This window comes from Moschus berezovskii, chromosome 2 (assembly GCF_049115385.1).
Source record: "Moschus berezovskii isolate FMDL1 chromosome 2, NW_MosBer_1.0, whole genome shotgun sequence".
In the NCBI taxonomy this organism is placed as follows: Eukaryota; Metazoa; Chordata; class Mammalia; order Artiodactyla; family Moschidae; genus Moschus; species Moschus berezovskii.
The window spans coordinates 58,894,098-59,038,276 of record NC_142461.1 but is presented as its reverse complement, the minus strand read 5'-3'; positions in this window follow the sequence as shown (position 1 = coordinate 59,038,276).

The window sequence follows — 144,179 nt, the reverse complement described above, 5'->3', positions numbered from 1 at the left end:
TAAATCTCTTCTCTTGAAATATAATTCACATTGTATATAATTCATCCAGTTAAAATATGAGTTTCAATGATTTTCTGGGAACACTGTGGGCTTTCCTGGTGTTTTAGATGGTAAAACCATGCAATAATATAAAGTAATTAGCCTCCAATTAAAATAAATAAATTAATTTGAAAAAAAGAAAAAAAAATAAATTCAGGAAAAATAAATAAAATTCGTTCTTAAAAAAAAAAAAAAAAGAATCAGCATGTAATGCAGGAGACCTGGGTTCAATCCCTGTGTTGGCTACACTATTTATTTTCTAAAATTTTGGTAGAATATATGTAACATAAAAATTGCCATTTTAACTTTTCAAAGTGTAAAATTTAGTGTCATTAATTTCATTCAAAGTATTGTGCAACTATCTGCAAAACTTTTCTCAACACCTAAGTAGAAACTGTAACCATTAAGCAATAATTCCCCATCCTCATACCTTTAACTCCTGAGACCGCTAATCTAATTTCTGTCTCTATGAATTCACCAGTTCTAGAAATTTGATATAAGTGGAAGCAAAAATGTGTTCTTTCTACTGGCTTATTTCATTCAGCATAATATTTTTTAGGTTCATCCATGCTGTGACATGTGTAAGAACTTCATTCCTTTTCATGGCTGAATAATATATTTCATTGCATGTGTTTTCAAGATTTTGATTAGCCATTTATCTGTTCATGGACAGTCAGATAGTTTTTTTTTTTTTTTTTGTGAATAACATAACAATGAACATTGGCACACAAGGATCAGTTAAAGTCCCTATCTTCATTTCATTTGAATAAATATATCTAAAAGAGGGTAACTGCAACATCATAGGCAACATCATTTGTTCAGTTTTTTGAGGATCTTACAAATTATTTTCCATAGCAGCTACACTTCAATGCACAGGGTTCTAATTTCTTCACATTCTTGTCAATACTTGTTGTCTTTGGCTGAGTGTTTATGCTGCTCCTCCTCCGTGCATATGTTGAAGCTCTAACTCATGGTGTGAATGTATTTGAAGAGGTGGATTTTAAGAAAGTAATTTAGGATAAATGAGGTCATAAGAGTTGAGCACTAAATCTATAGGCGGAGAGACATCAGAGCACTCTCTCTTTCTCACATTCTTGCTCAATCTTGCTCACTCTCTTCCCCTACACACATAAAGAAAATGCTATATGAACACAGAGTGAGATCATGACCACATACATGTCAAGAGAAGAGGTCTCAGAATGAAAACTACCTTGCTGACATCTTAATTGTATCTGCCCCAGTCCCCAGGGCAATAAGAAAATAAATTTCTGTTGTTTAAGCTACCCAGTGTATGGCATTTTAGTATGACAGCCCTAATAAAGTAATATAGGTGAATGGTGTCAGAGTAGGGTGAGGCTGTGACAAATATCTAAAATATGTAAGGGACTTTGAAGCTTATAATAGGTAGAGACAGGAGGAGTTTTTTTTGGAAAAAGCCTAGATTTTCATGAAGAGGACTTTGGTAGGAATATGGTTATTGAAGGTCATTCTGAAGAAATCTTCAAAGGAAATGAAAAATAGTCATTGGAAACTAGAGTAAAAGCAGTACTTCGTACAAAAGTGTCAAAAAACTTGGCAGAGTCATATTTTAGTGTTTTACCAAATTGTAACTGGCAAGAAATGAAACTGGATATTTAGCTGAGGAGACTATTAATAATAGTGTTAAAGGGGAATGCACCTATGAAAAACTGGATTTTGTAAGATGGAAAAATCCATGCACTGAGGAAAGACTAGTCTCTTCAATAGACAATGCTTGATTTCCACCAACACAGGAGTGAAATTGGATCCTTATATTACACCATATATAAAGATTAACCCTCAAAGTGAAACAGAAAGCTAAATGGGAGGCAAAATTTAAACTCTTTTGAAGAAGGATTATGGATAAGTCTTCAAGACCTCAGATTTGGCGATAGTTTCTTACATATGATCCAAAAATAAGAGCAGCAAAATACAGGATGCTAGGGGCTGGTGTACTGGCATGAACCAGAGGGATGGGATGTGGAGGGAGGTGGGGGGGGTTCAAGATAGGGAACATATGTACATCCGGGGCAGATTCATGTCACTGTATGGCAAAACTAATACAATAGTGTAAAGTAATTAGCCTCCAATTAAAAAATAAATAATTAAAAGGGAAAAAAATCTCAAAAATAAAAGCAGCAAAATAAACAAGTTGAACTTCATCAAATTTAAAATTTTGTGCATCAAAGGCCATTAGTAAGAAAGTGAAACTACAGCTGACAGAGTGGGAGACTGTATTTTCAAACTGCATGTTTAAGAGATTAGTTCAGTTCAGTTCAGTTGCTCACTTGTGTCTGACTCTTTATGACCCTGTGGACTGTAGCATGCCAAGCTTCCCTGTCCATCACCAACTGCCAGAGCTTGCTCAAATTCATGTGCATCGAATCGGTGATGCCATCCAACGATCTCATCCTCTGTCATCCCCTTCTCCTCCTGCCTTCAAGCTTTTCCAGCATCAGGGTCTTTTCTAATGAGTCAACTCAGTATCAGGGAGCCAAAGTATTGGAGCTTCAGCTTCAGCATCAGTCCTTCCAATGAATATTCCGGACTGATTTCCTTTAGGATTAACTGATTTGATCTCCTTGCAGTCCAAGGGACTCTCAAGAGTCTTCTCCAACACCACAGTTCAAAAGCATCAATTCTTCAGCTCTCAGTCTGCTTTATGGTCCAACTCTCACATCCATACAAGACTACTGAAAAAACCATAGCTTTGACTAGACAGATCTTTGTTTTCAAAGTAATGTCTCTGCTTTTTAAAATGCTGTCTAGGTTGGTTGTATCTTTTCTTCCAAGGAGCAAGTGTCTTTTAATTTCATGGCTGCAGTCACCATCTGCAGTAATTTTGGAGTCCAAGAAAATGAAGTCTGTCACTATTTCCATTGTTTCCCCATCTATTTGCCAAAAAGTGAGGGACCAAATGTCATTGTGATGATCTTAGTTTTTTGATTATTGAGATTTAAACCAGCTTTTCCACTCTCCTCTTTCACTTAATCAAGAGGCTCTTTACTTCCTCTTCACTTTCTGCCATAAGGGTGGTATCATCTGCATATCTGAGGTTATTGATATTTCTCCGAACAATCTTGATTCCAACTTGTACTTCATCCAGCCAGGCATTCCATATGCTGTACTCTGCAAAGTTAAATAAGCAGGGTGGCAATATAATCAATAGAGAAATGCAAAACAGATCAATAAGGTGATACTACTTTAAGCTTAGTAAAATGGCTTTTATTTTTTAATGTAAAATAACTATATTTGTTGTCCATGGCTGGCATAACAAAACCTCATTGACTAGGTGGCTTAAACAATAGAAATAACATCTCACAGTTCAAGAGGCTGAGAATCCAAGGCCAAAATGCTAACAGGTAGGTTTCTTTCCAAACTTTGCCTCTTGTCTTATAGGTGATCACCATATCATTGTTTTATAGTTTTCATAATCTTGGTCTTTCACCCCCTTGGTTAAATTTATTTCTAGGTATTTATTCTCTGTGATGTGATTTTGATGGGACTTTTCTTTTTTTCTTTTTGCTTTCTCTTTCTGGTAGTTTATTATCACTGTTTAGAAAAGCAATAGATTAAGTATGTTAATATTATATCTTGCAAATTTTCTGATTTCCTATATTTATTTTAACAGTGTTTGGTTACAGGCTTTAGAATATTCTATGTATAGCATGTCATGCAAATGGCGACAGTTTTATGTCTTCCTTTAATGCTAACCTTATAGGAAGAGTAAGAAGTAGTTTCTCTTCTTGAAAATATTTGAGAAGTTTGCTTGCAATTCTTCTTTAAATATTTGGTAGAATTTTCAAATGAAGATACCCACTTCTGAGGCTTTTCTTAGTAGTGAGATTTTTGATTACTGATTCAATCTACGTGTTTGTCTGAGATTTTCTGCTTCTTTTTGAGTCAGCTTTGAAAATTTTGCACTTTCTAGGAAATTCATTGCATCCATATAATCTGTGAATATGGAGTGGTTCATTGTCATCTTTAATAGTTCTTATTTGTGCAGTCATTAGGAATGTGTTGTTGTTCAGTCACTAAGTCATGTGCAACCCTTTGTAACCTCATGTACTGCAGCATGCTAGGCTTCCCTTTCCTTCACTGTCTCTTGGCGTATGCTCAAACTCATGTCCAATGAGTCAGTGATGCCATCCAAACATCTCAATCTCTGTTGCCTTCTTCTCCTCCTGCCCTCAATCTTTCCCAGCATCAGTATTTTCCAATGAGTCAGCTGTTTGCATCAGGTGGCTTAAAGATTGGAGCTTTAGCTTCAGCATCAGTCATATCAATGAATAATCAGGATTGATTACCTTTAAGATTGACTGGTTTTATCTCCTTGCAGTCCAGAAGACCCTCAAGAATCTTCTCCAATGCCACAGTCCAAAAGCATCATTATTCAGCGTTCAACCTTGATTATTAACTCTCACATCCATACATGACTACTGGAGAAATCATAACTTTGACAATATGGACCTTGTTGGCCAAGTAATGTCTCTGCTTTTTAATACCACTTCAGTATTCTTGCCAGAAGAACCCCATGAACAGTATGCACTGCATTAGTGATTTCCAAATATGACTATAATCAGAATTATTTGGATAAATCATGAAATATTCAATATTTCTGAGGTGGCAGTTGAGAAATCTGCATTTTTTAGAACTGATAAAATAAGGCAGTCAGGTTTCAAAACGACTATGTACTTTATAATCAGTTTACAGTTAGAGATTTGGTGCATCTCAGTTCTTGAACATTCTCTTTATCTGTCTTTGATGATTTTTCATACAAAGATAATACTGTTTGTTTGGGATAAAAATACCCTGACGTGAAGATTTTCCACTGACTTCACATCACTGTTCTGACATTTCTTTAGATTAATGTACTCCAAATAAAATTACAAGTCATTTTAGTTTTCAGAAAATCACTGCTCACGTTAGGTTAAGTGTTCTTTAAAGTCCAAACATTTTCTTCTATGAGTCCCATATAAAATCCCTGTGTGGTTAATCTCTGTTTGCCACCCTCCAGCCCTCACCTTTGTCTGCTTTAGTCTTCACTATGTGAATTTGACCTGAGCAAACTACAGCACTAAGTTTGCCATGCTCTCCAGAGAAGAAAAAGGAGGAGAGAACTGAGAAGTTGAGGCATTGATTCCCTTTCTGTTTTTTGTTTGTTTGTTCTAGCAGTAGCTGTATTTCTTTAGGTACAAAACTCTGAATGGTAGCCTTTCTTCCATGTCTTTGAGTCTATTTTGGTAAAACTGACCACGTCCTTTTTACATTCAGACCAAGGGTTGGTAACAGTTTCCAATAGTTGCTAATACCTGGAATCCCAAACATCTCTTCTTGCTTTTTGGCTGAGTCTTTCTATAATTGTAAAAACAGAAAAGAAAAACAAACAAACAAAACCCAACAACAACAAACCAAAAAGCCTTCACTGAATTCTTTGAACTGAAGTGCTGTATATTTCCTTATAAAAATCCTACTCATGCAATCTTTGTTGGCTGCCCGTTGCATTTAAATAGACTATGAACATTGATTTTGCCCCCGAAATCCATACATGTTTGGACCCTGAGCATCCCTCCCACATGTTCATATTTTATTCTCCCCATCATCTTCTGCTTCCCAGGTAGCTCAGTGGTAAAAAGATGCAAGAGACACCAATGTAGGAGACTCAAGAGATGCAGGTTTCAATCCCTGGATAAGAAAGATCCTCTGGAGAAGGAAATGGAAACCCAATCCAGTATTCTTGCCTGGAAAATCCCATGGACAGAGAAGCTTGGCAGTCTACAGTCCATGGGATCACAAAGAGTCTGACATGACTGAACAACTGATCATATACACACATGCGCGCGCACACACACACACACACACACACACACACAAGATGATCATCTAACTTTTCTTACTGTCCCTTTCACCTGCCAGGACCTTAGTATTTTCCTCTGTATTGTGTCTTCAATGGTGCTTTTCCTTCAAAAGTTTACATCCATCTGGTTTAAAATCACAGTTCCCAAGTTATCTGCTAAATGAAGTCTTCTTGATCCTCTAACTCTTCTTGGGAAACAAAAGAACCAAGGGAAAAAGAGTTGGAAGTTTCTAAGAGAGAATGTATTTGACCCTACTGCTTTAAAAGGGCTAATCAAGTTTTAGACCTTCCTTTATTTTACCAGTATGTATCTTCCTGAAGAATGTAGGTTGTGAAGTTACAAACTTTTGTAATAGGCAGAAGTTTCCTGCACAACCAGTGAAATCTCTATTTCAAAAATAACATTAAACAAATAGTATTTAACCTTTTATGACTTTGATGATATTATTTTAACTGTGCAGGTTTATTTGCATAATCTACATATGTATATTCTGAACTTTATCTTCCCTTAGTATCTATCTGCAGTGTGAATGTGTCTATAAGGCTGGATTTAATGATGCATTTAGTCAGCTCCTCAGCATACACAAAGGTATCTTGTCTTTTTTGTGTTATTTCCATCAAAATTTGTAAACATTTGTTTGATTTAGTAACAACAGGAAAGTTATGAGGAAAGACAAAGTGTCTAGAAGAAAACCCATCAACACACCATTATGATTTATACGGCACAATCTGAAACACCTTTGCAGTATGTTGGTATAAAAAAGTCTATAAAAATGAATGTCTGGGTGGAATTCATTATAGAACGGGTTTTACAATAAAGGTGAGTTTTATGCTTAACAAAGACATACTGAGAAAGCTTCAGAAAATTTGGAAACTTTGGAGACTGATAAGACAATTTCTGTGACTGATATAAGGCTACCAACTCAACTAGATAAAGACTGATGTATTGTTTAGTATCTGGTACAGGTATTTAGTTCAGTACCTTGCATAGCTTTCAGACTTTATCATGGGCAGTAATCACCTTCCTCCTGAGACAAAGCACTGATCTAATTATCCATCAATCAAAATGTATTAGTACCTTGGAAAACTCTGGGGAATAGGAGACTCTGTATTCATGTGTTACATCAATCAATTGTAATATGTTGACTGTCCAAACTGATGATGTTTGGATTTATTGACCTATATTTAGATTATGGGAAAGAACCAGGCTCCACATGTTGAAATTTTTTTCTTATGCTTCAACTGTTTCTTGCTGTCAGAGACAAAACTATCTTTAAGACAAAATTAACAAAGGCAACTTATTCATAAGTTTGTGATAAAGGAGCCCATTTACTATCACTTTTGTTTCAGTAATGTCTCAAAAGTGTCTGAAAGTGGAGTTAATTTTATAAGGTACAAAGGGGAAATGTGGAAAGGCAAACATTCTATTAAGTTGGGATTTTAGAAAGTTGGGAGTTTTTCCAATTGGTCTTTAGATACATTTATCAATTAGTTGGCTGCAAGGGGGCAAGAAAGTTGTTTTGAAACAATTCAGAAGAAGAAAGTTTATTAAATATCAGGGTCAGAAGATTCTGTACAACCAGCCATTTTTGAAACAAATGGAGTTGATGGAAGGCTCTTTGTCATCACACTGTCACAATAGTGCATCTGGGGAGTGGAGGCGGTGGCAGGAAGCTCCTCCTTGATCCTGTGTGTGCTTTTTGTAAGACATGAGACCTTTCATTTGAACTTCCCCTTCAAAGTTCTGACTACATTTTATGAGTCCCCTTTTAGCATTTAGAGGCTATGGTTAAATGCATTGTCGACCCAAATGACAATCAGATTTTCAAGCTGGTTGAAGAAGATCATGAACTTTAGTGAGTGGCTTAATTTCACATTGCTAGGGAAAAGGGCAGAGAAGGCGATGGCACCCCACTCCAGTACTCTTGCCTGGAAAATCCCATGGGCAGAGGAGCCTGGTAGGCTGCAGTCCATGGGGTGGCGAAGAGTCGGACACGACTGAGTGACTTCACTTTCACTTTTCACTTTCACACATTGGAGAAGGAAATGGCAACCCACTCCAGTGTTCTTGCCTGGAGAATCCCAGGGACAGGGGAGCCTGGTGGGCTGCCATCTATGGGGTAGCACAGAGTCGGACATGACTGAAGCGACTTAGCAGCAGCAGCAGAAGCAGGGAAAAGGGAGGCTGGATTCGAATCTAAGTCTCTTGCTACAAAACTCAAAAGCCTCCCCTGCTGCTAGGTTTTGTCTTTTTCCCAAGTCAAAGGGAAATAATGGATGGGGAACTTTTGAGCCAGAAAATTACATCCTTACATTTCAGTGAAAGAGCCTGTGGCCCAGAAGAAAAAATGGACTTGGCTATAGAACATACAGCTAATTAATGACAGATCACAGAGCTAATAATGGGGAAGATTAACACTGAATTCCCAGACTCCCAGACTTATCCACTGCAGCTCTTTCTGTTATGAGCTGGGTGACTTTTTTGAGGTTGTGAATGAAGTGGTCATATGTCACAATATATTGCTTTAACTTTGCTGGCCAGAAACACAGTGAAAAAGGGTTATAATGGTAACCTACCTCACAAGATTAAATTAAAAATTAATATAGGTAAAGCTCTATCACAATATCTGGGATGAAATTGGGAGCTGCTTATGTGTCAAATAGGATAGCAACACTGAAGTGCTCCTGGTTTGTACTTCCTGGTGCACCTGCCTTAATTCTCCTGTGGAAGTTTCTCGTTCGTATCTCATTTTGATTTAAGACAGACATAGATACCTTCCGCAAAGATCTTCTTACCATAACCCAATACCTCTGTATAGCTTTGTTTGGATATGCATAGCATCTGGATAAAATCAGAAACTGTAACATAGGACAGGTCATTTAAGTCTTAGAGGAAATGCCCCTTTGGATTTATGCTTAGAAATTCAAACCCAATGGGTTTCTGAGCAAGAGATATTGCTGGCTTAGCCTCCAAACTAGGTTTAATAGAGGACAATGATTCTATTTATTTAAATCAATGTGCATTGATTTATAGCTGATGTTTTTATCTTTATGTCTTCTTAGAAGGGTACATTTGCTTTATCACTTAAATTTGCTTGTTTGCTCCAAAAACGAATAAGCTCCTTCAGATATAGGCTGAAGGCAAGGAATATGTTGATTTAAGTCTCAGAACAATTCACAAGTAATATTATATTGGGTTTCTTCATTCCTGTAGTCACCTTTCTAATTTAATGTATTCCAACATACAAACTCCCTAATAAATCAACTTTAAAGATTATCCTCTGTATTACCAAAGGTCTGGAATCTGAATTTATTCAGCTCCTTCTAATACCCCTCAATGTATACACAGACACAGACACACAACTTCTGATACTGTAGGACACAAAGGAGCCACAAGGTAAAGTCTTAGCAAAAGTGAGCATCTTCTATTATCTTCTGCTGCTCTGATCCTTCAAACTAAGTTTTTTTTCTGCAAGCGTTTCTTGGTTAGCCAGAGGACAGAAGGCTAGGATATCAGCAAAAACTCTGGGTATATGTGTACATGTATATTTATAATTCTTACATATATATTATATGGATGTGTAGGTTAATTAGATTAATTTTACATGAAATAAATATCAACATATACTAGGTGTACACTATATGCATTTACAGAATATGTTTATGAACATAATGATGCCTGTAAAGACTCGCTGATAGTGGGAAATTTCAGATAGTTTGGGGAAGAATTCCATTTGTCCAAAAAGTTTATAATCCTTCTATATACAAGATGGGGAACACATGTACACCCGGGGCAGATTCATGTCAATGTATGGCAAAACCAATACAATAATGTAAGTAATTCCGTTCCGTTCCGTTCCGTCGCTCAGTCGTGTCCGACTCTTTGCGACCCCATGGACTGTAGCCTACCAGGCTTCTCTGTCAATGGGATTCTCCAGGCAAGAATACTGGAGTGGGTTACCGTTTCCTTCTCCAGGGGATCTTCCCGACCCAGGGATCGAACCCGGGTCTCCTGAATTGGAGGCAGACGCTTTAACCTCTGAGCCACCAGGGAAGCCCAATGTAAGTAATTAGCCTCCAATTAAAATTTTTTTTAAAAATCCAAAAAAAATTACTTTGGGTAGTATACTCATTTTCACAATATTCTTCCAATCCACTAACATGGTATATTTCTCCATCTATTAGTGTCCTCTCTGATTTCTTTCACCAGTGTTTTATAGTTCTCTATGTACAGTTCTTTTGTTTCTTTAGCTAGATATATTCCTAAGTATTTTATTCTTTTCGTTGCAACAGTGAATGGAATAGTTTCCTTAATTTCTCTTTCTATTTTCTCATTATTAGTGTATAGGAATGCAAGGGATTTCTGTGACATTTCTCCAAAGAAGACATACAGATGGCTAACAAACACATGAAAAAATGCTCAACATCCCTCATCATCAGAGAAATGCAAATCAAAACCACAATGAGATATCATTTCACACCAGTCAGAATGGCTGCTATCCAAAAGTCTACATGCAATAAATGCTGGAGAGGGTGTGGAGAGAAGGAAACCCTCTTACACTGTTGGTGGGAATGCAAACTAGTACAGCCATTATGGAGAACAGTGTGGAGATTTCTTAAAAAACTGGAAATAGAACTGCCATATGATCCAGCAATTGCACTCCTGGGCATACACACCGAGGAAACCAGAATTGAAAGAGACACGTGTACTCCAATGTTCATCGCAGCACTGTTTATAATAGCCAGGACATGGAAGCAACCTAGATATCCATCTGCAGAGGAATGGATAAGAAAGTTTTGGTACATATACACAATGGAGTATTACTCAGCCATTTAAAAAAATGCATTTGAATCAGTTATAATGAGGTGGATGAAATTAGAGCCTATTATACAGAGTGAAGGAAGCCAGAAAGAAAAACACCAATACAGTATACTAACGCATATATATAGGAGAAGGCAATGGCAAGCCACTCCAGTACTGTTGCCTAGAAAATCCCATGGATGGAGGAGCCTGGTAGGCTGCAGTCCATGGGGTCGCTAAGGGTCGGACACGACTGAGCGACTTCACTTTCACTTTTCACTTTCACACATTGGAGAAGGAAATGGCAACCCACTCCAGTGTTCTTGCCTGGAGAATCCCAGGGACAGGGGAGCCTGGTGGGCTTCCGTCTATGGGGGTCACACAGAGTTGGACACGACTGAAGTGACTTAGCAGCAGCAGCAACGCGTATATAGGAAATTTAGAAAGATGGAAATGATAACCCTGTATACAAGACAGCAAAAGAGACGCAGATGTATAGATCAGTCTTTGGGACTCTGTGGGAGAGGGTGAGGGTGGGATGATTTGGGAGAATGGCATTGAACCATGTATATTATCATATGTGAAACGAATCGCCAGTTCAGGGTCGATGCATGTTACAGGATGCTCGGGGCTGGTGTGCAGGGATGACCCAAAGGGAAGATAAGGGGAGGAAGGAGGTGGGAGGGGGGTTCGGGAAGGGGAACTCACGTACACCCGGGGCAGATTCATATCAATGTATGGCAAAACCAACCAATATAATATTGTAAAATAATTAGCCTCCAATAAAAAAAAATTAAAAAATAAAATAAATTTGTTTTTAAAATCCAAAAAAAAATTTTTTTCAAATTCAACAGTCTTCAAAAGAAACCTAATCTTTGCTTTTTTGGAAGCAGAATGCTACAGTGGAAAGAACACAAACTTGTCCAAGAGTCTCAGTTCTGTAATATATTGGCTGCATCGCCTTGAGCATGTTACTCAATCCTCCTGACCCCTAACCTTCACAGTTGGAATTCAGTTCAGTTCAGTCGCTCAGTCGTGTCCGACTCTGAGACTCCATGAATCACAGCACGCCAGGCCTCCCTGTCCATCACCAGCTCCCGGAGTTCACTCAAACTCATGTCCACAGAGTCGGTGATGCCATCCTGCCATCTCATTCTCCGTCGTCCCCTTCTCCTCCCGCCCCCAACCTTTCCCAGCAACAGAGTCTTTTCCAGTGAGTCAACTCATTGCATGAGGTGGCCAAAGTACTGGAGTTTCAGCTTTAGCATCAGTCCTTCCAATGAACACCCAGGATTGTTCACCTTTAGAATGGACTGGTTGGATCTCCTTGCAGTCCAGGGGACTCTCAAGAGTCTTCTCCAGCACCACAGTTCAAAAACATCAATTCTTCAGCGTTCAGCTTTCTTCACAGTCCGGGAGCTAAAATTCATCAGATTATTGAGAAGAAGAAATGCATCTTGAGCCCCCAGCCTGTCTAGATTGCAGAAAAGCTTCAGAAAATGACTTTCCCTTATTCCAAGGGTAGCTGGAGGGCCTAAAGGATCACTGAAGGTTATATCCCTGGCACAAACTCAGAAAAATATTTGAGTTCTCTCTTCAGCAGGCCCTGTGCTCCTTGCCCACGGCCAGGAGGAGAGCAGGAATATAGATGGAGATGTACTTTGGAAGTCAATGTGCTCTATATATTCCAGGTATTATTCCTATATATCTCAACTCTTGATGATCTACTCAAGTCTCTGAACTCCTTGATCCTGCAGGATTTCACAGCACTGGGTTTTTATTAATACACAGAGGGATTCTTCTCTTCCTATTTTTCCCTCTGGCTTAGGCTACCACGATTTCTGCCTTTCCTAGGTACTTGGGAGTGACACTTTCCTAAAACTCAAGCAAGGTTTATGTCTACTTTGTAAGCAACAAGAGATTTGGAAGAGAGATCAAATGGAGAAGCAAAAGAGAAGCTTTCTCACTAATCCTCTATCATCTTTCTTTAAGGTGGGGAACTCAGACATCTAAGCTTCTCCTCCTGTCTCTGCTTTTGCCCTGTCAGTCCACTAGTGTTTTCACACCCCTGCTCCTCATCTGAATGATTAGTACCTAGTAGCCCTTCTAGAGCTTGCTTAGCTGTGACATCTCTCAGGAAGGCTTCAGAAACATCTGTGACCTGAAACATTCTGGTTGGATTAAATTCCCATCTTGCATCATCTCCACACTATATCTTTGTTTGTTCTAGAAAATGAGTTGTTTTGAAGGCAAAGATCATGGTTCTGGTCCCTGATATCTCAGGATCAGGTGTACAACTGGTGTTCAGCAAAATCTGTTGTGTTAACTGAGTCAATTTCTTTTGGTGGGAGCAGAAATGGATCCAGACCTCACTGCAGTAGAAGTTCTATCAGCACTGCTCACTTTGTTATTTCCAAAGAAGGCTCTTAATATCTTTTGGACATATAAATGAAAATTCAAACCAGAACTTTGTCAGAAGCACCTTTAAAAATCGTTTAATAGCTTTACTGATACATAGTTCTTATACTGTACAAGCCATTCATTTAAACAGCATAATTTATACCAACTCAGTGGACATGATTTTGAGCTAACTCTGGGAGATAGTGAAGGACAGGAGAGCCTGTGATGCTGCAGTCCATGGAGTCACAAACAGTTGGACATGACTTAGAGACTGATGAACAAAATTATAATCACAAATATGCAACCATCATCATCATCATCAACCATCATCATGTAGGAATATTTTCATCACCTGTATAAGACACCCTGTATCCTTCAGCAAAGACAACCTTCTTTCATCCTCTTCCTCCAGCCATAAGTAGCACTAATCTATTTTCTGTCTTTATAGATTTATCTGCTGCAAATATTTCTCATAAATGGAATGATAAAATGTTTATGCTTCTGTGGCTGGCTTCTTTCACTTAGTACAAAGTTTTCATGGTTCATCTAGGTAGCATGTATCAATACATCATTTTTATGGATTAGCATTGTTCCCTTGTATAAATATGCCATACTTCGCATTACCTATTCATCAGCTGATAGACCTTTGGGCTTCATTTGCAAGTTCTTGGATGACATATGTTTTAATTGTTTTGAGTTTATACCTGGGACTAGAATTTCTGGATCATTTTGTAAACCTTAGGGTAATTTTTTGAGGAGCATAAAATGTTTCAAAGCAGATTCAACATTTATTGTTGGATAAGGTTGAGTGACTGAACAATGGACCAAACAAGTCACCCACTTAAAATGTATAATTCGATATTTTTTGTTTGTTTATCTGTTTGTTTTAGTATCAGCCATACTTCCTGGAGATGGGAATGGCAATCCACTCCAGTATTCTTGACTGTAGAATCCCATGAACAGACTAGCCTGGAGGGCCACAGTCCCTCAGGTCCCAAAGAGTTGGACAAAACTGAAGCGACTTAGCAGTCAGTAGTCATACTTTCTCATTTTTTGGTCTAATTTTTTGTTTTTGCTGAATTATGTCATTTTAAATTGCATGTAGTAACTTTGGAAATAAAATTATCTTCTCTACTTAGGATTTGTTGTTTCTGTTTATGTTTGTGTGTTTGCTTAGTAACTTTTGTGAAGTAATTCTGTGAAGTCTATATTTTTTTGCCATGTAAGTATAATGAAGTCTATTTGGACATCTTAATATCATCTAATGATTGAATGAAAATTTCCTTAAATGTCTGGAACTAGCAAGTATCCCAGTCTTTGTTAATAGGCTTTCTGTGTTTTGGGTCACCTATTAAACAATAAGCCAACAAGTTGACGATTATGCCTTTACTTTCTGCATGTGTAGGACCTCAAGTTTTGTAAAGAATCTGCCTGCCAATGCAGGAGACACAGGAGACATGCGTTCCATTTGTGAATCAGGAAGATCCCCTGGGGAAGGAAATGGCAATCCACTTCAGCATTTTTGCTGGGATAATCCCATGAGCAGAGAAACCTGGCAGGCTACAGTCCATGGGGTTGCAAAGAGTTGGACACAACTGAACATGCATGTGGGTGCACACACACACACACATACACACACATACAAGGTATTAGAACATCCACTGGAGTCTTCTGACCATGTGCCTTGTTCTTAGCAAGTGCAGAACACACAGACTTCTATAATCCCAAGAATATGCCAGAGCTTTTTAAAGCCTCCTATGAATATCTCATTCCCCAGTTTTTCCTTAAAGATTTTTGCATAACTATTATTTGTTCAAAGAGGAACACAAAAGCCTCTTGATGAAAGTGAAAGAGGAGAGTGAAAAGGTTGGCTTGAAGCTCAACATTCAGAAAACAAAGATCATGGCATCTGGTCCTATCACTTCATGGGAAATAGATGGAAAAACAGTGGAAACAATGTCAGACTTTATTTTTTGGGCTCCAAAATCACTGCGGATGCTGATTGCAGCCATGAAATTAAAAGACACCTTCTCCTTGGAAGGAAAGTTATGACCAACCTTGATAGTATATTAAAAAGCAGAGACATTACTTTGCCAACAAAGGTCTGTCTAGTCAAGGCTATGATTTTTCCCGTGGTCATGTATGGATATGAGAGTTGGACTGTGAAGAAAGCTGATCGCCGAAGAATTGATGCTTTTGAACTGTGGTGTTGGAGAAGACTCTTGAGAGTCCCTTATACTGCAAGGAGATCCAACCAGTCCATTCTAAAGGAGATCAATCCTGGGTGTTCATTGCAAGTACTGATGGTAAAGCTGAAACTGCAATACTTTGGCCACCTCATGCGACGAGCTGACTCACTGGAAAAGACTCTGATGCTGGGAAAGTTGGGAGCGGGAGGAGAAGGGGATGACTGAGAACGAGATGGCTGGATGGCATCACCGACTCTGTGGACATGAGTTTGAGTGAACTCCGGGTATTGGTGATGGACAGGGAGGCCTGGCGTGCTGTGATTCATGGGGTCGCGGAGAGTCGGACACGACTGAGCGACTGAACTGAACTGAACTGAACTGAACTGATTATTTGTTCGAACTTCCATCCACTGCCTCGACCAGCTGTACTGTTAAACAATTGTTACTTCTTTTTTAACCAATGCCCCAGGGAAGAGGCTGTTCACAAAGACTGAGTTCCAAGTTAGGACAAAGGAAGATAGACTAGAGAGTAGGGAACTTCCAGAGAAGGCAATAATAGCAATTCTTGAAAACAGGGATTTGAAAGAACAACAATCCCATTTTGCCTCCTCCAGTGGCCATTCTGCCAGTTTTACCATGACTGTTGGTTGTTCATTTTTAAGGCTACTGTGAAGCTTGGAATGAAATAGCACAAGTTAAAATACTACATGGTTCATTCTTATTCTTGAATTTCAGCCACTTTTATTGAATAAGCATTCCTTGAATGGCTGCAAGCCTTTGGTTAATTTCCAGAATTAAAAGTTATCCTGATTTTTTTTCTCGTTCTCTTATTGTTCTTTATGAAGAAGATTTTTGCATTTTTTAAGTTCTTAGTTTGGCAATTTCACTGACGACCACTCTCCTACCAAGTTTTGAATTTTTAAAATAGTGTTTCAGTTAACGTTTTTCAAATATCACAAAATATTGTGTCTCTTGATGGGGGATAGATGACGGGGGAGTGTGTCATTTCCTCAGTTCTGTCTCATCACAAAAAAAATTTGAAACAACACATGGGCCAGCATTACAGCCCTCAGATGGACCAGTGTTACAGCTCTTGGATGGGCCAGTGTTACAACTCTGTGTTACAGCTCAGTTTTATTTAGAAAGTAAAGGAAAATATATACTCGAGGTGTGAGGGAATGCTGACCCAAAAGACTTGAAGAGAAGAGAGGCCCTGGCCCAATTTGGGCTGCTTTTTTAATATATTTTTTCTCCTTGCCCAGGGCCTGCCCTATGTAAATTGGGCTAACCAGGAGCACTGTTTGTTTTACCTGAGGCCCTCACTCTAGTACTTGGACCTTCTTTTGTTTTATCTCTGTGGGGTTTTTCCCTTCTTTCTCTTTTAACCACTGCCCTTTTGGACTCATTTTTCGTATTCTAACTGCCTAATATTCCCCCCTCAAGAGGTAGGAGGCCCAATTCTTTAGGAATAAGGGTGTCACTGTCTTTCTGGCTACTTCCTGCTGAACTGGGATAACGAGGAGCATTGGGCCTCCCCCTCTTGCTAGTCTCAAGCCTCAGAGTCCTTATAGTGGTGTTCATCTAAGAGTGAGTGATATTTTCTGTGGTCAGTTGTAGTTTTACATATCCTTGTTGAAATGGCACTGCATACTGTAGCTTGTTGACAGGTGTATTGAGTGTCCTTTTCTGTTTTCTTCCATGACTTGACTCATGAGTAGTGAATCCAAGAGTCATGTCTTGGTACCTTGACTATTGTGGGGGTAGAAAGTATTACAGGGTAAAGGCCCTTCCATGTAGGCTGGAGTTGAGCCTTTGGGGACTCATCTTTCCAGATTTTGATTAGGACCTGAATCTCTGAAGCATATAGGGGTGACTCTTTAGAATCTTTTGAGTCCTAGTCACCCTGCTTATTTAACTTATATGCAGAGTACATCATGAGGAACGCTGGGCTGGAAGAAGCACAAGCTGGAATCAAGATTGCTGGGAGAAATATCTATAACCTCAGATATGCAGATGACACCACCCTTATGGCAGGAAGTGAAGAGGAACTCAAAGGCTTATTGATGAAAGTGAAAGAGGAGAGTGAAAAAGTTGTCTTGAAGCTCAACATTCGGAAAACGAAGATCATGGCATCTGGTCCCATCACTTCTTGGGAAATAGATGGGGAAACAGTGGAAACAGTGTCAGACTTTATTTTTGGGGGGCTCCAAAATCACTGCGGATGCTGATTGCAGCCATGAAATTAAAAGATGCTTACTCCTTGGAAGGAAAGTTATGACCAGCCTAGATAGCATATTAAAAAGCAGAGACATTACTTCTCCAACAAAGATCCATCTAGTCAAGGCTATGGTTTTTCCCGTGGTCATGTATGGATGTGAGAGTTGGACTGTGAGGAAAGCTGATCGCCGAAGGATTGATGCTTTTGAACTGTGGTGCTGGAGGACTCTTGAGAGTCCCTTGGAATGCAAGGAGATCCAACCAGTCCATTCTAAAGGAGATCAATCCTGGGTGTTCACTGGAAGGACTGATGTTAAAGCTGAAACTCCAATACTTTGGCCACCTCATGCGACAAGTTGACTCACTGGAAAAGACTCTGATGCTGGGAGCAATTGGGGGTGGGAGGAGACGGGGACGACAGAGAATGAAATGTCTGGATGGCATCATCGACTCGATGGACATGAGTTTGAGTGAACTCCGGGAGTTGGTGATGGACAGGGAGGCCTGGCGTGCTGTGATTCATGGGGTCGCGGAGAGTCGGAAACGACTGAACGACTGAACTGAACTGAACTGAACTGATACCCCACAATCATATATCCTGCTGGAATTGCCCAATGGCCATGGTATAAGGCTGGAGGGTCTGAGCCTCTGGATCTAGGAAGAGGGCATTGACATAAACAAAAGATCTCCCATATAGCATCTCATAAGGACTAAGACCAACCTGTTCCTTAGAGGCAATGCAGGTGCGGAGGAGAGCTATTGGTAAAGCCCCCTTCCGTCCCAGGGAGGTCTCCTGGGTTATCATTTTAATCGCTGATTTTAAGAACTGGTTGGTTCTTTTTACTTTTCCTGAAGACTGAGGCCTCAAGACACACTGGAGATAAGTAATGCCCAATGCTTTAGAGATCCTTTGAGTGACCTTAGAAGTAAATGATGTCCCATTGTCACTTTGTAATGAATTGGGCAGACCAAATCTGTGAATGATTTCATGGAACAGTTTTTTTTTTTTTTTTCCACCACCTCCACAGCCTTCTCAATCTGGGTGGGAAAACTAATCTATCCTGTGAATGTATCTATCATGACTAATAGGTATTTATACCCTTGAGAAACTGGCATCCGGGTGAAGTCCATCTGCCAGTCCTCTCCTGGGTAGGGCTCACATCTCTAGACAGGCTGGGTCAGCTGGGGTCTTCGAGCTCCTTGGGGGTTGTTTAATTGACAAGCGGGACAAGAGGAGACCTCTTGCTATATAGTCGTTTGGAGGCCTCTTCCTCTGAAGGAACTCTCTAGTAATCTTTGGAAGGCCTTCTGCCCTAAATAAGTGGGGGCATGTAAGGGGTTAACTAACTTCTATTGGAGGTTCCCAGGCAGAAAAAGCAATCTCCCCTTTTGGAACCACCCCATATGATCTTCTTGAACGCCCTCACTCTTAGCTTTAAGAGTCTCACCTTCAGTATATAAAGGGGTTTCTGGCAAATTAGTCTGTAGAACTAAGGTGGCAACCCTTATTAGGTCATTGTTCTGTGATGCTGCTCTCTTAGATACCTGATCAGCTGCTTGGTTCTCTTGTGCCACTTCCATGCTCCCTTTTCTATGTCCTTTACAGTGGGAGACTGAAACCTCACTGGGCAGATGGACTGCCTTCAAGAGCCTAAGGATTTGATCACCTTATTTGATTGGGGACCCTCTGGTGGTCACGTGGCCTCTTTCCAAATAACAACATCTGCATGTAGCATCAGAAAGGCATACTTGGAATCAGTGCAAATGGCTACTCTTTTTCCTTTTCCCAGCTCTAAAGCTCAAGTCAGGGCTATGAGCTCAGCTAATTGGGCTGAAGTACCTGGTGGCAAAGGTTTAGCCTCTATGGTCTTAAAATTGGAGATTACTGCATATCCAACTCTTCTTTTTCCATCCAAGACAAGTCTGCTTCCATCAGTGTACCATATTTCCTCAGGATTGGTCAGAGGATCTTCTGACAATGCCTCACCGGGTTTTGTCCAGTGATCCAAAGTTTCCAGACAAGAGTGAAAGGAGAGAGAGCCCTAGAGGGTAGGCAGGAGTGTAGCTGGGTTAAAAACCTCACAAGGGGATATAATCAGGCCTGGACTTTCCATCAGCACTACTTGATATCTGAGGATTCTTTGATCAGACTTCCATAAATGGCCTAGCCCATTCAGGAGTTGTTTCACTTTTTGGCTGGTAAAAATAGCTTGCCCCCAAGAGAGAGTTTTAAAGCGTCTTTTATCAGGTCTGCAATAGCAACAAGATTTTAAAGACAGGAAATATCTCTTCCCAATAAGGGTGTAGGGCACTCAGGGACCACCAGAAACCAGCAGGAAAATTTTTGTCCATCCCAGCAGTGAAGAAGTGCTTGGGTGAATCTTTTGTAATTGTTTGCCCTGTAGTACCCAAAATGGTAAAAGTTTGGGAGGAGAAAGCTCTGGAGTAGGAGGTCAGAACAAAGTAGGTAGTCCCTGTGTCAATCAAGAAATTCTTGGAGCTACTGGCACCCTTGGCTCTGGCCCTGTGGTGGTTATCTGTGACAGGCAGGCTGGCTGGAGTGGGACACTTCAGTCCTTTTGAACCATCATGAGTGAAGGCTTGGCTCTTGATCTGGAGGATCTTGGGTGCTAAGGGCAGAGTGCCACCCAAAGACCCAATTGAAGGCATTTGTAGCAAGCCATTTTAGGAGGGTTGTCATGGTTTGGACACTCTTTGGCCCAATGCCTCACCTGTCTGCAAATTAGGCATTTCCATCGTGCCTCATCCTTTAAAGACTTGGGGTTTGTCATAGGGCTTCCCTGGAGGACGGCCAGCACCTGGGCATGCCTTGTCTCTTTCTTTTTCTCCCTTTCTTAGATCTTGGCTTCCCTCTCCTGTGCTCTGTTATAAAAGGTATTGGTAGCTGTCCATCTTGTCTAAAGAGGCAGCAGGGTCCTGCTGCTGTAGCTGTTGTGACTTTATCCTGATGTCTGATACACATTGGGACAGGAATTTGTCCTTTAAAATTACTTGTCCCTCATAAGAGTCCAAGTCCAAATTGATAAACTTTCAGAGGGCCTCTTTTAGCCTTTCCAGAAAGGCAATGTGGGTCTCATTGGGCTCCTGAGTTATTGCTGAAACTGGGCACAGTCCCACAAGTAATAGGCTGACTTCTATTTCCATTGGTGGACTTCCTTAGGGGTAAGTCTTTCTGAAGTTTATCCTACCCAATACTGTTGCAACCTGAGAGCCAGGTGTCCCCAGGTCAGGGTGCAGATCCCCATGCCAAGCTGAGGCATGGCAGCCTTCTGGAGATAGAATTCCTGGGCAGATCAGCCTCCCAAGAATTGGGTTCTGGAGCAGGTCGAGGCATGTTGACCTCCTGGGACCCCTGGATTGGCAGAACCCTGAGCAGGTTGAAGTTAACAGCCTCCCAGGGACCAAATCCCTAGTCAGGTCGACTTCCTGTGATCACAGACTGATGGATCCCCAAGCAGGCTGAGGGATGACAACCTCTTGGGGACGAGATCCTTAGGCAGGTTGAGGCAAGTCGACCTCCTGGGATCCCCCGGGCTTGAGTTGAACATCCCCAAGGTTTCCAGCATGACCAGTGCTGGGTAGGATTAAGGGGCTGTAATTCTAACTTATTGCCAGTTTGTTCACTGCAGATGGGAATAGATATCATGATGTAAACCAATCCAAGCCTGTTCCTTGAGACTGGGAACCTGGATGAAAGAACCATAAGCCTTAACCTCTTATTGCTCTGAGAGAATGTAAGTCAATGATTTCTTCCCCTAGTCCTCCATAAGAGAAGCTTAGGGTGTTTCCAATAGTAAACATTTCATTGTCGTAGACCCACTTTCAGTTCAGTTCAGTTCAGTTCAGTTCAGTTGCTCAGTCATGTCCGACTCTTTGCAACCCCATGAATCACAGCACGCCAGGCTTCCCTGTGCATCACCAACTCCCGGAGTTCACTCAAACTCATGTCCATCGAGTCGGTGATTCCATCCAGCCATCTCATTCTTTGTCGTCCCCTTCTTCTCCTGCCCCCAATCCTACCCAGCATCAATAACAGAAGTAATGACAAAGAAGTGGGTTATCTGATCCTGTTAGGGGCATTAAGAGTATTTTAATAACAGGCTGGGTGGAGCGATGTTGCTTACAAGGGGGCAGGATCCCGATTGTAGGAGTTAGTAAGTGCACAAGGGCATAACATAAACCAATTAAAATCAAATGGGTCCAAGATGACAAGCCAAATTCAACTAAACCTTGATCCCCAATCTGTAAGCTAAATGACACTCAGAGGTGGCAAGACTGTTCCATGGCACTGTTGAAAGACAGAGGAGTGAGTGGTTGGTTCACGCTGGCCCAAAGGACTCAAAGAGAAGAGAGGCCCTGGCCCAATTTTGTCTGCTCTTTTTATGTTTTTTTCTCCTTGCCTTGGGCCTGCCCTGTGTAAATTGGGCTAGCCAAGAGTGCTTTTTGTTTTGTCTGAGGTCCTTAGGTAAAATGTTCTTGGACCTTTCTTTGTTCTATTTTTGTGGGCTTTTCCCTTTTTAGTAGTGGCCATTTTGGACTCCCTTTTCCTGTTCTAACTACCTAACAACTGTTTTAAGATTTCACAAAATTGTGGGTTTCTGACACGCCATTAAACTGATTTCTCTGTTGATTCATTCACTATTCATTCATCCTCACCTAATGCTATATTCCAGCCATAACAAGCCATTTGTTGTTTTTCTAACATGCTACAGCCAAGCATTAGCTTTGTAAATCTGAATAACTTACTCTCTCTGTTCAAATATCTTATTCTCCTTCTTGCCATTGACAAAGACAACATTTATTTCTGAATGGTGGTTGCAATTTTTATGCTTGATATTTTTCTATATTTTCTAACAGTGAACCCAACGCTTTTAATATTTGATTAAAAAAAAAACAATAAATTGGAGAACCTATATCCAACTTTGGAATATTCATAAGTGTCTTCAGTAGACTGATTTACCTTCAGAGGGTAAGGCAAATCAAGATCTACAGAGGATCCACAGATATCTTCTCACATGCAAAGAATGTGGCTACACAAGAGATCTGACTGATTCTTGTTAAATAAGGGCAGGATTTCTCTGGCAGCCACCAGAGCAATCTCAGGCTATGACAAAAAATTTCTCTAAGCTGTTTTGCCAGAACAACAGAGGTACTTATTGTGAAAATTCTCTCCCATTACCCTTAAGTCTGAATCCAAATACCATGATTCTTCATCTCTTCTGTCTAGCGTAGAAAATGATTCTGGTGACAATTATGTGACAGTCTTCTTCATGATGCTTAGCATCATAAAAATTTGACTGGTGTCTTTATTGCTTGCTTGCTAAGTCACTTCAGTCGTGTCCGATTCTGTGTGACCCCATAGAACGAAGCCCACCAGGCTCCCCCATTCCTGGGATTCTCTAGCCAAGAACACTGGAGTGGGTTGCCGTTTCCTTCTCCAGGTGTCTTTATAGTATGCACTTAATACCACTGCCCACTTAGCAAACAGAGAAAGCTATTATTTGTTCCATCTTTAGACTCTCAATAAAAGCCATTTTACTCTTCCTTTCCACACTATTTAATAAAGTTTCTAAATATAAAGATACTTAGTAAATTATATTTTCGAAAAGAGGACATATTCGAGTTAAATGATAGACATTGTCTATGCCAGTATCTTTTAGTCTTGAATATGTTTGTACATTATATGACCTTATTTCCTTCCCATAATCTGCAAATGGCCTGAAACTCTCCTGCAGGCATCAGTAAGCACTTTGCCCACCATTCCTTTTCAATATCACAAGAGTTGGTACATTTAAAGTTTTGTCTAGATTTTCATAGTCCTAACTTCTTAATCTCTCTGAGTCCTTGATGTCTAAAACTTCCTTCAGTTCAGATTGAAATGGGACTGTTAAATTCTGTTCAATTCTAGCACCTGCAGGCTATGACTCTTATTTCATATTTCCAATGTTTGTATATTATTTCCATGCTGTTTTTCTATATGCCATTCTGATTTTTACTGACCAACTCCAGCCTGAAGGCTTCCCAAGCATTTTCTGCTTCAAACTCAACCTAACTGCACACATGAGCACTCTTGAAGTCTACCTTGTCCTCTTGGTCTACATTCTGAAAATTTGTCGTGCCTCTTCTCTGAGGCAGGCTCCCCGAAACACTCCCAGACCCTGCTTATCTGGGATCAGATTAAGATGCTCAGTCATCAGGCTAGGGTGTCCTGATTTGTTTTCTGATTTTTGCAAGTTTCCATTTCCAGGACATATGATCTCCAGCACTTCCAATGAAAAGTCCAAACTGTATCTTATGATGAAAAAAAGAAAACAACAAGCAAAAGAAGAAAAAACAAATTCCCCCAAATAATTCAATGAGCAACAACTTCAAGGAGTTTATAGGCAGGAAAACAATTAGCAAACCAGAATGGTTAGATACTTAAAACAACTCTTGTCTAATACCTTCTGTTGGATGGAGCCCCTGAATGGCAACGAGTCACTGTTACAAGAAAACTTGTCCATTGTTCTCTTAGAACCAGAACGGGGTGCATCATGGTTCTGCTGAAGGTATATCTATTTCTGGTCCTATCTTTCTATTTTCATCTCTGCTTTCTTGCCCTTCTCAGATCTTGTTCTCAATGTCTCTGAGCCATTACCTTTCACCAAGTGAAAGTGAAAGTGCCAATCATTCAGTCGTGTCTGACTCTTTGTGACCTCACGGACTATACAGTCCATGGAATTCTCCAGGCCAGAATACTGGAATGGGTAGCCTTCGCCTTCTCCAGGGGATATTCCCAACCCAGGGATCGAACTCAAGTCTCCCTCATTGCAGGCAGAGTCTTTACCAGCTGAGCCACAGGGAAGCCCAAGAATACTGGAGTGGGTAGCTTATCCTTTTGCCAGTGGATCTTCCCCACCCAGGAACTGAACCGGGAATATTCTCTCTAAACACATGATTCTTTGTATCCAGAATGCTCTTCCCTAGTCTTTCTTTGCTCCTTACTCTACAAACTCAGCTCAGGCATACCTGGCAGACAGATGTGTCAAACTCCTTTTATGCTCCAGATATGCCCTTCCTCTATCTCTTCTGCTAATTTGATCACTGTTACTATAATTGCTATTTAGTTTTCTGTTTCCACCATCAGAAAGGGATCTCCTTGAAGATATTCCCATGTGTCTCCCACTATATTCCCCAGCAGAAGTTAATTAAATACCAAATTAAGACTTCTTTGTTGTATGGTGACAATGCACACACACACACACACACACACACATCCATATTTTGATTATCATTGTCAAGCTGGGTTGAATAATTTACACTTAACTAGATATCCCCCTAAAACTCTCACACAAGAACTTTTCTTTCTCCCATAAGGGCAGTTTTACCTTATTTTAGCTTCAGTTTTAAAGAGACTGACCCTTCTTTTTCTTTGCACAAATTGCCAGTCTTGAAAGAATACTGAGAATAACACTGAGCACAAATGAACAATGCCAGTGCAGAAGAGCCACTGTCATTTAAAACGATCTCAAATGGCAGAGCTCTGATGGATTCACTTCTCCTGCTTGTCCTTGAGAAACAGCAGGGGCACCTGTGTTGGGTAATAATTGTTCTACCTTGCTTGAAGGCATAGCACTTGACTTATAGGACATTGATTCATTTGGATCTTGTGTCTATTCCAGCCCCAGGGCATTCCCCACTGTTGAAATTGACATGGAACAGGAAGAGATAAATGTGTAAAGTCTCAGGCTTTGGGGAACCCTGAGGCTGCTATTGATGAGGCAGTAGCTGTGCAAGTTGGTTCCTGTGGTTCTTCTCCATCACAGAGAAGGCAGACTGACTCCCGACTAGGAGTGAAACCACTTCCACCACCAACATATTGAAAACCATCTTTGCATAGCTTCAGAAGGAAAGAGAAACATTGGGGAGCTTCCAAAATTAACAGATGGAGACTAGAAATAAAATCAGCAAAGGAGAACGTGTCTTCTTGAGTCCCCAGGCTCTGTATTCCTTCAACATATGGAAGTTCAGCCCATTTACTTTTTAACCCTGTGTAACCCTATCACTAAAACCCCTTCAAAATTCAATGAGAACTCGAACCAAGATACCCTCCTATCTTTTTGCCAAACAATTCTGCGATAATGTATATTTTTCCTGCTTCTGAACTCATCAATATGAAGATGATCAAAGATTGCTTGTTCCTAGAACTACTTGTTCCTAGAAAATACAACTGCACCTCAGTTTCTTTAGTTCACTCATTGAGCCTAACATCTTGTTCATATATTCACTTTGACAACTCTTCACACCCACAGATCCAGAGTTCTTATATAACTGTTCAGTTTCAACCAGTTCCCAACTTGCAAGCCCTGTCTTGAAATCATCCAGTCCAGGCTCCCAGACCTTACAGGTCTATCTTTCCCTGACTTGTCTCTTGAAGACGAAAAGAGATGTCAAGAAGTGTTTTCTCTGAGGGTTGTAAGTCCAATCATCTGCTTTCACCTTTGAGGAGTCAAGGAGAAAATATTTGTAATAATTTCTTCCTCTCAAAACTGAAAGTTTGGGTACAGTTTTCTGTCTCACTTATCTCAATTCCCTGACACAGAGAACAGCCTACCTTCACCTCTGCACAGATAGGTTGCTGTGACTCACACCCTCTCCTTTCCCTTTATCCTCTCCAGATTCTGCTGTTACCTGGTGTTCTGACACCTATTATCCCAAGATCTGCTCATCGTAGTCTTATTGAAGATGACTGTATCTTCTCCTCTGAGTCAATTCCCCTTTATGTTCTTTCTTTCAATGGTGAAGCTCATTCCTTGTCTCTTTATAGTTATTGATATAGGTGTATGTATAGGTATAGATAAAGATAGTTACACAATGTGCAAAAGAGTTGGATTTCATCATATTTAATCAGCACATTATTTATAGACTTTTGTGCAAAAGTAAAAAAAAGTAAGAGGCCACACACTATAAATTCACATGCAAGCATAATAAATAGCATGTGTAGTGAAGAATTCCCAGCACAAGTTTGTCCCCTTCCTTTGTACAACAGTCAAGAATTGTGTTTTATGGAATCATTTCACAAGATCTTGCTGTCCCTGGATATCTGGATGCTCTTGTTGTGCCTGCCTATGACTTGATGGGTTAATAGAAATAAATACAATTGTCTTATTGCTTGACTTGTTCTAACTAATGAAGATTGCTTCTCTGTGTAAAATTAAAGCTATGAGGAGCATAAGCCTAGGGAATGCCTGAGGCAAGACATCAAACCAAGCAATAAGGGCTCCCCTAGGTTCTCCTGTTCTCATGTAGGTAAACCAATGCCCAAATGACCAAGCCTAGGAAGGCAGAAGGGTCAGCAGTGGTAACACATTTAGTACTATTGTGTACCAAACATTATTTCTGTTCACCTCAAAGGTAGATCTGTATTCTTCTTGAGGTGCTCATACAGTATCTGCCATGGTGCTCAGAAAGTGTTTACTGAATAACAGTAAATTCTAAGGACTATTTCAGAACACAAAGCTTAATACTTTGTCATACATAATTAACTGCTTAATAAAAGTTTCCCAATGATGGAGAAACTAAATATGAATTACTATAGGAGATGTAGCCCCATGTGTCCTTTCACTATAGCTTACAATAGGGCTCTGATATTGTGTAAGTGTTGGAGACAAGTTTTTCATATCAACACAAAATAGAGTTATTCATTAATAATTTATTGGAAAAAGCCACACTCTGATATAATAAGTGAATTATTGATCAATGTTCCTAAGGAAAATAGTTCTGAACAGAAGTTGCTTTATTTCTTCTTCCCTGCTTGGGTTTTAGGTTAGCACAATATTTGCAGAAGAAACAGATGCTACAAATTGAATAATGTAAACAAGTTAGAGTGTTACTTTTCAAAATCCATCACATTACTTCAAAATATATAAAAATTTACACATTCAGTGACAAACTAATCTAAAGGATGTGCTGGAACCAGAAATAAGTGGCATTCCTGGCCTTTAGAAGAACAGACATGTTAGGCAATTATCATTTGGAACAAGTTCTAACAACATTGGGAAGTTTATATTAGAACAGTTTCTGCATTATTTTGTTAAAGAATGATAGAGTTTGTCAATGTCTCCAATTTATGAGGGATTTATGAGTGATGTAGTATGTAATCTGCAATGACAGGAAAGGCCTCTTCCATCTCACCCACTTCCTATGTCTTCAGCTCCTGGAACAGTTTCTGGATCAGGGAAGGCTCTCCATAAATAACATTTGATTTAATAGTAAAACATGGAATGACAGTTATTTTTTAAAAAGGTACCTGAAATGTTTTGCTGCAGTGTTGCAATGCTTGCATCTGGATTAACTTGTCCTCCAGCAACAACATACAAAGAAACTAGGACTCTTCTGGTGGTCCTGTGGTTAAGAATCCACCGCCACTACAGGGGACATGGGTTAGATTCCTGGTCCAGGAAGATCCCACATGCCACAAGGCAACTAAGCCTGTGTGCCACAACTATTGCAACCTGCATGCTGCAACTATAGAAGTCTCCACATCTAGAGCACATGCACAGCAACAAGAGAATCCAACTTAATGAGAAACCCACACACCACAACTAGAGAGTAGTCCCCTGCTCGCTGAAACTAGCAAGCAATACAACTTGCTGCATGCGGCAATGAAGACCATGCAGAGCTAAAAATGAGTAAATAATAAATAAATAATGCAAAGAAACTATATGGGACTAAAAACTGCATGCATGCACAGTTGGGGCAAATTCTGGACAAAAAGATTTTTAAAAATACCAAGAAAGCCCAAAGGAAACTGCTACTTTTTCTCTCAAATCCCTGCTACAACAGGGACCCCAATAAAGCCTTGCTTGCAAAGAAAAAATCTAGTGGGTCTGTCTAGCTGGAGAGAGAAGATGTGCACTGCTAAGCAGTTCAATGATGACCTTAACACATAATTAAATGGCAAATGACTGGAAAAGACTTCCTGTTATAATTCATTATCAATTCACATGGAATGTGTGTCTGCTATAGGCACTTTGGTTCTCATTAGAGATTTTGAATTGGGTAAGACTCATCCTTGGGCAGATCTTAACCTAGCAGAAAAAGAATGCACAATTTGAACTAATTTGCTCAGGGAAAGCTACCAGAACTTTTTTTTCTTTTTTTTTTTTAAGTTCCCAGTGCAATCACAATGGCTCAGGTGGTAAAGAATCTACTTGCAATGCAGGAGACACAGGAAATGTGATTTTATCTCTGGGTCAGGAAGATTCCCTGGGGGAAGAAATGGCAATCCACTTCAGTATTTTTGCCTCGAAAATCCCATGGATAGAGGAGGCTTGTGGACTACAGTTGATGGGGTTGCAAAGGGTTGTATATGACTGAGTGACTAACAACAACAATGCAATCACATAATTATCACGCTAAAAACATATCTCGGCTTTCCAGTGCCTGCAAAATCAAAGAGAGGCAGTTTAGCAAGAGCTATCCTGCTCAACCTACCAGACTCTTCTCTTACCCTATATTTTTCAATCTTATTCCTCTCAACGCCACCCTGAACTCTAAGACCATTAGCTTCTGGATGTTCAGATATAACATCTCTCTTCATGGAAACACTGTCTCCCACAGTAAACACACCCCTTTCAACTTCCCACAATTTCTTACCCATCTACCTCTGAGTTCTTACTAGACTTTGCTGAGATATGACTTTCTCTAACAGCCTTCTCTGACACAAGAACAACTGATTATAGGAGTCAGTATTGATATTTTTGGCATTAAAGGTGCTTGATAGGGCAAATAATTTAGAATAGAACTGGAGTTGATAAGTTTGTGAAGATCAAATAGCAGTAGAGAAACTATAGATTAACATATACATATACACCCTACTGTTCAGTTCAGTTTGGTCGCTTAGTCATGTCCAACACTTTGCAACCCCATGAACTGCAGCACGCCAGGCCTCCCTCTCTATCACCAACTCCCAGAGTCCACCCAAACTCATGTCCATTAAGTCGGTGATGCCATCCGTCCATCTATCTCATCCTCTGTCATCCCCTTCTCCTCCTGCCCTCAATCTTTCCCAGCATCAGGGTCTTTTCAAATGAGTCAACTCATCGCATCAGGTGGCCAAAGTATTGGAGTTTCAGTTGCAACATCAGTCCTTCCAATGAACACCCAGGACTGATCTCCGTTAAGATGGACTGGTTGGATCTCCTTGCAGTCCAAGGGACTCTCTAGAGTCTTCTCCAGCACCACAGCTCAAAAGCATCAATTCTTCGGCTCTCAGCTTTCTTCACAGTCCAACTCTCACATCCATACATGACCACTGGAAAAACCATGTGGAAAAACACCCTACTGTACTATACATAAAATAGGTAGCAACAAGGGTCTACTCTACAGTCCAAGGAATGGTACCCAATATTTTGTGATGAACTACAAGGGAAAAGAACCTAAAATGTCTATATATGGGCTTTGTATGTGTGCTCAGTTTTGTCTGATTCTTTGTGACCTCATAGACATGTAGCTCTAGGTTCCTCTGTCCATGGGATTTCCCAAGCAAGAATACTGAAGTGGGTTGCCATTTGTTTCTCCGGGGGATCTTCCTGACTCAGGGGTCGAATCCACATCTTTTGCATCTCCTGCAGTGGCAGGCAGATTTCCTTACCACTGAGCCATCTAGGACGGAGAAAGCAGTGGCAACCCACTCCAGTGTTCTTGCCTGTAGAATCCCAGGGACGGCAGAGCCTGGTTGGCTGCCATCTATGGGGTCACACAGAGTCAGACATGACTGAAGTGACTCAGCAGCAGCAGCATCAGAGACATTTATATCGATATTATAGATATCTATAATATCTATAATATTATATCTATCTATATTATATATAGATATTGATATCTATCGATATCTATATATCTATATTGACCAAGTGATACCAACAGACCTAAAAACAAAAGAAAATATATAAATGCTGTTGAGGGCTTTGCTGCTCTTGATTAGAATTAGAATATAACAACAACAAAAAAATGCATCATTGGTCAAATATACTGCTATTAGTAGAATTAGGAAAATGGAAAGTACGAGGCTAGGCTAGGGACATTGCTAAATTCTGATGAGGCAACACAGGATTTAAGATGGTAGCAAAACATCTACATAAAATTGGCTACTGAGTGGTTAAAATGTGGACTTTTAGATTTAGAGAAAACATAGAGATGATGGAATTGAGTTTTGAAGTTCATATATTTTTAGTATTTCAGAAATTGTTCAGTTCGATTCAGTTGCTCAGTCATGTCCAACTCTTTGTGACCCCATAGACTGAAGCATGCCAGACCTCCCTGTCCATCACCAACTCCCAGAACTTGCTCAGACTCATGTCCATTGAGTTGGTGATGCCATCTAACCATCTAATCCTCTGTGGCCCCTGTCTCCTCCTGATTTCTATCTTTCCCAGCATCAGGGTATTTTCCATTAGTCACTTCCTCAAATCTGGAGGCCAAAGTATTGGAGTTTCAGCTTCAGCATCAGTTCTTCTGAGAGAATCAATTCCTAGGCAGGTTGATAAGAAGTCCAGGGTCCGCAAGGAGGAGAAAGTGATCTGGAATTCTCAAGGAGGAAGAAAGGACAAACATCTTTTATTTTCCCCCTCTACATACCTGAGTCTTACTTACATAAAAAGCTTTTTACTTTAAGCCAGGAACTGATGATTACAGAACAAACAATTCAGTTTAAACTCTGTATATAAAATTCTGAAAGAGATGGGAATACCAGGCCACCTGACCTGCCTCTTGAGGAACCTGTATGCAGGTCAGGAAGCAACAGTCAGAACTGTACATGGAACAACAGACTGGTTCCAAATAGGAAAAGGAGTACATCAAGGTTGTATATTGTCACCCTGCTTATTTAAATTATATGCAGAGTACATCATGAGGAACGCTGGCCTGGAAGAAGCACAAGCTGGAATCAAGATTGCTGTGTGAAAGAGCAAAAACCTCAGATATGCAGATGACACCACTCTTATGGAAGAGAGTGAAGAGGAACTAAAAAGCCTCTTGATGAAAGTGAAAGAGGAGAGTGAAAAGGTTGGCTTGAAGCTCAACATTCAGAAAACAAAGATCATGGCATCTGGTCCCATCACTTCATGGGAAATAGATGGGGAAACAGTGGAAACAGTGTCAGGCTTTATATTTTTGGGCTCCAAAATCACTGCGGATGCTGATTGCAGCCATGAAGTTAAAAGACGCTTACTCCTTGGAAGGAAAGTTATGATCAACCTAGATAGCATATTAAAAAGCAGAGACATTACTTTGCCAACAAAGGTCCATTTAGTCAAAGCTATGGCTTTTCCCGTGGTCATGTATGAATGTGAGAGTTGGACTGTGAAGAAAGCTGATCACTGAAGAATTGATGCTTTTGAACTGTGGTGCTGGAGAAGACTCTTGAGAGTCCCTTATACTGCAAGGAGATCCAACCAGTCCATTCTAAAGGAGATCAATCCTGGGTGTTCATTGGAAGGACTGATAGTAAAGCTGAAACTGCAATACTTTGGCCACCTCATGTGACGAGTTGACTCACTGGAAAAAACTCTGATGCTGGGAGGGATTGGTGGCACGAGGAGACAGGGATGACAGAGAGTGAGATGGCTGGATGGCATCATCGATTCGATGGACATGAGTTTGAGTGAACTCCGGGAGTTGGTGATGGACAGGGAGGCCTGGCGTGCTGTGATTCATGGGGTCACAAAAAGTCAGACACGACTGAGCGACTGAAGTGAAGTGAAGTGAAGGATTATATAGCAACAATGTATCCTGCTTAAGGACAATTTCTCCTTCCTGAAAACCTTGAAACAATCTTTTGATTTATTGTAATAACTAATTGAAAAGTATATAACTCCCTTGCTTAGATTAGAGAGAGGGCACTCTTTATCCCCCTTCTGATGTCTATGTCAAAAGCTTTCTCTGTCCTCTTTCACTTGAATAAAACTCTACTTAACAAGAGCTCTTGAGTGATCAAGTCTGGTCCCTGGTCCTGAAGCTAAATCTTCTGAGATCATGAATCTGACATTGTTCACAGAAAGCTACCACTTCCAATGAATATTCAGGACTGATTTCCTTTAAGATTGACTGGTTGGATCTCCTTGCAGTCCATGGGACTCTCACAAGTCTTCTCCAACACCACAGTTCAGAAGCATCAGTTCTTCAGGACTTAGCTTTCTTTATGATTCAACTCTCACATCCATATGTGACTACTGGAAAAATCATAGCTTTGACTAGATGGACTATTGTCAGCAAAGTAATGTCTCTGCTTTTTAATATGCTGTCTAGGTTGGTCATAGCTTTTCGTCCAAGAAGCAAGAGCCTTTTAATTTCATGGCTGCAGTCACCATCTGCAGTGATTTTGGAGCCCCCCCAAAACAAAGTCTGCCACTGTTTCCCCATCTATTTGCCATGAAGTGATGGGACTGGATGCCATGATCTTAGTTTTCTGAATTTTGAGTTTTAAGCCAACTTTTCCACTCTCCTCTTTTAATTTCATAAGAGGCTCTTCAGTTCCTCTTCACTTTCTTCCAGAAGGGTGGTGTCATCTGCATATCGGAGGTTATTGATATTTTTCCCACCAATCTTGATTCCAGCTTGTGTTCATCCAGCCCAGCGTTTCACATGATGTACTCTGCTGCTACTGCTAAGTCACTTCAGTCGTGTCCGACTCTGTGTGACCCCATAGACAGAAGCCCACCAGGCTCCCCCGTCCCTGGGATTCTCCAGGCAAGAACACTGGAGTGGGTTGCCATTTCCTTCTCCAGTGTGTGAAAGTGAAAGTGAAAAGTCGCTCAGTCGTGTCTGACCCTTAGCCAACCCACGGACTGCAGGCTCCTCCATCCATGGGATTTTCTAGGCAAGAGTACTGGAGTGGCTTGCCATTGCCTTCTCCATGATGTACTCTACATAGAAGTTAAACAAGCAGGGTGACAATATACAGCCTTAAAGTACTACTTGCCCAAATTGAAACCAGTCTGTTATTCCATGTACAGTCCTAATGTTTGCTTCTTGACCCGCATACAGATTTCTCAGGAGGCAGGTAAGGTGGTCTGGTGTTCCCATCTTTTGAAGTATTTTCCACAGTTTGTTTTGACCTACACAGTCAAAGACTTCGGTGTAATCAAGAAAGCAGAAATCGATGTTTTCTGAATTTCTCTTACTTTTTTGATGATCCAATGGATGTTGACAATTTTATCTCTGGTTCCTCTGCTTTTTCTAAATCTGATTTGAACATTTGGTATTTCATGGTTCACATACTATTGAAACCTGGCTTGGAGAATTTTGAGCATTACACTGCTAGCTTGTGAGATAAATGCAATGAACATTCTTTGGCATTGCCCTTCTTTGGAACTGGAAAGAAAACTGACTTTTCCCAGTCTTGTGGCCGCTGCTGAGTTTTCCAAATTTGCTGGCATATTGAGCACAGCACTTTAACAGCATCATATTTTAGAATTTGAAATAGCTCAGCTGGAATTCCATTACCTCCACAAGCTTGTTATTTACTTATAATGTCTATTTCCCTAACAGACTGTCAATTTTACAAATACAATCTATTTTAAGTGCTATAATTCAAGCAACAGAAACAGTGTCAGGCACATGGTAGTGGATTAATTGACAATAAAAATAAAGAACTATTCATGAAATAGTACATAGCTTATAGCAGATGACACATACTATTTCTTTAGACATGCTTTTTGCCTTAAGGAAATTAGTACCCTGGAGAAAATAGGATACTTACATAACACATTTTGGACATCCAGGCAGAAGAAGATGAGTCAGAGTTGTAGACATACAGGCAAAACACTTACTTTAGGCATTAGAATGTGTTGAGGGATGAGGAGGATAACACATGGAAGAGTTCTGATTTTATCTGGTCTTTTAATAAAGGAAATCATATGGAGGGCTTCCCAGATTCAATAGAAGTTATAATTATGTATTTTATCTGGCTTTCCCCCCATTTAGAGCAGAATTAATGCCATTTCCAGTTTTCCTAGATAGTTTTCGCAAGAGTTTTAGATAATGAGCCTTTGTTTTCTCTCTTTAAATTGTTTTGTCTCAGTGGGTATTCATGCCTCATTACATCTTGGTGTAGAAGGAAGGCTGAATAACATAAGAGGTTATGGACAGCCAGGAGCCTAGATTGAGTTAAGCAGCTTTTATATTCATCCTCTTATTTCCAGGTTGCTCTCTTGTTCTTACCCTGGGACCTTTCAGATGGCATTCCTTGTGTCTCTCTCAGGGACATCTCTTCTGCTGTAGGCTCCTATGGCCTTTATCCTGAGCTGAGACTTCTTCCATATAAGTGCTTTTTCTGTCAACATCTTGAACTTCTCATTTGTTGACAGCCCTGTTCCTGTTCTGTTTCCTATCACATAATGTCCTCAACTCCTTATTATCAGTTCAATAGGAAGAGCGGTAAGAGAAAGCAAACACATATGCACTTCCAAACAACCACATTGCTCTGGAAACCTAATTATATTTTTTGAAATATTTGTTTACCTTGTTTAATCACCTAATTATGACTGGACAATTTAAATAATTTAGACTTTAGTTATTCAATAATGAAGAATTAGAAATTGAAGCAACAAAAGTAATTATTCTTGATTTTTAAGGTTTATAATTTTGGGATGTATAATAATATCAGCTTAATATAAAAGATTAAAAATGACAGAATGATTTCTGTCCATTTCCAAGGCAAACCATTCAATATTACAGTAATCCAGGCCTATGCCCCAACCAGTAATGCTGAAGAAGCCGAAGTTAATCAGTTCTATGAAGACCTACAAGACCTTTTAGAACTAACACCCAAAAAAGATGTCCTTTTTATTATAGGGGACTGGAATGCAAAAGTAGGAAGTCAAGAAACACCTGGAGTAACTGGCAAATTTGGCCTTGGAGCACGGAATGAAGCAGGGCAAAGGCTAATAGAGTTTTGTCAAGAGAATGCACTGGTCATAGCAAACACCCTCTTCCAACAACACAAGAGAAGACTCTACACATGGACATCAACAGATGGTCAACACCGAAATCAGATAGATTATATTCTTTGCAACCAAAGATGGAGAAGCTGTATACAGTTAGCGAAAACAAGCCCAGGAGCTGACTGTGGCTCAGATCATGAACTCCTTATTGCAAAATTCAGACTTAAATTGAAGAAAGTAGGGAAAACCACTAGACCATTCAGATATGACCTCAATCAAATCCCTTATGATTATACAGTGGAAGTGATAAATAGATTTAAGGGACTGGATCTGATTGATAGAGTGCCTGATGAACTCTGGACGGAGGTTCATGACATTGTGCAGGAGACAGGGACCAAGACCATCCCCATGGAAAAGAAATATAGAAGAGCGAAATGGCTGTCTGAGGAGGCCTTGCAAATAGCTGTGAAAAGAAGAAAGGAGAAAAGCAAAGGAGAAAAGGAAAGATATAAGCATCTGAATGCAGAGTTCCAAAGAATAGCAAGGAGAGATAAGAAAGCCTTCCTCAGTGATCAATGCAAAGAAATAGAGGAAAACAACAGAATAGGAAAAACAAGAGACTTCTTCAAGAAAATTAGAGATTCCAAGGGAACATTTCATGCAAAGATGGGCTCAATAAAGGACAGAAATGGTATGGACCTAACAGAAGCAGAAGATATTAAGAGGTGGCAGGAATACACACAAGAACTGTACAAAAAAGATCTTCACGACCAAGATAGCCACGATAACGTGATCACTGACCTAGAGCCAGACATCTTGGAATGTGAAGTCAAGTGGGCCTTAGAGAGCATCACTACAAACAAAGCTAGTGGAGGTGATGGAATTCCAGTTGAGCTATTTCAAGCCTTGAAAGATGATGCTGTGAAAGTGCTGCACTCAATATGCCAGCAGATTTGGAAAACTCAGCACTGGCCACAGGACTGGAAGAGGTCAGTCTTCATTCCAATCCCAAAGAAAGGCAATGCCAAAGAATGCTCAAACTACTGCACAATTGCACTCACCTCACACTCTAGTAAAGTCATGCTCAAAATTCTCCAAGCCAGGCTTCAGCAGTATGTAAACCGTGAACTCCCAGATGTTCAAGCAGGTTTTAGAAAAGGCAGAAGAACCAGAGATCAAATTGCCAACATCCTCTGGACCATGGAGAAAGCAAGAGAGTTTCAGAAAAACATCTATTTCTGCTTCATTGACTATGCCAAAGCCTTTGACTGTGTGGATCACAATAAACTGTGGAACATTCTTCAAGAGATGGGAATCCCAGACCACCTGACCTGCCTTTTGAGAAACCTGTATGCAGGTCAGGAAGCAACAGTTAGAACTGGACATGGAACAACAGACTGGTTCCAAATAGGAAAAGGTGTACGTCAAGGTTGTATATTGTCACCTTGCTTATTTAACTTATATGCAGAGTACATCATGAGGAACGCTGGGCTGGAAGAAGCACAAGCTGGAATCAAGATTGCCGGGAGAAAGATCAATAACCTCAGATATGCAGATGACACTACCCTTATGGCAGAAAGTGAAGAGGAACTCAAAAGCCTCTTGAGGAAAGTGAAAGAGGAGAGTGAAAAGGTTGGCTTGAAGCTCAACATTCAGAAAACAAAGATCATGGCATCTGGTCCCATCACTTCATGGGAAATAGATGGAAAAACAGTGGAAACAGTGTCAGACTTTATTTTTTGGGGCTCCAAAATCACTGCAGATGCTGATTCCAGCCGTGAAATTAAAAGACGCTTGCTCCTTGGAAGGAAAGTTATGACCAACCTTGATCGCATATTAAAAAGCAGAGACATTATTTTGCCAACCAAGGTCCGTCTAGTCAAGGCAATGGTTTTTCCCGTAGTCATGTATAGATGTGAGAGTTGGACTGTGAAGAAAGCTGATCGCTGAAGAATCGATGCTTATGAACTGTGGTGTTGGAGAAGACTCTTGAGAGTCCCTTATACTGCAAGGAGATCCAACCAGTCCATTCTAAAGGAGATCAATCCTGGATGTTCATTGGAGGCACTGATGCTAAAGATGAAACTGCAATACTTTGGCCACTTCATGCGACGAGTTGACTCACTGGAAAAGACTCTAATGCTGGGAAGGGTTGGGGGCGGGAGGAGAAGGGGACGACGGAGAATGAGATGGCTGGATGGCATCACCGACTCTGTGGACATGAGTTTGAGTGTACTCCGGGAGTTGGTGATGGACAGGGAGGCCTGGCGTGCTGTGATTCATGGGGTCGCGGAGAGTCGGACACGACTGAGCGACTGAACTGAACTGAATATAAAAGAGGATGTGTGTGTGTTACTCGCTCAGTTGTGTCCAACACTTTGCGATGACATGGACTGTAGCCTGCCAGGCTCCTCTGTCCATGGAGCTCACCAGGCGAGAAGACTGGACTGGGTAGCCATTCCTTTCTTCAGGGGATCTTCCTGACCCAGGGATCAAACCCAGGTCTCCAGCATTATAAACAAATTCTTTATTGTCTGAGTCACCAGGCAAACACTATAAAAATGAATTTTTAGCTATTATTTTAAATTTCCTAAAGTCTGTGAAATGTATTAAAATGTGGATATATAAGAAGAGATTAACACTTTGCTTGCATTTCAGAGTGATTTTCTTCTTTTAAAATAAAGCCTGTAGGTGATCAATAAAATATTCCAGTCAAAATGTATGTATACGCACACATGATTAGAATGGTATCATCCTAAACTCTTAATTATTTTTTTTCTAAATACACCAAGGCAGTTGAATCAGAAAACATGCTTGTATTTTTGCAATAAATTATGAGATAAACTGAATATTGGTAGTATTATGATTGGTTCAATGAAGGTGTTAGTGTTGGGGCCACTAACTGTTCCATGAGTAATAAGTGTAACTGAAGTCCGACTCTTTGTGACCCAGTGGACTGTAGCCTAACAGGCTCCTCCATCCATGGGATTCTGCAGGCAAAATACTAGAGTGGGTTTCCATTTCCTTCTCTAGGGGATCATCCCAAACCAGGGATTGAACCTGGGTCTCCTGCATTGCAGCCAGATGCTTTACCCTCTGAGCCACCAGGGAAGCCCTAGGGAATAAGAATAACTTTACCTTGTATAGTCAGTTTCCTCTGAGTCTCACTTGTTCTAAAGCCATACCATGTGCAGGCTAAAGGAAAGAACTAGGGTCTGAGGAAGAAACAAGGCATGGGACATGCATCAAAAAGTCTTAGGTGGTAAAAGAAAAAACATAAGGGACACAGTCAAATCTGCTATAGGAAGTTTATTTTAAGGCAGGGAAACCAGGGACAGCTAAGTTTCCAGGCAAGAGGAAGAGGAACCAGATCAGAATGGAACTGAAATGGCTTTGATTTCTGGCCCAAACTCTGTCATAGAATATGGTGTTCCACTCTCTGGGTCTCATCTCACATTGTTGAAACTATGTTTGGGCACAAGGTGAGAGCATGGTGATGTCAGAAGGCAACCAATGCTAATAAAGTTCAGTTCAGTTCAGTTCCGTCGCTCAGTCGTGTCCGACTCTCCGCAACCCCATGAATCACAGCACGCCAGGCCTCCCTGTCCATCACCAACTCCCAATTAGCCTCAGGTCTAATTTGGTAGCTGGTAGCCATATTAACCGTTCTGACCTCATTGTTCTTTTGGTTTCTAATGGTTTGAAATGAAGTGCTTATTTTCAAATTGCTAAATCTTGAAGGATTTTTATATAGCATCTACTTTATTAGTAGATATACTACTTTTATTAGTAAAGTAGATGCTATATAAAAATCCTTCAAGATTTAGCAATTTGAAAATAAGCACTTCATTTCAAACCATTAGAAACCAAAAGAACAATGAGGTCAGAATGGTAAAGATGGCTACCAGCTACCAAATTAGACCTGAGGCTAATTAAAGTCCATGACATTTCTGTGTGTTTATGAAATTTGTGGCACTGAGAAGTGTAGAATATATATCTGGAAACCACCAGGGTTATACATTCCCCATACATATGAAAAATGAAGAACACAATCCATTAACGTATATATGCATGCCATGCCATGCTAAGTCACTTCAGGCATCCCCGTCTCTGTGTGACACTATAGACTGTAGCCAACCAGGCTCCTCTGTCCATTGGATTGTCCAGGCAAGAATACTGGAGTGGGTTGCCATGCCGTCCTCCAGGGAATCTTCCTGATCCAGGGATTGAACCCACATCTCTTAAGTCTCCTGCATTGGCAGGCAGGTTCTTTACCAGTAATGCCACCTGGGAAGCAGTCTACATATGATATAACCCTAAATATCTTTGATTAAGCCTAGATAGAGGACAACAATTCTGTTAAGGGGCCACTTTGTCCTTAAAAATGCCTATTTATAAATGATTCTCTGTGGTCAACTTGTGGGACTTATATTTGTTGATTTTATAAACCTAGGACCCTAAGGACATATGCGTAAGACCAGTTGCACAGCAGGCCACCAAGGACCAGAAAGCTTCTATCATGACATAGGAGCACTAGCAAAGGCTAAAAAAGTGAAGGATTTAATCAACCAGTTGAAGGATTTAAATCAATAGTCAATAAAATGTCTATGACTACTCTCTGCTCTTTATATAGAAATTCAAGTCACATAGATTTAACAGAATTTTATGATCATTCTTCAAACAAAACAAGCAGTAATTTGTGTTTGTTTGTTTGTTTTTAACTCACAAGGTCAATAGGAATGAAGTCAAGGGCTCCATACACCATTTGTTGATGTTTCTGAGAAGTCTTCAGATTTCCTTCTCATCCTCCAATATGTCTTAACATATTAAGTGTTTCCACATCCATTTTGGCACTTCATAGAGTCCCTTGTAATTTCGTACAAAGTGAAGATAATTGCTGCTTTTCTGGACAAAAACTCTTGTGTCTTTGGAGAAAACGTAGGCTTTAATAGAAATATTTTCCTCCTGTTCCATGAAGGAAAAGAAAAAAAAAAAAAAAGATAAAACAAACTAGTTGAATCTCATGCCTGGAAGGCTGGTGGATAATAATCTGAAGAGATTATGGAGGAGAATAAAGACAGAGAGAGGTTAACTAGAGATGAGAAATTCACCATTGCCTAGCTAAAGTGTGGAATGATAAACAATCTATATGAGAGGCGTAGTACTGTATTTGTATATTTGTATGAGAGAGACGTATCCAGATAATAAAGCTTTGTAAACATAAGTTTCTATATGCTCACATATTTCCAAATATGATGTGTATAGTTAAGGGATTAAATAATTGAAAAATAAAGCAAGTATGTCTTGGTGTGTTAAATTTTAATATAATGCATTATTTTTACTCCCCTAAAAATGCCCCCAAAGATGTTCTTTTGTTTCTTCATTGTACATCAGTGATGAACAAAAATAAACATTAATTAGGCAAAGCCAAACTTTGTAAACTTCAAAACTTGCATTCTACTGGGATGCATGTGGAATAAATATTAATATTTTAAGAGCCTTATTTGAGTGTAGTCTTTGCTTATCCATCCACTAAAACTAGAATGAAATGATGAGCACAATATCCTCTAAGTAAAGGTAGAAGAGAGGGTGTCCATTATCATCTGGAATAAAGCAAAAAATGTTAAGAAAGAAAGCTGAATTATTTGACTATGTTGAGTTATATTTGGCTAATTTTGAAAATTCCCTTTATTCAGTTTTCTTTTGCTACTTTATTCCAAGATATCATAAAGGGTATACCTTTCCTTGCCTTACCTTACATTTAACAAAGAAAGTGAAAAACCAAATTAGTGATATTTTGGTCACAACCAACTCTTCAATGAAAAGTTATGAAGTAACTTAGTCTAGAAACTTCCAATTCAAGAGAGGCTCAATTGATAGTTATGTGAACAAGAATTCTCCCCTTTTTAGGTTATCAAGCATTATAGGATTGAGTATCTTATTTTGAAAGTGGGAATAAAAGGGTTGCGCTGAAATGTTGCCTGATGTAAAAGGAAAGGAATCTGGAGCCACTGTTTCAATCTTTGGAGTGGGAGAAAGAAATATGATTAAAAAGGAAAATCTAGCAGAATGGAGGGAGAGTAAGTATAAATGGGATCAGGATATATAACAGTGCTGGAATGCTGACATACAATTCAATAATTAAGAAGAGAAGTTAGTTAAATGTTTTCCCATCTCACAAGACGTTTTTCAGATTTAAAATGAGTCACGTGTTTTACTTTGCTCTCAAGGCACTGAATCCCTGTAGACCTGATCATACTATCTTTACTTTGCCTTTCTTTTTTCAATTTTCAGTTCAGCTTCACTGAAACCTTATAAAATCTCCCATTTAAATAATTCTTTGTAAGATCTATCAAATCACCCTTTTAAAATGCTTTATGGTTTTCTTTGCTTCCTAATATTTATCCTGTATAAATAAATATGCGTATTTATCCTGCATATATTATTTATATAAAAATATCCTATATAAATATACATATTATTCTGTATATATATAAATATATATATATCCTGCTCCCCTCACTGAAATGCAAGCTCTATGAGAGCAAAACAATGTGTCTGCCTCAGTTTCCAAGCCTAGAAATCTAACTAGGACCTACAAATAAATATTTGTGAAAGGAATGATTTTTCACTTAGCTCACAATGAACACAATGCTCCAACTGATGTATGTAGTTCATCCTGGGTTGGGAAAAGACCCCTGGAGAAGGGAATGGCTACCCACATCAATACTCTTGCCTGGAGAATTCCAAGGACAGAATTCCTGTCCTTGCAGGCTACAGTCCATGGTTTAACAAAGAGTCATACATGATTGAATGACTGACAATACACTTACAAAATAGAAAGTAACATGTTTTGACCAATGTGTCTGAAATGTAACCCAGGTAGACATAAACTTACTTTGGATTTCAGTGATTAAGACTCTATCAGATTTTATATGCCAGCTGTTTTATTTTTGATTGATCTTATATTTCTTAAAGATTTTATCTTCCATAGATAAACTAAAATGTCTTCAAAATAAAATAGCTTGATATCTGCTTTCGGTATACAGCCTTGACGTACTCCTTTTCCTATTGGAACCAGTTTTTTGTTCCATGTCCAGCTCTAACTGTTGCTTCCTGACCTGCATACAAGTTTCTCAAGAGGCAGGTCAGGTGGTCTGGTATTCCCATCTCTTTCAGAATTTTCCACAGTTTATTGTGATCCACATAGTTAAAGGTTTGGGCATAGTCAATGAAGCAGATAAAGATATTTTTCTGGAACTCTCTTGCTTTTTCCATGATCCAGCGGATGTTGGCAATTTGATCTCTGGTTCCTCTGCCTTTTCTAAAGCCAGTTTGAACATCTGAAAGTTCACAGTTTTAGTGTCTTACATATAAAAGAACTCTATGATGATATTAAACTACTGAACCTACAATGTATTTAAAACAATTAGCATCTTGCAGTTCATATTTCTAGGTATCTATGTCTGTCATGCAATTACATCACAGTCAAACTGTATTTGCTTATATCTTATAATGTTATTTGAGTCATTATTTTCTTGTTTGTTTTATTTCTGTATGAAGTTTATAAAATTATAGCAACTCTGAGTTTCTTGAATGTGTACATCTTAAAACATTCTACCCATTGTAAAAGATAAAAGATTCAAAAAGTTTCTTTAAAAAAAAAACCTAATTAAATCTTGTAAGACAAGGATGAAGATTATTTAATATGCAATGAGATGTCAAACTTTTAAGTAGGGAGAATGAATCAAAGTTTTCAGGATTGGACTTTATTTAAAGCAATACAATAAAAGCTTCTGACCAGGATGTTAAGCCTTTTAGATAAGTAACACTAGTTTGATAGCTATAAAAATAAGTTACAACTAATAACAAAGATCATGGCATCTGGTCCCATCACTTCATGGGAAATAGATGGGAAAACTGTGGAAACAGTGTCAGACTTTATTTTTTTGGGCTCCAAAATCACTGAAGATGCTGATTGCAGACATGAAGTTAAAAGACGCTTACTCCTAGGAAGGAAAGTTATGACCAACCTAGATAGCATATTAAAAAGCAGAGACATTACTTTGCCAACCAAGGTCCATCCATCTAGTCAAGGCTATGGTTTTTCCCGTGGTCATGTATGGATGTGAGAGTTGGACCGTGAAGAAAGCTGATTGCCAAAGAATTGATGCTTTTGAACTGTGGTGATGGAGAAGACTCTTGCGAGTCCCTTGGACTGCAAGGAGATCCAACCAGTCTATTCTAAAGGAGATCAATCCTGGGTGTTCATTGGAAGGACTGATGCTAAAGCTGAAACTTTGGCCACCTCATGCGACAAGTTGACTCACTGGAAAAGACTCTGATGCTGGGAGGGATTGGGGGTGGGAGGAGAAGGGGACAACAGAGAATGAGATGGCTGGATGGCATCACCGACTCGATGGACATGAGTTTGAGTGAACTCAGGGAGTTGGTGATGGACAGGGTGTCCTGGCGTGCTGTGATTCATGGGGTCACAAAGAGTCGGACACGACTGAGAGACTGAACTGAATTGAATAACATTTTCTCACAACATTTCCTCTCATTTTTACTTAATATCAATAAAAAAGAAAAAGCTAAGATTTCATAAACATTAGGAGATTCATGTATCATAGAACTCAATAGTTCATTTCATGGATTAGGAAAATAAAGTCTAGACCATTAGTGATGAGCCATAACAGTTAATGGCAAAGTTTTAACTCAATGTTACATCTCCTAGAAGATAGCCTAATAGTTTTCTCAATAAATAAATTAAACCTCTAAAATCTCCCAAACCAAAGATTTTTAGCTCTTGTGGCTCCCGCTATTCTATATTAAATAAATAAATATTCAATATACTTTCTGTTTTGTGTGCCAATTTGAATTTTTAGAATCTGAACCCTCAAATTGGTAGTTAGCTGCAGGATTAGGGAAAAAAATAAGCAGGAAAGGGGGGATCTACTAGAAAAATATGCACATGCATGTTTATACATATATACATATGTGCTTATTATTTATTTAATGATGGCTGTGACATCGAGTCATTTCTGTGGAATCAGGGACAATGCTAACTTCTTGCTGACAAGAGTAAGATAGAAGTTTCTATCTCAGCGTTTATTATTGTATAGTATGAGTTCCAAATGCCTGCATTTAATTTCCAGATCCCCCACTTAATGGCTTTATTTGAAATTAATTTCAGGGCTTCCCAAGTGGTGCTAGTGGTAAAGAACCCACCTGCCTATGCAGGAAACATAAGAGACATGACTCTGATCCCTAAGTTGAAAGGATTCCCTGGAGCAGAGCAGTGTAACCCACTCCAGTATTCTTGCCTGAAAAATCCCATGGACAGAGGAGCTTGATGGACTACAACCTATAGGATCACAGAGTTGGACAAGAGTGAAGCAACTTATAAGATATGCACACATAGCAATGAATTTAAGCCTTTTGGTCTCAGTTTCTATTCCCCCCTTAATGTTGTATGAGTAATAATAATGTCTTCTCTCACAGTGTTATTGGGAAGAGTAAATTTGTTAACACATGAGAGGTTAGTAGGCATATGGAGATAGAATTTGTGGATTCAGTCTAAATGTTAGGGTGTGTGAAAGCTGGGCAATGCCTTCTCTCTAGGGATACATGCTCAAAAGACCTCTGTCCTCCCTACCCATTGCCAACTTCTTATGTCCCATCCCATCTTTGAAAAGAATCTACCAAGTAATTTATATTACAAAGTAAAGACTCTAGAAGCAAGTAATTGGATACTTAGCTGTAAAATCCTAGTGCTATTAAGAATTTGATGAGATATAAGGAGGTGTTTTTGTGTGTGTGTGTGTGTCTACCATTAGGATGGTGAGATTCACCTTCAGTTTACTGCTCAGACCAATTTCTGCCAACTTCATTTACTTGCAAATTTCTTCTCCACTGAAAAATATCAACAATTTTTATGCTTACAAGCATTTTCCTAGTCTCAGTTCTTCAGAATATACAGAAAGAAAGAAAGAAACTGAACTAAATTATTCTATCAGGATAAAGAGGACAATGATGCATTTTAACTTTCAGAACATCTACCTGTGTCCACCAGTTCAGAGGTCTATACGTTCATTCATTCATTCCATATATATGCAGAAAGATGATAAATAGATAATATTATGTGTCTCATTCTATTCTATTCCACTTTATTCTAAGCCATGAGGATGAAGACCAAAATAAGACAGAGTCTGTCTCTCTGATTCTGGCTGTGTTATTACTGTTGCTCTCCCTCGGTCTGGAAGGATCGAGTACTAAACCAACTCCTTTCCTCTTATATTATCTTTAAAAAAATTCAACTGCCAAAATACTGATTTCTAAACAGGTTTGACTTGGACCAATAATGGCATTTTCCAGCCAAGAAAGAAATTGTACTGATCGCTTGGAAGTTGTGTCATGTGGGCCTTGGGTAGGGAAAGCTTTAACTCCTAAGGAAGTTAAAACTCACTTTCTATTACACTGCTTTCTCCAGTCTTAAAGGCCTCATCATTGCTCACTTGCACACCTTCTTTAATTAATTGATTCATTCAATAAACGTTGAGGAGTCACATACACAAATTAGTGCAACACAATAAGCAGAATAGAAACATTGTAAACAAAAAGTTATTGAGACCTAAAAAGTATAATAACCTGGGGGACCAGTTAGAACTTCACACAGAAAGAGTCCTGAAGAAAATGAGAAACACTAAAGTGATATTGACTCTAATCTGGACATCCAGAAGCATGAAGCATCTTCAGGGGAGACAGGAAAGTCTCTAACAGACCCTGTGTTTTCACAGCAACAAAAGATGTGAGTTTTGTAAGCAGAGAAGAAAATGGTACTTGCTTCTCATAGGTAAGAGCATCAGCTGATATGTCACAGTCCTAAGTCCTCTGGGAATCAACTGGAAGGAATATGTGAGACCCTAGAGTAGGAAGAGGTGAAAAAGAGTCTCTCTAAGGACAGTTTCTGTGACTTTTATTCAGCTGCAATATGAATTGCTTTCTCATAAGATGCCCATCCCCTGGAGATGAGGAAGCAGAGGCCAGGGCACCTTAAAAAATTTGTCCATGGTCTAAGACTAAGCAGCAGAATCATGGATAAAATCCAAAATATTGAGCCTCCAAGCCCACTTTGGTTTGTGTGTAGAGAACACTACAATATTTTGGCCTCAGCACTGCTGATAGAATTGCAATTTCTTGCCCTGTCCTTTGCTGGATACTTTTAGACTAAATCTGTTATTAGTATTTTCCTTATTTTGTAAATGCACTTCCCTTGGGGCTCAGCTGGTAAAGAATCCGCCTACAATACAGAGATTTGGGTTCGATCCCTGGGTTGGGAAGATCCCTTGTAGAAGGGAAAGGTTACCCACTCCAGTATTCTGGCCTGGAAAATTCCATGGATTGTATAGTCCATGGGATCTCAATGTGTCGGACACGACTGAGAGACTTTCCCTTACTTTGTAAATAAGATAGATTTTCTGACTAAAGTCAAAGCAAATCCTTTTAAAGAACATTTTCCACTGAGAATAAAGGAGATGGTTCCTTTTTGGGTTATGATATTTTGACATTGTTCTTATCCTTTATACTTTTTATTGATGAAGCTATCTCAGTGAAAAAACAGTAACGAAAATTTCTCTATGCCATAAATTATTGTCAGGATGAGGGGCTGAGGCTTTTTCTCACCTAGCTGAGAATGCAGAGTATTTAAACAAGATCCCATTTGCCCTCTCATTTTTCATATTTAATTCTATTTGAATGAACCTTTAATTCTCTTCTCTATCATGCATTTACTAAGAGCTAAACGACTCCATAGATTTCTTTATTTCACAGGGCAACATCCTATTACCCAACATTTTTCCTCCGCTCACAAGTTCCATCATCCTGCTTATCACTTTGGTGATGGATTCCTTCAAATTTTCAGGAGCAAGCACACATTGAGGGACTTTCTAAGATCTCTTGCTCAAGGGTAAACCCTATTTCCAAGTAAGAACAAGTTGAAAAGCACATCAAGGGTTGTCATTAGGCATGTAGGAGAGGAAATAATGCAAAATGAGAATTGTATTCTTTCGGTCGCCACTTATTAGTCCCTGGGATACACTGTGTGAACTTGTTTACTTGCTCTGGACAAAAACTCAAACTGGTTTGTACTTATCTATAGGGGCAGGTAGCATAAGGGGACAGAAACTAACCTGCTGACTAGTGTCTCGATACCGTGCCTTTCCTGTAGTGGGAAACCTTCCGTTCAGGAGTTACAGACAGCAGCTACAGAGATGTGGCATCACCTGAGCAAGGATGGAAAGTCTTGGATTAATGGACAAGGAAGATTTTATAGTTTTTTATTTGTACAACTTCTCTCAATATGTTTCTTTCTTATTTTCAGACTGGAAGGAGCCTTCAATCTGCATTAGGCCTTATGGAAAAGATCTAATTGACAAAGAGGTTAAAGATTCTAGAAAATGAAGACATTGCTAATATTTAAAGAGGTAACACTTATTTGGACAATGTATATTCTATGCATAGATTTGTTTGAAAGGCATTGCTTATAGAAGTTTATTCAATTTTTACTACAAATCTACAAAATGAATACTGTTATTGTAAACATTAGTACAAAGTTATTTGTTGTTGTTCAGTTGCTAAGTAGTGTCCAACTCTTTGTGACCCCATTGACAGTAGCATACCAGGCTCCCCTGTCCTTCACTATCTCTTGGAGTTTGCTCAAATTCATCTCCATTGAGTTAATGATGGTATCAAACCATCTGATCCACTCACACCCCCTTCTTCTTTTGCCTTCAATCTTTCCCAGTATCAGGGTCTTTTCCAATGAGTGGCTCTTTGCATCAGGTGGCCAAAGTGTTGGAACTTCCAACTTAAGCATCAGTCCTTCTGATGAACATTCAGGGTTGATATTCTTTAGGATTGACTGGTTTGAGATCCTCGTAGTTGAAGGGAACTTTCAAAAGTCTTCTCCAGGACCAGAATTTGAAAATATCAGTTCTTCAGTGCTCAACCTACTTTATATGTCACATTATATATGACTACTGGAAAAATCATAGCCTTGAGTGTATGAACCTTTGTTGGAAAAATGATTTATCCACTTTTTAATACACTGTCTAGAGTTGTCACAGCTTTCATTCCAAGGATCAAGCATCTTTTAATTTCATGGCTGCAGTTACCATCTACAATGATTTTGGAGCCCAAGAAAATAGTCTGTCACTGGTTCCACTTCCCCCCTTCTATTTTCCATGAAGTTATGGGAACAGATGCTGTGATCTTAGATTTTTGAAAGTTGAGCTTAAAAGACAGCTTTTTCATTCTCCCTCTTTATCCTTATCAAGAGACTCTTTTGTTCCTCCTTGCTTTCTACCATGGGTATCATCTGCAATATCTGAGGTTGTTGATATTTCTCCCAGCAATCTTGATTTCAGCTTGTGATTCATCCAGTCTGGCATTTCGCATGTTCTCTGCATATAAGTTAAATAAGCTGGGTGACAATATACAGTCTTGATGTATTACTTTCCAAATTTTGAACATTATAAATGTTTCAAATGAAAATACACACACACACACACACACAAACATGGGTTAGATGATTCTTGTGGTGCATACCTAGAAGATGGCAGAGCTGGATTTGAGCTGAGACTTTCTGGCTCTGTAGTTGATACTTGACCATGGTTCCTGAACTAAGTGCTCAAATGCCTGGAACACCATGGTGACCTGGATCCATGGTGCATGCATGTATGCTAAGTTGCTTCAATCATGTCCATCTCTGGGTGGGATCATTTAAAATTTTGAGGGAAACACAGTAATATTTGAAAACAACAATGTACCATGTCAACTACTTAGGTAAGGTATTAGGCACTTTAGACATTAGACTATATGTGTGTGCATGCTAAGTTATATCCTACTCTTTGTCAGCCTATGGACTGTAGCCTGCCAGGCTCCTCTGTCTATGGGATTCTCCAGGCAAGAGTACTGGATTGGATTGCTATGCCCTCCTTTAGACTGTACCATACTCTTATTTATGTGAAGTTGTGTTAGTATTTGCTGCCATAAAATGAAGGAATAATGGGAAAATCACTATGAAACAGGGTATGAGGGTGGTGGCATCCAGTATGGTTCTATGTTTTGAGAAGTTGTGCAGTGCCCAATAGTCACATCTATCCCAATAGGAAGTGTGAATGAAAATTATGAATCCACCACATTACAGTTGCCTCAATGGTGAGCCCTGAGGGAACCCAGGATGGAACAGAATGCTGCAGCCATTGTGCAGCCTGAAGAGACTCAGGATGAGAAAATGGCTCCAGATAGCTGAGGTGCATATCAAAAATAAAATGATTTAGATGAGCCCAGACTTATGCATCTTCCCGTATACAGAAAAGTGCTAATTTCATTAACTTGAGATGTCTGATTTTCTATAATTAACAATAATATTTTGATGTTTTGACTACTTGGCCTTTGTTGCAAAAACTCCTGTATATCCTGGCTCTCCACCTCGACCCTTCAGAACAGTTTGTCAGCATTGTCTGAGATACTGTGTCCTGGGATTGAAATCTTCAGAATGTCTGCCAAGTAAAACAGAGCTATCAATTTCTAGGTTCTGCTTTTTTTTTTTTCCTTTCAGTTGACATAAGTAATTGTGTCTTGAGCCATAAAATAAAAATGTGTTTTCTTTCATTTATGTATATTATTTTTTACCAGATACAAAGTGACTGCTGCTGCTACTGCTGCTGCTAAGTCACTTCAGTCGTGTCCGACTCTGTGTGAACCCATAGACGGAAGCCCACCAGGCTCCTCTGTCCCTGGGATTCTCCAGGCAAGAACACTGGAGTGGGTTGCCATTTCTAGGATATAGTTATTTATTATTACTTTTTATAGTTAGTTACTTAAATGGAACTTTTAGGTTTTTCTTTTGGCATCAGAATGCACTGAAAATTTTACTGAGATTCTACCAGCATTGTGAATATAGAAAGTTTAGAAATATATTCTCCTTATTAAAAATGAATAGGGGGAACAAATGCTTAGATAGAGAAGTTAGTATAGGAAGAGAGGGGTATATACATTATTGTTAGACAGAAGCATAGGGGATTGAAACATTGATATTTTCAAATGAAGAAAAGAGAAAGTGAAAGAAATGTGTTCATTTAGCCAGGACCACTCAATGAGGAGGGAGTGAGATTGCTGAAAATCAGGATGTAGGATTGAATTAAGGGGTTGATAAGATTTAAAGCATAAAGAATCTACTTTACTATACAGCTAAGCATAGCATAAGTGTTCAATACACTCTTGGTTATTTATTTAGTCAAATGTCATCAGTTTTAATTATTTAGATAAAGACTATTTCCTTGGAACTTTTCGAAAAACATATTAAAAAAAGGAAAAACAGATCTATGATTTTAGAGCTTCTCATGGTATATCTGATACACAGTGCTTCCAGGTATGTATGAGATACATATTATGTGTATAAATACACATCTGTTTGAAACAATAAGCAGAAGAAAGCTGTTTTCTGTAAAACTGATGCATTTGCTGGCTCTTTCTAGAGGTACTTACAGCTGCTGGACAAAGATGTGCTGTATAAATACATATTCTAAAAATTGTTTTAATTTGACACTTCTGTCAAAATACTTCTAAATACTTTCCTTATCCACTTTCTGCCTGAGACTATGTAACCTGACACAGTACAGCCTTCTTCTCTGAGTTGGTCTATTTTGAGGCATGAGAAATAACAGTGAGAATAACAAGCAAAAATCCCAAAATAGGTATTCAACTCAAAAGAGAGCCAGAGTTTAGAAGAGATTAATCAGAGAAGAAAAAAAATTGTTCTAGAAGGAGAAATCAGTCTTATTTTAAATAAAAACTTCATCCAGATGACTTGATCACATGCTCTTCCAAGCCTTTCTGAAATCTTGTCTATGCTTCTGGGTTACTTTTAGAATAAGGTTTATATTCTCCAAGTTAGAACTCAGTTATGTGGTTTCTGGGAGAAATATCAATAACCTCAGATATGCAGATGACACCACCCTAATGGCAGAAAGTGAAGAGGAACTCAAAAGCCTCTTGATGAAAGTGAAAGAGGAGAGTGAAAAGGTTGGCTTAAAGCTCAACATTCAAAAAACAAAGATCATGGCAACTGGTCTCATCACTTCATGGCAAATAGATGGGGAAACAGTGGAAACAGTGGCTGACTTTATTTTGGGGGGCTCCAAAAGCACTGCAGATGCTGATTGCAGCCATGAAATTAAAAGACGCTTATTCCTTGGAAGGAAAGTTATGACCAACCTAGACAGTATATTAAAAAGCAGAGACATTACTTTGCCAACAAAGGTCCGTCTAGTCAAGGCTATGGTTTTTCCATTGGTCATGTATGGATGTGAGAGTTGGACTGTGAAGAAAGCTGATCGCCGAAGAATCGATGCTTTTGAACTGTGGTGTTGGAGAAGACTCTTGAGAGTCCCTTGGACTGCAAGGAGATCCAACCAGTCCATTCTAAATGAGATCAATCCTGGGTGTTCATTGGAAGGACTGATGCTAAAGCTGAAACTCCAATACTTTGGCCACCTCATGCGATGAGCCGACTCACTGGAAAAGAGTCTGATGCTGGGAAAGGTTGGGGGTGGGAGGAGAAGGGGACGACAGAGAATGAGATGACTGGATGGCATCACCGACTCGATGGACATGAGTTTGAGTGAACACCGGGATTTGGTGATGGACAGGGAGGCCTGGCGTGCTGTGATTCATGATTCAGACACGACTGAGCAACTGAACTGAACTGATGTGGTTTCTCATTTATAATTCTAGATACAGGGGTAGGGAAAAATACAGGGGTAATCAAGAGTTTCAGTCACTGGTACTGGATGAAATGATGTGCAAGCTTCAGCAAGATGTTTGGCAATTCTGAGTTTCAACTTTGATTAGTTAAAAAAATAAAAATAAATAGCAACTACACTCCAATAAATTTATTTAAAAATTAAAAAATTTAAAGAATAAAAAGAGAAAAATTAGCATGATTTCTACTTCCAGGAAGATGAAGTAGATACATTTTAATCTCTTTATCCTGCTAAGAACAAAACTATCTTGGACAGTTTATGAACAAACAAACAAAGAAACAAGCATAAAATAACAAAAACAAACCAAAAACATCAAACATGAGAACAATGAAAATTAGAAGACAGATCTGTCAGGGACCTCACAGCACAAGGACCAATACAGTTTTGAGTTTCATGGGCCTTCATTTTTCCTCTTCTATCCAAGAAATGAAGTAGAAGAAGTTGGAAACAAAGAAACTCCAAAGAGCACAGACAAAACTGCCAGATAAAATTTTGCCTTTTAGCCAAGGAACCAAGAATACTGACAGTAACAACTCTACCAGCCAAACACCATCAAAACACTGTGGTCCCTCCACCACCTGTACCACACAAGCTGAATGGGTAGCAGAGAAGACTGTATAAGAAGCAAGATTTGTCATTCCTGCTGGTTTGAAAATACGCAATTTTTCAACTAATATGAAAATAACATATTAACAATATGCAAACTAACTCCTGACTTTTGGTATCAGCGGAAACCATATGAGCAATCTGGACATCATCTACGTTGAGAAGTCACAAGACAATTATCTTCTCCATGTTTGAATGAGTTTTTAAAAGACCAGGTAGAAAGGCAGGTGTTTCACCACAATAGTGAAGGTGCCACCAAAGGCAAAAGAAATAGCAGTAATGAGGTGTCTTTGCTCCTTCCAGGCCAGGTGATATCAATATCAGTGTTGGAGATCTGGCAATCCCATCTCCATCCAGAACTAACTAAGAAGACATCCTCCATCCCCAAGTGTCAATAGAGGCTGAGTGGTCAACTGACCTTCTACCCCAACTTGGTAATTCAAGGACACGTCCATCCTTTCCCTGCCACAGTGATATCACAAATGGTCAGTGAAAGAAAATGAATTAAGACCCAGAAAGTAAAAACATAATATTCTTGTACACATTTCAAGTGAAAATCACTGATATGTCAAGAACTAGAGAAATATCAACTTGAACGAAAAGAGCAATAGATGCTGTACTACAAATTGTTACTTTAATAAGTCACCACACACTTGTGGGTTAAAACAACATTATTATTTTACAGTTATGGAGGTCAGATGTGAAAAGAGTATTCACTGGGCTAACAAAAAGGAGTTGACAGACTTGCATTTTGCTGGAGGCTTTAGGAAAGAACTTATTTTGCTTTCTGGCTGCTAGAGGCTGCCTGTATTCTTTGGTTTTTGTCTCCTTCCATCTTCAAAGCCAACAATGAATGATTAAATTGTTCCCATGTTGCGTCACTCTGACACTCAATTTCCTTCAATCTCCTAATAAGGATCCTGGTGACAGCACTGGGTCTCCCACACAAGTCAGAATAATTTCCCCATCTCAAGATCAGTCAATTAAGAAACTTACTTTCATTTGCACCTTTAATTTCCCCTTGCCACATAGCCTAACATATTGACAGCTTTCAGTTATTAAGACATGGGCACCCTTTGTAGCACATTATCAGTCTACCACCAAAGAGAACATTATGAAACCTAAAAATTGTTTTTTAAGCTTTCAAAATCTTTTTTTTTTTTTTTAGTTCTCCACTCACTTGCTGAGAAGGTAATTAATTGCAATTTTATATGATGCTTCTACTTACTTTCATTATTCAAATCAAGAAGCTCACAACATGTCTCTGTTTCTGAAGATTTTCCAAAGGCTTGTCTCTTTCATAATAAATAATATTCTTTAAAGAAGTAATAAATGAAGAATAATAAGTGCTTATGTCAAATTATGTATGTATATGTATGTCGACATCCATAGGAAGGGTACCAATCCATGAGAATCTCCTCGTGGTTTTACTATTTGCTTTAAAAAACATATTCCTATAAAAAAGAACATCTGGAAGTTCATGGTTCACATATTGCTGAAGCCTGCCTTGGAGAATTTTTAGCATGACTTTACTAGCATGTGAGATGAGTGCAATTGTGTGGTATTTGAGCATTCTTTGGCATTCCCTTTCTTTGGGATTGGAATGAATCCAGTCCTGTGGCCACTGCTGAGTTTTCCAAATTTGCTGGCATATTGAGTGCAGCACTTTCACAGCATCATCTTTCAGGGTTTCAAATAGCTCAACTGGAATTCCATCACCTCCACTAGCTTTGTTCATAGTGATGCTCTCTAAGGCCCGCTTGACTTCACATTCCAAGATGTCTGGCTCTAGGTGAGTGATCACGCCATTGTGATTATCTTCGTCGTGAGGATCTTTTTTGTATAATTCTTCTGTGTATTCTTGCCACCTCTTCTTCATATCTTCTGCTTCTGTTAGGTCCATACCATCTCTGTCCTTTATCAAGCCCATCTTTGCATGAAATGTTCCCTTGATATCTCTTATTTTCTTGAAAAGATCTCTTGTTTTTCCTATTCTGTTGTTTTCCTCTATTTCTTTGCATTGATTGCTGAGGAAGGCTTTCTTATCTCTCCTTGCTATTCTTTGGAACTCTGCATTCAGATGCTTATATCTTTCCTTTTCTCCTTTGCTTTTCACTTCTCTTCTTTTCACAGCTATTTGCAAAGCCTCCTCAGACAGCCATTTACACATTTGAGTCAGTCCTAGTGAGGTGGGTGAACTTAGAGCCTATTGTACAGACTGAAGCAAGTCAGAAAAAGAAAGACAAATATTGTATGTTAATGCATTTGTATGGAATCCAGAAAGATGGTATTAATGAACCTATTTGCAGGGCAGCAATAGAGATGCGGACACAAAAAACAGGCTTGTGGACACAGTGAGAAAGGAGAGGGTAAGAGGAACTGAGAGAGAAGCATGGAAATAAATACATTACCATATGTAAGATAAATATCCAGTAGGAATTTGCTGTGTGACATAGGGAGCTCAAATGGGAGGTGACATAGGTATACCTGTGGCTGATTTATGTTGATGTATGATAGGAACCAGCATAATATTGTAAAGTAATTATCCTCCAACAAAAAATTAAAACAAATAATCATATGCTTAAATACCAAAACATGTTAATATATCAGCTTCTCCTGAAAAGCAGAAATATTGAATTTTTTTTTTTCTTGAATGCTTTCTAAAACAGAAAAGTTCCCATACTTCCAACATGTGAAGGGTAATGAGACAGAAAGGGAAGTAAAGTGTCTTTACATGAACTTGTAAAAGGCTATATAACAAGATAAACTAAGCACAAAAATATAGACAACTAACCAAGTTCTGTCTAGTCAAGGTTATGGTTTTTCCCGTGGTCATGTATGGATGTGAAAGTTGGACTGTGAAGAAAGCTGATCACCGAAGAATTGATGCTTTTGAACTGTGGTGTTGGAGAAGACTCTTGAGAGTCCCTTGGACTGCAGGAGATCCAACCAGTCCATTCTAAAGGAGATCAATCCTGGGTATTCATTGGAAGGACTGATGCTAATGCTGAAACTGCAATACTTTGGCCACCTCATGCGATGAGTTGACTCACTGGAAAAGACTCTGATGCTAGGAAAGTTTGGGGGTGGGAGGAGAAGGGGACGACAGAGAATGAGATGGCTGGATGGCATCACCGACTTGATGGACATGAGTTTGAGTGAACTCCGGGAGTTCATGATGGACAGGGAGGCCTGATGTGCTGTGATACATGGGGTCGCAGAGTTGGACACAACTGAATAACTGAACTGAACTGAACTGAAGATAAAATTCTAAAAATGTTCAAATTACATACAGGGAGGAAAGAAAAAGAAACTAGAAAAAATGGAAAACAAAAATGTCAGAATTAAGAACTATCACATTCATAATTACATTAAATTACATTAAATTTGTGTAGTCTTAAATAACCAAAAAGGGCAGATATTAGCAGAATGAATTAAAAAGCACAATAATCCTAAATGTGTATGCTAAACAACAGTTCTTTAAAATGTGTGACACAAACCATGGTGGAATTGAAAGGAGAAATAGACAAATCCACCATTGCAGTTAAAGATTTCAACTTCCATCCCAACAATTCATAGAAAAAATGTATAGAAAATTATCAAATATATAGAAGAGCACAATCCCCAAACAGAAGGTAAAAACTATTTTTTTATGGAAATTATTACAAACGTTTATTAGAATAAGAGGTTAGGTTAGATAAGAAATGAGTAAACTACTGTAGAAAATTATAAAGCCTGTGGGTTATCTTTTTTACTGAACAATATTCATTTTCAGTTGTTCCAAATCTAGACATTAATATACAACTAACTGAGTCTGAAGCCACAGTAAATTAAAAAATCAAAATCAAACAAAAATGTCTCTTATAAACTTAAATAGATGATCCTATTAGGCTTAATAATGCTTCCGTAGCATTTTGGAGGACAGGCTGCTATCCTCTGGTCTTATTTAAAATGTTACATAATTTTTATTAGGGGTTACTACTTTTTATTTTTATTTATTTATTCTTATTGGAGGCTAATTATTTTACAATATTATATTGGTTTGTTTTGCCATACATTGACATGAATCCGCCCCAGGTGTACATGAATTCCCCTTCCTGAGCCCCCCTCCCACCTCCCTCCTCCCTTTATCCCCCCTCTGGGTCATCCCCGCACACCAGCCCTGTGCATCCTGTAACATGCATCGACCCTGAACTGGCTTTTTAAAAATATTCTGCCTCATAATTGTTGTATGCACATTCTTTATAAGGACAAAGAGTAAATATACCAAAGTAGACTATATCCTGGGCCACAAAACAAGCCTTAACATATTTCAGTTCAGTTCAGTTCAGTTCAGTCGCTCAGTTGTGTCCGACTCTCCGTGACCCCATGAATCACAGCACGCAAGGCCTCCCTGTCCATCACCAACTCCCGGAGTACACTCAATACATTTAAATTACACAAAGTAAGTTCTTGGAAAATCTGATCAAACTAGAAGTCAACATCAAAGACATCTTCAGTTAGCAACCAAACAAACACTTTAAAAAATAATACATAGCTCCTTTGAAGTTTCAAGGGAAACTAAGATATATAGGTGATATACTGAAGATGAAAATGCTACATACGAAATGTGTAAGGCAGAGCTAAACAGTTCCAGAAAAACATCTACTTCAGCTTTATTGACAACAACAAAACCTTTGACTGTGTGGACCAAAACAAACTGTGGAAAATTCTTAGAGATGGGAATACCAGACCACCTGACCTGTCTCCTGAGAAATCTGTATGCATATCTATAAGTAACAGTTAGAACTAGACATGGAACAACAGACAGTTTCCAAACTGGGAAAGGGTTACATCAAGGCTGTATATTGCCACCCTGCTTACTTAACTTATATGCAGAGTACATCATGAGAAAGGCTGGACTGGATGAAGCACAAGCTGGAGTCAAGATTGGTGGGAAAAATATCAATAACCTCAGATATGCAGATGGTACCACCCTTCTGGCAGAAAGTGAAGAGGAACTGAAGAGCCTCTTACTGAAAGTGAAAGAATAGAGTGAAAAAGTTAGCTTAAAGCTCAACATTCAGAAAACTAAGATCATGGCATCCGGTCCCATGACATCATGGCAAATAGATTGGGATACAATGGAAACCATGACAGACTTTATTTTCTTGAGTTCCAAAATCACTGCAGATGGTGACTGCAGCCATGAAATTAAAAGATGCTTGTTCCTTGAAAGAAAAGCTATCAACAACATAGCATATTAAAAAAACAGAGACATTACTTTGTGACAAAGGTCCATCTAGTCAAACCTATGGTTTTTCCAGTAGTCATGTATGGATGTGAGAGTTGGACTATAAAGAAATCTGAGTGATAAAGAATTGATGCTTTTGAACTGTGGTGTTAGAGAAGATTCTTGAGAGTCCTTGGACTGCAAGGAGATCAAACCAGTCAATCCTAAAGCAAATTGGTCTTGAATATTCATTGGAAGAACTGATGCTGAAGCTGAAACTCCAATACTTTGGCCACCTAATGCAAAGAACTGACTCATTGGAAAGACCCTGATGCTGGGAAAGATTGAAGGCAAGAGGAGAAGGGGGCACAGAAGATGATGGTTGGAGGGCATCACTGACTCAATGAACATGAGTTTGAGCAAGGTCTTGGAGTTGGTAATAGACAGGGAAGCCTGGCATGCTGCAGTTTATGGGGTCACACAGAGTCAGACATGACTGAGCAACTGAACTAACTGAACTAAGAGCTAAACAGTGCAAAGAAGGAAATTTATAGCACTGAGTGCTTATAAAGGATGAAAAGCTTCAAGTAAATAACCTAAGTTCCTCCATTGATAATCTAGACCAAAAAAAAAAACAAAACAACAACAACAAGAAAAAAATCTAAGGCCAAGGAGAAAGTTGAACATTATACGGTAAAGAATGCAAATCAATAATGGAGAAGGAAATGGCAACCAACTCCAGTACTCTTACCTGGAGAATCCCATGGACGGAGGACCCTGGTAGGCTATATACAGTTCATGGGGTCGTGAAGAGTCAGACACGACTGAGCGACTTCACTTTTCACTCTCATGCACTGGAGAAGGAAATGGCAACCCACTCCAGTATTCTTGCCTGGAGAAACCCAGGGAAAGAGGAGCCTGATGGGTTGCTGTCTATGGGATCGCACAGGGTCGGACATGACTGAAGTGACTTAGCAGCAGCAGCAGCAAATCAATAAAAGTGAAAAGGAAACTCAATAGAAGTCAATGAAGAAGATGGTTTCTTTGAAGAGATCAATAAATTTGACAAAACTGTAGCAAAACTAAAAGAAAATAAAGAGAATATACAAATTAATAGTCTCAGAAATAAAACAAGGAAGACCTTGCAGATATCAAAAGGATAGTAAGAATATAATATAACCAACTCTATACACATGAATTTGACAAATTAGATAAAAGTAGATTAATTATTCAAAAAGTTCAAATTCTTAAACTCATCAGATACAAAATAAATGCTAAAAGGGAAGTTCTGCTCATTTGTTCAGTTGAGTATGACTCTTTGAAATGCCGTAGACTTCAGCATGCCAAGCTTCTCTGTACATCCCAACTCAAGGAACTTGCTCAAACGCATGTCCATTGAGTCAGTGATACAATCTAACCATCTCATCCTCTGTCGTCCCCTTCTCCTCCTGCCTTCAGTCTTTCACAGAATCAGGGTCTTTTCCAGTGGGGCAGCTCTTTGCATCAGGTAGCCAAAGTAATGAAGTTTCAGCTTCAGCATCAGTCCTTCCAATGAATAATCAGCACTGATTTCCTTTAGTATTGACTGGTTTGATCTACTTGCAGTCCAAGGGACTCTCAGGAGTCTTCTCCAACCCACCACAGTTCAAAAGCATCAATTCTTTGGTGCTCAGTCATCTTTATGGTCCAACATTCATATACATACATAACTACTGGAAAAACCATAGTTTTGACTAGATGGACCTTTACTGGAAAATGATGTCTCTGCTTTTTAATATGCTGTCTAGGTTGGTCATAGCTTTTCTTCCAAGGAACAAGAAGCTTTCAGTTTCATGAATGCAGTCACCATCTGCAGTGATTTTGGAACCCAAATAAATAAAGTCTCTCACTGTTTCCATTGTTTCCCTATTTGCCATAAAATGATGAGACCAGATGCCATGATCTTAGTATTTTGAATGCTGAGTTTTAAGCCAGTTTTTTCATCCTCCTCTTTAACTTTTATCAAGAGGCTCTTTACATCCTCCTCACTTTCTTCCATAAGGGTGATGTTATCTGCCTATCTGAGGTATTGATGTTTCTCCTGGCACTCTTAATTCCTCCTTGTGCTTCATCCAGCCCAACATTTTGTGTGATGTACTCTTCATTGAAGTTAAATAAGCAGGGTGACAATATACAGACTTGAGGTACTCCTTGCTGGATTTAGAACCAGTCTGTTGTTCCATGTACCGTTCTAACTGTTGCTTCTTGACCTATATACAGATTTATCAGGAGGCAGGTAAGGTGGCCTGATGCCCCTTCTCTTGAATAATTTTCCATAGTTTGTCATAATCTACAGAGTCAAAGACTTTGGCTTAATCAATAAAGCAGAAGTAGATGTTCTGGAATTCTCTTGCTTTTTCTATGATCCAGTGGATGTTGGCAATTTGATCTCTAGCTCTTCTTCCTTTTCTAAATCCAGCTTGAAATTCTGGAATTTCTTGGTTCACATACTGTTGAAGCCTTGCTTGGAGAATTTTACTTTGCTAGTGTGTGAGATAAGTGCAATTGTACAGTAGTTTGAGCATCCTTTGGCGTTGCCTTTCTTTGGGATTGGGATGAAAAGTGAAGAAGAAGGGAAGAAAAGAAATTCAAAGGCACACAATTTTGTACAGAAGTAAAATTGTGCCTTCCTATAGAATACATTTTGATAGCCCAAGAAACTTTTAAAAAAATATATAACTTCAGATGGTAAGGAGTCAGCCTGCAATGTGTGAGACCTGGTTTGATCCCTGGGTTGGGAAGATCCTCTGGAGAAGGGAATGGCAACCCACTCCAGTATTCTTGCCTGGAAAATCCCATGGATGCAGGAGTCTGGCAGTCTACAGTCTGTGGTGTTACATAGAGTCAGACATGATTGAATAACTAACACACTAACACACTCACTCAGATTAAAAAGTAATTTCAGGAAGTTAGTAGTATACAAGATAAACATACAAAAGTCAATTGTTTTTGTATACAGTATAATCAACACACATTCATAATACGATATAATTTCAATTGGTAACATTAAATGCTCAGATACTTATGTAACAAAAGATGTACAGAAATTTTATGTTGAAAAACACAACAAAGTGATGATATATATATAAACTCTAAGTAAATGGTAGATGCTCTGGGTTGAGGATTGGAAAACTCAAAAAAATAAAGATGTCAATTGTCCTAAAACTGATATTTAATGCAAGTTTAACCAAAATTACAATGATATATTCTCATAGAAATAGATGATTATTCCAAAAATTATATAGAAAGACAAAGGAGCAAGAATAATTAAAAGAATTTTGAAAATAGAGAGTGAAGAAGGAATATTTATCAGATGGCTGGAGTAGTCAATAATGCATGATATTTGCATAAAGGTGTAAATGTGAATCCACTGAACTGAAAAAGAAACCAGATAGAACTTTTCAAATATGCCCTACTCATTTTAGACAAAAGTCAAAATCTACTTAAAAGAGGAAGTATATCATTAAAAAAATTGTGGAGCAATAAAAATCCATGAACAACTACTTAAATATAATATATTTTACAAAAGTTAGGAAAAAAAGATGTAACTTTTTAGGGGAAAAAACAGAGAATCATTTTCAGGAAATAAGGCTAAGCAAAGAGTTCTTGATTTTGACCTCAAAAGCAAAAATAAATAAATAAATTGGATTTCATCATAATTGAAAACATTTTTATGAAAAGACTATCTTTCAATAGATTGAAGGAAATATTTACAAATCTTTTTTTGAAAAAAGAATATAATCTAGAATATACAATAAACCCTCAAACTCAATAAGAAAACAGCAAACAGTGCAATTGTAAAATCGATAAAGGCATGAAGAAGCATTTCACCAAAGAGGATACATGAAACTCAGCTTAAATGAGTAATATATTCAACAACATTAGCCATTGAGAAAATATGAGTTAAAGCCCCAATGATATACCTATAAGAACGGCTAAAATAAAAAATTAAAAAATAAATAGTGACAATAATGATGATGAGGATGCAGAGAGAATAAATCACTCATACATTTTTAATTGAAATGTAAAAATCAATCATTCTTGAAAACAGTTTGACATTTAAACAAACCAATTAAATCTACCATTACCACATGCCTTAGTAATTGTACTCATGGGCATTTATCCCAGAGTAATAAAAACTTTGGTCTGGAAAAGACTTGCATATGAATGCTTGCAACAGAGTAAAGCTAGAAGAAATGTAGATGTTCTGATAGAGATGAATGTTTAAAATTTGATACATCCATATTATGGAATACTTGTTGTTCAGTCACCAAGTCACGTCCAACTCTTTGCAGCCCCCTGGACAATAGCATGCCAGGCTTTCCTGTCCCTCACCATTTCCCAAAGTTTCCCTAAGTTCATGTCCACTGAATCAGTGATGCTATCCAATCATCTCATCCTCTTTCTCCCTCTTCTCCTTCTGCCTTCAATATTTCTCAACATCAGGGTCTTTTCCAGTGAGTCAGCTCTTTGCATCAGTTGGTCAAATGTTGAAGCTTCAGCTTTAGCGTCAGTTCTTCCAGAGAGTTTTCAGGATTGATTTCCTTTAAGATTGACTGGAATACTGCTTATTAATAGAAAGGAAATAACCATTTATATATTCAGCAACTTGGATGAATTTCTAGGGGTTGAAAATTGTATCAATATAATTTTACTTATGTAACATTCTTAAAATGGCAAAGTCATGAGATGGAGAACAAAGTTTGAGTTGCCGAAAACTAAAGTGGGAGTCTGTATGAGAGGAGAGTGGGTGTGGAAAACATGTGAGATCCTTGTGAGGATTTTAATCATATTTTAATCATATCTGTGTTCATATCTACACCCTGTAGTATAGCACAGATTTGCAAATTCTTACTGTTGGGGACATTGGATGAAGGATACTGTGATCTTTCTGTGTTGTATATTATAAATTCATGCCAATCTGAAATCAAATCAAAGTTTGAAACTTAAAAAAAAGATAATAATGCTTACTCTATATCTGTTGTCAGAATGAAATACTAATATATTTGAAAGTGCCTGTTTAACACTTGGTATTTAAAAACCCTCAGTTTATCTGATTTTGCTTTCCTTTTCTCTTTCTCCTTTGTAAGTGCACATGACTTCTCGTAAACTAAAAAATTTTCCCTTCCAATGGAATACACCATCCCTTGACCTTGACAAACTTGTCTGGCCTGAACAAATACTCTGTTACATCTGGATTTGAATTCAAGATAATATCCAGGAGCAGAGGTGATACTGCACATAAGCACAACAATTCTTTAAGGCTGTCAAAACTAGAGATAAAATTTTAATAATGCTTAATATCAAAGGGAGGGAAGTAAGTAAAATGATAGATTACTAATCACCTGACTATCTTGGGAGGCTCATAAGGACAAAATAGCAGACTAAGACGCTGAGTATCAGCTTGCTGGTGGTTTTAGGACTCCACGAGACATGTGAACTGGGACTCAAGTTCAAGGTCATAGGTAGGACTTGTCTCCAAAACTTTCCTCTGCCACTACCAAGACTTAGGACCAGATTCTGATAGTTGGTAATTGAAGGGATAACTGTCTAGTTCCTATGGATCCTAGATGTATTTACCTACTATTCTATGTGACTTTGTAGCTAGGGTTCAACTAAAACTAAACTTTTTTTCCACAATAAGTGAGCATTTCCAGAGAAGTAAAGGGTCTCTGTTCTCCCTACACTCAGAGGAGAAGCAAAGTCAGTGAGGTCAAGGAAGGAATTAAAGGACTCAAGTACCTAGACAGCAGACCCCTATGCAGATTGAGGGTTTAGAGAAGAAAAGGGAGTGAGTTTCTTACTACAGCCACTGGGCTGCAGCTAGTCAGAAAGAAAATCAAGCAGCCAGCGTCCTGACAGGGAAGGACTGACAACCACCAGAAAATTTCAAGTCTGGGAGTTCATATGGATAGAATCCAGATGTTTCTGCACTTCTGGCAGGCAGGCAGTCTGTTTTCTGGTTGCCTCAGTAGTGGTAACTCATCGATCTTCTAAGAAGTCCACCACGATTTTTCACCTAAATTACAACCGTTGCATTAAAATCAGATTATGGCCTATTGGCTAAATTTAGGAAATGGTATATACACCTAACCTGTTGCCTCAGATGGTAAAGAATCTGCCCACAATGCAGGAGAACCAAGTTTGATTCCTGGGTTGGGAAGATCCCCTGGAGAAGGAAATAGCTACTCACTCCCGTATACCTGGGTAATCCCATGGGCAGAGGAGTCTACCGGGATACAGTCCATGAGGTCGCAGAGTCAGACACAACTGAGAAACTGACACGTTCACTTTCATGGGCACCTAACCTGGATAGCTTCTAGTTTCAGGGGAATAGAAAGGCCATTAGAAAAAAAAGTGAGAAGGAATTACAGAGACTGTCATGTGACCTTATTTAACCCCAGGTAAGCCATGGTCCCTAAAGAGATGGTAGTGTGTTATGAAGGCCAGATGCAGCTCAAGGTACTATTAGGATATTGCAATGATTCAAAAGCTTTTCCTGGATTGTAAGGTGTTTGCAGTAGGGTTTTTGAGATCTTGCTGTGCATCACAGTTTTCTGCTAAATGCTGAATGAACCTTGGAATACAGTATGGATAGAAGCCCAATCCCTAATCCTAAAACCTCCCCCATTACAGGTGAAGATTCCAATAGATGCATAAGGGTTTGTGTTCATGCATTTGCATTCAGATAAATATTTGAACAGACTTGTTTGGCCAATGTTTCTTTTGGTTATTGACGCACACAATCCCTAGAGTGTTTCCTTTCTGATCATTTTTTTTTTCTAATTTTATGGAATATCATCAATTTACAATGTTGGGTTAGTTTCAGACATACAGCAAAATTATTCACTTATTCATGTACATATATTCATTTTTTTCCATTTATTTCTGCATATAGTTCATCATTACAGAACATAGAGTTCTCTGTGCTATACGGTAGATCCATGTTAGTTCTCTTTATATATAGTAATGTGAGTATGTTAATCCAAAACTCCTAATTTATCCCTCCCTGACATGTTTCCCTTTTGGTAATCATAAGTTTGTTTTTTAAATTTGTATGTTTCTGGTTTGGAAATAAGTTCATTTATGTCATTTTAAGTAGATCCCACATATCAGCAATCTCCTTTTACCAGTTATTTTTGTCTTTGTGAGAATCCTGAAGATCCTTTTTATTATTCTCAATAATAATAATACTAAATTTGAGAAACAGTTAATATTTATTCAGTACTTGCTATGTCAGATTATTTTGTGATCACAAACCTCTGTGAATGGAATTTTGGGATGTGGGATTTTTTAATCATTTATGTGGGAATTTTTTAACATCTTATACACAAAGTAATTTCGTCAAAGAGATTATTAGAGGTTAGAAAAGAAAGATGGAAAGTGTTAGTTGCTCAGTTGTGTCCAACTTTTTGTGACCCCATGGCCTATAGCTCACCAGGCTCTTCTGTCCTTGGAATCTCCAGGCAAGAATACTGGAGCAGGTTGCCATTCTCTTCTACAAGGGTCTTCCGGACCCAGGAATTAAACTTGGGTCTCCTGCATTGCAGGCAGATTCTTTACCATCTGAGCCACCAGGTTGCCCAAGGTCAATTAAACCCGACTCAAGAAAATGAGCTTTAATTTTTTGCTACCTAAAATAAATCTTATTGCTCCTTTTTTCAATGGTCAGTTTCATCATCTTGTCTTCTATCTCAAGGGCAGAATGAAGTAGGGTCTACAGGGAGCCTAAAGCCCTTCTCTGGGCATTTCCCTCTCTCAGATTATCTCCCCTGCCAACTCAAGGCCTTCTTCTTTCTGAATCTATTCCGAGGTCCAGAATCAGGACATCCCACGTCTTTCTCACCAGCCAATCACATGAGAGAGAAGAGAAGGTAAAAATAAAGTGAAAGCTCTAAGCATTCCTTCTTCCCACCTGAATGAACTTAGCCCCTTTCCCCACTCCATCCACCCTAACCTACCTGTATCTGTACCAACTCATATTTACCATGTATAGTAGCTTCATGGATCTCCATCTCTGGTGTTGAACAGACAAATAGATGATAAAGGGGTCTCCTAAAATAGGTAGTGGAGATATGCTGGAAAACATTAAGTTCTGCTTAGAATCCCATGATTTTGGTTTTGATAAAGTCTTTTCAACTGGCCAAGGACAGATGCTGAATTCTGACTTGGTCACCATCTGCCCTGGACATAGGTGTAGCCAAACAGTGACCCAAAGGAAAAGGACAGACAACACAAACAACTCTGTGATCCCACTCCAAACACAAGCGTCTAAATAGCTTTTCCCAGAAAATGATGCTATTGTTCCTTTATGTACCATATGAGGTAGGGTCATCAAATTCTCACTCATTAATAGTAGATGGCTTCCTGTCTTGCCCAGGGCTTTAGTGTCAATGTTTGCTTACATTTCAAAATAATAGAGTCGTTTATTTCCTTTATAGCTGCCTAGCAATTTTTAGGTAGCACTTTAATGTTTTCTCTCTTCTGAAGACATCAGTGCTTTTATTCAGCATACACCAAGACTTGAGAAGATAGGCAGTCTTTTTAAAGCACCTATCAGGAAAATCACTGTTTTGATAGATTCAGGTTCTTTCTTCCCTCCTCACTTCATACTTTCAATTTACAAAGAAAGCCTCAATGGACTTAAAAACTTTCCCTTGGAATAAGAAACCTTAAAGAAAAGTGATAAAAGGGCAGGAGGAATAGTCCTCCTCATGTAATTAACAGAGACATTTGAGAAAATACAAAAACAATCAGAAATGGAAGAAATGTTTACCATCCAATGTACTATTTCTATCTCCTGGTTTTTCCCCTCTAGTCCATTCTGTATACAAATTTCTCAGTGAGGTTTCTAAAGACATTTTTCATACGTCAATGTTTAAAAAAATTATTGGAGTATAGTTACTTTACAATGTGTTAGTTTCTGCTGTACAGCAAAGAGAATCAGCTATATGTATAAATACTTCCCCTCTTTTTTTGGATTTCCTTCTCATTTAGATCACCACAGAGCACTGAGTAAAGTTCCTTATGATATACAGTATGTTCTCATTAGCTATCTTTTATATACAAGTCAATTTTTAAATTAAAATCCATGGAGGATAAATGTTGATGTCAAGTAATAAAAGTTGCATGCCTCTTTGCATACCTTCAAAATTTTTAATTCCCTGGACCTGGTCATCTTATTTAGACTTTTTGTTTGTTTGTGCCTTTACGCCGACAACTCAATTAAAAATAAGCACTAACCAAGCAGACTGCTTAGAATTTATACCTGTGTACCTTTATTTCCTTCAATGCCTCAAATTTATCGCTTGTCTCCTAGACATGGAGCTTGAATCTGATCATTTCTGTGTCTTCCTTTCCATTCTGACACTTAAGATTAGGGGTCTCTATTCGTGGAGTGTTTGTAGGAGCTAATAGGGTATAAACTGAATGTCTGATGCCTAGCCATCTTTTTATGAGTCTCAGGCTAATAACATTTATTTAGATTCCCCCATGACAATGTAGTTTACATCCAGACTTGATAAGAATGTGTGACCATTGACCAGAATGTTGGAGGTTGTGATTCTATTAGAAACTGCAAATTCAGTGTCTGACTCCCAGACATTTATAAAACTAAAAGCAGCATACACACACACACACACGTACACAATCATACAGAATACATAAAACTCAGTAGTCTCATTCATTAATTTGTTTTTTAACCAATATTTACTAAACACCTGGGCTCACATGGTTGCTCAGTGGTAAAGAATCTGCTTGTCAATGCAGGAGACACAGGTTTAATACCTGGGTCCTCCCTGGGATGATACACCCGGAAAGATCCCCTGGAGGGGGTCATGGCAACCCACGCCAGTATTCTTGCTGGGAAAATCCCATGGATAGAAGAACCTGGTGGTTAGAGTCCATGGGGTCACAAAAGAGTGGGGCACTAGTGAAAGACTAAACAACAATATCAGTACCTACTTTGTACTCAGTCTTGTTTGGGTATTGTGGCTGTAACAATCACTACACTTCAACAGACTAATGTCTACTCTGGGGACGATTACATTGACCAGTGAGAAGGAAATAAGCAAAAAAAGAAAAAAAATACATATTTATAACATGATTTAATATAGTATCAGTACATATAAAGTGTAATATCCAGAAATGATATGACATAAATGTGAGAAGCTACTGTAGGTTGCCCTGACCCTGCAGTATCTTCACCAATGAGAAGACAGCTTGTTTTCTCGGGTCTAGGGTAGCCTCTAAAGGGTCTTGCTAACTTCCTCAGTACCTGCTACAATATTTCTTGTCTTTAGCCTATATTCCTTCCACACCAATTTAAATCATTCCCTTGGGTTTTTCCTTTTAGAACTTGAGTTCTGACACACTCAAAGGGCAAAAGAACTCCTAGAAAGTTCAGGAAGAAGTTGAAGAATGCAGCTCATCCAATTAAACTACAGTGGGATTTGGGAGTAAGCAGGCAGCAAGATGGCTAGGTACCAGGGAAGGAACGAGGTAGCAGTGGGGCAGGCCAAGCCCCCTCGGTCACCCCTCCAGCCATTGCTCCAAGCTTTCAATAATGACTAATCGTAATATCGCCATTTGCTGATCTAATTTTTACCCATATGGTGTTCTATTTAATAAAAAATTACATTAAGAACACCTGGTAATCAGCTGCTTCAGCTAATTTAAAAGGAAAAAAATCTAATAGTACTTTTACATTTTCTAATTAGGTGTTATGAGTTTTAATTAATGTCTTAATTAGATGCCATTATCTACTCCTGACACTGGTGCATTATTTGAAACTAGGCTTTGATTACTATACTGATATGTATTCTGTTCTTTTTTTTCCACAAACAAGTAACTGGCTTTATTTTTTCTATTTCAGAAAAGCTTCCCTGCATCCAAGCAGTGCTGTTTCCCAGTCACATTGCCTGCAGTGTGATTTCTTCATCTGGCTCCTTCCAGGGCTGTCTTTTCTGTAGTTTTCTTATTCCCAGAGGCTCTGATCCCTGAAGTCCATAGATGGGCTGCCTGGAGCCCCTCCTATCTTAAAGTGACCTCACTGCCCTAAGTATGCACTCTTTAATTAGCTTTTCCTCCTTAAAGCTCACCAGATGTTGTATTGGCAGTGAGGATAACATAAGGGGCTAAATACAGAATTTGAATTGAAATAGGATGAATGACTGAATAAATAAATGAACTACAAAATGTCACAATATCAGAATGACAGGTAAGAAAATTCATCTTCAAGCTTGAACTACTCTTCAACGTCACATCCAAAGCAACCTTCAGGGTAAAAGAGTGTGCCTGAGAATTGGGTGCATGTGGACGCTGGGCTAGTTTTGATCCAGGTAGACATGAGGATACATGCCTTAAGTGAGGCCTGGCAAACAATGTCTTGCTGATTTTGGTGTTTATATTGTAACTACTCAACTAAATGGAAGGTGCAAATGGGTAAGATAAGATTAAAAATTATATTTTGTACAATTACAAGTGCCATGTGGTCACAAAGGATTCAGTTTTACACTTGATGGAGGTAAGGGGGACAAGGAGAAGGATGCAAACTGTCCTAATTTGTGAAATATGAACAGAAAAAGCTGCAGTTTTCTGATTTTATTGACTGGTGGTTTCCTTCCATCCTATTTTCTGCCTAGAGTGATTAAAATGACCGAGAATCTAAATTGATATTTTGAAGACTTTTTTTTTAATTGAAGTATAGTTGATTTATAATGTGTTAGTTACTGCTTTTGGAGAAGGAAATGGCAACCCACTCCAGTGTTCTTGCCTGGAGAATGCCAGGGATGGCGGAGCCTGGTGGGCTGCCGTCTATGGGGTCACACAGAGTCGGACACGACTGAAGAAACGTAGCAGCAGCAGCAGCAGTTACTGCTTTACAGCAAAGTGATTCATTTATATATTTATTGTTGTTCACTTGCTAAGTCATGTCTGAACTCTTTGTGACCCCATAAACTGCAGCACACTAGACTTTCCTGTCCTTTACTATCTCCCAGAGTTCGCTCAAATTCCTGTCCATTGAGTCAGTGATGCTATCTAACCATATTATTTTCTGCCGCCCTCTTCTCCTTTTGACTTCAATCTGTCCCAGCATCAGAGTTTTTTCCAGTGTGTCCACTCTTCCCATCATGTGACCAAAGTATTGGAGCTTCAGCTTCAGCATCAGTACTTCCAATGAATACTCAGGGTTGATTTCCTTTAAGGTTGACTGATTTGATTTCCTGGCAGTCCAAAGAGACTCTAAAAAATCTTCTTCAGCACAACTTGTAAGAATCAACTCTTCAGAGCTCACCTTCTCTATGGACCAACTCTCACATCTATTCATGACTCTTGGGAGAACCATAGCTTTGCCTATATGGACCTTTGTTGGCAAAGTAATGTCTCTGCTTTTTAATATGCTGTCTATGTGTGTCACAGCTTTCTTTCCACGGAGCAAGTGTCTTTTAATTTCAAGGCTGCAGTCACTATCTTAAGTGATTTTGAAGCCCAAGAAAATAAAATCTGTCACTGTTTCCACATTTTCCTCTTCTATTTGTCATGAAGTGATGGGACTGGATGCCATGATTTCAGTTTTTTGAATGTTGAGTTTAAAGACAGATTTTTTGCTCTCCTGTTTCACCTTCAAGAGGCTATGTAATTTGTCTTCACTTTCTACCATTAGAGTGGCATAATCTGACTATCTGAGATTGCTGATATTTTTCCTGGCAATCCTGATTCTAGCTTGTGATTCATCCACCCCAGCGTTTCACATGATGTACTCTGCCTATAAGTTAAATAGGAAGATGTCAATATACAGACTAGTCTTATTCTTTTCCCAATTTTGAAACAGTGAGTTGTTCAATGTAAGGTTCTAATTGTTGCTTCTTGACCCGTATACTGGTTTCTCAGGAGAGAGGTAAAATGGTCTGTTATTTTCATCTCTTTAATAATTTTCCACAGTTTATTGTGATCCACACAGTCACAGGCTTTAGTGTAGTCAATGAAGCCAATGTTTTTTCTGGAATTCCCTTTCTTTCTGTATGAGCCAACGAGTATTGTCAATTTGATTTCTGGTTCCTCTGCCTTTTCTAAACTTTTAAATCTGGAAGTTCTCTGTTCACATACTGATGAAGCCTTGCTTGAATGATTTTGAGCATAACCTTGCTATTCTTTGAAATGAGAGCAATTGTAAGATAGTTTGAACAATCTTTACTATTGCCTTTTGTTTGGATTGGATTGAAAACTGACCTTTTCCAGTCCTGTGGCCATGGCTGAGTTTTCCTAATTTGCTGGTGTATTGAGTGCAGCACTTTGAACAGCATGATCTTTTAGAATTTGAAATAGCTCAACTGGAATTCCATCAACTCCACTCACTTTGTTTGTACAAATGCTTCCTAAGGCCCACTTGACTTCACATTCCAGGATATCTGGCTCTAGGTGAGTGACCACATCATCATGGTTATCCCCCTCATTAAGACCTTCTTTGTATAGGTTTTCTGTGTACTCTTGCCACCTCTTCTTAATCTCTTCTGCTTCTGTTAGGTCCTCATCATCTCCATCCTTTATTGTGCCCATCCTTACATAAAATATTCCCTTAATCTTTCCAGTTTTCCTGAAGAGACCTCTTGTCTGCCATTCTACTGTTTTCCTCTATCTCTTTGCATTGTTGACTTAAGAAGGCCTTCTTATCTCTCCTTGCTTTTCTCTGGAACTCTGTGTTCATTTGTATTAATCTTTTCCTCTCTCCTTTGCTTTTGCTTCTTTTCTTTCCTCAGCTATTTGTAAAGCCTCTTCAGACAACTATTTTTCCTTCTAACATTTCTTTTCCTTTGGGATGGTTTCGGTCACTGCTTTTTGTATAATGTTATGAACCTCTGTCAGTTCTTCAGGCACTTCATCTACCAGATCTAGTCCATTGAATCTAATTGTCATCTTCATTGTATAATTATAATGGATTTGATTAAGGTCACTAATATTTTTAAAAATTTTTGTCCACATTTCATGTCTTTGAGTCATATTAATTTCCTGTTCAGGGATTGAACCTGTGTCCTTGGCAGTGAAAGCACAGAGTCCTAACCATTGTGCAACAAGGGAATTCCCTAAATATATTTTTAAAATACTTTTTTCCATTGTGGTGTATAATAATGTACTGAATACATTTCCCTGTGATATACAGGTGGACCTTGCTTTTATCCATTCTTCATGTAATAGTTTGTATCTGCTAATCCCAAACTCCCAGTCCATCCCTCCCCTAACTCCCTTCCCTTGGAAACCACAACTCTGTTTTCTATGTCTGTGAGACTGCTTCTGTTTCATAGATAGGTTCATTTATGTCATACTTTGGATTCTGTATATAAATGTATTTTATGGTATTTATCTTTCTCTTTCTGATTTGTTTCACCTGATATGGTAACCTCTGGTTGCATCCATCTTGCTGCAAGTAGAAGACATTTTTTACTTAGAGTTCTAGATTTAATTTAGATTGGGCCAATCAGCCCTATTTGCATTTTTTTTTCTTTTTTTTTTTTTAATTTATTTTTATTTTTTTAACCCTTTTTTTTTATTTTGCATTTTTTTTTTCTTTTCTGATGCACATTGTAGCAAATGTGGCACATGGTCCTGAAGCTGGTTTCCTGATTGCAGCAATATCCCAAATTGGTGATATAATGATAGTATGAATTTTCTTATCATAGATTATACAGAAGCAACTTGGAAGCACAGGTCTGATGAAAGGTTTTGGTAGTAATGCTTAGAAGTTCAACCTAGAATGTATTGTTAGCTCTCCTAACCCTCTGCAACAATATTGCATCCTATAATAAACCCCTTCCAACTTAAGGTAGCTAGAATAAAATTGGTTCTCTGTAACTAAGATGCTACACAGTGGTTTTAAATCCATTTTTATATCAAAATGTTCTACTCTTATACATTTATTTACTTATTGGCTATTAGAGCTGCCAAACTCTGATGAGAGAATTCCTCACAATGTTGGAACTATTATTCTTTTATTTTTATTGTGGCAGAATTTTTACTTTAACAATAGACTCCTAGAGACAAAAATCCATGACTATAGAATAAAAATAATGTAGATAGTATATGGCCAGCTGGCAAGGATTTTTTTTTCTTTTTATTCTAAGAATCATTATATGAGTTTTCTTCATAGCACCTTACAGCTTAATTATTTCATCCATATTGAGGTAACTCAAACTGCTAAACAACTACACAATGATTAGGCTTTTCTGCTTTATAATATGGAATATTTAAACATAAGAAATAGTGTGAAAGATGTAATAAGCTACTCAGTTCAGTTCAGTCGCTCAGTCGTGTCCGACTCTTTGCAACGCCATGAACCACAGCACACCAGGCCTCCCTGTCCATCACCAACTCCTGGAGTTCACTCAAACTAATTGGTGATGCCATCCAGTCATCTCATTCTCTGTCGTCACCTTCTCCTCCTGCCCGCAATCCCTCCCAGCATCAGAGTCTTTTCCAGTGAATCAACTCGTCGCATGAGGTGGCCAAAGTATTGGAGTTTCAGCTTTAGCATCAGTCCTTCCAATGAACACCCAGGATTGATCTCCTTTAGAATGGACTGGTTGGATCTCCTTGCAGTCCAAGGGACTCTCAATAAAACTCCTAGATACTTATAAAAAATTATCAAGTCATGGCCAGGTTTTTTATTTTTTTGCACCTATATCATCAATAAGTTATCCCAACTTTGGTTATTTTGAAGAAATTGGATGTAACACCATGCCATCTGTAAACATATCAGCACTTATTTCTAAAATATAAGGACTTTTTCCTTCTAAAATAACCACATTACTATGCTCAAAACTATAAGTAAATTAGAAATGATTTTTAATATAATCAATTATTTAGTAAGTAGCCTTCAAATTTTCCTGTCATTTAAAAAAATAAAAAAAATTGCATGCTTAAATTTGGATTCAAATATGTGGCAGTTGTCTGATATGTCTCTGAGGTTCTGTTTGAATTATTGCTTCTTTTTAATTTCACTTGCAATTTTTTGTTGAAGGAATCAAATATTTGTCATGTGAAGTTTTCAAAGTCAGTCTTTTGGCTCTCATGTGCTGTGTTCTCAGTTTCCAACATTTCCTCTTAATTCATTTTTGAGTCTGATAGGAATCATAAAACTTTCAGTAAACATTCTCCACAAATTGGTAGTTTATTGCCACTAGGGAATATATAGCATTTAGTGGATTGTCCCAAAATAATGATGTTGGCAGCTGTTGATAGTCACTGTCTAGATACAATACTTCATTAGGAGTTGGAAATCAAGTACTCTAATTTTGTCAAATTTTTGGTGTTTATAAGTTCAGACACATCTCAAGCCCATACTGGTACTTCCAATTCAAGTTCAGAACTGCATGATTTTTACTGAGCTTCAGTGACCTTACCTTGTATCTCCTTTGCCCTAATTCTACCCTGAGAAAACCATAATTGAAAAAGACACATGTACTCAGATGTTCATTGCAGCAGTATTTACAATAGCTAGGACATGGAATCAACCTAGATGTCCATCAACATGTGAATAGATAAAGAAGCAGCGGTACATATATACAAAGGAATATTACTCAGCCCTAAAAAGGAACACATTTGAGTCAGTTGTAATGACAGGGATGAACCTAGAACCTATTATACAGAGAGAAGTAAGTTAGATAATGAAAAACAAGTGTCATATATTAACACATATACATGAAATCTAGAAAGATGGTACTGATGAAGCTATTTGCAGGGCAGCAGTGGAGATACAGACATAGAGAACAGACTTATGGACACAATGCAGTAGGGAGAGGAGAGGGTAGAATGAACGGAAAGAGTATCATGGAAAAATATGCATCACCATATGTAAAATAGATGGCCAATGGAAATTTGCTGTATGACTCAGGGAACACAAACTTTGGCTCTGTTACAACGTAGAGGGGTGAGATGGGGTGGGAGGTGGGAGGGAGGCTCAAGAAGGAGGGTATGTATGGCTGATTCATGTTGATGTATGACAGAAACCAACACAATATTATAAAGCAACTATTCTTCAATTAAAAAGAAATTATAAAAAATGAATATTGCTCAATGATTTATTTTGTAATACATAGTCAACAGTTTCAGGATAATTATACCACCATTACCTTTGACAATATGACTACTAAACTAGTTAACGTTTTGTTTGGTGAAAATTTACTTTTTCCTTATGGTATAATCCACCCAATGGAATAACAGTAAAATTGTTGTGTTTTATATATTTTGAAATAATTCTTCTTGATTCAATTATGTCACCAACTTCAGACAAGTTTGGTTGTGTTTGTATCATTTTGCCTGGTTTTGGATATTACTTTACAAGTATATAAAATATTCATATTCTTAAAAAGTCATATCTGGAAAATATCACATATTCAGAGAATTCTAACTTCTATTCCTGTCACTTCCACCTTTTTTTCCTTATTCCTTACAAAATTAACCTTTTGTTTAATTTTACGATTTATGCATTCATTGTTTTTCTTATAAGTTCAGACATGTTTTGTACATGTGTTTGTATCTACATACATGACATCATATATTTTTTAACATTAAATATTCAGGTTTTAATGTTTATTAATTAGTAAATGATTGTATTTATTTACAGTAAAATATTTTCTCCACATTGTTTCCCTCTTTCTCCCCCTTATATTTAGGATATCTCTCATAGGATCATATAGAGATATTTCTCATTCCTTTGTATAGTTGCCTATTCTCATTTTCATAGATCTATTTGTTTATTCAATCTTCCCCTTATAATGGACTTTTGAGGTATCTTTATCTTTTGCTATAAAAAATAAGTTTTCTGTGTATAAGAAATGTATACTTTTTTTTTTTTAAACCAGATTCACTTGACAGACCCTTCATCTCCCACATTGAATGGGGACTGCCATCATGCAGGTGGGATCTGTGATGGGGTAGAGTTGGGAACTCTGATGCCGGTGTCCTGACAGGGACATCCTATCCAGGTGATGATATGCTATGTGGCTGCCTTGCAATATATCTTTTTTTCTTAATTTTAAAATTTTATGTTTTTAAAATTATTGATTTTTATTAGGAGGACAATTTTTTTACAATATCGTGTTGGTTTCTGCCAAGCATCAACATGAACCAGCCATAGGTCCACATATGTCTCCTCCCTCTTGAAACTTCCTTCCAACTCCCACCCAATCCAACCCCTCTTTGTTATCACAGAGCCTGGGTTTGAGCTTCCTGCATCATACAGCAAATTCCCATTGGGTATCTATTTTACATCTGGTGCAAGGAGGTCCAACCAGTCCATTTAAAGGAGATTAATCCTGGTTGTTCATTGGAAGGACTGATGTTAAAGCTGAAACTCCAATACTTTGGCCACCTCATGAGACAAGTTGACACTGGAAAAGAGTCTGATGCTGGGAGGGATTGGAGGTGGGAGGAGACGGGGACGACAGAGAATGAGATGGCTGGATGGCATCACCGACTCGATGGACATGAGTTTGAGTGAACTCCGGGAGTTGGTGATGGATAGGGAGGCCTGGCTTGCTGTGATTTATGGGGTCGCAAAGAGTCAGACACGACTGAACAACTGAACTGAACTGAATGTATATGTTTCCATGTTACTCTCTCAATTCATCCCACCCTCTCCTTCTCCCACGGTGTCCACAAGTCTGTTCTCTATGTCTGCATCTCCATTGCTGCCCTGAAATAGGTTCATCAGTACCATCTTTGGCAATATATTCTTAAAGGAGGTATTACTTAGATCAGAGAGTTAAATGCATAGGTAATTTTGACAACAATACCACATCCCCTACAGTATGCAAAGGATCATTTTGTGTTTCTAGGGTCACTATTTCTCTATTGTCTCAACAACAAAGCACATCATCAAATTTTACACTTTGCTAATGTGTTGGATAAGAAATCATATATAACTGAATTTAAAAAAATATATATATTTATCTCATTAACCAGTTTGAAAGTATATTTTAAAAACTGTTTCATATGATTAAGCACACTGAACTTCCTTTTTCTATAAAATATATGCTTGTATCTCTAACCCATTTTCTAACATTTTTTTTACCATATTCTTCTCTCTTTTGAAATATTATTTTTATATCTTAAGCCAGTTAAATTTTTGTCAGTGATGTAAATAATAAACATTGAAATTTCATTGCCACATTTAAGTCTCTATCATTAATGCTACTGAGAAAAAAAGAAAGATAAACATTAAAGAAAATCTTAAAGAAATCTTGTTTTCCAGAATACAAGCTAATTGAAAGTTCAAAACTAAAGAAGTACAAACATAAATGCTTACATTGTATCATTACTTCAGTTTATAAAACAAGGGATGCAATCTGCCAGATAAAGAACAGAAATTCTAAAGGCAGAGAAGTTTAAATTTTTATGGGATTCTTGAATAAATGAAAATCATTTTGGGGAGACAGTGAATCACAAAAGGCAGTAAAGTGCTATAGTACTTTTACAGACCTATAATACTTTTGTGTATTTCAAGTATTCTCTAGGTCTGTCAAATGACCTGTATAACAACAACACAGAGAAACATAACACCCAGGTAAAGCACTATTTATTCTCCAGCAAATACATGTTAGAGCATCGAAGTTTCTAACCTCATTAATACAGACAAGGTTTTTAAAAGTTAGATAGAAATTTTGAGTGAAAACTGGGAAGACAAATCTCCATTACACTTTTAATCTTGGTTCTGAAAGGAGATTGCTCTTATTTCATGGGTCTTAATATTTAATAAAATTTTTATTTTTGCTTTATCAAAATCAGAGAAAAAAGCAATCTGAAGAAGTATTATTAACCTTTATTTTTTAAGCCTGGATCTGGATAATATTATGGATTGCATCAAATGCTATTTGGAATTAGAAATGATTCTCTTTCTCAGATAGAACATGCTTTTTAATGAAAGTTGATTCCACTGTGTGTTGGATTGAAATGTCAGAAATTTCTCAAGAGCTTCAGACAGCACTTTCTATAAATGTTGTAGACTGCAATACACAAACACAGCAGATATAAATTACAGAATCATGGTGTTTTTTTTGTTTGCTTGTTTTTTATCTGAAAGGGAATTTGAAATCTTGCACTTTAGCCTCCTAATAACCCATGACAAAATAAATTAGTCCAGTAGGTTACACTATGTTGCTGTAAGCACCGTGCTATTTCTTGGAATAGAAAGGACAGTTTAGCTCTCAGCTCAAGTATCTTAAATGCGGCAATGAGATTTCAATATGATTTTCTTCCACATCAAGTTGTCTGTCCTGAATATTATTCAGTAAATATTATCAGTAAATATATTATTATCAGTAAATATATATATATATATATATATATCAGAGTCACTCTTTACCATAAATCTAATACGTGTCCATAGAATTTATGTATATAATAGGAACTATCCATGTGGCCCTTCAAATAACTTTCAAATAAATGCTACAAATGCCTGCATTTTAACACGCAAAGCCCAGAGGGATAAAGCTTTGATAACTAGTCCATGCTGGAGCTAGAATAAAAATCCAAGCCTGACCAGTTTAAATTCACCGTCTTACTCACAACCTCATCATTATAATTAAGTTGGATATTTTCTTTTAATCTTGGGACCCAAGGATAGCAAAGGAAAGGACATGCCCCAGATTGGTATTAAGATATTTGGAAGGAAAGAACTCTACAGCCAGGCAGTCTGATGTAAACTCTCACAGTTGGTGCCCTACAGCAGCCGTTGTATTCATCTGTCTTCATTAGTGGCTCTTAAGACATCGAAAGAATTTTAAGAAATGCCACAGTTAACTTAAAAGACAGAGAACTAAACACAGGGTTTTCACTAGTCAGCACTTCAAACACATCATTTTGATGGTCTAATAATGCCTCTGTGTATGAAGGTGACATATGAACTGAAGTTCACACAATATTGTAGACATCTGTAGATCCAACACTGCACTCTGTTGCTCCATTCCTAATCAATGGTAAAAGACTGACCACAGCTCTGAAATAATGCAGAATTCACTGGCTTTCTAGAGCTCAGTATCCATTTTGCTTTATCATTGTTGGTGTCCTAACTGCCCTGATAACAAAAGACTACCTTATAACTTTTGGAGCTGAAATGGCCCAGAATCTAAAGCAGAATTCTATCCTTAAAGCTGTGTGCACCTGCTCCTTCTATTGTGAAATATGGGGAGGACGTTGAGCAGGTATACAATGGTCATGACCAAATGGCTTAACTTGATACAACTTGTGGTAAACTTGTTATAATGGTTTTAATGTCCCAAAAGCGAGAATGTGAAATTGTAATGAGTTAAATAGAGCACAGGCCTGAGGTCATATGAACATGGCTATACATCAAGACTTGTGACTGAAACTGAGCAGGACATCACTTTGCCAACAAAGGTCTGTATCATCAAAGCTTTGGTTTTTCCAATAGTCATGTATAGATGCGAGAGTTGGAATGCTGAGCAACAAAAAACTGATGCTTTCAAATTGTGGTGCTGGATAAGACTCTTGAGAGTCCCTTGGATTGCAAGGAGATCAAACTAGCTCATCTTAAAGGAAATCAACATTGAATATTCATGGGAAGAACTGATGCTAAAACTGAAGCTCCAATATTTTGGCCATCTGAGGCAAAGAGCCGAGTCATTGCAAAAGACCCTGATGTCAGAAAAAGATGAAGGCAAAGGGAGAAGGGGATGGCATAGGATGAGATGGTCAGATAACATTGCTGACTCAATGGACATAAATTTGAGCAAGTTCTGGGAGATAGTGGATGACAGGAGAGCCTGGCATGCTGCAGTCCATGGGGTCACAAATAATCATACACAACTTAGAGACTGAACAGCAACAGTCCCAGCCTCCCACTCCATCCCTCCCCCACACCTTTTGAGGCAATTGTCTCTTGATATGAGACTAGAAAGACAGGTAGGCTGGCAGAAATTCACAATGCCTGGTACATTTTGACTGCCCAATTAATAGGAACATTAAAATAAACAATACAAATATTCAAGATACCAAGGGTTCACACAATCAAAACAAAGTAACGATGGCTGGATTTCTGGGTGGTTGATCAGGAAAACAGCAACTCATCTAAATACTTCAAACAGAAGAAATTTAATGCAGAAAATCAGTTATATGATGATGGAGACCAGAGACAAATCTAACTATTAACAAGACAGGAAACCAGTACCACTAAAAATGGAGGTACCAGGATAGGAGACAGCTTCCTGAAACCTGGCATACTGGACTACAACTTTGTCATCTAGCAAGTCTGGGAACCATAGTAGAGGACTTGCAGTCTCTTCTGCAGAATGGACTCACACTCAGCTCAAGGCAGCCTTCCAATCACCCTCCTGCATCTCCCATTGGCTGAACTCCCTGGAGAGTAAGTTGGCAAAGCCTCCAGGCAGATGTGGTTTCTGTGATAGAGAACAGCAGAGTCAAAAGTATGGAAACAGAGCTGAGAGCAGTCTGACAGTCCCTACAAAAAACCTTTCCTAATGCAAGAAGGATGCTAATTCTAGCTCCTTCTCATTACATGCTGCAAGTACATTTGACCGCTAGCACCCAATCTTTGTAACAGTTATGAAAAAACTTGCTCTGTTACACAGGTAAAATATCTGTTTCTAATGCTATGACATATGTGTTCTACACTATGCAATATGTGTGTGTGTGTGTGTGTGTGTGTGTGTGCATGTCTGTGTTAACAAATCATGCTGAAAAATCTCTTCTTGCTATTATTCAGTCCTAAGTCACATCTGACTTTGTGAACCCAGGTACTTCAGCTTGCCAGGCTTCCCTGTCCTTCACCATCTCTCAGAATTTGCTCCAATTCATGTGATATCTAACCATCTCATCCTCTGCTGCCCCGTTCTCCCTTTGGCTTCAAAAGACCTTGGGAAGAAGGGATAAATTATAATTTTGTTTCATATGCACAGCAAAATATATAAAATAGATAACCAAAAATGATCTACTGCATAGCATGAGGAGCTATACTCAATATTTTGCAAGTTAGAACTGTACATGGAAAAACAAACTGGTTCCAAATAGGAAAAAGAGTACATCAAGGCTGTATATTGTCACCCTGCTTATTTAACTTAAATACAGAGTACATCATGAGAAATGTGAGGCTGGATGAAGCACAAGCTGGGATCAAGATTGCTGGGAGAAATATCAATAACCTCAGATATGCAGATGACACCACCCTTATGGAAGAAAGTGAAGAGAAACTAAAGAGCCTTTTGATGAAAGTGAGAGAGAAGAGTGAAAAAGTCAGCTCAAAGCTCAAAATTCAGAAAACTAAGATCATGGAATCTTGTCCCATCACTTCATGGCAAATAGATGGGGAAACAGTGGAAACAGTGACAGACTTTATTTTGGGCGGCTCCAAAATCACTGCAGATGGTGACTGCAGCCATGAAATTAAAAGACACTTGTTCCTTGGAAGAAAAGTTATGACCAAACTAGACAACATATTAAAAAGCAGAGAAATTACTTTGCTAACAAAGTTCCATCTAGTAAAGGCTATAGTTTTTCCAGTAGTCATGTGTGGATTTGAGAGTTGGACTACAAAGAAACCTGAGTGCTGAAGAATTGATGCTTTTGAACTGTGGTGTTGGAGAAGACTCTTGAGAATCCCTTGGACTGCAAGGAGATCTAACCAGTCCATCCTAAAGGAGGTCAATCCTGAATGTTCATTGGAAGGACTAATGTTGAAGCTGAAACTCCAATACTTTGACCACTTGATATGAAGCACTGACTCATTGGAAAAGACCCTGATGCTGGGAAAGATCGAAGGTGGAAGGAAAAGGGAATGACAGAGGACTAGATGGCTGGATGGCATCACCGACTCCATGGACATGATTTTTGAGTAAACTCTGGGAGTTGGTGATGGCCAGGGAGGTCTGGTGTGCTGCAGTCCATGGGGTTTCAAAGAGTTAGACATGACTGAGGGACTAAACCGAACTGAACTGATGTGGGAAAGTAATCTGAAAAAGAATCAGTTCAGTTCAGTTGCTCAGTCATGTCTGACTCTTTGTGACCTCATGGACTGCAGCATGCCAGATCTCCCTGGCCATCACCAACTCCTGGAGCTTGCTCGAACTCATGTCCATTGAGTTGGTGAGGCCATCCAACCATCTCATCCTCTGTTGTCCCCTTCTCATCCAGCCTTCAATCTTTCCTACTAGCAGGATCTTTTCCAATGAGTCAATTAATTGCATTAGATGGCCAAAGTATTGGAGCTTCAGCATCAGTCCTTCCAATGAATATTCAGGACTGAATTCCTTTAGAATTGACTTTTTTAAATCTCCTTCATGTCCAAGGAACTCTCAAAAGTCTTCTCCAACACCACAGTTCAAAATATTATGAAAAAGAATAGATATATACATATGTATAACTGGATCACTTTACTATACACCTGAATTAACACAACATTGTAAATTAAGTATACTTCAATATTTTTAAAAGTAAAGCCTTAATTTAATTTGAAAATATTTTTAAAATGGCTCCGATTATCATTTTGCTTATAATAATTAAGGAAAATTTGGAAAGCCCAGAAAAGTAGCAGAAAGAAAATTCTGTATGCATCATTTATTATTCATTGTTACAAACTGATATAGAGAAGACCCTTGAAATTTGCCAAGTTACATAGTTTTAGCTATTTGGATGTAATAATAAAAGTATTCTGATGTAATAATTACGATTTTCTTGGGACCTGAGTTTGAGTTACACCCTCATATACGAAAATACTTTTTTTGTTTGTCAAAACACTGGACAAGTCTCCAACATGCTTATCTAAGTATGGTAACTTTTTTTTTTTTCCTATTTAATGTCATAAACAGAGTAATTATAGCTACATAAATTTGAAAAAAATTAAGCTTTATCTCATTGTAGAAAATGTAACATTTTAGTAAGTGATACAACATGAATGAAAGTTAAAGAATGTTTTCAAGTTGCATGAGGAGAAACAATGAAATGAAAGTTCTCCATGTAAACACATCTTTGGGACTAAAACATTATCTTGGTTAAATATTTATTTATAAAGTGGAAACTAATTAGAGAATATTCCTGATTAATATTAATTTTATGCATATTTTCTAATCTTTTTACATCCTTTTTATTTTCAAGTTTTATATAGTTAGACTAACACGAACTACATTTTATGTGTATAAACATGGTAGAAAAATGCCATTTTCTAAATTAACATTATTATTTTTTTAAAAAAGTATTTTTTCACTCAGGTCTCTGGATTTTACACCCATTAAACTAATAGTTTCAGATCTACTTTAAGAACAGGCACTATGATCAACAAATTTTTCTACTTGAACAGGGGAAAAAATATTGCTGAAAGCTGAGCTTTATTTTTAGCTAAATGAGAAAACATTTCACAGAGTATTTACTGAAAACAATCAATAAGTCTCTACAAGGTATGAGTCGATATATATCAAGTCAAAAGTACACTATTACTTGGAAGCCAATATGTTTTACCAAACACATGGAGAATTTACATTAAAACAAGCCACTGACATTTCCAATCTATTTTTTGGCAGTATAATGTACAACAATTCAAGCAAAATCCTGTGTCTCACTAAATCACCCAGTAAAAACTGCATTTAGCCAATTTTTAAGAAAATAATATCTTATTTCACTTGTTTCCAAAAGTCTCCTCAGATTAAATTAGGCCACCAGCTTACTCTGAAGCATCCCTTTTTTCTCCCTTTAACTTTCAATAAACATGGAGGCAAAAAAAGAGAAAAGGGATATTCTAGACACAGACATTAAGGATATGTGCCCTGTGGTGACTTTGAGGGAAAGGATCCCCTGGAAAAGGAAATGGCAACCCACTCCAGTATTCTTGCCTGGGACATCCATGGGATTCCCTGGGAAATGAATCCATAGGATTCATGCCTGGGAAATCCCAAGGATAGAAAAGCCTGTCGAGCTACAGTCTATGGTTCACAAAGAGTCAAACATGGCTGAGCACACACCCCCACACACATAGTACCATTTTATTTAGCTTGAAAGACTAAAAGGAAACAAACAAACAAACAAAAAACAGAAGGACATAAAGCCGTGGAAGCAAATTTGACAGAAAATAAAACTAAACTAAATGAACAGGCTCTGATAATGTGTTAGAATTCATTGTAAAATTATAGGCTGGGTTGTTTGTTTGAAAATGCTTTATTTGATATTCCAAAAACAACAACAACAAAAAAAACACAGAGCCTGCATCATCTGATAATTCTCTGAGTAAGATAATCTTGACAATTGTGTAAAAGAATGTTTAGATAAGGGAGAAGAGAAATAGAAATATTGGTTATGAGCCTAGTAAAATATGTTAGGTAACTATTTCCTTATAAATGTGTTTGAACGAAATCCAATTTCATAGAATTTTACTACATTTTGCAAGAGGAAAAAGTAACATTTCTTCAGCCGCAATTCTCTTGTGCAAAACCAGACCTAAATAAAGTAAAACAGATTTCCTCACTACAGGATATCTAATAAGCTAATAGACACAACAAATATTAAGGAAGAGCTAATGGCAGAAAGTGAAGAGGAACTAAAAAGCCTCTTGATGAAAGTGAAAGAGGAGAGTGAAAAGGTTGGCTTGAAGCTCAACATTCAGAAAACTAAGATCATGGCATCTGGTCTCATTACTTCATGGGAAATAGATGGGGAAACAGTGGAAACAGTGTCAGACTTTATTTTGGGGGGCTCCAAAATCACAGCATATGGTGATTGCAGCCACGGAATTAAAAGACACTTACTCCTTGGAAGGAAAGTTATGACTAACCTAGATAGCATATTAAAAAGCAGCAACATTACTTTGTCAACAAAGGTCCATCTAGTCAAGGCTATGGTTTTTCCCGTGGTCATGTATGGATGTGAGAGTTGGACTGTGAAGAAGGCTGATCGCCGAAGAATTGATGCTTTTGAACTGTGGTGCTGGAGAAGACTCTTGAGAGTCCCTTGGACTGCAAGGAGATCCAACCAGTCCATTCTAAAGGAGATCAGTCCTGGGTGTTCATTGGAAGGACTGATGCTAAAGATGAAACTCCAATACTTTGGCCAACTCATGAGACGAGTTGACTCACTGGAAAAGACTCTGATGCTAGGAGTGATTAGGGGCGGGAGGAGATGGGGACGACAGAGAATGAGATGGCTGGATGGCATCACCGACTCGATGGACATGAATTTGAGTGAACTCCGGGAGTTGGTGATGGACAGGGAGGCCTGGCATGCTGTGATTCATGGGGTCACAAAGAGTCGGACACGACTGAGCGACTGAACTGAACTGACTTGAACTGAATGTCATGACGCATGCCCCAAACTGGTATGACTGTGCAATCCCCTGCAAAGAAACATCTGCAGAATTATTGTTAATAAAGTCCTATTTTGTAACAGGTTGGTCTCTGCGATAAGGACCTCACTTGTTGCTACAGAGAGTGCATTCTGGGGACTTTTCTGGTGGTACAGTGGTTGAGATTCTGAGCTTCCACTGCAGGGGGCCTGGTCAGGGATCTGGTCGGGGATCTAAAGTCTCACAGGCCACAGGGCATGGTCAAAACATACATAAAAATTTATTTGAAAAATCCATGACAAACAAACAAATCCGAAATTTTTTTAAAAAGAAAGAAATAAAAGTACATTGTGTGTTGTTAACTTTTGTGACTTCAGTTTCTAGAAATCTGGCATAAAGTGTATCCTCCAGAGACATTTATTGACTGGAGTTGACAGAAGGACCTAAACCAGAAAGAAATATGAATGAGAACAGGATTGGAAAAAATCCAGCTTGCATTTGCCTTGTTCTCTGCATAACATTATTCTCAAGTCATTGCTTTCGGGGCTTGGCTATTCAGCAATTCAGATTTGGATTCTTATAGGGAAGAATCTAGAGATGCTAAATCAGGGACTGAAATAATCTTCCCAACACTGTTCTGTTTAATCCAGAAGTAAACCAAGTTGTCTGTGAAACATCATGACAGGAAATCTGTCAATAGAGCCTTATTGTCCCATGTGGGGGAACTGAAATTTACAGCTGCTTTAGACTTTGAAGAATAAGTCAGGTGGCCCAGAAAGACAATACAATTTACTGAAAAAACACAGTTTTAGAATTAAAAATGCTTTATTTGAATACTAACTTTCCTACATACTGATTGTTTTGGCAAAGGGAAATTTGCACATTCTTTTCAACTTTACCTTTTTTAAATATCTATTAAAATGTGGAATTAATAATATATAGAGAGTATGATACTTGAGCATGTAAACAAGGTAATACTCTTGAATTTCTTTGCTGGTGTCTTCAATGAATGGATTATAGGAAATTGAGTTTAAATAAATGGAACTAAAGACATTCTAGAATCAGTTTTGGCCTGGAAAAAATAACAAAACTATAAATGTTTTCTCAACAGGATGATTAGATACTGAATGTCATCAATGTGAAAAATAAAACCAAATATTTTAGGTTCAGGAAGAAGATGTTTAGTCTGAATTCTCTGGTCAGTTTCAATATACAGTCAGTATTGACAAAATCATTTAACTGCTATGAAAAACCTACCAGTCTTTGTTGGCTAGGTAATTTATTATATACACTTTCTCATAAAATACTTAGACGAATACTATGAATTATTGTGTTCACAATTGTTTCAGCCCACTATGATGTTTTAGGGAAACAAAAATGCATGTTTATTTTTTGTGTCCTGAACAATCCCAATTTTGACAGTGGATGAGAAGCCCACATAAAAGTACATTTGGGAGAGTAGTAATTCACTGTGGCTGCATAGAGATTTTGAGGGAGAGTGTGGGAAGAGATATGGATGTAAGAAGAACACAGAGTATTGAATCTGGATAGATTGTAACCAGATTGTGAAGGTAGTAGAAGCCAGATTCGGGAATGTGCACTTACTCTTTCAGAGAAGTCATAGCTATTAAGTGATTCTGAACTAGATGAAAACAATATGGGAGTGATTTTGTTTTGAAGACTGAATCTGATCTTGGTTGTCTGTTCGGAGACCTTTGATCAGATTAACTAGTTATGCTTTGCAGCTCCGTGTCAAAATTGTAACATTAAGTTCAGGAGTTTTTCTTCCCCTTAGCGTTTGACACATTCTGCAATTTTCTTTTAGAAACAAACTAACCCAAGTTAGTGTTCAGAGCACTGTGCCCTGGAGCTAGGTTACCAGCCTGCCACTCACTAGCTATGTGGCCTTGTTTAAGTTAGTTAACCCTCAATGCAAATTTTTTTTCATCAGTAAAATAGGATGCTGCTTCTTCCCTTTTAAGGGAAGATAAAATTAGCTAACAGAGGCAGAATGCCTGGCAAAAAGGTAAATGCTCAAAATAGTTAGGTGGAATGTGTGTAACTATTATTGCGATCCTGAAATATTTCTAGTCAACCTGTCATATTTTCAGAAGACTTCCTCTTGCGAAGATTTATCTTCCAAATATAATTGTCCCTTAATATTCACTGGAGATTGGTTCCAGGACCCCACCCCTGCACATTCCAAAGACTGCTGCTGCTGCTAAGTCGCTTCAGTCATGTCCGACTCTGTGCGACCCCATAAACGGCAGCTCAGGAGGCTACCCTGTCCCTGGGATTCTCCAGGCAAGAACTGCAGATGCTCAAATTTATTTTATGAAACGAAGAAGTACAGGATTATCTGTATCCACAGGTTCCACATCTGCAGACTTAACCAATTGGAGAGCTATTCCCATGGATCAGTTCAGTTCAGTTCAGTCACTCAGTCGTGTCCGACTCTCCGCGACCCCATGAATCACAGCACGCCAGGCCTCTCTGTCCATCACCAACTCCCGGAGTTCACTCAAACTCATGTCCACAGAGTTGGTGATGCCATCCAACCACCTCATTCCCTTCTCCTCCTGCCCCCAATGAGGGTTGATTATAGTCTCTTGGATTTGAACTTTTATCTCTTTGCCTTTGTTCTCATAGTTATTATTTTAAAAGGAGATACATTCCCATATGCAGAATCTAGAAAAATGGTGCAGATGAACCTATTTGCAGGGCAAGAATAGAGATGCCGATGTAGAGAATGAATGTGTTGACACAGGGAGGGAAGGGAAGGGAAGGTTGGATAAATTGGGAGAATGGGATTGTCATACATACACTGTGCATGTGTGCATGCTAAGTCATTTTGGTCCTGTCCAACTGTTTGTGACCCTGTGGACTGTAGCCAGCCAGACTCCTCTGTCCTTTTCTGTCTCTGCCAGGATTTTCCAGGAAGAATACTGGAGAAGGTTTCCATGAGCTCCTCTAGGGGACCTTCCCAACCCAGGAATTGAACCTGCGTCTCTTATGTCTCCTGCATTGGCAGGTGGGTTCTTTACCACTGGCCCCATGTGGGAAGCCCCATATATACACTACCATGTGTAAAATAGTTAACTAGTGAGAAACTGCTGTATAACACAGGGAGCTTAGTTTCGTGTTCTGTGATTACTTAGAAAGGTAGGATGAGAGGATGGAAGGAAGGTCCAAGAGGGAAGGCATATGTGTATGCATATGTTTGATTTATTTCATTGTGCAGCAGAAACTAACAACATTGTAAGATAACTACACCCCAATTTAAAAAAAGAGAAATAAATTCCCAGAAAGATCACAGTTACTAAGCTTTACGAATTTTTAAATTGTAAATTAAATATTTTTGTGGTGTTTTGCTTTCTTTTTTCTCAGTATCTCTCCCTTCTGTTATGGGCACACATTTTATCAAATTACTATCACCTTTCTCTCAGAGCTTCAAAAATCTGCTAGTTTAGGAAACTAACTCAGTGGTAATACCCCTAAGGCTTGTGACAAAGCACAACTATAACACAATCTTTAATTTCTAACCCTAAAGCCAAAAACTGCAATCTGACTATTTCTCTGTATCAGAGGCACAGTATTTGCAACAGCCCTCTTTGCTATTTTCACCCTGCCATTCCAGATTACCATAACCAGAAATCACATCAGGTCTGCAGGAATATTGTTTATGTTGTGACATCTCAACTTCCACTTGCTCTGCTCTAACCTGAAAGTAGGACAGTGAGCAGAATTCTCTGGGTAATTGCCTTGCAAATTGTATGCTCTTCTCCAGAATTAGGGTTGCCAACTAGAGAATGCTGCTTGCCTCCCAGCTCTACGAGGATGAAGTCACGACCTCTGCACTTGCTGGCCTTCAATCCCTCTTGAAAGGAGTTGAGGGCAGAGAGCAGGAATGAGGCATTCTGTGCTCTGGGAAAAACTAGCAGAGCAGGCCTTCAGAAAGTCAAATATTTTCGGAAAAAGAAACTTGTATGAACCCAGTTTCTTGCTCTTATTTTCAGAAAAACACTGCAATCATTAATGATGTCTGCTCCTCGTGACTTTCTACCAAGATGTGTACTTGAGTGCATGTATCCCCCCTTTATCAAAATAATATATCTATTGACCTCTCCGCCTGCCTCTTTGGAGAAGATCCTCAGAGGTTTCTGAGAGGCTGGCTCCCAGAGTATTATTCTCAGTAAGTCTCAAATAAAATCAAACTCACAACTCCTATATTGTGCTTTTTTTTTTTTTTTTTTCAGATGACAAGGTCAACGAAAAAATGAACTGGGCCAGGGATTAATGGTCAACAGAACTGCATTGCTTTCCATATGAACCTGGAAGTGCCAAAATAAGATTTCATTTGAATGATTTTGAATAGAAATAAGAAAGTGCTTAAAGTAAATACGTATCCCCACCTTCATGAACATATTTCACTCTTTTCCTAAAGAGATTTGTCCTCAGAAATATCTCTTACTCTTGTCTGCCTGAGTCTGTTGATGGACTCAGCTATCCAGGCCTATTTGCCTCAGACTAAATGCTATACTATTGATTTAGACTCCCTGGGTCTGCATTTTATTTGTTTGTTTATTTAATCTCTCTGCTTATTAGATTTTTCTTTTAGCTTTGCCCTTTTGCTCTTATATCTGGGCTGCTAAGCAGTCCTATTTACCCCACATACATTCCCACAAATTTTAACTTGTGCTTCTAATAAATTATTCGATAAGGTGGGAAATCCAGCAACCGCTTCCTATGAGTTATAAAAAACAGGGGAAAAAAGTATCTGCAAAGGCTTGAGAATTCTTTTCTTTTATTTGCATTTATTTATTTTGAGTAATAGCTGTTTCCTTCTTATACTCATCTTTGTGATTCAATTCCCACTGTCTCCCACCTGGACAGCTGAGACTGCCTCCCAGCTGATCTCTCCTTCTCTGCAATTCTTTCCTAACAAGGCTGATAATTCAAATATGATCACGGTGCTTTCTTACATAAAATCCTTTGGAGGTTTTCCACTGATAAACAATAAAATCCAAACTCTCTGCATGACATTTAAGGTCCTACAAGCTCTGTCTCCTTTCTACCTTGCAGATTTATATCTGCCTCACTAGAAACTCATATGCACTAGAAACACTGAAAAGTGTTAGTTTTTCCTTAAAATATATGAAAACTTGCCTCATCTCTAAGCCTTCAAGTGTAATATAATCTCTGTCTAGAATATATCTCCTTCCACCCCCAACTGTCTTGACATCTAGGTGTTATTGAGAACACAGCCTGGGGTTTCCTGTCTGTGCATTTGTGATTCTGTGATTTAATTGCTATTTTACTCATTGTCCTCTTCTGGGCCTTGGGCTTCCTGAAGGCAGACACTATACCTGGCAGAGGGAAGCTCTGACCTGCATAGTAGGACCCCAGGGGTCCTTCAGGCTCACAAGTGCCTCCTACTATATCTGGGTTGAAAATTCTCACTCCTGCCAGGTTGTTCTGGATTTCCACACCTATGCATGATATACAAACCCTTCCTTATGGGTAAAGATGTGTCACCAGGTTCATGTACCTAAGGGGCTCCAGGTATAGCTTTTTTTCCTTTGTTTCTGTCAAGTTTTCATATCTGTGGAAGGTGTTGTCAACCATTGGTAAGCCTATCTCTCATAAACCTAAATCCTCTTAAGAGGAGGAAGTGTATTTGATTTTACTTTTTTTTGTTATCTGGGTTACAATGTTGCTTGACTATAGTAGGTCCTATTATGAATGCTGCTTTTTGTGGGGTTTTTTTCTCCTCTCCCACAAATGCTGTGTTATATGGACAAATGTGCATTGTAATGTCAGTTCTGCCCATGATAGGAAACGAGTGGTGATTTTTTATTTTACTTCCACTGATTTGGCCATATTCTTGATTGATGGTCCTCAAGTAGGGCCACAGTTTGAAATACCTGAAATTATTTAGTAAATAACTTTTACTACTGTTTCTCAGATGTTGATTTGCATAAGAATCACATAGGAATATGGATAAATTACAGATTCTGATTCATTAGATCTAACATGGGGTCTGAGACGTTGTTTACCAGGTGAGCTCCCAGGAGATGGGCATGTTGCTGACTCAGGATCATGCTGCATAGTGAGCCCTGAACTCCTGAATCAGAATCTCTCAGAATCTGCCCCAGGACTCTTCTAGAAATTTTCCGAGTGACTCTAATAATCAACATTTGGCATGTATATTAAAAAGTGACTGTGTGTTTTCCTCTTGTATCCATCATTTATTTACGCTGCAACATTATTGAACAACTGGCCATTTATTATGGCAGAGGCTGTGGCCATATGAGTGAAGGAAGCAAGAATGTTCTTGAACTCTTAAAGCTCACAGTCTAAAATATAAAAACATGTTAAATTCATTCTTACACAGTGAGATAAATGCCAAAAAAAGCATAATCAAGGCATCAATTTGGCAATCAAAGGGGAAGGTCTGATGGGGGGAAAGATTGAAGGTAGGAGGAGAAGGAGATGACAGAGGACAAGATGGTAGGATGGCATCACTGACTCAATGGACATGAGTTTGAGCAAGCTCCAACAGATGGGGAAGGACAGTAGAACTGGCATTGCTGCAGTCCATGGGGCTGAAAAGAATCAGACAAGACTGAGCAACCGATCAAAAACAACAAGGGAAGATCTACATGTAAGCAAAGACTTGACTGACATAATCGCATCAACCATGGGATTAGCAGAAGAATTTGTTCATTTGTTTTTCTACATACATAAAGAAGACTGAGCAGCAGTGAGAAATGATGCTTTTAAACTGTGGTGCTGAAGACTCTTGAGAGTCCCTTGGACAGCAAGAATTTCAATCAAATAAATCCTAAAGGAAATCAACCCTGAAAATTTATTGGAAGGACTGATGCTGAAGTTGAAACTACAATACTTTGGCCACTTGATGTGAAGAGCCAACTCATTAGAAAAGACTCTGATGCTGCGAAAATTTGAGGGCATGAGGAGAAGGGGATGACAGAGGATGAAATAGTTGGATGGCATTATGACTAAATGAACAGGACTTTGAGCAAGCTCCAGGATGTAGTGAAGAATGGAGAAGTCTTGCATGAAGGAGAGGGAAGCCTGAAGTCCATAGGGTCTCAAAGAGTCAGACATGATTTAGGAATTGAACAACAACAGTAAATAGCATCAGTTCAGTTCAGGAGCTCAGTCCTGTCTGACTCTTGATGACCCCATGGACTGCAGAAGGCAGGTTTCCCTGTCCATCACCAACTCTCCCAGTTTGGTCAAACTCATGTCCATAGAGTCTGTGATGTCATCCAACCATCTCATCCTCTGTTGTCCTCTTCTCCTCCCACCTTCAATCTTTCCCAACATCAAGGTCTTTTCCAAGGAGTCAGTTCTTCACATCTAGTGACCAAAATATTAGAGTTTTAGCTTCAGCATCAGTACTTCCAACGAATATTCAGGACTGATTTCCTTTAGGATTGATGAGTTTGATCTCCTTGCAGTCCAAGGGATTCTGACAGAATCTTCTCCAACACCACAGTGTAAAACATCAATTCTATGGTGCTTACTTTTCTTTATGGTCCACCTCTCACATCTATACATGACTACTGGAAAAAACATAACTTTGAATAGACAGACATTTGTTGGCAAAGCAATGTCTCTGCTTTTTAATATGCAGTCTAGGTTGGTCATAAGCTTTCCTTCCAAGAAGAAAGAATCTTTTAAATTTGTGGCTTCAGTTTCCATCTGCAGTGATTTTGGAGCCCCAGAAATAAAGTCTGTCCCTGTTTCCATTGTTTCCCCATCTATTTGACATGAAGTGATGAAACTAAATGCAGTGATCTTAGTTTTCTGAATGTTGAGTTTTAAGATGACTTTTTCACTCTCCTCTTTCACTTTCATCAAGAGGTTCTTTAGTTCTTTCTTGCTTTCTGCCATAACGGTGGTGTCATGTGTATATATAAGATTACAGATATTTTCCCCAGCCATCTTGATTCCAGCTTGTGCTTCATATAGCCCAGCATTTTGCATGATGTATTCTGCATATAATAAGCTGGGTAACAATATACAACCTTTACATACTCCTTTCCTGATTTGGAACCAGTCTGTTGTTCCACGTCCATTCTAACTGTTGCTTTTTGACCAGCATACAGATTTCTCAGGAGGAATGTAAGGTAGTCTGATATTCCACTCTCTTTCAGAATTTTCCAGTTTATTGTGGTCCACACAGTCAAAGGCCTCGGCATATTCAATAATGCAGAATTAGATGTTTTTCTGAAACTCTCTTGCTATTTCCAAGATCCATTGGATGTTGACAATTTGATCTCTGGTTCCTCTGCCTTTTCTAAGTCCAGCTTGAACATCTGGCCTTACTTTGGGATTGGAATGAAAACTGACATTTTCCAGTTCCAACAACTGTCCACTGTTGAGTTTTCCAAATTTGCTGGCATACTGAGTAGCACTTTCAAAGCATCACCTTTTAGGATCTGAAATAGCTCAGCTGGAATCCCATCACCTCCAATCTAGCTTGCTTGATTGATGCTTCCTAAAGCTCACTTCACTTTGCATTAGACAATATCTGGCTCTAGGTAAGTGATCACACCATTGTGGTTATCTGTGTCATGAATGTCTTTTCTGTAGAGTTGCTCTGTGTATTCTTGCCACCTCTTTTTAATATCTCTGATTCTTTCAGGTCCATGCCATTTCTGTCTTTTATTGTGCCCATTTTTCCATGAAATAGTTCCTTCAGTTCAATTCACTTCAGTCACTCAGTCGTGCCCAACTCTTTGCGACCCCATGAATCACAGCACGCCAGGCCTCCCTGTCCATCACCAACTCCTGGAGTTCACTCAAACTCACCTCCATCGAGTCGGTGATGCCATCCAGCCATCTCATTCTATGTTGTCCCCTTCTCCTCCTGCCCTTGGTAACTCTAATTTTCTTGAAGCAATCTCTAGTCTTCCCCATTCTATTGTTTTCCTCTATTTCTTTGCATTGTTCCCAGAGAAGGGTTTTCTTATCTCTCCTTGCTATTTTTTGGAACTCTACATTCAAATGGGTATATCTTTCTTTTCCTCCTTTGCCTTTATCTTCTATTCTTTTCTCCTCTATTTGTAAGGCCTCCTCAGACAACCATTTTTCCCTGTTTCATTTCTTTTTCTTGGGGATGGTCTTGATCACTGCCTCCTGTTCAATGTCATGATCCTCCCTCCCTAGTTCTTCAGGCACTCTATCAAATCTAGTCCCTTGAATCTGTTTGCACTTCCACTGTATATTCCAATGGGATTTGATTTAGGTCCTGCCTGAATGGTCACCGCAAAAGTGTGGCAGCTGCGACTGATGGCGCAAAAGAGCAGTGACTGAGAAGGACCGTGCAGAAGCGCGGCTGAGAGGAGCTACCCCCACGGCAAGGTCGGGAAGCAATGGAGAGCGCCAGGCTGCGACAGCATAGGAGCTGCCCAGAGGAGATACCCCACATCCGAGGTCAGGGGCAGCGGCTGAGATGAGCTAACCTACATCCAAGGAGTGGCGGCTGCGCGGGTGCAGGAGCGCTGAGAAGAGCTACTCCATGTTCAAGGCCAGGAAGGATTATTACCTTGTCCAAGGTAAGGAGCAGCGGCTGTGCTTTGCTAGAGCAGCCATGAAGAGATACCGCAAGTCCAAGGTAAGAGAAACCCAAGTAAGAAGGTAAGTATTGCCAGAGGGCATCAGAGGGCAGACACACTAAACCGTAATCACAGAAAACTAGCCAATCTGATCAACGGACCATAGCCTTGTCTAACTCAATGAAACTAAGCCATGCCGTGTGGGGCCACCCAAGACGGGTGGGTCATGGTGGAAAGGACTGACAGAATGTGATCCACTGGAGAAGGGAATGGCAAACAACTTCAGTATACTTGCCTTGAGAACCCCTTGAACAGTATCAAAAGGCAAAATTATAGGATCATTAATGAGGAACACCCCAGGTGGGTAGGTGCCCAATATGCAACAGGAGATCAGCGGAGAAATAATTCCAGAAAGAATGAAAGGATGAAGCCAAAACAAAAACAATACCCAGTTGTGGATATGACTGGTGATGGAAGTAACAGCTGATGCTGTAAAGAGTAATATTGCATAGGAACCATGTTAGGTCCATGAATCAAAACAAATTGGAAGTGGTCAAACAGGAGACGGAAAGAGTGAATGTTGACATTCTAGGAATCAGGAACTAAAATGGACTGGAACTGGTGAATTTAACTCAGATAACAATTTTTCTACAACTGTGGGCAGGAATGCCTTAGAAGAAATGGAATAGCCATCATGGTCAACAAAAGAGTATGAAATGCAGTACTTGGATGCAATCTGAAAAATGAAAGAATGATCTCTGTTCATTTCCAAGGTAAACCATTAAATATCACAGTGATCTAAGCATATTCCCCAACCAGTAACATGAAAGCTGAAGTTGAACTGTTCTGTGAAGACCTACAAGACCTTTTAGAACTAACACCCAAAAAGGATATCCTTTTCGTTATAGAGGACTGGAATGCAAATTTAGGAAGTCAAGAAACACCTGGAGTAATAGGCAAATTTGGCCTTGGAGTACGGAATGAAGCAGGCCAAAGGCTAATAGAGTTTTGCCAAAAGAATGCACTGGTCATAGCAAACACGTTCTTCCAACAACACAAGAGAAGACTTTACACATGGACATCACTAGACAGTCAACACCGAAATCAGATTGATTATATTCTTTGAAGCCAAAGATGGAGAAGCTGTATACAATCAGCAAAAACAAGACTGGGAACTGACTGTGGCTCAGATCATAAACTCCTTATTGCCAAATTCAGGATTAAATTGAAGAAAATAGAGAAAACGACTAAACCACTCAAGTATGGCCTAAATCAAATCCCTTATGATTATACAGTGGAAGTGAGAAATAGATTTAACGGACTAGATCTGATAGATAGAGTGTCAGATGAACTCTGGACAGAGGTTCGTGACATTCTACAGGAGACAGGGACCAAGACCATCCCCATGGAAAAGAAATGCAAAAAAGCAAAATGGCTGTCTGAGGAGGCCTTACAAATAGCTGTGAAAAGAAGAGAAGTGAAAAGCAAAGGAGAAAAGGAAAGATATTCCCATTTGAATGCAGAGTTCAAAGAATAGCAAAGCGAGAAAAGAAAGCCTTCTTCAGCAATCAATGGAAATAAATAGAGGAAAACGACAGAGTGGGAAAGACTAGAGATGTCTTCAAGAAAATTAGAGATACCAAGGGAAAATTTCATGCAAAGATCGGCTCAATAAAGGGCAGAAATAGTATGGACCTAAAAGAAGCAGAACATATTAAGAAGAGGTGGCAAGAATACACAGAAGAACTGTACAAAAAAGAACTTCACGACCCAGATAATCACGATGGTGTGATCATTCACCTAGAGCCAGACATCCTGGAATGTGAAGTCAAGTGGGCCTTAAAAAGCATCACTACAAACAAAGCTAGTGGAGGTGATGGAATTCCAGTGGAGCTATTTCAAATCTTGAAAGATGATGCTGTGAAAGTGTTGCACTCAATATGCCAGCAAATTTGGAAGACTCAGCAGTGGCCACAGGACTGGAAAAGGTCAGTTTTCATTCCAATCTCAAAGAAAGGCAATGCCAAAGAATACTCAAACTAATGCACAATTTCACTCATCTCACATGCTAGTAAAGTAATACTCAAAATTCTCCAAGCCAGGCTTCAGCACTATGTGAACCGTGAACTTCCAGATGTTCAAGCTGATTTTAGAAAAGGCAGAGGCACCAGAGATCAAATTGCCAACATCTGCTGGATCATGGAAAAAGCAAGAGAGTTCCAGAAATACTTCTATTTATGCTTCATTGACTATGCCAAAGCCTTTGACTGTGTGGATCACAATAAACTGTGGAAAATTATGAAAGAGATCTGAATACCACACCACCTGACCTGCCTCTTGAGAAACCTGTATTCAGGTCAGGAAGCAACAGTTAGAACTGGACATGGAACAACAGACTGGTTCCAAATAGGAAAAGGAGTACGTCAAGGTTGTATATTTTCATCCTGTTTAACTTACATGCAGAGTATATCATGAGAAACCCTGGGCCGGAAGAAGCAGAAGCTGGAAACAAGATTGCTGTGTGAAAGAGCAAAAACCTCAGATATGCAGATGGCACCACCCTTATGGCGGAAAGGGAAGAGGAACTAAAAAGCCTCTTGATGAAAGTGAAAGAGAAGAGTGAAAACTTGGCTTAAAGCTCCACATTCAGAAAACTAAGATCATGGCATTTGGTCCCATCACTTCATGGGAAATAGATGTGGAAACAGTGGAAACAGTGTCAGACTTTATTTTTTGGGGATCCCAAATCACTGCATATGGTGATTGCAGCCAAGAAATTAAAAGACACTGCTTGGAAGGAAAATTTTGACCAACCTAGATAGCGTATCAAAAAGCAGAGATACTATTTTGCCAACAAAGGTCTGTCTAGTCAAGGCTATGGTTTTTCCAGTGCCATGGATGGTTGTGAGAGTTGGTTGTAAAGAAAGCTGAGTGCCTAAGAATTAATGCTTTTGAACTGTGGTGTTGGAGAAGTCCTTTGAGTGTCCCTTAAACTGCAAGGAATTCCATCCAGTCCATCCTAAAGGAGACCAGTCCTGGGTGTTCATTGGAAGGACTGATGCTGAGTCTGAAACTCTAATACTTTCCCCATCTCATGGGAAGGGTTTACTCATTGGAAAAGACCCTGATTCTGGTAGGAATTGGGGGCAGGAGGAGAAGGGGATGACAGAGGATGAGAGGGCTGAATGGCATCACTGAATCGATGCACATGAGTTTGGGTGAACTCCGGGAGTTGGTGATGGACAGGGAGGCCTGGCATGCTGTGATTCATGGGGTCACAAACAGTCAGACACGACTGAGTGACTGAACTGAACTGAACTGAATGGTCTAGTGGTTTTCCCTGTTTTCTTCAATTTATGTCTGAATTTTGCAATAAGGAGTTCACGATCTCAGCCACAGTCAGGTCTCGGTCTTGTTTTTGCTGACTGTATAGAGCTTCTCCGTCTTTGGCTGCAAAGAATATAATCAATCTGATTTCAGTGTTGACCATCTGGTGATACCCATGTATAGTTTCTTCTCTTGTGTTGTTGTAAGAGGCTGTTTGTTATGACGAGTGCATTCTCTTGGGAAAACTCTGTTAGCCTTTGTCCTGCTTCATTCTGTATTCCAAGGCCAAATTTTTGTGTTAATTCCTACTTTTGCATTATATTCCCCTATAATGATAAGGACATTTTTTTTTTCCTTTGGTGTTCTTTCTAGAAATTCCTGTAGATATTCATAGAACCATTCAACTTCAGCTTCTTCAACATTTTTGGTTGGTGCATGACTTGGATTACTGTGATATTTAGTGGTTTGCTTCGAAATGAGCAGAGATCATTGTGTCATTTTTGAAATTGCACCCAAGAACTGTATTTCAGACTCTTTTGTTGACTATAAGGGTTACTTCATTTCTTCTTAGGGTTTCTTGTCCACAGTAGTATATATAATGGTCATCTGAAATAAATTCACCCATTCCAGTCCATTTTAGTTCACTGATTCCTAAAATGTCTATGTTCACTCTTGCCATCTCCTGTTTGACCCATTCCAATTTGCCTTGATTCATGGACCTAACATGCCAGTTTCCTATGCAATATTATTCTTTACAGCATCAGACTTTACTTCCATCACCAGTCACATCCACAGCTAGGTATTGTTTTTTTCTTTGTCTCTATCTCTTCATTCTTTCTGGAGTTATTTCCCCACTCTTCTCCTGTAGCTTATTGGGCACCTACTGACCTGGGTAGTTCATCTTTCAGTGTCCTATCTTTTTGCCTTTTCATACTCTTCATGGGGTTCTCAAGACAAGAATACTGAAGTGGTTTTCCATTCCCTTCTCCAGCTGACGTTTTGTCAGAACTCTCCACCATGTCCCATCCATCTTGGCTGGCCCTACATGACATGGCTCGTACTTTCATTGAGTTAGACAAGGCTATTGTCCATGTGATCAGTATGGTTAGTTTTCTGTGAATGTGGTTTTCATTCTATCTGCCCCCTGATGGATAAGGATAAAAGGCTTATGGAAGCTTCTTGATGGGAAAGACTGACTGAGGGGGAAACCGGGTATTGTTCTGGTAGGTGGGGCCATTCTCAGTAAAACTTTAGTCTGATTTTTTGTTGATGGGAAGGGCTGTGTTCCCTCCCTGTTGTTTGACTTGAGTCCAAACTGTGGTGGAGTTGCTGAAGATAATGTTGACCTCCTTCAAAATGTCCCATTCAGGCACTGCTGCACTCAGTGCCCCAGACTCTGCAGCAGGTCACCGCTGACCCACGCCTCTACTGGAGACTCCTGGACACTCATGAACAAGTCTGGGACAGTCTCTTGTGCTGTCACTGCTCCTTTCTCCTAGGTCCTGGTGTGCATAAGGTTTTGTTTGTGCCCTCCAAGAGTCTGTTTCCCCAGTCCTGTGTAAGTTCTGGCAGCTCTATTTTGGGGTTAATGGCGACCTCCTCCAATAGGGCTAATGCCACAACCTAGTCTACTGCACCCAGATCCCCTGCCCCTGCGGCAGGCCACTGCCGACACTTACCTCTGCAGGAGACACTCAAGCATTCAAGGGTAGATCTGGTACAGTCTCTGAGCTGTCTCATGGTGCACACAAGGTTTTGTTTGAGCCCTCCAAGCATCTCTGAAGGGCAGGGGATTTGATTTTTTCACCCCTCCTCCCATCTTGCTGTGGCTTCTCCTTTGTCCTTGGACATGGGGTATCTCTTTTTGGTGGGATGCATCATTCTCCTGTGGATGGTTATTCAGCAGTGAGTTGTAATTTTGGAGTTATTTCAGGAGAAGATGAGTGCACATCCTTCTATTCTACCATCTCCAAATGGAGCAGTTGGTTTGGAAACATAATGCAAAGGTGCCATTGCCCACTTTCTTTGCCCTTGCTGTGTTCTTTTCTTAAAATCTACCATAATTGCTTCTTTACAATCCAGTGATGATTACAAGTCTAGATTCTCGGACAGGAATGAGCAGAGAAAGAAACTCAGAGAAAGATGACCAGGAACTGACTATCTATTTCTCAATTCCTTTGTTCTTCCCGGCACTTGGCAAAGTGACCTGCTACTGATAATCGGTGAAATGACATGGGACTGGCAATGTGAAATTTCACCAAGAGATGCAGCTCCTAGCGCCAGACTTTGCATCTCTGCAGCTTAGTGTGCATCAGTCTGGAGCTTCAGACTTAGCAGAAAAGAACAAATAGCATATGTAGATGCTATCCCCAAGTTTCTAAATTATGCCTCCTCCCTGTATCTATCCCCTTTGGTAACCATATGTTTGTTTTCTATGTCTGTGTATTTGGTTCTGTTTTGTATATGTCAATTTTTTAGATTCCACATATAATGGATATCATATGATGTTTTTCTTTCTGTCTTACTCCACTTAGCCTGATACTCTCTAGGTCCATCCATGCTGCTAAAAATGTCACCATACACACTACCATATATACAATAGATACACAACAAGGGCCTATTGCCATAGGACAGAAGTGAAGTGAAGTTGCTCAGTCATGTCCGACTCTCTGTGAACACATGGACTGTAGCCTACCAGGCTCCTCCATCCATGGGATTTTTCAGGTAAGAGTACTGGAGTGGATTGCCATTTCCTTCTTCAGGGGATTTTCCTGACCCAGGGATCGAACCCGGGTCTCCTGCATTATAGGCAGATGCTTTACCATCTGAGTCATCAGGGAAGTCCTCTGTATAAGACAGAAAGCTATGCTCAATACTTGGTAATAATTTATATGGGTTACGAATTTAAAAAAGAATATGCATATGTATGAAACTGAATCACTTTTCTGTACAATGAAATTAACACAACATTGTATATCATCTATACTTCAAAAAAAAAATCATTTAAAAAGGGATGGTGTACTGGGATGAACCAGAGGGATGGGATGGGGAGGGAGGTGGGAGGGGGGTTCAAGATGGGGAACACATGTACACCCGGGGCAGATTCATGTCAATGTATGGCAAAACCACTGTGAAGAGAGCTGATCGCCGACGAATTGATGCTTTTGAACTGTGGTGTTGGAGAAGACTCTTGAGAGTCCCTTGTACTGCAAGGAGATCCAACCAGTCCATTCTAAAGGAGATCAATCCTGGGTGCTCATTGGAAAGACTGATGCTAAAACTGAAACTGCAATACTTTGGCCACCTCATGCGATGAGTTGACTCACTGGAAAAGACTCTGATGCTGGGAAAGTTTGGGGGCGGGAGGAGAAGGGGACGACAGAGAATGAGATGGCTGGATGGCATCACCGACTCTGTGGAGATGAGTTTGAGTGAACTCCGGGAGTTGGTGATGGACAGGGAGGCCTGGCGTGCTGTGATTCATGGGGTCGCGGAGAGTCGGACACGACTGAGCAACTGAACTGAACTGAACTGAAGTAAAACAATAATAATAAAATCCTGGACTTAAAAAAAAATAAATAAAAAGCAAGAGCATATGCAAGTCTTCTGAGTCATGGAAGAGCCTGACAAATTTTGGGATCTTTCCAAAGACCCTGGTAGCTAGAAGAGGAAGTCCAAATGAGACAGTGTCATGTGATGAGGTGAGAAGGGAAAAGATAAGCAAACAGAAGTTCATTGTCTAACCCAGCAGCACTGAGAGGAAGTTTCTCTAGTTGACCTCTGGGACAGGGGTGCTTCAGGGGTTGACCCACTCTGTCTTCAACCGTTTGAGATATTGTCAAGCTTAGAAAACCAGTGATAATTCTGGGAATCCAGGGTTTCTAGAAATGCTATTTATTCATTAAATGGATGATACCAACTATAGATGTTTTAACATTTCAGTGGCTTTATATTTTGTTTTCCATTTATCTAAATCAGCAGTTGAGAAATTCTCCTTCAATTTGTAACTAGGACTAATGAGTTAAGAGTTAAAGCCTTCTATCAATTTCTACTCTTTTATCCCAGTATAAGAGTGAAACATGGAATGGAATTTTCCTTGAGTAGACATTTTCAAGGTACTTCAAATATACCGGACTCTCCATCATATGTCATATGTCAAATTCTAAATCCTTTGACATATGATCAAAACAATTAAGCAAGCTAGGATAGACGCATCTTCTACTGTCTCCTGTACACCAAATTCTACAGTTTGGTCAGTTACTAGGTGTTTATTCATTCCATTATGGTTCTTCATTCTAGCATTTTCAGTACCTTATCTCTCTCTCTTTTATTTTATTTTTATTTTAAGCTCAGGTCACCCTAGTCTTGATTCAACGGTAAAAATCATAATTTGCATTTCGTTGGTTATTTTATCAACCAATACAATTTGCAACTTGCCTCTCATAAAGGCATCCAGAATTCTCAAATGTTTATTCTGAAAATAATTTTCTGAACAGTCCAATATATTCAATACAAATATCTTTAACTGATATTACAACAGAAGCATCTCAGTGTTCATATAAGTAGTTAGTCAAGTCGGTTTCACATCAGTATCAATAATACCATAGCTTTATTTATTTATTTTCTCTATTTCATCAATATTTTATTTCTTAGTAAGCATTGTACATTTTACGTTGTTACTCAATATATCATAGATTTTAATATACTGTAAATATTACATTGAATGCTTTAGATTTCAATTATCAAGACTATCAAAATTAAATAGGATATTAGGTAAAGCAAATCAATGTTTGCACATAGTAAGGTCTTAATAAATAGTTGCTATTTTAATTAATATCATTATTTCCTCAAATATAACTATACAAGAATGTTCTCAAGAGGCTCTTGCTGTTTCATGAAAGATGCAGGGAAGTTTAGCCCCAAATTGAATGGATTCAAATATTGGAGAAAACAGCCTTAAATAGAACAGATACCATACTCAAAACAATTGTTCACCATTAACACTTAAAGATCTAATAAGAAGGAAGTAGAAATGAAAGTAAAAGAGAAACTCATGGATAGGCATTTTTCCTGGGGCTTTCCTCATATTTCCTGCTATCATTGAAGTGGTAAAATTTTGTTCTACATTTACAGATGTTAAAACTGAGACTCAGATATAATTGGTGAGTCATATAATAAGAAACTGAACCAAAACTCAAACATTAAGTTCTTATTAGCCTAACATCACATGTAAAGTCTCTCATCTCTTGATTACCTAATTGTGTACATCACTCTGTACCATGTAAAGTCCTATGGGCTTTCCACTGGCACATAGTCATGTTTTCTCACAATGAAACTCTAGTATTTTAGTAGGTGACTGTACATGATGCGCATACATTTTCAAGCTTTTTCATGGCAGAAATCCTTATTAATCATAATTAAGTAATTTATATTCTATTTTTGTGGATAGGGACACCCTCCTACATTTTTTTTCTTTTTATTCTACAGATAAATTTTATTTCATTTTTTTCTTTTTTTTAAAGTAGGTCTTTGTTGGTTATTTGTTGTACATATAGCAGTGTTTACATGGCATTCCCAAACTCCCAATCTATCTCTCCCCTTGCCTTTCCCCAGGTAGCCATAAGTTCACTCTCTCAGTCTGCTTCTGTTTTGTAAATAAGTTCATTTGTATAATTACTTTTTAGATCCCATATATAGGTGATATCATATAATATGTGTCTTTCTCTGTCTTACTCCACTTAGTATGAAATCCATAATCTCCAAATCCATCCACATTGCTCCAAATAACATTATCTCATTATCTCATTTTTTAAATGGCTGAGTAATATTCCACCAAATCTTTGTACTATATCATCTTTTTCCATTTCTCCCTTGATGGACATTTAAGTTATTTCCATGTCCTGGCTATTGTAAACAATGCTGCAATGAACAGTGGGGTCCATGTATCCTTTTAATCCATGCTTTTCTCTGGATATATGTTCAGGAGTGAGATTGTTGGATCATATGATAACTCTCTATTTGACTTAAATGTTTTGGTATTTAAATCTTTTATTCTTGTTACAATTATGTTGTGTTTGGATACTATCTATCAGTGTATTCCAGGAACGGGTTTGAATCTGTCCTGGAGGGGTTTAGTCTGGGTAATTTTAGACTATTTCAAATCAAAATGGAAAGACACAAAGACAGTCAAAGTAACTGAAGTTATCAAAGCTGTAAATCTAAGAGGGATTGAACTGAAGTTAGATTGAGAACATAAAGGTAGAATAAATAATCAGAGCTATAGTCACAGAAAGCAGATAAATGATCACTGAATCTTTCCGACTGCACATCTTAGAAAGACAAATGCAAGCATCTCCAACAAATATGTACTACTATTAAGTAAGTTATATTTTCTGTATTATAAAGCACATAAAATCAGAATGGCTTAAATTTGAGCTAAATATTAAATTAGCAACACATATATTAAATTTTTGCCAGTCATTTTTACTTTCTATTATCACGTGCTAATTGTTTCAAGCACAAAATATACCCAAAGCACACTTTGTTCTTCATAACAGTGAATGCAAGCTTGTATTTCAAACACTCTTCTAGATAATTTTGTCACTTGATCATCAAGTAGCAGTTAATGAGATAACATCAGGAACTGGAAGGCATATTCTTCTGGACATTAGAGAGAGGGCAGTCCTGCCGATACCTCAATTCCAGATGTCTGGCCTCATGAACTGTGAGAGAATAATAGTCCATGTGTTAAGCCAAATTTAAGGCATTTTATTATGGCAGCCACAGGAAACTAACACTGGGGTCAAGTGTAAAATTAAAGTCCACTGTTTAGAAATCAGAACAAATTTCTGATTTGTGGGAAGTAATGGACCCGATTTAATGACTTTTCAGTGAGCAGTGGGACTAGACTTTATGAAAGTCTGACAAAAATGAGCTGGTCCCTGAAAAGTTCAAGGATAAGCTTTCACATCCTGGGATGAAGCAGATACAAAGGCACCTTGTGTATACTGAAAAACTTATCAGAGATAATTCACGTTCTTATCATTTTATTTCCTTCTCACAAAAGGTGTCTGAGGTTTAATATACACTTCCCTTCTTACAAGAGGGAAATTGAGGCTCAAATATAACAAATAACGACTATGATCAAAGAGATTGTGAATTGCAGGGTCAGAATCATGTCCTAGGTCTTCTGATTCCAGGTCATATTTATATGACATGACCTTAATAGCCCTTGGTTTCTTCTTCTCTAGAGGAGTAACACGAATTACATGTCTTTGCAGGCCCATTGCAGATTCACTCTGTTACTGACCTGGGTTCTTGACCTTCCTTAATAAATAGAAATTGGTAAGAGGACAGGCAGGAAATTCAGGCAGGGCATTATTGGGGTTCCTGCTGCAGCAGGAGGGAGCAAAAACAGGTAAGAATTTCCCTTGTTCACTTGGCAGCAGGAGTGGACAGCCAGTTCCTTATATGGGGTGAGCCCAGAGGCAGATTCAAGGGTGAGGCTGGAGGGGTAGTTTAAGTGGTTTGCACCCTTAGGTGGTGCTGAGTGCAGCATGAATGCACAGTACACTCTTTTTCCTCCTGGCTTTTCAGAATTAGCAGTTGAACTTTTGGTCTTTTTATATTTTGTTGTCCATAATTTGTCCCAACTGCACATGCATGCAGTCATTTTTAGTCCCTTATAGTTTTTTTTTTTTTTTCTGTCATTTTGTTGCTCAAGGTGACATCTATCCAGGTGCAAGCACTTCAACAATGGCCCCAGGTCCCAGGTGCCAGTCTGTCTGAATTTTATAGAGTGTACAGATTCGGCAGTAAATGGGAAGATGTTCTTCCACCCTGAATGGCAGTTTCCCCTGTATATATACAGGAATTGAGTGTGATTGGCATTAATTCTTATAATCCCCTACACTGAAATGGATCAATCATGTGGCACTACTACTGTCTCCATATAAGAAAAATTCACACAATCTCTTTAAAAGAACTAAACAAAGATCTTTCAAGATTGCATTGTAATACATAATGTTTAAAACTGACCCTTAACATTCCCAGAAGTTAAATCTCTTTCTCCAAATCCTAAAGATTTCACATACTATTTTCACCTTTGATATACTTTTCAAGGATGGATTTATGTGATCCCATTAACTAGTTCCAGGATGGATGTGAAATGCTGGACTGGGCTGGAAAACTCACAAGCTGGAGTCAAGATTTCTGGGAGAAATATCAACAACCTCAGATATGCAGATGGTAACATTCAAGTGCAGAAAATGAAGAGGAACTAGAGAGACTTTTGATCTAGGTGAAAAATGAGAGTGAAAATGCTGGCTTAAAACTCAACATTCAAAAAACGAAGATCATGGCATCTGGTCATATCATTTCATGTCATATAGATGGGGAAACAATGGAAACAGTGACAGATTTTATTTTTCGGGGCTCCAAAATCACTGTGGATGATGACTGGAGCCAGTGAATTAAAAGATGCTTCCTTCTTGGAAGAACAGTTATGACAAACCTAGACAGCTTATTAAAAAGCAGAGACATTGCTTTGCCTACAAAGGTCTATATATTCAAAGCTATGGCTTTTCCAGTAGTCATGTATGGATATGAGAGTTGAACTATAAAGAAGGCTGGCAACTGTAGAATTGATGCTGGGATAGAGTCAAAAAATATCCATCAAAAACCCAGGAAGTGCCACAGCTTTTATCAAATTTCAGAAATCAGCAAGATGTGCAAGTTACACCAGGCACATTGGAAAGACACCCAATGGGAACACTAGATTTGTGGGCAGGGGGTAGAAGAGGCCTATGGAGCCTCTTGAGAGTGGACATACAGGAAAACTGTAATTCGGTGTAATGGGAGCTCAACATCAGGTAGTATGGGCTGGCCAGGCGGAGCTTGGTGCCAGGTCATTCTGGCCCATAAAGAAGTAGAAGTCCCAGCAAAGATTCAAGAAGTTTCTGATAAAGTGATAACTACTCAGCTCTTCTGTGCGGAGTTCAGGATTAAGACTTTGAACCTAAAAAACCAACAAACAGAACTTCTAGAACAACCCAGAGCCTCTGTCATAGCTGATCCAAAGAACTTGTGAAAAGATGAGCTCTAAAATACCCTTCTTGAAGTTTGGTTACATTGAAAAGGACCAAAAGAAAAACACAAAGATGAGGTTAAAAGAACAAGCAAACCCAGTGGGTAGCAAGGAAGACAGTGGTAAAATTCCAAGTTGCTGGACTTAGTTCCCTTCCTTTGTGGCTTTCAGAAGCTGGGCAAAACTCTGCACCCAACGAGGACAATGAATACACCCAGTAGTTAGAGTGAGTGGGACTCAAGGGCAGGGAAAAAGGATGGATGCTATAAAGGCAATCACAAGTTAAAGAGCAGAGAGATGAGTCCAACAGGACAGCATCAGGAGCAGGGCATGCTGCCATTCAGGGCAGCACTGAACAGGCTATCGACAGCTGAGGCTTCAGCAGGGCACATCCAGTTTTAAGTATGAGTTATCTAATACCTGAAAGTAAGAATAATGAACTGATTCAGAGTATTAACCTGTAACAGGACTAGAGGGTGAAAAAACACAGAGGCAGATTTCAAGGCATGGACAATAATTTCCCCGAATTTTAAATTTTATTTTCACAGGCCTTCGAACTGATTTTGCCACTCCATCAAAATCAGGGAACAGAGCATAATCTCCTGTCTCTTCCTGTGTTTCTTCTTCTTTATTAACCCATTAACAGAGGGAGGAATGTCTGAATGTTTCCTTTAACCAATGACTCAGGAATGTGTCTTTGTACCATCACCTCCTCCTGTTTTTAATAACGTCATTGATTTGGACCAAAAGATTCAATAGGGTCGGTCTCTTTGGATTCCTTTCAACTTAAAGTTTGTATTTTTAAAAAAGCTTAATTGTGATCTTTTGAAGTGCTCAATTAAATGTTTAAAGAAATAATGAATATCTTGAGATGTCTGTCTGCCCTAGATTTCTTTGCAAATGAGAGAACTAGTCTTTTCTTCTTAACCATGGGGAATAACTGCAGTGCTGTTTTTGCTTTTATTCCCTGCTCTTCTTCCTCGCCAGTAGCTTCCATATTCCTTCTTCATTCTCTGCTCTTTCATTCCCCAGCTCTGAAGGCTGCTCTGACCACCATCTGACCCCTTGGTTTCTTCTTCTCTTGTTCAGTAAGAACACTGATCTTTTGTAGTAAAAGCAAATAAAAAATAAAATTCTGTAGTCCATAGATGTTCCAAGTCCTGCAGAGAGAAGGTACATGTGGTTGACACTGAGCTGACTTGGGAGCCCTTTCAGAGAGAGTTGAAGTAGTCATCCTCTTTGAAGTGGTTCACCTTAAGTGATACATTTCCAGTGCAAAATTTCCATCCAGAGAGACTGTAGGGACTAAAATAAATATCTGCATGAAATCTTAATGATAGCCATGTCTCAGCACAGAGTGGGTTCACTGTGCCAAAACTGTTTTGGTGCCCTTTCTTTGCCCACAGACAACTCCATCATGTTTCATCACTGGCTCTATTCACTATTTCCTGCCATAAAGCAAGTCCCTTAAGATCAGGGGCTGTACCATTCATGCATTCATTTGATTTTACATTCAACAAACATTCACCAAGTGTTCTCAATGCCTGATATTCTATCAGTTTCTGGGGATGCAGTTATCACTAAACCATAGGCAGTTCTTGGCGTTGGAACCTGTACAGCCTTCTTGGGAAGAAAGACGTTTATTCAATGATGACATGAATAAATATTTAACTATGGAACTGTGAGCACATAGGGCTACGTACATAATCTGATGTATTTAGAGAGATTAAGATTTTCCTGTATGCTGCTGCTGCTGCTGCTAAGTCGCTTCAGTCGTGTCCGACTCGGTGCGACCCCATAGATGGTAGCCCACCAGGCTCCGCCGTCTCTGGGATTCTCCAGGCAAGAACACTGGAGTGGGCTGCCATTTCCTTCTCCAATGCATGAAAGTGAAAAGTGAAAGTGAAGTCCCTCAGTCGTGTCCAACTCTTCACGACCCCATGGACTACAGCCTACCAGGCTCCTCCACCCATGGGATTTTCCAGGCAAGAGTACTGGAGTGGGTTGCCATTGCCTTCTCCATTTTCCTGTATAGTAGCAATTTATCTGAGGTCTAAAGTTTAAATAGAAATTACCTTGGTAAAATGAGACAGAGACGGTAACAGCATTGGAGGACCAAGTAGGAGGCCTGTGGTGATATGGTTCATGAACTTCAAATGTTTATCAACACAGCTTGTATTGTGAAAATTGTTGCCTGCAATGAACAATATTTGGCATTTCTGGTCTTCATACACTAAAGGCCAGAATCCAAGGCTCAAACCCACCATGACAGCCAAATGCTCCTCCATATTTAGAATCATCTTCAAGGCAGCTCAACATCTCCCACTAAAGTCCCATAGAAATTTAAAAAGCCTCCTGTGTTTAAATGCAATTGACAGGTCAGTGGAGTAGACATTGATATCAAGTGAGCTTGAAAACCATGGTGATGCCATAGCTTTCAACCTCTGGGGGAAAGAGGGGGAAAAAAATAATCCTTAGAAATTGATTCCCAGAATGAATTCTCACAAATCGATGTGCTGAGTGGTGATTCATCTATTGAATATTTAGTTTCACCCCATCTTTATGTTTGTCCTTCATTGTGTCTTTACATCTATGGGTTTTCCCACAGAACAATTCTGCAGAACTGTGGAACAGTTATTTTGTGGCTATAAACAACAGCTTACCAAAAATTAGGGACAATGATGGTGGAGTAGGTAGACGTGGAGTATATCTCTCTTCACAGATACATCAGGAATACACCTTCAGACACAGAAGTGCATGCAGAACACAAGTTCAGAGTGGACAGTAGTACCTGATCCAAGGACAAGAGTATACAGAGCCATGGAAAACTCGGTAGGATGAAGAAACTAGGGGGGGAAACGGGAATGTTCCTAGGACTGGACCTGCCCTCAGCAGGTGAGGAAACTGAAGCAGGGGTCCAATCCCCACATCAGGGCAACTGTCTGAGTCAAAGGAGAAACATTTAAGGCTGAGAGTGAAGCAGCTGATCTGTGGCAGCCTAAGTGGAATGAGAATCAGACAATCCTTTCCACAGCCATACATACCCCAGAGAAGGATGCAGGTTCCCTGGAAGGCATAGTATCTAGGAGCTGGAGTTTAGGGATTATGGAGCAATCCCAGGATGAGTGCTGCTGTTGACTGCAGAGAGACAGATCGAGGGGATATGAGGAATGAGATCGTGGTGGGAAATGCCTGTGGAGGAAAGCCGGGCGGTCGTGGAAGCAAGGAGACATGCTGAGTCACGTGTAGGGGGTGGAGCCATCTCCATAACCTTTCTCTCCCCACAGGCCAGCACTGGCAGGTGTACAATAGAGAGGCTGGCCTATCAAATGTCTGATGCACTGAATACAGAGTAGGACCCCACCCAGGGTGCTCTTTAAGTGACTGATACACTGATCTGCAGGGTAGGACCCAAGACAGGGGAGCCCCTGTATGTGCCTGAACAGGTGGAGCTACAGAGAAAGACTGGCCAAAGAGGCCTTCTGATTGCCAGCTACAAGAGGCTCAAAAAAAGACACTAATAGGTCCATAACTCCTGGGGTGGAGGCAGTCCATGTCCTGGCACACTTGGCACCACCAGGGTCACCACAAGCCAAGCAGCTGCGCCACCTTCATGCTCAACTCTTACTGAGGCAGAGCTGTCACAGGCAAAGTATATATATATGCGCTCAGGGTCACTTCGGTCGTGTCCTACTCTTTGTGGCCCTGTAGACTGTGGCCTGCCAGGCTTCTCTGTCAGGGGGGTTCTCTAGGCAAGGATACTGGAGTGTATTGGCTGATACTGGTTGTCATACCCTTCTAGAGCACTATATTCCCTGCTGCCCTAGCTGCCAACTCCCCTGAGTACCTGGTGCTGGCCAAACCCCTGCAACCCAAGCAGTTGCATGACCTCCATACCTGGCCCTTACAGGGGAAAACCTAAGTCCTCCAGGATACTCTCAGGAGCAAACCCCAGTGGACGGCCGACATGCAGAGGTGGAAATAAAACCACAATTGAAATCCAGAGGCAATGTGGCTAAGGAAGAAGACTGAAAACATTCCCACCAGCTGTACAAGCTGCAGATTAAATCCACATGATCAACTAGGCAGACTCTGTTTCTATGAAATATATAAAAGGACATTGAGAACTCCCACAAAAGAAAATGCACTAGTTCTGATAGCTGTGGGTGTTATAGGGAAGAACACACAGTAGTAGGACCAGATTAGAATCCAAGCTGTCCCCACAGCAGGTCCAGAGATCGGCACAGTGTTGGAGGGCATCCTAGAGAGGCAAAGTGGACTGTAACTCCCAGCGTGGGAAAGGACTCTGACAGCAGTGACTCAAGAAAAACATTTATTATTCTTATATTTTGACTTGTTCTCTAGAGTTTCTTGGACATTATTTTCCTTTTCTTCCCCTCCTCTTTTGTAGTTGTCAGTTTTATTGGCACTATGAATTCTAATTAAGCTTCTGAGTTTTTTTTTTTTCTCACTCACAATTTTTATTGTTTTTATAAACCTCTGTCTCTATGTTGGCCTTTTAAAATTCTGTGGAGTTTTCCTTTTTTATCTTTCTTTCTTTTCTTTTTTTATTAATTTTAATTTTTAACTTTTAAACATATTATTTTTTCTACATTTATTCCTTTTTTTGCTTTTCCTACTGCTCTTTTCCCCTTGCAGTTAATCTTTAATATATATGTCTTTTTATCTACCTCTAACTTCACATACCTATTCTTTCTTTTCTTTCCTCTCAAAATATTTCTTAGTTTATTTTCATTGTTTTATTCCCCAAATGTCAAATTGGCACTTTGTTTTAGTTTTGTTTTCCAGTTTGTGTTTTAGTTAGTGTTCTTCTTTCAGACTTTTCATTTTTGTTATAAATCTCTGCCTCTACGTTGGGCTTTTGCAGTTCTGTGGAGTTTTCCTTTTTTTTTTCTTTTCTATTTTTTATATTTTTAATTTTTTAAACCTATTATAGTTTTCTATATTCCTTTGTTTGCCTTTCCTACTGTTATTTTCCCCTTGCAGTTAATCTTTAATGTATATATATATAATATATATACATTAAAAAAATATATATATATCTTCTTCACCTACCTCTATATAACTTAGCATATCTATTCTTTCTTTTCTTTCCTCTCAACGTATTTGTTAGTTTTGTTTTCATTGCTTTATTCCCCGCTTGGCACCTTGCTTTAGTTAGGTTTTTTTTTGTGTGTGTGTGTGTGTTTTTTTTTTTTTTCTGGTGCTTTATTTAGTTTTGTTCTTAAATGGTAAATATAATTTTTTTATTTCCTTTATTTGCCGGGTCAATCTACTGTATTTTAGTGGGACTGTTTTGACTTTGCTTATGGCTGTAATGTATATGTGTATATTCCATTATTTTAATTATTATTTGCCTGATTTTATAACTGCCATTTGTTTGGGGTTCATCTTTGGTTTCTCGTTTTTCTGTATTTGTTTTAATCTCACTTAATGCCATAAAAAACCTCTTGTGGAATCTTCGTTCCTGACCAGAATGAACCAGGTCAGAAATAGGCTGAACCAGGAAGAAGTAGAAATTATGAACGACTCAAGTTAAAGCACTGATATTGAAGCAGCGGTCAAAAATCTCCCAGAGAATAAAAGCCCAGGAACAGGTGGCTTCACACTCGAATTCTATCAAACATTTAGAAAAGATCTAATGCCTATCCTTCTAAAACTCTTTAAAATTACAGAGGAAGGAGAACTTCCAAACTCATTCTATGAGGCCACCCATCACCCTGATACTAAAAGCAGACAAAAAGAATACACACACACAAAATCTACAGGCCAGTATCACTGATGAACACAGATGCAAAAATCCTCAACAAAATATTAGCAAACAGAACTCAGCAACACATCAAAAAGCTCATACACCATGATTAAGCTGGGTTTATTCTAGGGATGCAAGGATTCTTCAATAAACACAAATCAATCAATGTGATATACCTTATTAACAAATTGAAAGATAAAAGCTATATAATAATCTCAGTAGATGCAGAAAAAGTCTTTGACAAAATTCACCACCCATTTATGATTAAAACTCTTCAAAAAATGAGCATAGAAGGAATCTACCTCAACATAGTAAAGTCCATATATGATAAGCCTATTATTCTCAATGGTGAAAAAGTGAAAGCATTCCTTCTAAGATCAGGAACAAGACAAGGGTACCCACTTTCCCTGATATCATTCAACATAGTTCTGGATGTCCTAGCTTTGAAAACCAAAGAAGAAAAAGGAATAAAAGGAATTCAGGTTGGAAAAGAAGAAGTGAGCTTCTCACTATTTCCAGATGACAAGATACTGTACATAGAAAACTCTAACGATAGTATCAGAAAATTACTAAAGCTAATCAGTGAATTTGGCAAAGTTGCAGGATACAAAATGAATACACAGAAATCACTTGCATTTCTATATACTTACAATGAAAAATCAGATAGAGAAATGAAGGAATCAATCTCATTCACCATTGCATCAAAAAGAATTAAATATCTAGGAATAAACTTATGTAGGAGACAAAAGAACTGTACAAAGAAAATTATAAGACACTAATGAAAGAAATCAAAGAGCACATAAACAGATAGAGAGATATTCCATGTTCCTGGGTAGGAAGAATCAATATTGTGAAGATGACTATACTACCAAATGCAGTCTACAGATTCAACTTGTGGTTGTGGTTGATCGCTCAGTCGTGTCCGACTCTTTGCGATCCCATGGACTGTAGTCTACTAGGCTTCTCTGTCCATGGGATTTTCCAGGCAAGAGTACTGGAGTGGGTTGTCATTCCCTTCTCCAGGGGATCTTCCTGACACAGGCAGACACTTTACCCTCTGAGCCACCAGGGAAGCCCTTACAGATTCAACTTAATCCCTATCAAATTACCAATGATATTTCTCACAGAACTAGAACAAAAATTTTCACAATTCAAATGAGAACACAAAAGACCCTGAATAGCAAAAACAGTCTTGAGAAAGAAGAATGGATCTGGAGGAATCGACTTTCCTGACTTAAGATTATACTACAAAGCTACAGTCATCAAGACAGTGTGGTACCGGCACAAAAACAGAGACACAGAATAATTGAACAAGATAGAAAGTCCAGAAATAAGCCCATTCACTGATGGGTACCTTATTTTTTACAAAAGAGGCAAGAATATACAATGGAGCAAAGACAGCCTCTTCAATATATGGCGATGGGAAAACTTGACAGCTACATGTAAAAGAATGAAATTAGAACACTTCCTAACACCATACACAAAGATAAACTCAAAATGGTTTAAAAACCTAAATGTAAGACCAGAAACTATAAAACTCTTACAGGAAAACATTGGCAGAACACGTGATGTCATAAATCAAAGAAAGATCCTCTATGATCCACCTCCTAGAGTAACAGAAATTTAAAAAAAAAAAAGTAAACAAGTGGGGCCTGATTAAACTTAAAAGATTTTGCACAGCAAATGAAACTATAGGCAAAGTGAAAAGACAACCCTCAGAATGGGAGAAAATAATAGAAAATGAAACAATTTGACAAAGAATTAATTTCCAAAATATACAAGCAGTTCATACAACTCAATACCAGGAAAACAAACAACCCAATCAAAAAGTGGGAAAAAGATCTAAACAGACGTTCCTCCAAAGAAGACATACAAGTGGCTAACAAGCACATGAAAAGATGCTCAACATTGCTCGTTATGCAAATCAAAACTACAATGAGATATCACATCACACAGGTCAGAATGGCCATCATCAAAACATCTAAAAACAATAAACGCTGGAGAGGGTGTGGAAAAAAGGGAGTGCTCTTGCACTGTTGATGGGAATGTAAGTTTATACAGCCACTATGGAAGACGTTATGGAGATTCCTTAAAAAACTAGGAATAGAACCACCATTTGACTCAGCAATCCCACTCCTAGGCATATACACTGAGGAAACCAAAATTGAAAAAGACACATTTATCCCATTGTTCATTGCAGCATTATTTACAATAGCTGGAACATGGAGATAACCTAGATGTCCATCAATAGATGAATGGATAAAGAAGTGTGGTACATATACACAATGGAATATTACTCAGCCATAAAAAGGAACACCTTCAAGTGAGTTCTAATGAGGTAGATGAACTTAGAACCTATTATATAGAGTGAAGTAAGTCAGAAAGAGAAAAAAAAATTGTATTCTAATGCATATATATGGAATCTAGAAAAATAGTGCTGAAAAATTTATTTACAGGGCAGCAATGGAGAAACAGACTTGGAGAATAAACTTGTGGATGTGGGAGAAGAGGGTGAAATGTATTGAAAGAGTAACATGGAAACTGACATTACGATATTTAAAACAGATAGCCAACGGGAATTTTCTGTTTGGCTCAGGAAACTCAAACAGGGGCTCTGTATCAACCTAGAGGGATGGGGTAGGGAGGGAGATGGGAGGGAAGTTCAAAAGGGAGGGGATATGTGTATACCTATGCCTGATTCACATTGAAGTTTGACAGAAAATAACAAAATTATGTAAATCAATTATACTTCGTTTAAAAAAATAAAAAGTAGGGACAGATCCAAGGTCAGATACAAGAACAAGAGCTGGGGAGAAAGAAAAATACAAAAGAAATGCTCAAAATTCAGCAAAAGTTTTTTTGGTAAACTGATTTTCCAACCAATTGGCTAGAACCGCCTTGTACAACATCTTCAGTGTTATCATTCTTATAAATCAATGGAAGGGTGGAATGAAGAAAGTTAATGGGGTAGGTGAGCTGTAGGAAGGGCAGACTTTAAACATTAAGAACAAGGAACACCAGTTAAAAGGTTATTGAAATATTATTAATAGTATAGATGAGAAACAATGCTAGTTTACACCAACTTGGAAGAAATGGAGAGAAGTGGACTGATTCAATAAAATTTAGGTGGCAAAATTGACAGAGTTTAATCATGCATGAGATGTGAGAGCAACACAGATGTGTAAAGCTAGATGTAGATTTACATTGGGTGTAGCTAGATGGATGAAGAGAGAAAATAGTGGAAATATAAACTTAAGTGAATGGAAAGTGAAAGTCACTCAGTGGTGTCCAACTCTTTGTGACCCCATGAAGTCTACAGTCCATAGAATTCTCCAGGCCAGAATACTGAAGTGAATAGCTGTTCCCTTCTCCAGGGGATCTTCCCAACCCAGCGATCAAACCCATGTCTCCCGCATTGCAGGCAGATTCTTTTCTAGCTGAGCCACAAAGGAAGCCCAAGAATACTGGAGTGAGTAGCCTTTCCCTTCTTCGGGGGATCTTCCCAACCCAGGAATCCAACTGGGGTCTCCTTCATTGCATGTGGATTCTTTACCAAGTGAGCTATCAGGGAAACCCATTGTGAATGGAAGAGAGCATTAGTTTGGTTCTGCAGATGTGGTTTAGAAACATCCAAGAATAGATATCTTGTATAACTAGATCAAGAGCTCAGAGAAGAACCTGGTTTAGAAACATGCATTTGGGTATCGACCACATATAAATAGTATATTAGTCTTCTAGGGCTTCCATAACAGAATACTGCAGCCTGGGTGGCTTAAACTACAGAATTTTATTTTTTCATAGTTGTAGAAACTAGAAGTCACATAGTTTTGGAATACATTTTCTAAAAGATGTATTCCATCTTTTTTCATAAGTCAATTCCAAATCATTCTGTCACTTTATCCTGAACCATAGTAAGATGGTATTTGATAGAGTGGTAGAGGGAAGACAGGAAAATGTGCGCATTGCTGTCTGCAATGAAAGAGAAAATAAGTAAAAAATGTTTAAATAGATGTTGGGAGTGAGATTGAGAATCACTTCTCAGAAATTTGTTTATTTATCTGATCTTGCCTCATACTGTCTGTCATTCTTCTTCAATACAGACCTCTACAAAGGTCAAAATTCAGTGCATTGGCTATACAAAATATTACTATATAGAACCAGCGCTCAAGGAATAGGGGATAATTGTGCATCAGGAGACAAAAAGGTGCACCACACAGATCAGAACTTCTGATTGGCTGCAGGTTTGTGAAATATAAAAAGAAACCAATCATCTTTTAGGTGTTCAGTTCCTAAAAGGTGATCTACCTCCAAGGAGCACAGCTTCAATGACAGAAAATTTCTTCTTCTATGTCTCCTTTGTATTCTTCTTTTAAGTCAGTCTGAAAGCAGGGGTTGTGAAGTTTAGGAAATATGAATAGTCCTAGTCTTGCCACATCGGAGAAGGCAATGGCAAGCCACTCCAGTACTCTTGCCTAGAAAATCCCATGGATGGAGGAGCCTGGTAGGCTGCAGTCCGTGGGGTCGCTATGGGTCGGACATGACTGAGCGACTTCACTTTCCCTTTTCACTTTCACACATTGGAGAAGGAAATGGCAACCCACTCCAGTGTTCTTGCTGGAGAATCCCAGGGACGGGGGAGCCTGGTGGGCTTCTGTCTATGGGGTCACACAGAGTCGGACACGACTGAAGTGACTTAGCAGCAGCAGTCTTGCCACATAGTGGGCTCTGGTTAATATTTATTGAAGTGACTACAATAATGGAGTCACTGGGGACAAGTCTTCCTGGGACTCGAGATAAGTTTCTCCCTTGCTCTCCATTTGCCTATCTTTAACAGGTTACGTGGAGAGATAATGAGCTAATCTCTAAAATTCCCTCCAAATCTAAGATTTTTTGAGCCACAGGTGCTACAAGTCTGCCCATGCTGAAAGAGTTAGCTGTTGTCTATGAGCAGTTTTGCTGTGGTGACCAAGAAAGTTCCTGAAGATAATTCCAGAAATATCCTCACCATGACAACCATTGATTGCAATGTGGTTGATGAGCTGATTTCCTAGGAAAGTGAACTCAGGGCATTTGAGAAATTAGGTGATAAGCCAAAGTAAACACAGAAATCGACCACTTCACTTTGTTCTCAGAAGCCCTGGTGGTTTTAGCGCCTTTTAAGTCTCCTTGATGTCGTTACAAAAAATGTGAACCCCTCTTTCTTGTAACCCTACTCTTACTTTTCCCAAACTAAGAAAATAACTCTAGTATCTAATGTTACTTTGGTTCTAGTGCCATCTTTGCTGATAATAAAACTTCTCTTATTTAATTAGGACAGCCTGAATTCTATATTTAAAAAAAAAAAAAGCAAAATAACTAAGATTTTCAAGACATAGAGTGTCACCTAAACAACTCAATGCTGATTTCTCTTGAATGTAAACTGATTACACACAGGCTTAAATGCTCAGAGGTCCATGGAAATACAGCTCCCTTTTTGCCTCTAACCATTTTCTCTCAGTTATTGATGTGCTATTTTAGTAAATTAGCTGAAAAATGTTGTGCTTGCAGTTTCTTCAAACCTGTTTCACAGCCTTTCTTTTCCAAGTTTGGTTGGAAGATAAACAAGTGGTTAGGGAAGCAAACAAACACAATAAATAAATAAAATCCCCAAACAGTGAACAAACAAAAAACAAAACACAAATTAACAAGCTAGAAATGGAGGATGATTCCTCAATATCCACATAGTTTTTTATACACCTTACCTTTGTATTACTCTGATTTAATATTTCCTCAATGATTTTTTAGTTTTTGTTTTAATATCTGTAAAAAATACCATTTTGCATGTATTTCCCCGTGTATTTGTAAACAGTGCTACAACAAACATTAGGGTACATGTATCCTTTTGAACCAACGTTTTCTCCAGATATATGCCCAAGAGTGAAATTGTTGAATCATAAAGTAGCTCTATTTTTTGTTTCTTAAGGAACCTACCTACTGTTTTCTGTAGTGGCTGTGCTAATTTACATTCCCACAGAAAGTATAGGAGGGTTTCCTTTATTCCACATTCTCTCCAACATTTGTTGTTTGTAGACTTTTGATGATAACTATTCTGACTGGTGTGAGGTGGTAAGTCATTGTAGTTTTGATTTGCAGTTCTCTCTGTGAAGAAAGCTGATCGCCGAAGAATTGATGCTTTTGAACTGTGGTGTTGGAGAAGACTCTTGAGAGTCCCTTGTACCTCAAGGAGATCCAACCAGTCCATTCTAAAGGAGATCAGTCCTGGGTGTTCATTGGAAGGACTGATGCTAAAGCTGAAACTCCAATACTTTGGCCACCTCATGCGAAGAGTTGACTCACTGGAAAGACTCTGATGCTGGGAAAGGTTGGGGGCGGGAGGAGAAGGGGACGACAGAGAATGAGATGGCTGGATGGCATTCCCGACTCTGTGGACATGAGTTTGAGTGAACTCCGGGAGTTGGTGATGGACAGGGAGGCCTGGCGTGCTGTCATGGGGTCATGGAGAGTCAGACACGACTGAGCGACTGAACTGAACTGAAATGAAATGAACTGAATGATCAGCACGGAGAAGGCAATGGCAAGCCACTCCAGTACTCTTGCCTAGAAAAACCCCATGGATGGAGGAGCCTGGTAGGCTGCAGTCCGTCGGGTCGCTAAGGGTCGGACACGACTGAGCGACTTCACTTTCACTTTTCACTTTCACACATTGGAGAAGGAAATGGCAACCCACTCTAGTGTTCTTCCTGGAGAATCCCAGGGATGGGGGAGCCTGGTGGGCTTCTGTCTATGGGGTCACACAGAGTCGGACACGGCTGAAGTGACTTAGCAGCAGCAGCAGCAATGATCAGCAATGTTGAGCATATTTTCATGTGCCTCTTGGCCATTTACATGTCTTCTTCGGGGAAATGTCTGTTTAGGTCCATCATTTTCTGCCATATAACTGCTACCAGTTGAAAGAGAAATATCATCTTATATGTCCATGGATAAAAGAATTCATAGATTTTAGGTAAAATAAGCTGAAATTCCTATTTTTCTTCTCTGTCTTTAGATTATTTTTCCTGCCACTGGTATTTACTGTTATGGCAAAAAGTGAAGTCGCTCAGTCGTAACCGGCTCCTTGCGACCCCATGGAATGTAGCTTACCAAGTTCCTCCCATGGAATTTTTCAAGCAAGAATACTGGAGTGTGTTGCCGTTTCCTTTTCCAGGAGATCTTCCTGACCCAGGGATTGAACTCGGGACTCCCACTTTGTAAACTAACGCTTTAACGTCTGAGCCACCAGGGAAGTCATTGTTATGGCAAAATCCACACATTCAACCATTAAGGAATGAACCCACAGGGTGTGTTAGATTTCCACTTAAGTCAGCTACATGTTTTATAAGCACATGTTTTACAAACACTGTTTTAAACAATCATTTGGCAGATTCAGGTTGTATCCAATTCAATATCCTACTGGTATTTATGATAGGCAGGTTGGGACCATATTTGTATCTAGACTTCCCTGGTAGCTCAGTCGGTAAAGGCGTCTGTCTACAATGCGGAAGACCTGGGTTCGATCCCTGGGTCAGGAAGATGCCTTGGAGAAGGAAATGACAACCCACTCCAGTACTCTTGCCTGGAGAATCCCATGGATGGAAGAACTTGGTAGGCTACAATCCATGGTGTTGCAAAGAGTCGGAACCGACTGAATGACTTCACCTTTACCCGCCATTATCGACTATTCCACCTATACTTGTAGTGTGCCTCCTGAAATTGTTCCAATTTGATCATTCATCGCGTTTTGTGTGATGCCTTAGAAATTCCAGACACTTGATTATTTGGATTTCATTCAATGTATAAAAATCTGACCACCCAAGGATTATGCTGTGGGCATCTATCATCTATTTTGATTGATTGATTGATGGGTCTTTAAATAAGTGATTCGATGTACATTGATTTTTAGATTCCAGGTTTATGGGTAGATTAAGACATATCAATGAACAGGACATGATCTGCTTAAACAGTCTGACAACTCTTTTGATTGACTCATAATCTAGATAATGCAGGAGGCAGAAAAGAAGCCCTAAATGAATAGATGGTCAGCAGAAAGGTATACCTGGTTATGAGAAGGAGGAAAAAGTCACCCAAGCCAAAAATACAGAGAAATGCATTTCAAAAAGCTTCAATATGAAAAGGGAAGAAGAGGGGGCAGATGCTCATGGTTGAGTCTGATGCAAATAATTCCTGATATGAAGAATCAGACTATTTCCCTCTCTGATGATTATGAATAGAAATAGAGATTATAAATATACATTTCCTTAATTAGGCAGGAGAATGCTAGTCAATCATGTGTCATTCTCCAGTCATAGACAAAGATCAGAGAAAAATAAAAACAACTCTTGTGGTGGTTATTCTATGAAAAAACCTCCCAGCTCATATCCCACTAGACAAAAAGTATTTCTCTAAGTATCCTTATGCTCCATTGAAAGCTGCTACCAAGGACATTGGAAGAAAGAAAACTTGTACTATTTGATGAGATCCACTGGGCATAGTAGCCCAATCAAATTCGAACTTTATTGTGTAGCATTTTTGAAGAATGTGATTCCTAAAGACAGCCATACACAATTTAATGAACCAAATATGTGTCCTTCAAGTACCTCATCTGAAAGCTAGTACTATATCTTCTTGACTCTGATAAGATCCCCTTCCTTTGGTCATGACCAATTAGTTTCAGGAAGGAAAATTTTCCTTGTATTGAATAACAGCATGAAATGCCTGCCATCATTCAAACATTATTTTTTAATGTATCAGATCAATAATTGTAACAGGAAAGGGAATGTTAGGGTAACTGCTTTGAGAGAAAGAGTGAGTGACACTCTGGGAGAAAGAGATCATAAACTCTTCTTTTCTCCTTCTCTGCTGCTTACCTGACCGGTGTCTATAGGGAAAATGCTAAATCCCACTTGCCTTTAGGTGATTCCTGGAGAGTCACAGACAATGCAGCATGTTCTTTACCATTCTTTTATTACTAGACTTGTTAAACATGTCAGTGAACTTCTGGACACACAGTATTTTCTACACACTTCTCTTATTATTGGAGAATGTGAGGCATAGAGGATTCCAGCATACCAAATGCTGAGCTTATATTTTAAGGCAAAAATAAGCCAAAGTTTCTTAAAGACAAGATATCTTTTATTTCCTGGAAAATATGAAACAAAGGCTGCATCCATTTGAGGGGAGAAGTATTGATGTCTATGTGTATGTATATTTCCAGTAGAGGAGGAGTTGAATGTCTTCAACTTTTAGACTGACCTCAGAGATAAAGAAATTCTACAACATGGAATTTATTTAGCCTCAGGACAGTGAATACAATAGTAAGTATGGGACACAAAAAGCTAGTCAGTTGAGCAAATCTTTTCTGGAAAAGCATTATGCACTGTGCATTAAAAAGAAAAAAAAAAAAACCTTTCAAATAGTTTGGAGATTTCATTCAGTAATCCTCAAGAAATAATCATATATGGAAATTAAAATGTAACCACAGAAGTTAATTGTGAGGCAAATAGTGCATTCGAAAGCTACTCCTTTTTTTCAGGGTAGTTACAATGATTTTTTGAAACATAGTTATATCATTTAGATTTGAGTTAAATTTTAGGTTTTTTGTCATCCCATCTTTGTGAATTTCATCTTATATTTGAAAATATGAGACATATTAACCAGTTTCCAATTCTCCAAGCCAGGTTTCAGCAATATGTGAACCGTGAACTTCCAGATGTTCAATCTGGTTTTAGAAAAGGCAGAGGAACCAGAGATCAAATTACCAACATCTGCTGGATCATTGTAAAAGCAAGAGAGTTCCAGAAAAACATCTGCTTCTGCTTTATTGACTATGGCAAAGCTTTTGACTGTGTGGATCACAATAAACTGTGGAAAATTCTGAAAGAGATGGGAATCCCAGACCACCTGACCTTCAGGAAGCAATGGTTAGAACTGGACATGGAACAATAGACTGGTTCCAAATAGGAATAGGAGTACCTCAAGGTTGTATATTGTCACCCTGCTTATTTAACTTATACGCAGAGTACATCATGAGGAACGCTGGGCTGGAAGAAGCCCAAGCTGGAATCAAGATTGCCAGGAGAAATATCAATAACCTCAGATATGCAGACGGCACCACCCTTATGGCAGAAAATGAAGAGGAACTAAAAAGCCTCTTGATGAAAGTGAAAGAGGAGAGTGAAAAAGTTGACTTAAAGCTCAACATTCAGAAAACTAAGATCATGGCATCCAGACCCATCACTTAATGGCAAATCATGGGGAAACAGTGGGAACAGTGGCTGACTATTTTTCTGGGCTCCAAAATCACTGCAGATGGTGACTGCAGCCATGAAATTAGGAGACGCTTACTACTTGGAGGGAAAGTTATGACCAACCTAGACAGCGTATTAAAAAGCAGAGACATTACTTTGTCAACAAAGGTCCGTCTAGTCAAGGCTATGGTTTTGCCAGTGGTCATGTATGGATGTGAGAGTTGGACTATAAAGAAAGTAGAGTGTTGAAGAATTGATGCTTTTGAATTGTGGTGTTGGAGAAGACTCTTGAGAGTCCCCTGGATTGCAAGGAGATCCAACCAGTCCATCCTAAAGGAGATCAATCCTGAGTGTTCATTGGTATGACTGATTTTGAAGCTGAAACTCCAATACTTTGGCTACCTGATGCAGAGAGGTGACTCATTTGAAAAGACCCTGATGCTGGGAAAGATTGAGGGCAAGAGGAGAAGGGGACAACAGAGGTTGAGATGGTTAGATGTCATCACCGACTCAATGGACATGAGTTTGTGTGGACTCCAGGATTTGGTGATGGACAGGGAGGCCTGGCATGCTGCGGTTCATGGGGTCACAAAGAGTCAGACACAACTGAGCGACTGAACTGAACCAGTTTCCTAAGTTAACACGATACAAAAATATATAATCAAAGAGATATCTTTCCTCTAACCTCAATATTTTTACCCCATTCATATCCACCCTTTATAATTCATCAGTCTCATTAACTTGTGGTTTATTTTTAGTGTTTTTTCTACGAAAATAAGTTCACCACACATTTCACTTCCAATATTTTCTTACACAAATTACATACATTTTTTTTTAGGGTTAAAATTTCTTTATTGGTTTTTAAAAATATTTTTAAAATTGGAAGATAATTGCCTTACAATGTTGTGTTGATTTCTGTCACACAACAGTGTGAATCAGCCTTCTTCCCCCACTGTGTCCACAAGTCTGTTTCCTGTGTCTGTGTCTCTATTCCTGCCCTGCAAATAGGTTCATCAGTACCCTTTTCTAGATTCCGTACATTTTTAATTTGCAGTTTTTCTTAGTAATTTTATTTCATAACAGGTGGATGAGCCAGCTTATTCAGCCAATCTCCTTAAATGAGTATTAAAATCATTTCCAATATTTTATTATGACTAAAAGTGAAGCAGTGAATAACCTTGTGTGCATTTAGATTTATAATTTTGGTGGTGTATCTTCGTAGACATGGAAATGAAGCTAATTTTTCTTTCATTCGCTTATGTCTTTCCAGATTTTCCTTTATAATGGTCATGCTAATTTGTACACCTAGCATATTACTTATACTAGTGTGTATTTCCAAAAGCCATATTACTGAAAACTTTTGTGGTATTAACATTAGTGTTTTCTAGACTTTTTATTACTGAAGTGGAAGATGGGAGATTCCAAAAGAGCTCATTTCACTAAATTAATCAGAAGTTTTTATACTGAATAAAGTCCTGAGGACTTTTCACAACTTTGATTTTCCTATAGCAATATCTATACATCCTCCTCAGTAGATCTTAAACACATCAAAAGAAGAAAAGCAGAAACTGTTTGAATTTTACCCAGTGTTTATAGTTAGCTCTCAAAAACTATTTAACTACTTCCTTGTAAATAGACAGGCAATAAATGACATAATAAGGCAAAGTGAAAGGAAAACACATATAAAGTCATATTTTACTCCGTCAGGACTGTATTTATACTTAATCTGATTGCACCACAACTGTCTTTGTTGTTTTATCTGGAAAAGCAAGTTGAAATTGAAACCTAAATAAGAGGTCACTTAGTGAAGGACACTGCCAAACCCCATGAGAAATTACCATACCACCTGATGAGAGATTTTGGTTGGAAAATGAATCCTTGATGAGTCTGGAATACAGTACGTCTCTTTTGCTGTGCTCTCTATTTCCTGCTGCCATTTCTTACATCAAGCCCTAACACAGGAGAGTTTCTTGGGGAATTTAAACTGACAGCTTTGTGCTGATTAGAAGCCTTAGGACAAGGCATCTCTGAAATGAGATCAATGTCAGTGCTTTTGCCCACAGCAGTCATGAGAGGAGAAAAAAAATAAAATCAACAAATACTTCACCACACTCTTTATTAGAAAAAAAATATGCCTCAGAAGCATGGAGGAGGAAAAGGAAAGGGTTTCACATTGTGTCCTTAAAAGACTTTCAGCAAAGCCAATGAGAACAAACTTTCTTCCCTCTGAAGAGTATGAATAAAGGCCTAGATACACACATAAAATGTGCCACAAATAAACATTTCAGATATCCTGAAGAATCTAGGAAATAGTCAGGTGCCTTCTTTTTTAAAACTCAAGGTTTAGGTTTAAAATAAAATTGAGAGGAAGATACAGAGATTTCCCATATATCCCCTACTCCAATACATGCATAGCTTCCCCTGATATGTTATTAACATTCCACACCAGAGGGATGCATTTATTACAATTGTTCTGATATATCATGATCATCCAAAGTCCAGACTTTATATTAAAGTTCACTGCTAGTGTTGAACATTCTATGGGTTAGGACAAATGTATAATAACATATATACATCAATATAATCTCATATTTGGAGAAGGAAATGGCAACCCACTCCAGTGTTCTTGCCTGGAGAATCCCAGGGATGGGGGAGCCTGGTGGGCTGCCGTCTATGGGGTCGCACAGAGTTGGACACGACTGAAGTGACTTAGCATAATCTCATAGGGAGTATACTTCTTGCTCTAAAAATATCCTGTGTAAGGATGGTCTAGTAAAAACTGTGGTTTTTCCAGTAGTCATGTATGGATGTGCGAGTTGGACCATAAAGAAAGCTGATCACCAAAGAACTGATGCTTTTGAACTGTGCTGTTGAAGACTCTTGAGAGTCCCTTGGACTGCAAGGAGATCCAACAAGTCCATCCTAAAGGAAATCAGTCCTGAATATTCATTGGGAAGACTCATGCTGAAGCTGAAATTCCAATACCTTGGCCACCTGATGCAAAGAACTAACTCATTAGAAAAGACCCTGATGTTGGGAAAGACTGAAGGCAGGAGAAGGGGATGACAGAGGATGAGGTGGTTGGATGGCATCCCCAAGTCAATGGACATGAGTTTGAGTAAAATCCGGGAGTTGGCGATGGACAGGGAGACCTGGCGTGCTGCAGTTCATGGGGTCACAAAGAGTCGGACATGACTGAGAGACTGAAATGAACTGAACTGAACCGAAAAATATCCTGGACTGTGCTTATTTATCATCCCCCTTCTCCCTGTCAGTCATTGACTTTTTTACTGTATCCATTGAGTTGCTTTTTCCAGAATTTCATACACTTGAAATCAATAGTATGTTAACCTTTTCAGACTGGCTTATTTCACGTTAAAATACACACGTAAGATTTCTCAGTGTCATTTCATAGTTTAATAGCTCATTTTGCTTTACCCTGAAGATTGCTTCATTTCCTAGTTGTACCACAACATATATTTATCCATTCAACTAATGAAAGGCATCTTGGTTGCTTCCAAGCTTTGGCAATTATAAATATAGCTGTTATCAACATTTTTGCCTGGAGTTTTGTGCAAACACAAATTTTCACCTCCTTGAGTAAACACCAAAGAATGCAATTGCTGTATCACATGGTAAGAAGATAATTCGTTTTGTGAGAAATGTCAAACTAATTAAAAAATATATGTACTAGTCTACATTCCCATCAGCAATGTATGAGAGTTCCTATTGTTCCACATCTTCATGGATATTTGGTGTTATCAGTGTGCCAGATTTAGATTATTCTAAGTGTTATCTATTAGATAACAAATAATAAATGAAATATTACTAATAAGTAATAGTTCCATGTTGTTTAATTTGAATTCCCCTAATAACATATGATGTTGAGCACCTTTTCATATGCTTATTTGCCATCTGTACATCTATGGAAAGTGTTGGTTAAGGTCTTATGTCTATGATTCAATTGGATTGTTTGTTTTGTTGTTTTCGATGTTGAGCATTGTGTATTTTGGATAACATTTTTTCATATTGTATGTGTCTCTTGAAATTACATTTTCACAGTGGTTTATCTTCTAATTTTCTTGATATTGCTGTTCAAAGATAAGTTTTGAAAATGCTGAGTTCAGCTTATCAATTATTTCTTTCATAGATCATGTTTTTGATGTTCTATCTAAAAAGATAATACCATTCCAAAGATCATGTAGGTTTTCTCCTATTATCCTCTAGAATAATGCAATTAGGTCTGTGATCCATTTTGAATTTTACAATTTGGTCTGTGATCCATTTTGAGTTAATTTTTGTGAAGAGTATAAAGTCTGTGTCTAGATTCACTTTCTGCAAACGGATGTCCAGTTTTTTCAACATCATTTGTTGAAAAGACTATAGTTTTGTATTGCCTTTGCTCCTTTGTCAAAGATCAATTGCCTATATTTACATGTGTCTATTTCTGTGCTGTCTGCCCTGTTCTATTGATCTGTTAGTCTAAACTTGTTTCAATATCAAATTATTAATTACTGTAGCTTTAAAGTAAGCCTTGAGTTGGACATGACTTAACAACTAAACAACAACAGCAAATTAATTCTTAAAGTTAAGTGTTGTCAGTCCTCCAACTCCTTCTCTTTAATATTTGAAGATTATTCTGGATATTTTGAACCTCCCTGTAAACCTTAGAATAATCTCATTGATATCCATAAGATGCCTTGCTAGGATTATGAGTAATATGGCATTGAATCTATAAATTAAGTTGGGAAGAACTGGCATCTTGAAAATATAGAGTCATCTTTTCCATGAACATGATATATGTCTCCATTTATTTAGCTCTTTGATTTCATTTATTACAATTTTGTGTTTGCCTTATATACATTATATATTTATTTTGTTAGATTCACCTAAGCATTTCATTTTTCAGGTTTCAGTTCAGTCGCTCAGTCGGGTCCGACTCTTTGAGACACAATGAATCGCAGCACTCCAGGCCTCCCAGTCCATCACCAACTCCCGGAGTTACTCAAATTCATGTGAATCGAGTCAGTGATGCCATCCAGTCATCTCATCCTCTGTCGTCCCCTTCTCCTCCTGCCCCCATTCCTTCCCAGCATTAAGGTCTTTTCCAGTGAGTCAACTCTTAGCATCAGGTGGGGAAAGTACTGGAGTTTCAGCTTTAGCATCAGTCCTTCGAATGAACACCCAGGACTGATCTCCTTTAGGATGGACTGGTTGGATCTCCTTGCAATCCAAGGGACTGTCAAGAGTCTTCTCCAACACCACAGTTCAAAAGCATCAATTCTTCGGCGCTCGGCTGTCCTCACAGTCCAACTTTCACATCCATACAAGACCACGGGAAAAACCATAGCCTTGACTAGATGGACCTTTGTTGGCAAAGTAATGTCTCTGCTTTTTAATATACTATCTAGGTTGGTCATAACTTTCCTTCCAAGGAGTAAATGTCTTTAATTTCATGGCTGCAATCACCATCTGTAGTGATTTTGGAGCCCAGAAAAATAAAGTCTTACACTGTTTCCACTGTTTCCCCATCTATTCCCCATGAAGTGATGGGACCAGGTGCCATGATCTTAGTTTTCTGAATGTTGAGCTTCAAGCCAACCTTTTCACTCTCCTCTTTCACTTTCATCAAGAGGCTAATTAGTTCCTCTTCACTTTCTGCCTTAAGGATGGTGTCATCTGCATATCTGAGGTTATTGTTATTTCTCCCTGCAATCTTGATTCCAGCTTGTGCTTCATCCAGCCCAGCATTCCTCATGATGTACTCTGCATATAAATTAAATAAGCAGGGTGACAATATACACCCTTGACGTACTCCTTTTCCTATTTGGAAACAGTCTGTTGTTCCATGCATGTCCAGATCTAACTGTTGCTACCTGACCTGCATATAGGTTTCACAAGAGGCAGGTCAGGTGGTCTGGTATTCTCATCTCTTTCAGAATCTTCCACAGTTTATTGTGATCCACACAGTCAAAGGCTTTGGCATAGTCAATAAAGCAGAAATAGATGTTTTTCTGGAACTCTCTTGCTTTTTCGGTCATCCAGTGCATGTTGCAATTTGATCTCTGGTTCCTCTGCCTTTTCTAAAACCAACTTGAACATCTGGAAGTTCATGGTTCACTTATTGCTGAAGCCTGGCTTGGAGAATTTTAAGTATTATTTTACTAGCATGTGAGATGAGTGCAATGATGTGATAGTTTGAGCATTCTTTGGGAATGAAAACTAACCTTTTCCAGTCCTGTGGCCACTGCTGTTTTCCAAATTTGCTGGCATATTGAGTGCAACACTTTCACAGCATCATCTTTCAGGATTTGAAATAGCTCAACTGGAATTCCATCACCTCTATTAGCTTTGTTCGTATTTGACTTCACATTCCAGGATGTCTGGCTCTAGGTGAATGATCACACCATCGTGATTATCTGGGTCATGAAGCACTTTTTTGTACAGTTCTTCTGTGTATTCTTGCCACCTCTTCTTAATACCTTCTGCTTTGTTAGGTCCATACCATTTCTGTCCTTTATCGAGCCCAGTTTGCATGAAATGTTCCTTGGGTATCTCTAATTTTCTTGAAGAGATCTCTTGTCTTTCCTATTCTGTTATTTTCCTCTATTTCTTTGCATTGCTCACTGAGGAAGGCTTTCTTATCTCTCCTCGCTGTTCTTTGGAACTCTGCATTCAGATGCTTATATCTTTCCTTTTCTCCTTTGCTTTTCGCTTCTCTTCTTTTCACAGCTATTTGTAAGGCCTCCTCAGACATTTTGCTTTTTTGCATTTCTTTTCCATGGGGATGGTCTTGGTCCCTGTCTCCTGTACAATGTCATGAACTTCAGTACATAGTTCATCAGGCACTCTGTCAGATCCAGTCCCTTAAATCTATTTCTCACTTCCACTGTATAATCATAAGGGATTTGATTTAGGTCATTCCTGAATGGTCTAGTGGTTTTCCCTACTTTCTTCAATTTAAGACTGAATTTGGCAATAAGGATTTCACGATCTGAGCCATAGTCAGCTCCTGGTCTTGATTTTGCTGACTATAGAGCTTCTCCATCTTCGGCTGCAAAGAATATAATCAATCTGATTTCAGTGTTGACCATCTGATGATGTCCATGTGCAGAGTCTTCTCTTGTGTTGTTGGAAGAGGGTGTTTGCTATGACCAGTGCGTTCTCTTGGCAAAACTCTATTAGCTTTTGCCCTGGTATGGGGTATTAATAAATAGGATATAGTGATTTTAATTTCAAATTCTTCTTGGTTATTGCTGCTATATGTGAAAGTAATTGATGTTCGTTTATTAACTATGTATGCTGTGATCTTGCTATAATAATTTGTCTCAGGACTTTTTTGCTTTATTCTTTCAGATTTTCTACATAGATGATTGCATCATCTGCCAAAAAAAGAAAAGGAAAAAAAAAAAAAACAATTTTATGTTGTTCTTCACAGTCTATATATCTTTTAGTTTCTTGCCTTTAAGTATTTGCAAGGACTTTCAGTATGATGTCGAAAGGAAGTGGTACGAGGAGACATCCTTACCTTCTTCCTTATCAGAATTTTGAAAGTTTCAAGTTTGTCACCAAAAAGTATGGTATTGTTGCTGTTGTTGCTTAGTCACTAAGACATGTTTGACTCTTTTGTGACCCCATGGTCTTCAGCCTGCTAGATTCCTATCTTGCCTGAGATTTCCCAGGCAAGAATAATGGAGTGATTTGCCATTTCCTTCTCCAGGGATCTTCTCAACCCAGGGATTGAATTTATGCCTCCTGCTGGGCTGGTGAATTATTTATTACTGAGGCAACTGGGAAGCCCAAGTATGGTATTAGTTGAAGATTTTTGGAGATAGTCTTTATCCAGTTGAGAAAAATCTCAATTCAGAGTTTTCTAAGAGTTTTTCTCATGAGTAGCTGCTGGGTTTTTTCAGATGCTTTGTGTGTATGTGTGTTAACTGATAAAATCCTGAGGTTTTTCATTTTCAGACTGCTGATGTGATGAATTGCTGCTGCTAAGTCACTTCAGTCGTGTCTGACTCTGTGTGACCTCATAGACGGAAGCCCACCAGGCTCCCCCTTCCCTGGGATTCTCCAGGCAAGAACACTGGAGTGGGTTGCCATTTCCTTCTCCAACGTGTGAAAGTGAAAGGTGAGAGTGAAGTCTCTCAGTCGTATCCGACCCTTAGCGACCCCATGGACTGCAGCCTACCAGGCTCCTCCATCCGTGGGATTTTCTAGGCAAGAGTACTGGAGTGACTTGCCATGAATTACCTTAATTAATTTTCAAATGTTGAATGAGACTTGCATACCTGGCATAAATTCCAGTTAACCATTGTATACATTTCATTATTATCATTTTTGGATGGTATACTAATATTTTGTTGAGATTTTTGCATCTATGTTCATAAGAGATATTGACTTGTATTAGTAGTTTTGTTTTTGTTTTTTACCTCCCCTTGGGATGTCTTTGTCTGGTTTTGTTGTTAAAACATTGCTGGTCTTAGAATGAGTTGGGCTTCCCAGGTGGCACTAGAGGTATAGAACCCATTTGCCAATATAGGAGGTGTAAAAGATGCCCATTCAATCCCTGCATAAGGAAAATCTCCTGGAAGAGGGCATGGCAACCCACTCCAGTATTCTTGCCTGGAAAATCCCATGGACAGAGAAACATGGTGGGCTACAGTCCCTGGGGTTGCAAAGAGTGGGACATGCTTAAAGTGGCTTAGCAATAGAATGAGTTAGAAAGTATTTCCTTTGCTTCTGTCTTCTGGAAAAGATTGTAGATAATTGGTATAATTTTATTCATAAATGTTCGCAGAAATCCACCATTGTACTCATCTGAGCTTAATGCTCTGTTTTGAAAGGTTACTAATTACTGATTCAATTTATTTAATAGACATAGGCCTTTTCAGATTGTTTGTTTCATTTTTGTGTGTGTTTTGGCAGTTTTGTCTTTCAAGGAATTGATCTATTTTATCTAGGTTATTAAATCTTGTCCACTTATTCCTTTGTTATCTTTTTAATTATCATATGATATGTAGTGATATTCCTCTTTCATTTATGTTTCTAGCTAATTTGTTATAATTTTTTCTTATTAAATATACCTAGAGGCTTATTGATTTTATAGATATTTTCAAAGAACTTTTGCTTTTGTTATCTCTTTGGTTTTACTTTTTCAATTTTATTCATTTGTGTTTTAATCCTTTTTATTATGTTCCTTCTTTTTACAAGTTTTTCTAGTTTCCTAAGGTGGAAACTTGGGCTTCCCTGGGGGCTCAGATGGTAAAGCGTCTGCCGGCAATGCGGGAGATCCAGGTTCGATCCCTGGATCGGGAAGATCCCCTGGAGAAGGAAATGGCAACCTACTCCAGTACTCTTGCCTGGAAAATTCCATGGACGGAGGAGCCTGTTAGGTTACAGTCCATGGGGTCGCAAAGAATCGGACACGACTGAGCGATTTGACTTACTTTACTTTAAGGTGGAAACAGATTATTTGCTTTAGATATTTTTTTTTTCTTTTTTAATATTTGCATTCATTATTATAATTTTGGTTAGATTTTTGAGATTGTTTTGATTCATTTGCTTCACAGTAGAGTCCACTTGCTTAAATTCTTGAGGAAGAAGCTTGGAGTATCATCGTATTTCTGAATGCATGTTCAAAAAAAAAGGGGGGGGGCTTTTTACACATGGTTAGCCAAGCTATAGGAAAATTGTTTTAATATTTTCTGGTCAAATGGAAAAATGACTGGTAGAACCTAAATTAAAGATTATGCATGCCTATTTCCGATTCTTCTTCATATTATCCTAACTCCATGCAGACTTAAAGTTCTCACCCAGGGTGGGAAGCAAAGTGCTGGTTTTGTTTCTTGTATCTATTTCGCTAAAGCTCAGTAGGGTATTCTGGTAGTCTTAAGGTTCCCAGAAATTTGTGAGTAAGAAAATGTAAATCAATACTAAATAATTTAGTGATACGGGCATCTTTATGAGTGACATGGGAACATTTATTTAGGAAGCTTTCTCTTGTGAGAAAGAAAAGTTAATACCATCACAAATACAAGTTAACAATACTAACAATGAATATTCAACATTCCAGACTCAGATTCAACATCACCTTCTCCAGAAAGCCTTTATGACTTCTCTAAAGAATTGAGTACTTGATTCTCTTATTCCAGAAATTATGTATTCTTTAAATATAAATTTTAAAAATATAAGGCATTCTACATAATATTTAGAGACACATACACAGAAAACGGTGTACATGTGAAAGAAAAACAGGAAGGGACACATTTGTATGAGAATATGACCTTTACTAGACATTTGTTAATAATTCATATTATACTGTAAGTATGTATTCATTACTCCCTTTCTTTTATGAGATTAGAAGGCAAATGAGATTATAATATGTGTCTCTGAACTGTCAAGACTGAACTCCAAGCCTCACCTATTGTATGCATTCAAAAACATTTATCACAAGAATGAGTAAGAGATCGACTGAATGTGTGAATACACGCATGACAACGATTTGAGCAAGGCTGAACCTGAGTGCAAAATATCATACTCTAACCTGCTTTCCATTCATCCTGATGCCTGCCAACTCAGTAAGGTGATTTAATACTTTTCCTTGAGCATTTTGGTAATTGCTAAAACAAAAAAATGTGTACGTGTGTGTGAATGTATTTGGGATTCTAAATAGTTTTTGTGCTGAATATAATGTTGGTGCTTTGTTAGAAAAGATTTGAGTAGAAAAAAATCTGAAGATGTTTCTAAAACTTAGCCTCTGTCCACCAGTACCTAATAGAAACACAGAGATACAGTTTTGCGTGAAGCAGAAAATAATAGCTGTATTTCTTTGCCAGGTACAGTGGGCTAATGCCCTCAAAGCTGTGTGTCTCACCCTGGATTGGGTATTGAGGAGTCTTATAGTATTCAAGGAGCAGGGCATGCTCAGCTCATGGACACTTTTCTGATTGGTTGGTGATGAGGTAGTTGGGAGTCAGCATTATCAACCTTCTGATTCCAACCTGGGGTCCACATGCTTATGGGTAGCATGCATTTAACTTCTCCCACCTCATAGTTGTTTCAGTATCTGCAAAACAGCTCAAAGAATTTGACTCAGAGTATTATCCACAATTCCTGAGGAACAGCCAAATGTCCTTGACTTATTTAATGGATAAAGTTTTATTATTTTGTCTTGCTCAACTGTTTTCCTTTCTTTCTGCATTTCATCACTTCTTTGTTTATATTTATTCTTTGACTAAAGTTTTCTACAGACAAAAGGCAGGCAGAGAACATGGGTAGTAGCCTATTCTGGGAAGTCCTCATAAAGTCCTGCTTGGTTATGATGACACTGAAGTTTAAAATGAGAAGGAGAAGTTATTGTCTCCAACAGGTCATAGATTAATTTGGGCAATGCGTATAAGCTGATGTATTTTCAAGCTGGACAGGAAGCACTGCTAGGGCAACAGGGTTAGGGGCTGTGAAGTAGATGGTCTCGAACTGATAACTCTATCTAGTATAATGAAAGTACTTTAAGAACATTATTTCAACAACTTCATTGGAATATAATGGAATACAATATATTTGTATATAAAATACATAACTTTATACTTTTAACGTATGTATAACACCTGTGAAATCATCACCATTGTTAAATAATAAACATATTCATATAAATTCCCAGAGTTTTCCTATGTTCCTTAGTAATTCCTCACCCCAGCCTCTATCCATGGGGCCAATCATCTACGTTTCAAGATATATATTAATTTACATAAGTGGAATCATACAGTATCTATTTTTCTTAGTATGACTCTTTTCATTTTGCATATTTTTGAATGTAAATTTTGTAACTAGTGACACAAGCAACAATAATCAATGAGCTAGATAGTTTTTATATAGTTATCTAATTAATTTCATGGATAAAATTAAATTATTAAAAGGGTCTTTAAAATGGTCCTTATGGAAATTGATTTGTTTCTGACAAAGACAATCATTCCATTTGCAGAGGCTAATTGTTTTACTAACGCAGTAATAGAAGAAACAAGGTATTATTATTGCACAACTAAAAGATGATTGCAATAAAATGATGATTAGTAATTCAATAGTTTTTTAAAGGAAGAACACTTTCTCCTTATTTTTTGTAATTCTCAGTTTCAGAAGTAGAAAAGAAGCACTCTAGCTTTAAAATTCTGTATGGAGCATCAGTTCTAAAAATTTATGTTTGATGAGGCAGCTTCCTCAGTGGCTTTATACTTTGAAAGGTCTCACAAGCCTCTGCAAACCCACACACTGGCTTCACATTCAATTTAAACAATACTATTATGAGAAAGACATGAAATTTCCTTTTTTAATCTCTTAATTGAAAAGAAGGCAATATATATCTTCAAGGGTTGATAGAGTTTTTAGAAAGCAATATTTTTGAGATACAGTCAATCTATATTATAAAATTTTCAGGTATGCAAAATATTCATTACCAAATTTTAAAGGTTATACTCATTTATAGCATTATAAAATATTGGCTATATTCCTTGTGATGAACAATATAGCTTTGCAGTTTATTTTATATATAAATAGTTTGCATCTCTTAATCTTCTATTTCTACCTTACCGCTTCATATTTCCCTCTCCTCACTGGTAGCGACTTGTTTGCTCTCTACATCTGTCAGTTTGTTTCCTTTTGTTATATTCAGTAGTTTGCTTTAGTTTTTAGATTGCACATATAGGCGATAATGTTAAGTATTTGTCTTTCTGTTTGACTTATTTCACTAAGCATAATACCCTCCAGCTCCATCCATGTTATTGCAAATGAGAAAATGGCATTCTTTTCCATGGGTGAGTGATACTCTGTGTGTGTGTGTGTGTGTGTGTACTACATTTTTATTCATTCATCTGTTTATGAACACTTAGATTGCTTCCATATCATGGTTATTGTAAACAATACTGCTATGAACATTGGGACACATGTATCTTTTCAAATAAGTGTTTTTGTTCTTTTGTTCTTTTCATTTTGTTCTTTTCAGATACATACTCAGGAGTGAAATTGCTGGATCACATGGCAGTACTTTTTTAGTATTTTAAGGAAACTCCATACTGTTTTTCACATTAGCTGCTCCAATTTACATCCCCACAGTGTATAAAGAAGAATTTTCTGTTACCCACATCCTCACCAACATGTGTTGATTGTGATCATTTGAATGAAAGCCATTCTGACTGGTGTGAGGTGAAATCTTGTAGTTTTAATTTACATTTCTCTGATAACTAGCAATGTTGAACATCTTTTCATGTGCTTATGTGTCTTCTGTGGGAAAACATGTCTATTCAGGTCTTCCACCCATTTCTTAATTGGGTTGTTTGTTTTTTCTTACATTGATTAATCTAAGGTGTTTATATATTTTAAATATTAACCACTTAGTAGCCATAATACTTGCAAATATTTTTCCCATCGAGTAGATTTTTTCATTTTATTTGGTTCTCTTTGCTGAGTAAAACCTATATCTGTTCCGTTCCGTCGCTCAGTCGTGTCCGACTCTATGCGACCCCGTGGACTGTAGCCTACCAGGCTTCTCCGTCCATGGGATTCTCCAGGAAAGAATACTGGAGTGGGTTACCGTTTCCTTCTCCAGGGGATCTTCCCGACCCAGGGATCGAACCCGGGTCTCCTGCATTGGAGGCAGATGCTTTAACCTCTGAGCCACCAGGGAAGCCCTATATAGGGAAAACCTGCTGCTACTGCTGCTAAGTCACTTCAGTCGTGTCCGACTCTGTGTGACCCCATAGATGGAAGCCCACCAGGCTCCCCCGTCCCTGGGATTCTCCAGGCAAGAACACTGGAGTGGGTTGCCATTTCCTTCTCCAATGTGTGAAAGTGAAAAGTGAAAGTGAAGTCGCTCAGTCGTGTCCGACCCCTAGCGACCCCATGGACTGCAGCCCACCAGGCTCCTCCGTCCATGGGATTTTCCAGGCAAGAGTACTGGAGTGGCTTGCCATTGCCTTCTCCGAGGGAAAACCTATATAGTGATATTTTAACAAAAGGAATACATGTGCCTTTCACATGCTGCTAAGAGGAATTAGCCAAGGTGGGATTAATATAATTCTATTTCAATGAAAGGACAATCATTTTGACAAATTCCATTTTATAATTATTTTACTTTCTTCATTGTGATAAAAAATAGTATCATCTGTAAGTTTGAAAGATAAACCAGACACACACACACACAAGTTTCTGAGATTTCTGCCTAGTACACTGTCAGTGAATGATATCTGTTTCCTATAAGTCTATCACCAAGACACAGCATGAGGTTCTATGAGTGATGAAACTACATTTAAGGCACGGTTCCTCCCTTCAAGAAGATAATTAATACTGAGCTAGGAGCAAAAAATACATATAATGGATAACTTGGATTTCATAGTGATGGACAAGCATCTTGCAAAACCACAGAGAATTTAAGTGACCTGAGTGATCAGAGGAGAGAGCCTTTGGAAGCTGAGTAGTCCTGAGATCCCCAAAGTGGAGAACTGTAGATTAATTTTGAGGTGAGTAGGATTCAGGCAGGAAGAATATTTGGGTTGGGGGCAGAAGGTTTCTGGACGGAGGAATAGGGATAACTAAAATGAACAAGACAAAATATAATCTCAAAGGACAGCAACATCCCGTGGGAATGAGGATGATGAACAAAAGAGTAGAACATGTCAAAGTGGATGAGGTTTGGAGAACCCAGAAGGGCCTACTTCTTGGGGCTAAGGATAGATATGTTCTGTTCATTGCATTCTTCAGATTATTCTATAATTTTCCTATACTCTCATCCTTTCCAAAAGCATTGTAAAAGTCCCATGCTACTATTTGTAACAAGAGTAAAAACACTGATAGGAGTTGCAGGGATCAATTGCCCCTGACCAGAACCCAGCCCACTGAGGTGTGGGGGGATTGGGATACTAACCTCTAGCAGTCATATAGAAAGCCCAAGAATACCCAATCTTTTGTTCATCTGGCCAGTGCTCTAGGGAGAGTTGGAACAGTTATTGCTGTCTACGTACTTAAGTCTCAGAATGTAAGGACTACATCTAAGATCACATAGCTAATAGGCCTAGCAACCAGACCACATGCTCTTGACTGTCATTCAAAGTTCTTTTCAGTAAACGAAGCAGCTATTGGATACTAAACTTGTTTTGAATATTGAAGTTGAATAGTAAATCTGGAATTCAATCACTATGAAATAATGTTGGTGACCTTTAGAAAACAGTATTCTGCAGTGTCTTTTAGAATTATGTAATCTGTACATAACACTTGTTCATACTTCTTTTTTATGAATCCTAAGATGTTAACACTGAATTTGTTATATATTTTAAAAATAAATAAACTGAGACTTTAACTTTTCTATTTTAGTTTTTTATTTGCTACTACCTTACAGAATCCTTTACTCTTCTGGTCAGTCACTGTGAAAGCACCAAATATATCTAGTTACACCACAGATATGCCATGATATGCCCTTTTTTTGTGTCTCCATAATATAGGGCAGTGCCTGCTCTAGTAGAAATACAGTCAGTAATGTTTGAGGATAAATAAGAATACATGAGTATTTGAACTCCATGATGAAAAAATAAAATATTCTTCCAAATTCTGCAATCCTAGAGTCCTGCAGAATTGTAAATATTCATGATAGTGTTCTAATCCTGATTTTTCCTCTTTCAGTAAAAATTAAGAAACTAACCAACTGTAAAGAACAAAAGGCGTCAAATGTGACTGTTATACTGATTATTTCTTGGCAAATGATGTGTTAGGGACTCATTAGCAGCATGTTTTCTCAAAGAAACATGAGTTTCACAGTCCCTTTCCTCTCCATTACCTTGTGATATTTCTATTTCCTTTTGCTGATATCTTAGTGAATAAATTGCATACTGGACATTATTTTATCTCACTTCTGAGGAAATGAACTTATGGGTAAGCAATTATGATTTATTTGGATTGAACAGTAGGTTATACATGTTAGTTTTATCTGTGATTGACAAATACGCCACTTTGTTATGAGAAATTTATTATTCTACCATGTTATTTTGGCTATTTTTTCTCTTCCTGTTTTATTCTTTAAATTATGAAAGTATGATAATATTTCCAACAGACTTGGAAAATACAGAACAAAGTTACACATAGTTCTACTACATATTGCAATTATTTTTTAAGTAGATAAATTAAGATTTTTAGTTGGAATTTCAACATCAAATTCTCAAAAATTAATGCAATGAATATACAGAAAAACAGAAGCATACAGTACACCAGAAAAGCACCATAAACTTATTCAACATCATTAAGAATTTTACAATATTCACACAACAGTAGGATTCAGATTCTATTCATACTCCAATAGATTATAAACTAGGAGACACTGGAACATATCCAGGGTCATAAAACAAGGGGCAGAAATTTCATGGCCTAAAGATATTAAAATCATACAAAGTCTGTTCTCTCATCACTGTGGAATTATGTTAGAAATGAATTTCAAAAGATATTTGAAAGTAAAACATGTATTTTCAAGTGCAGTGTGACATTTACCAAGCGAGATATTTGACTTAGCCATTGAAAGTCTCAATAAAGTTAGAAGACTGAAAAAACCCAGAGGGTGATTACAGAAAGTATTAATGAGAAATTAATATCAAACAGTCCCGGTTGTTCATTGGAAGGACTGATGCTAAAGCTGAAACTCCAATACTTTGGCCACCTCATGCAAAGAGTTGACTCATTGGAGAAGACTGATGCTGGGAGGCATTGGGGGCAGGAGGAGAAGGGGACCACAGAAGATGAGATGGCTGGATGGCATCACTGACTCGATGGACGTGAGTTTGAGTGAACTCCGGGATTTGGTGATGGACAGGGAGGCCTAGCATGCTGCGATTCATGGGGTCACAAAGAGTCGGACATGACTGAGAGACAGCACTGAACTGAATTGAATATCAAAATGAGAAATTAATATCAAAGATACTTAAAAAACATACATTATATATTATATGTCCATTTTTATTAATAAATGATGGATGTATCCAAGAAACCATAACAAGGAAGATTAGGAAATATTTGTTAACAGAATAAAAATGAAAAGATAATTTACCAGAATTCGTTGCATGTAGCCAAAACTTCCGGAGAAGGCAATGGCAAGCCACTCCAGTACTCGTGCCTAGAAAATCCCATGGATGGAGGAGCCTGGTAGGCTGCAGTCCGTGGGGTAGCTAAGGGTCAGACACGACTGAGCGACTTCACTTTCCCTTTTCACTTTCACACATTGGAGAAGGAAATGGCAACCCACTCCAGTGTTCTTGCCTGGAGAATCCCAGGGACGGGGGAGCCTGGTGGGCTTCTGTCTATGAGGTCACACAGAGTCGGACACGACTGAAGTGACTTAGCAGCAGCAGCAGCAGCAGCCGAAACTTCTCAGTGCAGCTAAATGTAATATAGAATCTTGAATAAGGTATGAAAATAAATAATGGACACTAGCATAAAATTCTTCAAAATTTGAATAAAATCTAAACTTTATTTAATAATATTGTATCACATGTTAATTTCCGGTTTTGTTTTTTATACAACATAGTATCTCTTTATATTCTCAGAATTGGATTAGAAGTTTCAAACTTCATTCAAAAATATTTTTAAATCACTAAGATAATAAACATTCTAGTCTTTTAGCCATAATATTAGATGCCAAAATACATGGAACTATATCAGTTTTGAGTGAATATAAATTTGAAATCTATCTAGCATTCTATTCAAACTAAATCAAACAGGAAGAATCCAAATGTCATCAAGTGGAATCAGAATGCCATACATTTTTTTAGCTATGAAAAATTGGTATATTACACATACTATATATATTATATACATATATATGTAATTTTGTGTGTGTACAAAAGCTTTTCTACTACACTTGATAAAGGCTTGAGAAAGAACAACAACAAAAAAGAGACAGAAATTGGAGAACATAAGCTAATGAAATGGGAGCACTGAATATGAAATAGAAAAAGTGAAACAAGCTAGATAAAAGTAAAATATCTTCATATGGTTCAGTTGTTTTTAAACACGCATGCTCATAAGAAACACATCTGGAGCTTTGGAGAAAAATAACAATATCTGGACATTTGCATTTTTTAAAAAAGTTCCAAGGTAATTCTGATATACTCTACCATGTTTTTTAATGTGGAATTTACTATTCTTTTAATGTAAAAGTGTTGGTGATGAATACCAAATATCCTTCGCAATGAGTAAATAAAGTATCAATTCCTTCTTCTATAAAGTTTTCAGGAAAATATTGTTTATCAATGAAGTCGACAAGTTATGTTTTAGATTCTTCAGTTTGAATGCAAAGTAAATGTAGTTAGATTTTAGGGAGAAATTTAATACATGTGGTACACACATCTGTGAAAACTTGTGGACAATGACCAATTATCACTATTTCAAGCAAAAATCCAGTTTTTGGTGTTGTTGTTGTTTTATTGTGCTTTGTTTTACCCCCACAAATTCCTGGATTGTATTGAGACAACAAAGCCTAAATGCAGCTTTTGTTGCATCTCACATTTGCTGTCCATGCAAGGGCTCCCTTTTGTCTTAGATTCACCCCATTAAGTACCAGTATTCTTGTGCTTTTGCTTCATTGGAGACACTATTCACTGTATGGATGTTTTTTCTCATTTATTGGCCAAGACCCGGAAACAACTTAAGTGTCCATCAATGGATGAATGGAAAAAGAGGATGTGGTACATATATACAGTAGAATATTATTCATACACAAAAAAGAATGAAATAGTATCATTTGCAGCAACATGGATAGACCTGGAGATTATCACACTAAGTAAGCCAGACAAAGAAAGGCAAATATCATATAATATCACCTATTTGTGAAAAAAAAAAGATACAAGGAAACTTATTTACAAAATAGAAACAGACTCACAGACACAGAAAACAAGATAATGGTTATCAAAGGGGAAAGGGTTGGGAAGAGAGATAAATTAGGAGTTTGGGATTAATATAAACACTGCTGCTGCTGCTGCTAAGTTACTTCAGTCGGGTCGCACTCTGTGCGACCCCATAGATGGCAGCCCACCAGGCTCCACCATCCCTGGGATTCTCCAGCAAGAACACTGGAGTGGGTTGCCATTTCCTTTTCCAACGCATGAAAGTGAAAGTGAAGTCGCTCAGGCGTGTCTGACTCTTAGCGACCCCATGGACTGTAGCCTACCAGGCTCCTCCGCCCCTGGGATTCTCCGAGCAAGAGTACTGGGGTGGGTTGCCATTGGCTTCTATAAATATACACACTACTATATGTAAAATAGATAACTAAATAGGACCTCCAGTGTAACACAAGGAACTATACTCAATATCTTGTTATAATATATAATGGGAAAGAATCTAAATATATATATGCATATATATATATAAATACAAATATACTGTACCCACAAAACTGACACAACATTGTAAATCAAGTGCACTTCAATAAAAGTAACCCCAATAAAATAAAATAAAATCATAATGAAACTTTGAAGCACACATACATTCTATAAGTCACCAGATTTTTTTCTGCTCCTCTGTATGAGATTCCAGCCTGAGCTATGGAGCAGCAGAGGTAGAAAGTCTGGAGTCTGCCCTGAGGCAGTGGGTGTACAGTTCAGTTCAGTTCAGTCGCTCAGTCGTGTCCTACTCTTTGCGACCCCATGAATCACAGCATGCCAGGCCTCCCTGTCCATCACCAACTCCTGGAGTTCACTCAAACTAACCTCCACTGAGTTGGTGATGCCATCCAACCATCTCATTCTCGGTCGTCCCCTTCTCCTCCTGCCCCCAATCCCTCCCAGCATCAGAGTCTTTTCCAGTAAGTCAAATCTCCACATGAGGTGACCAAAGTATTGGAGTTTCAGCTTTAGCATCAGTATTCCAATGAACACCCAGGACTGATCTCCTTTAAAATGGACTGGTTGGATCTCCTTGCAGTCCAAGGGACTCACAAGAGTCTTCTCCAACACAACAGTTCAAAATTATCAATTCTTTGGTGCTCAGCTTTCTTCACAATCCAAATCTCACATCCATACATGACCATGGGAAAAACCATAGCCTTGACTAGATGGACCTTGGTTGGCAAAGTAATGTCTCTGCTTTTTAATATGCTATCTAGGTTGGTCATAACTTTCCTTCCAAGGACTAAGTGCTTTTTAATTTCATGGCTGCAATCAGCATCTGCAGTGATTTTGGAGCCCAGAAAAATAAAGTCTGACACTGTTTCCACTGTTTCCCCATCTATTTCCCATGAAGTGATGGGACCAGATGCCATGATCTTTGTTTTCTGAATGTTGAGCTTCAAGCCAACCTTTTCACTCTCCTCTTTCACTTTCATCAAGAGGCTTTTTAGTTCTTCTTCACTTTCTGTCTTAAGGGTGGTGTCATCTGTATATCTGAGGTTATTGATATTTCTCCTGGCAATCTTGATTCCAACCTGTTCTTCTTCCAGCCCAGAGTTCCTCATGATGTACTCTGCATATAAGTTAAATAAGCAAGGTGACAATATTCAACCTTGACATATTCCTTTTCCTATTTGGAACCAATCTGTTGTTCCATGTCCAGTTCTAACTGTTGCTACCTGACCTGCATATAGGTTTCTCAAGAGGCAGGTCAGGTGGTCTGGTATTCCCATCTCTTTCAGAATTATCCACAGTTTGTTGTGATA